Source organism: Tachyglossus aculeatus, chromosome X2, assembly GCF_015852505.1.
Source record: "Tachyglossus aculeatus isolate mTacAcu1 chromosome X2, mTacAcu1.pri, whole genome shotgun sequence".
NCBI classification, from domain to species: domain Eukaryota; kingdom Metazoa; phylum Chordata; class Mammalia; order Monotremata; family Tachyglossidae; genus Tachyglossus; species Tachyglossus aculeatus.
This window is the reverse complement of record NC_052100.1, coordinates 21,353,531-21,497,709: the sequence shown is the minus strand read 5'-3', so window position 1 is coordinate 21,497,709 and position 144,179 is coordinate 21,353,531. Positions and strand designations below refer to the sequence as shown.

Here is a 144,179-nt window from a genome sequence, read left to right as displayed (position 1 = left end):
TTCGCCTGTGCTTCAGGCAGATGAAGAGCAAAACAAAACCCTTCTAGTTTTTGAGTCCAAGACAAACATTTATGTCCCTCCAAACACTCTCCAACCACCAAAGTGACAATTGTGTGTGTGTGTGTGATTCCCCTGGTGAGGTTTTTAAGAGGACAGAAACATGAAATTCTGAGCTGTGGAAAAATATATCTCTTTTCTCTTATGAAGTATGGAATTATGTAAGTATTTCCATGACTGAAGAATGTAGTAAACACCTGGAATTGCAGTTTGAGAATTATGTAACTGTGGCTTTGTGTTTGTCTTTCCCTGAGGTACTGGAGCATTACACATACTCTATTTCCGCTTCCTGAAAATGTGCGCCTTTTTCCAAAATAAAAAGCAAAGAGTGCAACTCGGCCCCATTTGGAGGCAAAGAATGGACTTGATAATTTCTTGACAGCTCATGCAGTCCCAGGCTATTACATGTCAAGAAGCTCCAGAATTCAATTAAGGTCACATGGGGGCCAAAGTGACTCTTGCACAAACATTGCTAGAAGAAACCATGAAGAATCCCAAAGGAAGAGGACCTCAATTGGAAAAATGCCCCAGAATAATCTTCAATTCGACCATCTAGTCACAAAAAGAAACACATGCAAGGAAAGAAAATTCTTAACTCCCTCAGGGTGGTTCTGGCTCTCTCTCTTTAAGCCCAGTGACAGTGGGGCTGTCAGTAGGCCAAACTACCCCCAAACTACCCCATGCCACTAGGACTAAATACAACTCTCTCTCTGCACACAGTAAGGGCACAATAAAAACCACTGATTGATTGATTGGGACTCCCATCAGCCCCTGCTCCAGCCTAGGAAGGACTCAAGGACTTGCCGCAGCTGTGACTTTAAGGTTTGTTGGTCTGAGTCATGAGAAGGCTGAAATCCTGCTGTTTATCATCATCCTTGTCCTTTTTTATTCTTGTTCTTTTCTTAAGTGTCTAAACACTCCCTACCCCCAGATTCTTAGGGGCCTGTGACCTTGTCTATATCTTTTTTTAATGGTATTTATTAAGAGCTTACTATGTGCCAGGCACTGTACTAAGCACTGAGGTTGATACAAGCTAATCGGATTGGACACAGTCCATGACCCACATGGGGTTCACAGTCTTAATCTCCATTTTACAGATAAGGTAAATGAGGCACAGAGAAGTTAAGTGACTTGCCCAAAGTCACACAGCAGACAAGTGGTGGAGCCGGGATTAGAACCAAGGTATTTCTGACTCCCAGGCCCGTGCTGTATCCACTAGGCCACACTGCTTTTCTTCCATGTGCATTCCTACAAATGCTTTGCACTTGGAATGTGCCTAATAAATACTATCAGTAGTATTTATTGAACATTTATTCTGTGCAGAGCACTGCACAAAGGGCTTGGGAGAGGACAGAGTTGGCAGACAAGATCCCTGCCCACAAGAAGCTTACACTCCTAGAAGGAGAGTCAGACATTAGAATAAATTACAGAAAGGGGAAATGGCAGAGTGTAAGAATTTGTACATAGCTGCTGTAGGACTGATGGAATTACTGCTACAACTGCTACTTTTACTTCCCTGGAAATCAAATCGTCATAATAAACCAAACCCTGACAACCCTGACTGGTAACCACATAAGACCACCTTGCCCACTCTAGGCCCTATCTTCTCTTGTCCCACCCCTACCCTCTCCAGCCCTTTTTACCTTTTCCTTCTCCCCCAACTATGGCTTGTTTCTCCACGGCTCCCGTGTCACCCCTCCCACTCAATTTCCACTCTCCTAAATCAGCCCCCCAAATCCATCCCCATCCTCTAAGCCTCCCCATCCAGTACCACCATTTCCCCCCTTGTTTCATTGCTGCCACAACAAGTACCATACCCAGATAAAGGCGCTGGGACTGGTATAGCCTCCTCCCAGGCCTCCTGTAGTGCTCCAACCCTGTTCCATCCCCCTAGCCTTGCCCAGAGGGCCAGCGTTCAGTTAGCTCTCCTCCTCATTCATTCATTCATTCATTCAATCATATTTATTGAGAGCTTACTATGTGCAGAGCACTGTACTAAGCACTTGGGAAGTAGAAGTTGGCAACATATAGAGATGGTCCCTACCCAACAGTGGGCTCACAGTCTAGAAGGGGGAGAAAGAGAACAAAACAAAACATATTAACAGAATAAAATAAATAGAATAAATATGTACAAGTAAAATAAATAAATAGAGTAATAAATACGTACAAACGTATATACATACATACAGGTGCTGTGGGGAAGGGAAGGAGGTAAGGCGGGGGGATGGAGAGGGGGAGGGGGGGATAGGATCAATCAATCAATCAATCAATCAATCGTATTTATTGAGCACTTACTGTGTGCAGAGCACTGTACTAAGCGCTTGGGAAGTACAAGTTGGCAACATATAGAGACAGTCCCTACCCAACAGTGGGCTCACAGTCTAAAAGGGGTAGACAGAGAACAAAACCAAACATACTAACAAAATAAAATAAATAGAATAGATATGTACAAGTAAAATAAATAAATAAATAGAGTAATAAATATGTACAAACATATATGCATATATACAGGTGCTGTGGGGAAGGGAAGGAGGTAAGATGAGGGGGATGGAGAGGGGGACGAGGGGGAGAGGAAGGAAGGGGCTCAGTCTGAGAAGGTCTCCTGGAGGAGGTGAGCTCTCAGTAGGGCCTTGAAGGGAGGAAGAGAGCTAGCTTGGCGGATGGGCAGATGGAGGGCATTCCAGGCCCAGGGGATGACGTGGGCTGGGGGTCGATGACGGGACAGGCGAGAATGAGGCACGGTGAGATTAGTGGCAGAGGAGCAGAGGGTATGGGGTGGGCTGCAGAAGGAGAGAAGGGAGGTGAGGTAGGAGGGGGCGAGGTGATGGACAGCCTTGAAGCCGAGGGTGAGGAGTTTCTGCCTGATGCACAGATTGATTGGTAGCCACTGGAGAGTTTTGAGGAGGGGAGTAACATGCCCAGAGCGTTTCTGGACAAAGACAATCCGGGCAGCCGCATGAAGTATGGATTGAAGTGGGGAGAGACACGAGGATGGGAGATCAGAGAGAAGGCTGATGCAGTAGTCCAGACGGGATAGGATGAGAGCTTGAACGAGCAGGGTAGCGGTTTGGATGGAGAGGAAAGGGCGGATCTTGACAATGTTGTGGAGCTGAGACCGGCACGTTTTGGTGACGGCTTGGATGTGAAGGGTGAATGAGACAGCGGAGTCGAGGATGACACCAAGGTTGCGGGCTTGTGAGACGGGAAGGATGGTAGTGCCGTCAACAGAGATGGGAAAGTCAGGGAGAGGGCAGGGTTTGGGAGGGAAGACATGGAGTTCAGTCTTGGACATGTTGAGTTTGAGGTGGCGGGCAGACAACCAGATGGAGATGTCCTGAAGGCAGGAGGAGATGCGAGCCTGGAGAGAGGGGGAGAGAGCAGAGGCAGAGATGTAGATCTGGGTGTCATCAGCGTAGAGATGATAGTTGAAGCCGTGGGAGCGAATGAGGTCACCAAGGGAGTGAGTGTAGATCGAGAACAGAAGGGGACCAAGCACTGAACCTTGGGGAACCCCCACAGTAAGGGGATGGGAGGGGGAGGAGGAGCCTGCAAAAGAGACTGAGAATGAACGACTGGAGAGATAAGAGGAGAACCAGGAGAGGACGGAGTCCGTGAAGCCAAGGTCGGATAGCGTGTTGAGGAGAAGGGGGTGGTCCACAGTGTCGAAAGCAGCTGAGAGGTCGAGGAGGATTAGGATAGAGTATGAGCCATTGGATTTGGCAAGCAGGAGGTCATTGGTGACCTTTGAGAGGGCAGTTTCTGTGGAATGTAGGGGACGGAAGCCAGACTGGAGGGGGTCGAGGAGAGAGTAGGTGTTGAGGAATTCGAGGCAGGAGGGGGCTCAGTCTGGGAAGGCCTCCTGGAGGAGGTGAGCTCTCAGTAGAGCTTTGAAGGGAGGAAGAGAGCTAGCTTGGTGGATGTGGGGAGGGAGGGCATTCCAGGCCAGGGGGATGACGTGGGTCGGGGAGGTCGATGGCGGGACAGGCGAGAACAAGGCACGGTGAGGAGATTAGCAGCAGAGGAGCGGAGGGTGCAGGCTGGGCTGGACAGCGTCTACTCCAGGAAGTCCGGGCTGCAGCTGACCGCATCCAGGAGCCGGTTGAAGTCAGCCTGCACGGCGTAGGCCTGTTCCAGCAGGGCCTTCGGCGCCGCCAACGGGAACAACGTGAACGGAGCATAACTCACCACGTGGGACGAGCAGGGCGAGTCCTTGGTCTGCATCAGCACCCCCTCTACCAGGGCACGGTCGGTGGCATGGGCCATCAGCTCCTCCAGACGTGGCCCTTCAGTCAAGGTGCTCACCCAGCTGGCCGCCATCGCAGGTCCCCTGCCCCTGGCCCGGACGGGGCCACCTGCTGAGGGAGGCCGAAGGCCGGGCTCGCTGATCTACTATAACCCAACCCATACACTCCTTCCCTCTAACACCAACCAACTCTCTGCACCTCAATCTGGTCTATTCCACCACCGACCATTTTTTAAATGATATTTGTGAAGCATTTACTATCTGTCAAGCAGTTTTAAGTGCTGGCATAGACACAAGTTAATTATGACAGATACTGTCCCTGTCCACATGGGGCTCACAGTCTCAATCCCCATTTTACAGATGAGGTAACTGAGCATAGAGAAGTTAAGTGAATTGCCCAAAGTTACACAGCAGACAAGTGGTGGAGCGGGATTAGAACCCAGTTCCTTCTGACTCCCAGGCCAGTGTGTTCTATCCACTAGACCACACTGCTTCTTGGGGAGGGGTGGGCTGGGTGTCAGGGAGTGAGTGGATGACCTGATTGTCAACTAGAAATGTCTTGTGGAATTGACCCCATTATTTTATTTCCATTGACATAGAAATTCTCATTTCTCGTATGTAGCTGATCTTTTCCTTACTCTGCCTGCCTTCAATGTGAAACTGCATTGATACAGCTGGGAAAATGCAGAGTTTCTTGTCACCTGGGAAACCGTAAGTTTATCCCTCTTCTGGATTTCTAAATGCAGACATTTGCAACACAAAATTCATTCATTCATTCAATCGCATTTATTGAGTGCTTACTGTGTGCAGAGCACTGTACTAAGCACTTGGGAAGTACAAGTTGGCAACATATAGAGACGGTCCCTACCCAACAAAGGGCTCACAGTCTAGAACAAAATGGATGCTAAGGGAATGGGTTTCATGACTTTCTAGTGAATCTGACTTCCTGTTGAACTGACTTTCTCATGGCATTCCATTTTATTGGATTCACCTGCTATTGGGTAAGTAAGGTTCACCTACCCTCTCCAATCCATCTTGTCCTGACCTCAGTGTTTATGTAGTTGCCACGAAGTGTGGCTTTCCTGACCTCTCTCTCCATACCCCCATCTCCACAACCCCTACTCCAACCACAACTTTTTGTTTCTTTAAGCTATTTGACTAAACCTTAGAAAAGAAAGAGTGTCCTGGCCCCTACCCCAGCTTGGGGAAGTCTGGTCAGGAGTGAGATGGGGAGGAGGATGGTGAGGTAACCCCCGCCAACTGTTTTCTCCCATTTGGCCCCAAAGAGAAAAGTATGTTGCATTTGAAGTGAGGAAGAAAATGAGTGCTATGTTATTTCATGGAGCAAAGCAGTGTGGCCTAGTGGAAGGAACATGGGCCTGGGAGTCAGAGAACCTAGATTCTAATCCCAGCTCCACCACATGTCTGCTGGATGACCTTGGGCAAATTACTTAATTTCTCTGTGCCTCAGTTACTTCAACTATAAATTGGGGATTAAGATTGTGAGCCCCATGTGGGACATGGACTGTGACCAACCTGATTAGCTTGTTATCTACCACAGCTCTTAGTACAGTGCCTGCCACATAGTAAGTGCTAAACAGATACTATTAAATAAAACAACCAGAGTCCTCGCCCTTTCTCTTGGGCTTCTTCAAAACAGAAGAAGTCCCATCCATCAGGTCTTCTCTGATTAAGCCCTCTTTTACCTGGCTCCCTCGCCCTTCTGTGTCATCTGTGCACTTGGCTCTGTGAACTTTGCACTCTATTCACTCTACCCTCAACCATATAGCACTTTAATATACATTTTAAAATTATATTATAAATTATTTACTATTTATTAATGTTTGTCTCCCCCTCCAGACTGTTAGCTCGTTGTGGGATAGGGAACATCTTTGCTAATTCTGTTGTATTGTACTCTCCCCAGTGCTTAGTACAATGGTCTGCATATAGCATTCAATAAGCACCACTGATTGATTGTGCAGCAACTGAGCAGCAGCAACTGTGGCAGCCTTGGAGAAGAATGGCATCAGCATTAGTGTGAAGGCAGCAGCTGGAGAGGGGTGGTCTTGGTTTCTCCCCCATTCTCTCCCCATTTTCCTGTTGCTGCTGTGATGACCTCATGGTCAGCTGCCCCAGGGAAATGGCTGTCTGAATTATTACTCTATTTCTGTGTGTGGGTATTTGAGTGTGTGCAAGTGTATTTGTGTCTGTTTCTCCGCTTGAGTATTTGTCTCTCTCCTGGGGTCTGTCTCTTAATCCATCTCCTTTTTCTCCTGGAATAATTTTGGACCACTGGCTCCACCCCCATGGAAGCCCCACCCCTTGTCCCACTTTGAACCCCCCAAAAATCTGGCCCCTTTTTGCTGAACCAACCAGGCCAGGCAGAAGCTGGATGGGGAGCTCCCCCTAGAGATCATAAGCTCCTTGTGGGCAGGGATCCAATCTACCTACTCTATTTATTCTCCCAGGTGCTTAATACAGTGCTCAGCATGCAGTAAGTGCTCAATAAATTCCATTGATTGATATTCCGAAGATGCAGTAGCAACCGTGCCCCAGCTTCTCTCATGTGTCTCTCTGGAAGACAGTGGGTGGGAGTGTGGGGGATGGCTCAAGTTCTTTGGGAACCACTAACCCACAGCCCTGGATCACCTCCACAACCCACTTCCTTCGCTCCTGTGCAAGAGCTTGCAGAGAGCTGCTGGCAGAAATCTAGATATCAGGCCAACCTTGTCCACTTCAAGTTTATCCTTCAGTGCTTTCACTCTGTCTACTCCTCTGCCTGGCAAAATTATTTCTCCATCCTTATTGACACAAGTGCTCATTGCCCCCACCTATTGTTGCAGATGTTTAACTCCCTCCTCAAACCCCTTTTCCCCCTGCCTCCCCCATATTTTGCCCCTAATGACCTGGCTACCTATTTTATTGAAACAACTGAAACCATCATGCATGCTCTCCCTAAAATCTCCCCTGCCCCTCCTCAGTGCCTCCCCCTCTGCCCCCTCTTCAACTTTCCCATCTTTCCCAGGAGTCTCAAAAGATCTCCTACCAATTCTCAAAATCCAACCCTTCCACCTGTGCTTCCAACCCCATCCCTTCCACCTTATCAAAGCACTTGCCCATTCTCTTCTTCCCTCCCTGACCATCATCTTCTACTGTTCGCTCTACAATGGCTTCTTCCCCACTGCTTTCAAACATGCCCATGTCTCCCCATCTTAAAAAATCCCTCCCTTGACCCCCACAACTCCCTCCAGTTACCACCCCATCTCCCTCCTCCCATTCCTCTCCAAACTCCTCGAGCAAGTTATCTACACCCGCCGTCTCCACTTCCTCTCCTCAAATTCTCTCCTTGACCCCCTCCAATCTGGCTTCTGTCCCCTTCACTCCACAGAAACTGCCCTCTCAAAGGTCACAAATGATCTCCTAGCCAAATCTCAGTCCAGTCCTTACTTCACTCTGCTGCCCGGATCATTTTTCTACAAAAAACAATCAGGCCATTTTTCCCCACTACTCAAGAACCTCCAGTGGTTACCCATTCACGTCCACATTAAAAAGAAAGTCCTTATTATTGGCTTTAAAGCACTCGATTACTTTGCCCCCTTCTACCTCACCTTGCTGCTCTCCTATTACAATCTAGCCTGCATGCTTCGCTCCTCTAGTGCCAACCTTCTCACTGTACCTCGATCTCCTCTATCTCACTGCCGACCTATCGCCCACATCCTGCCTCTGGCCTGCCCCTTTTTGTATCCAATAGACAATTACTTTCTCCACCTTCAATGCATTATTGAAGGCACATCTCCTCCAAGAGGCCTTCCCTGACTAAGCTCTCATTTCCTCTTTTCCCACTCCCTTCTGCATAACCCCGATTTGCTGCCTGCATTCACCCCTCCCTCAGCCCCACAGCACTTATGTACTTATCAGTAATTTATTTATTTATATTCATGTCTGTCTCCCCGTCTAGACTGTGAGCTCACTGTGGGCAGAGAATGTGTCTACCAACTCTGTTATATTGTACACTTCCAAGTGCTTAGCGCAGTGCTCTGCACATAAAAGTGCTAAATAAATAGAACTGATCTATGGATTGATTGAGTGAATCATCTGGCCCTGGGTAACCCTGGATTTCCAACCAAACCCTTCCTGGGCCCTGAGAGAAGCCCCAGAATTCTCTGCAGGCACTCTACCCCTACAGGGCTTCAGCTCCCCATTACAAAGGGCAGGCTGTGAGAAGGGAAGCAGTGTGGGCTAAGAGAAACATCATGGCTTAATGGAAAGAGCACAGGCCTGGGAATCAGAGGATCTGGGTTCTCATTCCAGCTTGGCCACTTGTTTGTTGTGTGACCTTGGACAGGTCACTTAACGTCTCTGTGCCTCAGTTTCCCCTTCTGTAAAGTGGGAATTCAATACCTGTTCTCCCTCCTACTTAGACTGTGAGCCCCATGTGGGACCTGATTGTCTTGTATCTACTCCAGTACTTAGCAAATAGGAGGTGCTTGACAGCATTATTATCATTTTTATCATTATTAATAAGGACGTGGGTTCTACTTCAAGCTCTACCACTTGTCTGCTGTGTGACCTTGGGCAAGTCACTTACCTTCTCTGTGTCTCAGTTACTTCATCTATAAAATGGGGATTAAGACTGTGAGACCTACACAACCTGATTATCTTGTATCTACCCCAGTGCTTAGTATAGTGCCTAGTACATAATAAGAATTTAGCAAATATCATAAAAAATTGAAAAACTGTGGGTCAGATTCAACTGTACCTGTGGTCCCAGAAAACCAGGTGTGCTTCCTAATAATAATAATTGTGGCATTTTTAAGCACTTACTAGGTGTCACGTACTTTACTAAATTCTGGGGTAGATACAAGCCCACATGGGGCTCACAGTCTAAGTAGGAGGGAGAACAGATATTGAATCCCAATTTTGCAAATGAGAGATTTGAGGCACAGAGAAGTCAAGTGACTGGCCCAAGGTCACACAGCAGATATGTGGTGGAGTCTGGATTAGAACCCAGGTCCACCATTTATTTGCCGTGTGGCCTTAGGCAAGTCACTTGACTTCTCTGTGCCTGTTACCTCATCTGTAAATTGAGGATTAAGGATTAGAACCCAGGTCCACCACTTATTTGCTGTGTGACCTTAGGCAAGTCACTTGACTTCTCTGTGCCTGTTACCTCATCTGTAAAATGAGGATTAAGACTGTGAGCCCTATGTGTCCAGCCCAATTATCTTGTATCTACCCCAGCATTTACTACAGTCTCTGGAAAATAGTAAGTGCTTAAGTATTTTCCAAGCGCTTAGTACAGTGCTCTATACACAGTAAGTGCTCAATAAATATGATTGAATTAATGAAGAAATACCTTATTTTTAAAAAAAGGGGTCTTCTAACTCCCAGTGCTGTCCTCTTTCCAGTAGGCCATTCTGCTTCCCTAGTCAGTCAGTCAGTGAATTGTATTTATTGAGCACTTTCTATGTGCAGAGTATTGTATTTAGCACTTGGGAGAGTACAATATGACAATATAATAGACACATTCCCTGCCCACTATGAGTTTACAGCCTAAGAGGGAGACAGACATTAATATAAATAAATAAATTGCAGATATGTACATAAATGCTGCGGGACTGGGAGGAAGGATGAATAAAGGGAGCAAGTCAGGATGACTTGCAGAAGGGAGTGGGAGAAGAGGAAATGAGGGCTTAGTCAGGGAAGCCCTCTTGGAGGAGATGTGCCTTCAATAAGGCACAACAGTGATTAGTCAAACTACCCTCTTCAGGCCTCCCTCAGGTCCCCTTCAGGCTAAGTCATGTTTCCCTCTTTAGAATGAAGTGAAATTAAGTGTAATCTAACTGAAACACCCCAGGCACAAAAGATAAGACCACTCCCACCATATGGGGAGGGAGTTTCTAGTCATAGAACTTTTCTTCAGAGTCTCCTTTCAGCTTCGGCCTGTTCTGCCTCACCATCTCCGTACCTGAGCTGATAGGCAAAGGAGCAGCTGCTGGCAGAGATAAGTGAAGCCAGTTCCTGGTAAAGGGGGAGTGGAGGGAGGGAGAGACACTCAATATCTAATTTTATGATTCAGACTAAAACTGCAATAACTGGAGCCTGAGGTGGCTGGGAAAAACAAAGAGCGGTCTCAGAGGACTAAGTTGCTTACTGTTTTACAGTAAGCTGGCCAGCGGGGCATTGGCTTTTGTTAGAGAGCCCTGGCTCCACCAGCCTCCACAAGTCTCCCCACCCCCTACCTCCCTGCACTGACCTAGTAATGGACAGAAGCAGCCCTACTGCCCAGAGTAGGAGGTGGAGGCTGGAGGGGGCACAGGAAACCTGAACCCCACGTCAGTTCTCTGGTCCCACCCCTATGGTGAAACTCACTCCAGAGCCAGCTAGCTCTGGCCCACCATCTCCCCACCCAGGTCCTCCTTCTGCCCCAGTCCTGCTACCTTAACCCAGTCCAGGGCTGGGACCCAAGTCCTGTACATGGCCATGACCAGTGCTACTATCTTGCCCTGGGCTCTCCCCCTCACCATGCCCTCTCCTCCCCTTCACTGCCCTTGCCTGGAGCCCTGGCCCAGCCCCACCCCACCACTCAACCACCCCAACCCCAAAAGCCACAGTGGATTCACCTCTGACTGGCATTTCTTCACCCCCTCCGCCCCCCTGCTTTCTTGCCACTGTTGTCTGGACGGCAGGACTTAAAAGTACAGAAAGGGAAAATGGAGCCAATACTGGCCTCCTGGATGTCTGCCCTTCCTTTCTCTAGTACTACTGGGGGCATGGGTGGGGAGAGGGATTAGGTTGTGCTTCTCAGGATGCGTAGGCCCTGGGATGACACATCCATCTGAGCACCTTCCCCTGGAGGGACCAGAGAATCTGGAGTGGGAGAAAGAAGTCCACTATCACCTTTGTTCTGTGTGCTTGAAATCCTTCCATGTTGGATCCGTATCTCCAGGGCAGAGGCAGTTCGAAAGGCAGGAGGAAGGCCTGGAGCACCGGTGAGATTCAGGGAGGTCTGATAAGTAGTTGCTAAATCACGAGGTACACCGTGTCCCTAGCTGCAGCCAAGGGGCGACATGACGCTATGGGAAAAATGCCCTTGGACATAGCTGCCTCTGAGCCCTTTAGAAGTGCTGAGCTGGTGACTTTGGCAGGTGGCAGCCTGCAGGGAACTGCTGAGCACTGCTGAGAAGTGGTGATGATGAGTGAGCTGGCTGGCAGTCAGGGACAATGTGACTCTTCCCTCCTCTCCCCTTCGCAGGGCAGGGAGTAGGTGTGAGGGAGAAAATCAAGCATTTCTTAGGACTTGCTCTTTCCCATCAGTCACCTCCTCCATTTGGCATTTTGAAAATCCACCTACCCCTCCCAAAGTCCTTTCTTTATGAAGTTATACTCTTCCAGAATCTTAGGGCTGGAGGGCGGGGCAGGAGCTATTAACAGGGCAAAGAGGAAACTAAGTTTTGTACTTGAGAGCCTGCAGCCTCGGGCCTGTTTACCTCGGAGCCTGTTTACCTTGGAGCCTGTTTACCTTGGGTTTCCATGCAGTATGACCATGTTGCTTCTAACGTGGAACTGGGGAGGGAAGCAAAAAAGTAGACAGATATGCAGATGACCTGTGATGGGAGAGAGGCAGAGACCGTGACAGAGAGGGGGTCAGAGCCTGAGAGATTGGTACGAGCACCTTTCTGAAATTGGATTTGGAAGGGTGTGTACAAAGAAGAGGGCATGTCAAGGCAAATACAAAACAAATCTGTTGCCCAAGTGGCATGAGTAAAGCATGTTGCTAAGTCCCTTGGGCTCTGGTGTTGCTGCGGTCTGTACAGTCGTATTGAGAGGTTCATTTGGGGACTCTTCCTTTCAAGGAGCCCTGAAGGTGCTCTGTCCTTTGCTGCATGGGGTGGATTCTCCTTGAAAGCAAAAAGTTATTCGGGGAGGTGTATAGAAGAAGGGAGCAAGTTTGACCCTCCCCACCTCCCCCCCACCCCCCCAACCCAACACACACACCCCAGCAACCCCCCAGACCACCTCTCTGATACAGAAGCGAACACAGCAAATTAGGGCTGTGCTATGCAGGAGAAACAGAGGGGGGATATACTGGAATAGAGATGACAACTGTGGGGATTCACCAGGGACAAGGGAGGGGTTATGGAAGCAGGGTGCTCCCCATGAGGCCAGCTAGTCTCCAGGCCACTGTTGCTTGCTATAGCCCTCGCCTAGTTCCCAGTGGATGCCTCAGGCTGACTGAGTAAACTCAGTGGGCACGAGAGGATGCCTGGCATGCCCTCATGGAGCCCCAGGATTGGTGGGCAAGTGGGCCCAGATCTGGTGGCTAGGGAATATGAAAGAAGTGGTGACAGTGGAGATGGAGGAGGAGAAGAGGAACAGAAAACATGGGGGGGAAAGGTGAATACCTTTACCATCCTCTCCTTCCCCACTTCTTTTCCTTTCCTCCAGTTTTCCTCACCTCCTTCTTTTCCTTCCCCTCCTTTCTCCACCTATTTTCCCATCATTCTCTCCCTTTCTCCTTCTCTCCTTCTCTTTCTCTTTTATCCTCCTCTACCCCATCAAAGCTCCATTCCTTTCCTTGATGCTTTGCACAACCAAACCCAACCCACAACCAAAGCCTCACCTTAAATTCACCCCTGTACTCAAAATGAAAAGTTGGCAATTCTGATTTACTAGTAGTAGTAGCAGTAGTAGTAGCATGGCCTAGTGGATAGAGCATGGGCCTGGGAGTAAGAAGGTCATGGGTTCTAATTCCGTTAATCCTCTGTGTGACCTTGGGCAAATCACTTAATTTATCTGCGCCTCAGTTCCCTCATCTGTAAAATGGGGAAAAATCTGTAAAAAGACTGCAAGCCCTGGGTGGAACAGGGGCTGTGTCCAAAGCAATTATCTTGTATCTACCCCAGCTCTTAGAACAGTGCCCGGCACATAGTAAGCACTTAATACCAAAATTTTTATTATTATTATTAATAGTAGTATTTATGATATGCGCACTGTGTGCTGAATACTGTATTAAGCACTGGCGAAGAATATATAGGTGGGAATTAGTGAGGGGCTCATAAGGATTTAGACCTGGAAATAGTCATGGCTTAGTGGAAAGAGCCTGGGCTTGGGAGTCAGAGGTCATGGGTTCTAATCATGCTTCTGCCACTCGTCAGCTGTGTGACTTTGGGCAAGTCACTTAACTTCTCTGGGCCTCAGTCCCCTCATCTGTAAAATGGGGATGAAGTCTGTGAGCCCTATGTGGGACACCCTGATTACCTTGTATCTACCCCAATGCTTAGAACAGTGCTTTGCACATAGTAAGTGCTTAACAAATGGTATCATTATTCATTATTATTAAACTGACAGTGAATGTTATTCTTGACTGGAAAAGTTTTACTCTAGAGTTTGATTTGTTCCTGAGTGCAAAGGACTAAAGCTAAAGGAGGATCCTCAAAAGACTGCAATATTCCTAAATCAAGGGAAGAAACTCTTAGAATTAAATGCCTTTAATCTGTCAGCTATTCTGAAGACAATAACCAGCACCTGGTAATCCAGGATTACTCTTTACCAGAGAATAACAAAGCAATAGAAAGATTTAAGCCCCATGTATGCTATCAGGCAAAAGATGAAACTTGGGCACTGTAAAATCACTAAAGAATTTAAACTGAAGCTACATTCAACATTCTAGCAGATTCTTACATGAGAAATAAAACAGTGCTTGAAATTTTTTTCAAAAGTGGACATTTGGAAAAAGAACTGCATGTAAATAAAACCATTCAAATATCAAGCAACTCAAATTAATACATTATGGCTACAATTCAATCAGTGGTATTTACTGAACACTTGATAGTCACCTCACCCTCAGCCCTACAGCACCTATGAACATTTCCATAATTTATTTATATTACTGTCTCCCCCTTTAGACTGCAAGCTCCTTGTGGGCAGGGAACATGTCTACCAACTCTGTTAAATTGTACTCTTCCAAGTGCTTTCTTAGTACAGGGTTCTGCACACAATAACAACTCAATAAATACCACTGACATTGATTGAGCACTTACTTTGTGCTGATAACTGTACAAGGCACCTGGGAGGGAACATAGACATGTTCCTTGCCCACGAGGAACTTCCAGTATAAGCAACAATAAGCAATAATATATGGCAGTGGAGAACCAAAACTTGGTCAAGATGGATCAAATAAGAATGGACATGACATTAATTTGTGTAAAAATGTGAAAGGAGTTATTAGCCACAAGGAGGCCTTCATTTGGAAAAATCTCTTAATGCAAAGTCTATAATCACCTTGAAGCAGATTATAATAGCAAAAGAGCTTCCAGAAAAAGAAAAAGCAGTGTGGCCTAATGGAGAGAGCAATTGCTTGCTGTGTGACTTTGGTCAAGTCCCTTACCTTCTCTGTGCCTCAGTTTACTCAACTGTAAAATATGGATACCTGTTCTCCCTCTAATTAGACTATGAGCCCCATGTGGGGCAGGGACTGTGTCTGACCTAAAACTTGTACCTACCCCAGTGCTTAGAACAGTGTTTGACACATAGTAAGTGCTTAACAAATACCATTAAAAAAAGAGACGGTACAGATCATCAATGAAAAACAACAGTGGAAGAATAAACAAGACAGAAGACAACTTCACATTTATAGAACTAGGCATGACAACAGAAAGTATAAAACTGAATGGAAATAGTCAAATTAGACTGAAGTGAATACTAAATGGGACAATCAATCAATCAATCAATTGCATTTATTGAGTGCTTACTGTGTGCAGAGCACTGTACTAAGTGCTTGGGAGAGTATAATATAAGTATATAACAGGCATATTCCCTGCCCACATTGAGTTAACAGTCTAGAGGGGGGAGACACACATTAATATAAATAAATTACAGATATGTATGTAAGTGCTGTGGGGCTGGGAGGGGGGGATGAATAAAGGGACCAAGTCAGGCTGAAACAGAAAGCAGTGGAAGAAAAGGAATAGAGACCTCTTCAGGGAAGGCCTCTTGGAGGAGATGTGCCTTCATTAAGGCTTTGAAGTGGGGGAGAGTAATTGTCTGTTGGATGTGAAGAGGGAGGTCGTTCCAGGCCAGAGGCATGGGTGAGAGGTCGGTGGCAAGATAGGCAAAGGCAGCTGAGAGGTCATGGAGGATTAGGATGGAGTAGAGACCACTTGATTTGGCAAGAAGGAGGTCATTTGTGACCTTTGAGAGGAATAACAGTAGTTTTGTTTGGGTGTCCAAGGAAATTTGGATTTGCCCAGATTAAAAATTACCCCTAAATCATATGGCTGTTCAGGGGCTTGCTGCACCACCTGATATTTTCTATTGCCTTTTGGGCATCTGCAACTGGATGACCCACTGGCACCTCATTCTGAATGTAGTAAAACTGCATTCTTCATAGTTTTTTTATGCTGTTAAATTCCTACTATGTGCCAGGCACTATACTAAGCATTGGGGTACATATAAGCTTATCAGGTTGGACACAGTTCCTGTCCCACATGGGGCTCACACTCTTATTTCCCATTTTTGCAAATGAGGTAACTGAGGCACAGAAAAGTTAAGTGACTTGCCCAAGGTCATGGGCAGACTAGTTGTGGAGCCGGAATTAGAACCTTGGTCCTTCTGACTCCCAGGCCCATTTTTTATCCACTAGGCCACACTGCTTCTCTAGAGCACACTGTTTCTTTAAAGTTTTTCAGTCTCCCCGAAACCTTCTCTTCTTTCTATCTTTCCTATCCCCATTGACCACACCTACCCATCCTTCCTTACCAGCAAGTTTGCAACCTTGAAGTCATCTTAAACTCCTCTCTCATTTGCCTCTGACATTCAATTTGTCTCAATAATATTTCATGGATCGGTTCCTTCATTTCCACTCTTGTACAAGTCCCAATGTTCTCCTGCTCCAGTTTCTCTCCTCTTCAGTCCCTTTCACATTCAGCTGATGAAATAATTTCTGTAAAACTCTCATTAGAGAGAGACCTTAACTCCCTTCCTTGAAAATCTCCTATGGCTCTCCAGTGCCTCGACTAAAACAGAAGCTCCTTGGCTGTTGATTACTGATTCCAAAGGAAACCACCAGCTGGCAAGCTGCCTCTCCATACTTGAAAAAAAAGGGTATTTGTTAAGCACTGACTATGTATCTAGCACTGTTCTAAGTGCTGGAGTAGATAGAACTTATGCAGGACATAGACTCTGCCCAACCTGGGGCTCACAGCTTAAGTAGAAGGGAGAGCAGGTATTGAATTTTGCTGTTGAGGATAATTAGATAATTAGATATTATTTTTTATCTAACTGGATGTTCTCAACTATTGTATGTTTCTTATCTTAATAATAATAATAATAATAATGATTATAATGATGGTATTTGTTAAGCGCTTACTATGTGACAAGCACTGTTCTAAGTGCTGGGGTAAATACAAGGTCATCAGGTTGTCCCGCATGGGGCTCACAGCCTTAATCCCCATTTTACAGATGAGGTAACTGAGGCACAGAGATGTGTGCTTCTATTTCAATTTAGATTTGGAGCTCTTTAAAGACAAGGACTTTATCTTAAACTGTTCTATATAGAGCTTATTCAGCTATATAATGAGTTTAAGAAAAGTTAAATTCTGGCCATACATGCCTTAAGGAATGCAAATTAACTTTAGGGAACAAATAAAAAGAGAAACCTCTTAGAAACGTGGGGAATAAGAGAAAAATGAGATAGACCTATGGAATGAGTGCATTCATTGTTGATAGTAAAAGAACAGAGTAAAATATTTAGAGTATGTTTGGACACTAAAAAAAACCCCAAAACTAAATAAGAATACTAAAAGAATATTTTCCCATTCCTAGAAGAGATGAAATTTTTAGATAAATGGAAAGAGTCAAATACCTTTCCTCCCGAGATGCACCTTCAGCTTCTGGAAGAATCCAGTGAAAGGATCTATTAAAATAAGGGGTACATTTTGTACATTGATGACATATTTATGCATCTCTAGAAGAACACAGAAAGATACTTTAAGAAGCATGGAGCAAAATACTTGAGGCAGGCATGAAACTGAATAAAAGTAATTGAAATTTAGCTTGAGGGAAATTTCATGTTTAAGGGAGAAACTGCCACCAGATAGTATAGCTATAGATCAAGTAACAAGCATTACTGTTCCAAAAATGGATTAAATACAGAAGGCACTGGGCATGTTTACATTGATTCTAAAGTATATTCCAAGTCTAACCCGAAAAAGTGTTTACTGAAATGCAGCAATGTTTGGAAAAATATAATCAGAAAGAGCTTGAGAAGTTGAAATGATTACTTGAAAGAGCATGGCTAGTTGAGGGTGAGGGTTGGTTAGGAGGTATGCATAAATGGGGTGAAGCAGGTAAAGAAAGAAGATATGAAAGGAGGCAGCTGACAAAGAGAAGCAATGAAATAGCCATTGGACATTTTTTGAGAGGTAGTGTTGTGCTTCAATAGGTACGTAGAAGAAGAGGACTGTTATTTATGTTGCCACATTGAGGCCTGATTGTCTCACAGTTGGCTCCAAGGTTCCACCCCTCTGCCTGCTTTAGTGTGTCTCTCAGGGGAATGAGTTCTAGTCACCCACTAGACTGCAGTTAGTCATTCAGTCAGGCAGTCAGTCAGTCAATTGTATTTTTGAGTGCTTACTGTGTGCAGAGCACTGAACTAAGCACTTGGGAGAGTACAATACGACAATAAACAGACGCATTCCTTCCCCACAATAAGCTTACAGTGTAGAGAAGGTTGAGGCCTCATGTTTATCTAGCCACCACCACTGAATGTCAACTGGTGGTTTTCAGTGTGGCACAACCAGGGCTGGATCAACCAACTCTGGAGCCTGGAGTTGGATCAGCTTGTGAGGCCTTTCACATGATGCACAACACAGATAATGTCATATGTAGGGACATAATGATATCATCACATCAGATTTACAGATACAGATAATACTCTCTTTGCTCCCTCTCCCTTTGGCTCCACTGGACTTCCAAACTTCATCTCTTGACTGTGGAGACTGTGCAGCCTCACAAGAGCTGGGGAAGAGAAGGAGGAGGTGTGTCAATGGGTACTAATGATTGTCTATTTGCATTCAGTGCCTGGCCTCCTGCTTCCAGGCCCCTCCCTCTCTAGCCCACACCTCACTCTGCTGTCTGGATCATTTTTCTAAAATGTCATTCTGCGCACATCTCCTCACACCTAAAAAACCTCCAGGAGTTGCCCATTCCTCTCCACATCGAGCAGAAATTCTTGACCATTGGCTTTAAAGCACTCAATCAGCTCTCTTGCCTCTACTTATCCATTCTCTCCTCCCACTATGCACATTTCATTCTTCTCCAATCAACTCACTCACTGTGTCTCATTCTTGTCTCCCCTGCTGCCAACGTCTACTCACACCCTCCCCACTTCCTTGAGCTCCCTCCTCCTTCTCAACCAGCAAACTACAGCTATCCTCATCTTCAAAGCCCTTCTGAAATCATACCCCCTTTAGGAAACCTTCCCTGATTAATCTGTCATCTGCCAACCCTATATCCCCCCAACTGCCACTTCAGCACTTCTACACTACCTAATCACTTGGGTAAAAACACTCTCCCCCACTCCACCATCCCCCACAGCACTTATGTACATATCTTTATATTCTATTATTTCCTTTTACCTGTAATTTAGTTTAGTGCCTTTCATCCTCCATTACTACGTAAGCTCCGGGAGAGCAGAGATCAAGTACTCTAATTTTATGGTATTCTCCCGAGTGTACACAGTGGGCACTTGACAAATATTAGTAGTAATTGTATTTATTGAGCACTTTCTGTGTGCAGAGCACTATATTAAGCACTGGGAGAGAATACACAGGTAGGAATTAGACATGGTCCCTGTTCCTTTGGGTGCTCACAAACTAAGAGTAAACATAAGGAGAAAAGACTGGCGATAGCCACATCAGGAATGATGAAGAATTGAAACACAATACAAATATAAAAGGAAAAACAAAATCAGTGGGGTGTTGGGGCTAGAGGAGTAGAATTTCAGACCCTTTGGGGCTCAGAGTTCAGGGTACAACCACAGCCACCGGCCTTCCTAGGGTTTTGAGGAGGCCTCTTGCGGTGGGTGCTTACAGAGCCACATTTTTTTATTCCTGGCCTGGTGGACACTGAATATGCTGGAAGTAGGGACCCTTAGTGGCAAGAGGGAAGGTGGCGGTTACCATGGTGCTTTTCTCTGAGGCAATAGAGAGGTCCAAGAGTTCACGGTCCAGGGCGCACAAAGCATGTTGAGAGCAGGGATCCTCAGTGGCAGAAGAGAAGGCTGCAGTTACCATGGACACTTTTCTCTGTGGTGATGAGGGGTTGATGGATTGATAGTCCATAATCAGATACAAGGGTAGGCTAACAAGAGCTGGGGAGGAGGAGGAGGAGGATGAAGATGAGGGAGACAAGGAGATGGACAGGGAGGAGGAGGAGGAGGAGGAGGACCGGAACGGGTGTCACTGTTAAAGACTGATAACAGGAGAAGGTAGCAGTGACAAGGAGATGGGGATTTTCAATCAGCAGCCCAGGGATTCAGCCATCCATGACTCCAGGCAGAACAGTCAGGGGCCCAGCTAGCAGCACCCCACATGGTACTGATTCTCAAAGCTCATCCAACTGCTCCAGCAGCCTTGGTCCCCCGTTGCCCAAGAGGATGCAGTGACTAGCCAGGCCAGCTAGGGACCAGGCGGAGGGCAGCCTGGCAGAGGGGATGCCACAGTCAGGCCTCATTTGCTGACTCAGAGGTATGCAGCTTCCCTCTTGGGCCTCCAATCCCCTTGTCTGCCCTGAGCCAGAATTGAGCCACTTAGAGAGGTATCCATTCTGACCAGACAACCAGGGCTTGTACAGACACTAAATGGCACATGGCCACTGCATATGCTTGGCATCAGAAGTGGGTGGGGAGTGGGCAGTGGAGACTTCAGGCCAAAGCTAGAGCTGTCCCATACCCTCTGATGATTTGAACTCTATTCTTCCACTTCTCTACTTCCCTCTTGCTACATTTGTACAGGCGAGACTACTAGATAAATCGATATACAGGTGTCTCCTCAGACTCTAGAATACTAGGGGCTTTGAGGGATGAAGTGATATTCGTTCATTAGTTCACCTCTGCAAACACTTCAATCCTCTTTTTCCCACTCTCTCTCTTTCTCTCTCTCTGACCTATTACAAACTGGGTCCACCTTTTGCTTCAAGATGTATTACAGTACAAGACATTCCCTTTCTGAGGAGAGCCATACAGCCAATTAGCCCTCTTTCATGGACACCTGTGCAGTATTACTAACCAGTATTGGCTTGTGCCAATTGACTCCTTAAACAACAGTTCTACATGCCAAGACAGTCCAAGGGATGGTAGCCCACATGCTGACTTCTGGGGGCACCAGTACTCCTGGTTTCTGCCTTACTGGGACTGAAATTATTGTAAAAGTTGGTGTCTTGTAGGATTAACAGGAAAACTGGGTGGGTTCCTATGGGCTGGGTTCTTTGTTGTGGTTTTTAAGGGTGTTGTTCAAAAAAGACAAAGAAAACAAGAAAAAAAAAAGACCAAAAAGCTATTTCACACTGCATCTACAGGGGTTGAGGCTGTGGTTTCTTGGGGACTGTCTTCTCGCACTGCCCAGACCTCAGATTTGGGAGAACAGATAGACTGGCTATATGACATGCAAACCTCAGGACAGGCAAAGAAGGGTGGGGGGAGATGAAGGCGGGGAGGTAGGAAGAATCTACAGTAAACTTGGTCTGCAGTGAGTCTGATGAACTTTCAACACGACAATGGAGATAATCTCTCTTTTTACCAGTAACTCCTCCCTACTCCACTACACACACACACACACACACACACACACACACACACAGAGCAAACAACCTGTTATAAGAAGAAGTTTGATCAACAGGGTGTAAAGATGCAGGTCTTTGGGTAGCTGACTCTGCTTTGTGCCCAATTACTTCTCTGATAAGTGCAGTTCTCTGTACACAGTAAGTACTCAATAAATACCGCTGAAGATGATGATGATCATGAGTGATGGCAAGGAGCCTTTTGTTGTGTATATAGGAGCACTCCAGGAATTCTCTGGATCATGTGACTAAGCAAAGAGACTAGAAACCTGGGTATTGTGAGTTCTATTGTCAGCTAAGTCATTACATTGCTGTGTGCTTTGAGGCTAGTCACTGTCCTTCTCTTGGGCTCATTACCTTCTTTGAAAAATGAGAATAGTGGAGTGATATTCTAATCAAATAGAGTGATAGGTGTTAGATAAATAGCAAGCTGGTTAAAAATAGAAGAGGTTGGTATGGGTGCAAAATAGGTTGGCCTTGTAGGGTGGAAGCGGCAAGGATTAAGGTGATGGGATTTCTAATGAGGCTAAGAAGGGAGTAGAGTCTAAAAGAGACAGAGCGAAGAGGTGATGGGGCAGGTAAGAGATGGGGATAAAAAGAGAAAGGGAAAGATGGAGAAAGGAGAATTAGAAAGGGGAGCATAAGTGGGGAAGGGGAGAGGGAGATAAGGAAAGGGAGAGGAGTAAATACGAATGATTGATTGATTGATTGAATAAGGGCAGATGAGCGGTGAGAAGGGGAAGGAGGGAAAAGAGGAAGAGATAGAATTAGGAGTGAGGAATTTACTGCTGCTGTTGGAATTCATACTGCCCCTCACCATCAGCCAGTTTCCCTGGCCACCAGACCAGGTTTCAGGGCTTCTGCTAGCATGGCAGAGTTGGCCAGGGTCTTCTGGAATGTGGCTATGAGGCTCCTGCAGGCTAGCAGCTACTGTTACCAGAAGTTTCCTGGAGGCTTCTGGATTGACTCTGCCAAGTCATAGTGGCTGCAGCAGAAATCACTGGGAAATGGACACAAAGCTACACCCACCTTCTTCCCTATTGCTGTGACGGTCTCTTCCTACCACGCAGATGAGAAATAGGTCTCTAAAGGGTTTTTCTGGAGGTGGGATGGGACCCCAATATTTTTGAGCATTCAACCTAATACAGGATGTCTGGTCACATTAGCAAGGATGTCTGGCTCTAGAGAAGTTGAGCAAGGAAAATGAATTTGAAGACCTATTCTTTCTGGAAAGAAGGGAGAAAACCAGCCACCACCCCCTCCATCTCCACATTCTTTATTCTTCAGCCAGAAAGCTGCTCTGTCTTGCATTAGAAGGGAAATACTGTGGGTCTTGATGTGAAAGACTTCTTTGTCCCAGACCTGGCCTTTGCAATCCCCAGGTTTGTTAAAATAATTAGGAGATGGCCAGGCAGCAACTCTATTAGCTACTAGATAACATTTCAGAGCACAGATGTAAGAGAAAAAAAATAACACATTTTCCCTCCCCTCAGGGTCAAGATCTCCAAGGACAAACTTCCCTCCCTGCATATCTCCGTCTTCCTACAACTCTCTTCTTCCTACATTGTCTTCTTCTGCAGGAAGGTAGAATCGGGGATGGTGGAGCTGAGCCTCAGCCACGTGGCAGACACGCTGATCGGGAGCCGTGCGACCAGAGGCATTTCTAATGGCGAAAGGCGTCCTGTGTCCATCGCGGCCCAACTCCTCCGGGATCCAAGTGAGTGGCTGGCCTGCGAAGCCATCTCTGGGAACTTCAGGGGGCCTCAGAAAGCAAGCCCTTCTGCTCTGATGTGGGTACTTGGTGGACACACTTCTCAGCTGTGTGACTTTGGGCAAGTCACTTCACTTCTCTGGGCCTCAGTTACCTCCTCTGTAAAAAGGGGATGAAGACTGTGAGCCCCGCGGGGGGCAACCTGATCACCTTGTAACCCCCCAGCGCTTAGAACAGTGCTTCATTCATTCATTCATTCCGTCGTATTTATCAAGCGCTTAATGTGTGCAGAGCATTGTACTAAGCGCTTGGGAAGTAGGGAAGCAGCGTGGCTCAGTGGAAAGAGCCCGGGCTTTGAAGTCAGAGGTCATCAGTTCAAATCCCGGCTCTGCCACTTGTCAGCTGTGTGACTTTGGGCAAGTCACTTCACTTCTCTGGGCCTCAGTTACCTCCTCTGTAAAATGGGGATTAAGACTGTGAGCCCCACGTGGGCCAACCTGATCACCTTGTAAATTCCCCAGTGCTTAGAACAGTGCTTTGCACATAGTAAGCACTTAATAAATGCTATTATTATTATTGTTATTACTATAATTATTATTATTATTATTCTTACATCACTGTCTGTCGGTCTGTCTGTCTGGCCCTAAATAGATATTCCTCTCAATCCACTCCTCCTGTTTGACTTCATTGAAATGAAACTTATCTCCAACCCCACCCCATGCTCCACCCTGGACCTTTCCCAACCTCCCCCCCCCCACCGTCCTCCCCCCCCCTCCCCCCCCCCCCCACACACACAATGGGGTGGAGAGGGAAGAGCTCTATTTAGCATTCCTACTCCTAGCTAGAAGGCAAAGGTATGAGAGATTTTCTTCTGCACAAACGCCCTTTCCCCTCCACATAATGGAACCCTAAGCATCCCCCTGCCCACATCCCCAAAACATCCCAAGAATCCTTTCATTGCCTTCCTAAGATCCAAGAGCTTGAGGGCCCTTCCCTGTTACCATTCTCCCCCTCTACACTGTAAGCTTGTTGTGGGCAGGGAGTGTGGCTGTTATATTCTTATATTGTACTCTCCCAGGGACTTAGTACAGTGCTCTGCACATAGTAAGTGCTCAATAAGTATGATTGACTGACTGATTGTCTGAAAATTGGACCAAACACTTCCCTTTCAGATGGGACTTGACTAGGTTTGCTTTTGGCCATATTTCTGCATTGGCAGAGTTGGCCTCACCTTGCTGTCTAAACATGCAGGAATCATCAGGATGTTGGGCAACAATTAGGGTACCTGTCAAGCGGGGCTGAGTTGGTGGGCTTGTTGCAGACCACCTGTCTAAGTAAGGGAAATAGCCATGCCTAGCAGATAGGATCACCGACTCTGGGTTTACAGACCTAGAGCTATTGACAAGACCTTGTTCAGAGACATGGAGAAACTTGTTTTATTGCAGCAAGGCAGCACTTAGTACAGTGCCTGGCACACAATAAGTGTGTAACAAATACCACAATTCTTCTTATTATTATTATTAGGAAAGAATCTCAGTGGCTGCCTAATGGTGAGTTAGCTTTACAGTAGTTAGTGATTGCCCCATCAAAAGAAGATAAATCATCACTCCATCCAAGATGTGTTTCAGTGGCTCTGGCAGAGGGACAGATTGCTTGTTGCAGCACCATATAAAATAGCCTTCACATGTCAGCATCTATGCTCACTAGTGTGGCCAGTCAGGCTCAGGGTACTGTGCCCAAATGGTAAAGATTCATGGGCTTTTTTGGTGATAATATCACTTCTTGGCTTTTCTAATGTGATGGAGAAATCTCGTGGTTAGCGTAAGTCTGTGAATCAGGACACTGGGGTCTAGTCATGCCTGGACCACTAACAATGTGTAATCTGGGTCAGGGTACTTAATTTATTCCTCTGGGCCTCCAGGAGAGTACAAGAGGTAATCGGTTGAAATTGCACAAAGAGGGATTTTGTTAAGAAATCAGGAGTGACTTCTGGGTACTGAGACAGGGTTTTTATCTTAGAAAATAAGATGCTTATCTACTCCCTCTGGATTGGGTGTGGTCTTTTTGGAGACAGGAAGCTGGACTAGATGATCACTACAGCTTTCTTACAGGCTGAAAATTCTATAGCTCCATCCCTTCACTCCCTTGCCAAGCAATGGGGATAGTTCCTATCCTCCTCCCTTTCTTCACCTGGTGAATGCAGAATCCTTTGTCCTGCTCCTCCCACAGTGCAATGTTGTATGAATGGCAGTCCTAGTCAGGCAGGTCATTCTAGCCTCCATCTAGGTTTTCAGTGCACTCATCATCTTCAGGAGAGAGAGAGAAAGAGAGAGGGAAGAAAGAAAGAGATTCCAAGGGAATGAAGTCACTCATTTGCAAGCCAAGCACCAGATAATAAGGTTATTTGTTAAGCACTTACTTTGGGCCAGTGGGGATCACAGCCTCAATCCCCATTTTACAGATGAGATAACTGAAGCACAGAGAAGTGAAAAGACTTGCTCAAGGTCACATAGCAGACAAGTGGCAGAGCTCAGATTAGAACCCATGACCTTCTGACTCCCAGGCACATGCTTTATCCACTACACCATAAAGCTTCTCTGATCCAGACTCACAACTAGGACATACCTAGAATGTAGCATCTTCTCAAGAGCTGGAACATCTGAGTACAATCTTAATTCCCCCAGTGCACCCTTCTGAAGGTGGAAAGAAGAGTGAGATTCATTTGAGTTTGGGTTTCTTTTGCAGCTTCCTCACTGGGATAAATCTCCAAAACAGATCACTACAACATAGCCCAGCCCACATGGAATCAGACTTGGCCAGTCTCTTGTCTACTGATTGGGTACTCCCTGCATCAGAGCCCTTAGATCAAACCTCATCCCTCCAGCTCTTAAATTCATGAGTGGGATGGATACATTTCTTTGGTTTGCCCCAAGTGCTCAATATAGAACAGTGTGTGTGTGTGTGTGTGTGTGTGTGTGTGTGTGTGTGTGTGTGCATGCTGTGTGTGAGCATCTATAGTTCTACAGACTTGAAGGTTAAACTAATAGTGAGATTTTTCAAAAGTGCATGCAGTGTATCAGTGTGGCTGGTACAACCAACGTATGTCTGCATTAAAGATTTCCTCTTGCTGCACTGTTGTATTTGTGATCAACAGTGCCTGGCTCTGCTTTTGTTTTTGTTTCCTGACCAGTCTTTGGTCTGAATCTTGCTGTTATATTGATATTTTAGCTCAGGGCTGACCAACTGTAGCTCACGAGTCTCATGTGGCACTTCTTCACAGACTGTGCAGCTCACGTTTTAATGTTTACGTTAGTTGTGTTGGCAACAGGCTACAGTGTGTCACTGCTCCAGCCTTTTTGGTGGTCACTGTGGTGGCGGTGGTGGCAGCAGTGACCCTTACCACGTGGGCGCCCCTCCCCCCCAGCCATGCTGTCTCACTGCCACTATTACTGAATGCCACTGCTTCCCTCAAACCCCTGTGCTCCACAACTTTCTGTCCCAACCTGCACACCATCCCCACCACCAGTTCGCTATTTTGATCTATGAGTCACATCCATATTTTGGCTTTTGTTAGCAGTTCTTCAGTTGATTAGTCTTGGCCACCACTGTTACATATTAATTATATATTGATGCTATATACTCTATCTGTTTCACACACACCCCTTCTCGATTACATTTTCTACTTTACTGTCTAGAATTGCCTCACTGGAGGTTATACTGCTTATGTGGCAGAATTCAGTGAGATCCTTCAGATCCACAAAGCAGTCCCTGAATATAGGAATATAGTATATGGAATTAGCCAAGCTGGACAATGATCTCAGTTTTCTTTAGTCAAATTGCCAGCCCAAAGCACTGTGCTGATGGCTGAGACTGGAGCTGGCCTGAGAGGATCTAGAAGGGCTTTTCACTGTATGGGAGGTGGTAGTGTTTTAAAATATGGGCAAGGATTAATTATTCTTTTCCCCCAAATGTTCAACTAAAAGCATTTTAGGATGTCACCAAGGAACAAGTAGTGATGTGCAGGGGAAAGGGTTGGGGATGGAAGGAGCAGTTAGTGCCAGGGAGGGCTAAGGAATGTAGCAGTAATAGTATTTCTGAAGTGTTTACTTCACCAAGGAACCATCATCTCCACCTGCCTCACACAACCACAGTGGGATGTAGAAATGCAGCTGCAGCCTTGGGCTGCCTCCACGAAACCTCAGGCAGACTGTGGTGGCTACTGCTGTAACCTTTATTCACCCCTCCCTCAGCCCCACAGCACTTACGTACATATCCGGAATTTATTTATTTATATTAATGCCCGTCTCCTCCTGTGGACTGTAAGCTTGTTGTGGGCAGAGAACGCGTCTGCCAACTCTATTTTATAGTACTCTCCCAAGGACTTAGGACAGTGCTCTGTACACAGTTAGCATTCAATATATTTGATTGGTTGATCGATTGATGGTAGTGGTCACTGTGGTTGCAGCTGTGACTGTGGACTCTGAGCCATGAGGGACCTGAGATTCTGCTCCTCTAGCCACTGTGACCTACTGATATTTCTTTATTTTGTCTATTTGACTAGATCTTTTTGTTGTTAGTGTTTTGTTCTATCTCTCCCTTTGTCTGTCTCCAGTCCCTTCCTCTCCACCATATACTTAGATTGTGAGCCCCCTGAGGAAAAGGGAAAATGTGTAATTCCCACCTGAGTATTATTTCCCAGAACTTAGTACAGTGTTCTGCACACAGTAAGCACTTAATAAATACCATTGCTACTTACTGTGTGCTGAGCACTGTACTGAGCACTAGGGAAAAAAATACACAAGTTAAAGTTAGGCATGGTTCCTGGCCCTCCAGGGACTCCCGCTCTAAAAATGAGGTTGGGAAAGGTTTGGCGACAGACATGGTCAAAAAGATGAAATAATCTAAATACAAAAACAACATAAAAGATGAAGTTCATTGTCTGACAAGTCTGATGGGAAATGGGATTTGTAGGGGCCTTCAGGGTTCTGCCACCCAGGTCATTCTGAGTCCAGTTACATGTTGGGAGTGGGGATCTGGGTTTCAGGGAATCTTGGGGGTTTCTCTCAGCAGTGTGGTGGGAATAGAGGCTGAGAGGTGTGCTGCCACAGCTTCAAACCCCCATGGCCCAGGATGCACTGGGCCCAGAGTGCACCTAGGCTTGGTCCAAAAAGCTGTTTCCTATTAGATATCTGCAAGGTCAGGGATTCACCTGGCCTGCTAAGTGATTATCTCTCCGTGTCGAACCCCCCTCTAGACTGCGAGCTCATTGTGGGCAGGGAATGTCACTGTTTATTGTTGTGTTGTACTTTCTCAAGTGCTTAGTACAGTGCTATGCACACAGTAAGCGCTTAATAAATATAATTGAATGAGTGAATGAATGATTAACTTGCATCTACCCCAGTGCTTAGAACAGTGCTTGACAAACAGTAAGCACTTAACAAATACCTCCATCATCATCGTTATTATTATTATTACCTTGCCTTTCTAAGTTTTCAGAATGTTAAGATGGAAGAGATAAGGGGATCTATGGCAAGGGCATGGAAAATGAAATCCTAAGCACTCTGAGTGTGTCTTGAAGGCTTTGCTTGGGTTGAACCCCTTCTAATTTGCTCAGCATGCTACCTTCTCCAGTCTGTCACTCTGCGAGGTTGAAGTTGGGAGAAATAGATGTCAATTCATCCGCCCTCCAGATGGGGAATCAGGGATCCTGAGTGGCAACAATAAACAGAGCATCCCATGAAATTACAGCCAGAAAAACTGGATTTGACCAAAGGAAACCTGTCCTGATCAGTGAGGAGACAATGGGAGCACAATACTGAGGGAAATGTTTTTTTTTCAAACAGATGGCAAGGAATGGTTTAGTCGCAGACTTGTCTGCAGGTAGGAGCCTGGATGAGGTGGCCCTGTGAGATGCCTGTCAAACCCAATACCCTAAATCCTTGATATGACAAGGCATCTTTCCAAGTTTTCAAAGGCAGGTCCATCTCCTTGTCTCTTTCCCACTCTCTCCCCATCTGTGGGGTTGTTCTGTTGCACAGCCGGGAGGCAGCAGCATATGTGAAAGAAGGAAACGGAGAGAGCAACCTGTATTTTGACAAGGGAAGTGTGACTCAGGGCTGTGTGTGTGTGTGTATGTGGGAGGGCGCGGGGGGGAAGAGGGGACAGTGGGGAGCCTTGTTCTCCAAGGTCTTGTGGGAGGTGATAAGATTGTGCAAGCCCCCTTTGAGCTTACTAAATGTCCTAATTGGGCTGATCCTTCCACCCTAGGGAGGGGCACTTTTACCAAGTACGGTATGGTAAGCGATTTCTTAGAATAAACCACCGCAACCCTCGATGAGCTCTCGGGGAAGCGGGGAGCAGGTGGAGAGAAGAATGGAGGAGGGACGCTCCTTGTCCACCCACACAACTGAAAGTGGAGCCTGAGAAATACTGAATTTATCAAGAACTTGGTAGAGACGGGCAGGAAGTGGATGTCTGTTAGTCTGTCTGCAAGCCTCCAGCAAAGAAATGAAGGCTATAGGGAGCCAAAGTCCATAAAGAAAAGGGGGGGAAACGGAAAAGAAGGAAATGGGGAAAGTAGGAGAATGTCAGACAGGGGAGAGACATGGGGGAGGCCAAGGAGCAAGCAGGCCTAGGAAAAGAGCCGCAAGAAGGAGGAGGAGGAGGGGAAGAGGCAGGAGATTGGGGAAATACACCTCTGCCTGAAATTTAGGACTTACGTGTTGAGGGGTTTTTGTTGGCAACTGAAGGAAATTTTCCCCTCCAGGCCCTTTGCTCCTCAGTATGGGGGAGTAGGTTTCCTGGGGCTCCATGACCTTGGGTTTAGGGAATCCCTAATCTAAAGGAAGTTAAATTCAAAAAGGACTCCATCTGCACAAAATCTGAAAGCAAAGACCATGTGGTTACAGCCCATCTCTGTCTAAAAATCATGCATAGTTGTATACATATCGTGAGAAAACAACTGTCGAAAGCTTGGAGAACGAGGGACTATTCATTCATTCAATCATATTTATTGAGTGCTTACTGTGTGCAGAGCACTGTACTAAGCGCTTGGGAAGTACAAGTTGGCAAGATATAGAGATGGTCTCTACCCAACAACGGGCTCACAGTCTAGAAGGGGGAGACAGACAACAAAACAAAACACGTGGTCAGGTGTGAAGTCATCAGAATAAATAGAAGTAAAGCTAGATGGACATCATTGACAAAATAAATAGAATAGTAAATATGTGCAAGTAAAATAAGTAGAGTAATAAATCTGTACAAACATATATACAGGTGCTGTGTGGGGAAGGAGGTAGGGTTGGGGGGATGGGGAGGGGGAGAGGAAAAAGGGGACTCAGTCTGGGAAGGCCTCCTGGAGGAGGTGAGCTCTCAGTAGGGCCTTGAAGGGAGGAAGAGAGCTAGCTTGGCAGATGTGCAGAGGGAGGGCATTCCAGGCCAGGGGGAGGACGTGGGCCAGGGGTCGATGGCGGGACAGACAGTGAGGAGGTTAGCGGCAGAGGAGTGGAGGGTGCAGACTGGGCTGTAGAAGGAGAGAAGGGAGGTGAGGTAGGAGGGAGCGAGGTGAGGGGGAGCCTTGAAGCCGAGAGTGAGGAGTTTTTGCTTGATGTGTAGGTTGACTGGTAGCCACTGGAGATTTTTGAGGAGGGGAGAAACATGCCCAGAGCGTTTCTGCACAAAGATGATCCGGGCAGCAGCGTGAAGTATAGACTGAAGTGGGGAGTATACTTTACCCCACTTCTTCTCCACAGGAGGTACCTGAGTTTGAAAGCAGCCTGGGTATTACATCAGATGTAGTCGATCAAAGATAGAGGCCTGAATGGAGTGTCTGTAGAGCCGGTGTTCTGACCTGGTTTGGCTGATAATATAAGCCCTTAACCTCCCTGGGGTTTGGATTCCCCATCTGTAATATATGATTCTTGATCCTTGCCCCTCCCTGTCAAAAGCGGGAAGAGAGATCAGGGCAAGGCGCTAGAAAAATTCAACACTTCAAGATCCCTGGGCCACTTAAACAGCCAAGAGAGGCTCTCAAGGGCAAGCTGTTGTTTCCCAAATGATAAGGTACCATAGGGTCCACGAAGCAGCATGGCATGGTGGATAGACCACGGGCCTGGGAGTCAGAAGGTCATGGGTTCCAATCCTGGCTCTGCCACTTGTCTGCTGTCTGACTTGCCCAAGGTCACTTCACTTCTCTGTGCCTCAGTAACCTCATCTGTAAAATGGGGATTGAGACTGTGAGCCCCATGTGGACAGGGACTGTATCTGTCATAATTAACTTGGATCTATGCCAGCACTTAAAACTGCTTGACAGATAGTAAATGCTTCACATATTTAAAAAACGGCCGGTGGCAGAATAGACCAGATTGAGGTACAGAGAGTTGGTTGGTGTTAGAGGGGAGGTGTGTGTGGGTTGGGTTGTAGGAGATCAGCGAGGTAAGATAGGAGGAGGAGAGCTAATTGAATACCTTAAAGCTGTTGGTTAGGTGCCCCTTGTGGGACCTGAAGATAGATTTGAGTCATCCGCTAAAGCAATGGGGCAAATAACTCCCTAAGGAGACCCAGAACAGAGCCCTGTGGAACACCTACATTCAGAGGGTGAAAGATAAGAGGAGCCAGTGAAAGAAATTGAGAACGAGCATCCAGACAAGTTAAGAGGAAAGCCAAGAGAGAAGTGTGTTGCCAAAGCCAACATTGGGTAGTGTTTTCAGGAGGAGGGCGTGGTCCACAGTATCAAAGGTGGCTGAGTGGTCAAGAGGGATCAGGATAGACTAAAGCCATTAGATTTGGAGAGGAGGCAGTCACTAGTGACCTTGGAGAATGCAGTCTCAGTGGAGTGAAGGGGGTGGAAATCAGATGAAAAGGAAATGAGGAAATGGAGACAGAGAATGTATAAATGGATTTGAAGAATTTGGACAGGAGTGAGGCTGGCAAACATTGTGAGAGCTGGAGGGTGCAGTGGGATCCAGGGAAGTCATTTTTCAGTATGGGGGAGAATTGAGCATATTTGAAGGCAGATGGGACAGAGCCACTAGAAAGTGGGACATTGAAAATGGTGAATAGGGAGATGAGGGTTGAGAATCAATCACTCAATCAATTGTATTTATTGAGCACATACTGTGCACAGAGCACTGTACTAAGGGCTTGGGAGAGTACAATGTAACAATATAACAGACACATTCCCTGCCCACAATGAGCTTACAGTCTACAGGGAGAGACAGACATTAATATAAATAAATTACAGATATGTATATAAGTTTCTACAGAAACACTCTGTGCATGTCACACCCCTTCTCAAAAATCTCCAGTGGTTACCTATCAATCTTCGTATGAAGCAAAAATTCCTCACTGTTGGCTTCAAAGATCTCTATCACCTTTCCCCCTCCTACCTCACCTCCCTTCTCTCCTTCTACAACCCAGTCCACACACTCCGCTCTTCTGCCGCTAATCTCCTCGCTGTGCCTCGTTCTCACCTGTCCCACCGACGACCCCGGTCCACGTCCTACCTCTGGCCTGGAATGCCCTCCCTCCTCACATCCACCAAACTAGCTCACTTCCCCCCTTCAAAGCCCTACTGAAAGCTCACCTCCTCCAGGAGGCCTTCCCAGACTGAGCCCCACTTTTCCCCTGGTCCTTCTCCCCTCCCCATCATCCCTGCTCCCTCCCTCTGCTGTACCTCCCTCCCCACCACACAGCACTTGTGTATATATGTACATATGTATTATTCTATTTATTTTATTAATGATGTATATATATAATTCTATTTATTTATTTTAATGCTATTGATGCCTGTCTACTTGTTTTGTTTTGTTGTCTGTCTCCACCCTTCTAGACTGTGAGCCCGTTTTTGGGTAGGGATTGTCTTTATCTGATGCCGAATTGTACTTTCATTCATTCATTCATTCATTCATTCAATCGTATTTATTGAGTGCTTACTGTGTGCAGAGCACTGTACTAACCGCTAGGGAAGTTACAAGTTTCTAAGCTCTTAGTACAGTGCTCTACACACAGTAAGCACTCAATAAATACGACTGAATGAATAAATAAGTGCTGTGGGGCTGAAGAGGGGGTGAAAAAAGGGAACAAATCTTACCTTCTAATTGTATTTAGAAGGTAAGAGGGGATGAGAACAAAGGTTCAGGTAGAAGGAGTAGATATTGAGAAAAGTTGGGAAATCTGGCCTGGAAAAATGGCTAGGAAGTATGAGAATGGATTAAGGGGCAGGAGGAAGTTGGGGAAGTGAGGGGGAGATTTGGATTTGCACCCCTTATTCACCCCTCCCTCAGCCCCACAGCACTTATATACATATCTTCTAGACTGTGAGCCTGCTGTTGGGTAGGGACCATCTCTATATGTTGCCAACTTGTACTTCCCAAGCGCTTAGTACAGTACTCTGCACACAGTAAGCACTCAATAAATACGATTGAATGAATGAATGACTACATACGATTGAATGAATGAATGAATATCTGCAATTCATTTATTTATATAATTGCTTGTCTCCCCTTCTAGACTGTGAGCTCTTTGTGGGCAGGGAACATGTCTACCACCTCTGTTATATTGTACTCTCCCAAGGGTTTAGTACAGTGCTCTTCACACAGTGTTTAACAAATATGATGGATTGATTGATTGATTGGAGAGAGCTTGTGCCAGATGGTTTTGATTTTGTCAACCAAGTAGTTGTCACAGTCATTGGGGCCAGAGAGGAGTAGGGTTGGGACGCTGAGGCTTTAGAAGGGAGTTGAAGATCTAGAATAATTGGTGGGGGCTGTATAAGTCAAGGGATAAGGGAGGAGAAGCAACACTGCTGCTTGGAAAGAAAGGATGGAGTTATGAAGCAAACAAGGGGCTATTTGCAGTGCCCAAAGTCGGCCTGGAATTTTCTGCCAACAATAGTCTGCAACTTGAGCTCAGGAGTAGTAAAAGTGTATTGTGGGGGCAATCCAGGGCTAGGTGATGACTGTTCATAAAACAGACTTTCGCCTGTTCCCTAGCCCTAAACCTAGTTAATCCTAACCCTAGCCCATTTGTCCATGATCTCACCGATGACTGAACTTTGGTTTTTGGCATTGCCAATTTTCTGTCTATTGAATACCTGTGTGATGGGAATGACATTTTTGGCAACCTGTTGTAAAGTACTTCAAAGGCAGCAGAGCAAAGTTTCCCTAGTGAATGCAATGGTGGCTGCACCTCTGCCCTCAACCATCCCCCATTTTTGATTCCGCATCACCCCACCTCCCCCTGCCCAGCTCCCACTGCTCCACCTCACTGGTCCTGTCCCCTTTTGGTGGTATATGGCTGTGGCTGTACACAAAAATTAGAGCCACAGTCAGAGTAACATAAAGCTGCAGGAGGATGACAATCTCCCCTACACAGTGGGGAGAGTCAGGAGTAATAAAGGAAATGATAGCATCAGTAGTGCTAAGGTACAGGCAAATCAGAGCCTCAGTTTTGTTTAATATTTTCCTTACTCCCTTTTTCTGTTTGTTTTTCACTGGTATTTGTTAAGCGCTTACTATGTGCTAGGTAGTGTACTAAACGCTGGGATAGATACAAACAAATCGGGTTGACCGCAGTCCCTGTCCCACATGGGGCTCACAGTCTTAATCCCCATTTTACAGATGAGGTAACTGATGCACAGAGACGTGAAATGACTAGCCCAGGGTAACACAGTAGACAAGTGGCAGAGCTGGGATTAGAACCCAGGTCCTCTGACTTCCAGGCCCTTGCTCTATCCATTAGGCCATGCTGCTTCCCTGTCTAGGATGGGTATGGCACTGGAAGTCTTTACGTCTGGTATTATTATTTTCAGCAATCAGCCTCCCTCCACCATAGTTGCAGCAGTCAAGTTCTGTGATTCAGAAATGGTATCCATGTTCTTATGCCCTGGGAAGAAGAATGCTAAGGCTCTGGAACCAGTGGGAGAGGGTCACTTGGGGAAGAACTCTAGGTTCTGGTGAACTTGGAATATTTCCACAAAATGTTACTTATGCCCAGCGTAACACACATGACATCACATGCATTTCAGTGTCTGACACTCTTGAGTGACACAAGGGATCACCCGGCTCTCACCCCTTCTCTCAGTCAAAGACTCTGAGCTGATACCCAGGAGTATGGATCCTGGTTAGATGACCAGAAGCCAGGTCATTTTAGGCATGATGGGGGCAGGGGCCATAAAACGAGGGTGGGACTAGAGAGAGGGGAGGGAATAAAAGGAGGTGGGAGAGGAGGAAAAAAGGATAACAGGGAACAAGGGAAACTGCGCCTGAAAAGGGGGAAAGGGAGAATAAGGAAGCAAAAGGGAGACAGTTGTGGGCAGACAAAAAGGGGAGAGAGAGGCAGAGTGAGGAGTTGCAGCCAAGGCAAGAGGTGGCTCTCACTTAAACCTGTTTCCTCCACTACTGTCTCTTCCATCACGTCTGCCTCTGCCACTTCCACCCAGCAGCCCAGAGACACAGTTCAGGATGAACTAGTTCAACTGGGGTCCATGGGCCCCACTTCAATAAATCAGTCAGTGGTATTTGTTGAGCACTTACTGTATGCAGAGCACTGTACTAAGTGCTTGGGAGAGTACAATACAACAGAGTTTGTAGACATAATCTCTTTCTTCAAGTGTTAACCATCTAATGGAGGAGTTCACTCTGGTTGATAGCCAGGTGAACAATTCATCCTCAACTATGACTTCAGTGAGAGATCTGTGTGGCTCTGGTAGCTAACCCTCCCCCAAACCAACGAAGCCCCAAGTCCCTGGGCTGGGGCCCTTAATAATATTCATTCATTCATTCAATCGTATTTATTGAGCGCTTACTGTGTGCAGAGCACTGTACTAAGCACTTGGGAAGTACAGGTTGGCAACATATAGAGACGGTCCCTACCCAACGGTGGGCTCACAGTCTAGAAGAGTGGGTTTACAGTCTAGAAGGTAGAGCAGAGGGAGGGAGTCGGGAGATTGGGAGGGGAAGAGGAGCAGAGGAAAAGGGGGGCTCGGTCTGGGAAGGCCTCCTGGAGGAGGTGAGCTCTCAGTTGGGCTTTGAAGGCGGGGGGGAGAAAGGGAGAGACACAGGATCTGCACCTGCTGCTTGCTGTTCCCCGGAGATACACGTGACAAGAAAGATGGATGGATAATCCCAATCTCTAAGAGCAAGGATGACTGCATCCTCTGTGCTGGCTACCGTGGGAAACCACGGCTGGCCGGATCTGGAAAGATCCTGGCACCCATTGTGCCCAAGCCACTCTTTCATTCATTCATTCATTCAATCGCATTTATTGAGTGCTTACTGTGTGCAAAGCACTGTACTAAGCACTTGGGAAGTACAAGTTGGCAACATCTAGAGACGGTCCCTACCTGACAGTGGGCTCACAGTCTAGAAGGGGGAGACAGACAACGAAACAAAACATATTAACAAAATAAAATAAATAGAATAAATATGTACAAATAAAATAGAGTAATAAATATGTACAAACATATATACACTATATATATACTGTGTGTATATATGTACACATACACATATATATGTGTATATATGTATATATACACACAATATGTATGTACACATATGTGTATGTATGTATACATATGTATGTGTATATATACATATATACACACAATATATATATATATATATATATACACATATATAGTATATATGTGTGTGTATATGTAGGTGCAGATGCATAGATAGATGAGCCCCCGTCATTCATTCATTCATTTAATCATATTGATTGAGTGTTTAGTGTGTGCAGAGCACTGGACTAAGCGCTCGGAGATATAAACGTATAGATACATATAGATAGATAGATATGCCCCCGTCATTCATTCATTCACTCATTCATTCATTCATTCATTCGTACTGACTGGGCGTTGCCAGTGTGCGGAGTCCCGGACTAAGCGGTCGGGCGAGGGCGGCCCCTGCCCACCATCCGGCCCCTGCCCACCCGCCGTCCTGCCCGTGGGTCCCTGTCCTACCTGGCAGGGGGCGGTGCGGGGAAACTGAGGCTGGGCTGAGGGTGCAGGCGCCGCCACCACCACCGGCCTGCTCCTCTCAGGGCCGCGGGACACTCTTACCCTCCTGACAGACCAGAATCTCAAGCCAGCCTCCCAGCGGAGACGCTATCAGCCCGTAAGAGGGACATCGCAACAGAACACCAGACCGTAGCCATTATAGTGGACACCTCTTTGCTGACCTGTCATTCATTCAATCAATCATATTTATTGAGCACTTACTGTGTGCACAGCACTGTATTAAGCACTTGAGAGAGCACAATACAACAGTCACATTATCTGCCCACAGTGAGCTTACAGTCTAATATTATTATTATTAATATTAATATTTACTAGGTGCCCATCTAAGTAGGAGGGAGACTGTTTAGGCTGTGAGTCCCGTGTGGGACAGGGGCTGTGTTTGACTTGATTATCTTGTATCTACCCCAGTGCTTAGTTTAGTGCTTGGCCCATAGTAAAAGCCTAATAAATACTGAACAAGAAAAAGACAGAACAGGGATTGAATCCCTGTTTTACAGGGATTCTGAGACAGAGGAAACTGAGACACCAAGAAGTCCAGTGACTTACCCAAGGTCACACAGCAGGCAAGTGAGAAGAAAGGATAGCAAGAGGATATCCAAGTGGCTGTTGCATCCTTTACCTCCCACCCAAGTCCCAGAGAAGAAAAAGACTAGCTGAAAACCAAACTCTTGGGTATAAAACTGGGCATATGGTCACACTACCCCGGACCCAGAGCTTACCCAACCCCAGACCCAAACCTTCAATTCAGTAGCCAGTCATCCGGCCTTTATTCATTCATTCAGTCATATTTATTGAGCACTTACTGTGTGCAGAGCACTGTACTAAGCACTTGGGAGAGCACAATATAACAGTAAGCAGACACATTCCCTGCCCACAACAAGCTTACAGTGTAGAGTTTATTGTTACAAAGAAGAGTCTGGTTTTCACTGGTCTGTCACCTGTTCGGTACAGAGTAAGCACTAGACACTTTCGTATATCCTGAACTTAAATTTTCAGCATCTAGTCTCCACTCCATCTGGTAGCACGATGGCTCTGAAAAAAGCATGTGTGGGGTGGAGGGGTCAGGGTCACTCCTGGAGAAATGCTTTAGGATGCCCCAAACACACCTTTCTTCCACCAAATTGCACATGTGACTCTATAATGCATGTGATATCTTATGTGTATCCCCAAGGGTCATCAGTGACCATCCAACCTTCAGAGTTGGCAGTCTTGGAATCGCAACCGAGGAGGCAAGGCAGACCCTTCTGAATTGAGCCACTGACTCACCACAATTGGAATACGAGGTACTCCTCTAGCATGTAAATTCCTTGTTGGCAGGGAGCATGTCTCCTAACTTTGTGGTGTTGTACTCTACCAAGAGCTTAGTAAGAGAAGCAGCGTGGCTCAGTGGGAAGAGCACGGGTTTGGGAGTCAGAGGTCAAGGATTCTAATCCTGGCTACGCCACTTGTCAGCTGTGTGACTTTGAGCAAGTCACTTAACTTCTCTGTGCCTCAGTTCCCTCACCTCTAAAATGGGGACTGTGAGCCCCACATGGAACAACCTTGATTACCTTGTATCCCCCCCCCAGCACTTTGAACAGTGCTTGACACATAGTAAGCACTTAACAAATATCAACATTATTATTATTGTTATTATTACAGTACTCTGCATACAATAAGTGGTCAGTCAAAACCATTGATTGGTTGATAGGAGGTTGAAGGGATTGAAAAGCAACATGACCTAGTGGAAAGAGCCCAGGCCTGGGAGGTGGTGATTTCTCACCCCGACTCTGCCACTTGTATGCTGTGTGACCTGGGGCAAGTCACTTAACTTCTCAATGTCTCAGTTGCCTCATCTGTAAAATGGGGATTAAGACTGTGAGTCCCAGGTGGGTCAGGGACTGTGTCCAACCTGATTTGCTTGTATCTAACCCAGCGTCTAGTGCAGTGCCTGGCACATAATAAATGCTTAACAAAAAGCATTAAAAAACAACATAAAAAACCCAAAACCAACAAAAAAACAGGAGGTACTGTACCTTGACTGAAAAAGGAGCCTAAGGTAAAGTTCCTCGTTTGGGGGCACTGCTGTGTGTCATCACTCAGGCTTGGATTTCCCCTCCCTTAGGAAAGTAGGTTTGCCCCACCCTCTGCTGAAGACTTCTCTGGGAGGGAGAGCTAGAGGGCCTAGAGGGGAGAAGCCTAGGAGAGGATGGGGGGAGGTGGATGGGGGGATGGGAGAACTAGCCAGGTTTCTAGGCTATGGTCTGACTCAGCCTGACACCTACCTTTCTCCACTGGAGAGGCCTGAGGGACTCTCCCTTTTCAGTCCTGAGGAGGAGAGAGTGACAAGTGGGTGGGGGATTGTTTGGGTCACTGATGGCTTTCTTTTTTTTCTTTCTTTCTTTCCGAAATGCAGCTGGTTCCCAGAAACAAAATTACTAAGAAGAGTAACCTCAAAGTTTCGGGTTCCATATAGATGGCGCCACTGTTCCCCCAGGCCCCTCCCCCACCTTCCCGTGAGCACCCAGCCCAGTTACTTATGAAACTCCGGAGGCAGTGGTGACTGCCTGTCCCCGACTGGGTCCTCATTTCCCTGTTCCTTCTACCTTCTGTGTCCCCCTTGCACTTGGATTTGTACACTTTATTCGTCCCACCTGAACCCCACAACACTTGTGTACATTTCTGTGATTTATTTTAATATCTGTCTCCCCCTCTAGACTGTAGATTCCTTGTGGGCAAGGAACGTTTCTACCCATTCTGTTGTATTGTACCACGTGCTTAGTGCAGTGCTCTGCACACAATAAGCACTCGCTCTGCACACAGTAAGCACTCAATAAATACTATTGGTTGTTTGATCGATTGCTCTGAAATGCTCCCAGAAAGCTTCACAGAAGCCCATGTGTAGTTGGAGGGTCGATAGTAGAGATCCTGTCATACCTATTTTCATTCATTCATTCATTCATTCATTCATTCATTCATTCATTCGTATTTATTGAGCGCTTACTGAGTGCAGAGCACTGAACTAAGCATTTGGAAGAATACAATATAACAATAGACACATTCCCTGCCCACAACGAGTTTATACTAACTGTTGTGGGACATAGGTTGAGGGGCTGTTCAAAGTTTCAGAGCCCTGAAGTGTCCAGTATGTTTCTAATGGCCTCCTGGATTCTTCTTTTGAACACCTCATTAACAGTTATTAATGAGGCTGGGCACAGTATCTTTGGCTTCTACTGTACTCCCCACAAATGCTTAGTGTACTCTGTTCTGCCAGAACACAGATTTTCAGTTTGTCCATTTATCAATGAATCACTCAATTGACCAATCGATCTTTATTGAGTGCTTACTGGGTGCAGAGCTGTGTACTGTACTGAGCGCATGGGAGAGTACAATAGCATTAAAAGACATAATCCCTGTCCTAGTGGAGCTTTCACTACCTGTTTTGGCTAGAATGGTTGGTTGATTGACAATAAGTACACCCTATAATGAAGGGGTTACATCCTTGACAAACCTTACTTGCATTGTAAAACTGGGTGAATGGTGTTCTACACACAGGAGCCAGGAGTTGCTCAATAAATACCACTGATGATGATTCCTTCCTCAAATCTCTGGTACCTTCCTGACATATCTGTAAATCCATTAAGCACTCAATATTCACCCCACCCTCAGCCCCTCAGCATTTATGTAATTATCCATAATTTATTTACATTAATGTTTGACTCCCCCTCTGGTCTGTGAGCTCCTGGTGGGCAAGGAATGTGTCTACCAACTCTATTGTATTGTACTCTCCCAAGTGGTTAGTAGAGTGCTCTGCACACAGTGACCACTTAAGAAATACCATTGAGTGACTGACTGATTCCTGACCTTCCCCTGATTAACTTTTCTGTCAGAGTGGGATTGTGGCCACCCATGGGCCATGGCTCTCCAGCTTTTTCATCTTGCTATTCCTTCTGAGGGCTTCCATGATCTTCATCACCCCATAGTCCCTGCGACCCAAAACCACAAAAACTTAACTCTTATAGTTTGGGCAAAACAGTCCATGATTTCTGTGCATGATCTCAAAGCACATTTTAAAGACTGAAAGAGAGGAAAGGGCAAGCAGGGAGGTCTCTGAGGTGGGTTGTCCTTTTCAAATAGACCACATTTTGCCACTGCTACCACTAAGCAGCTGTACAGACCCCAAATTCACCTATGACTTTCAGTATGAGAAATTCTATTTTAAATACACAGCTCTGTGAGAGTATCAGAAAGAGCAATGACTGATTAAGGCTGAGGGATTACTTTGAGGAAGTCCTTTGTCTCTAAAATTACTGGGCTCCCGCCTGAACCCTCACAAAGAGTGGTCACAGGGATAGCAGAAATTTCTATGCCTTATAGCTCTCCCAGTCCTGTTCTCTGAGACCTTTTCCTGAGACGCAGGGTAGGTGGAGGAGGGCTCAGTAGGTGGAGAGTCAGATCAAGAGCTAAGGGACTATGCAGGTGTTTCATCTTGGATGTGAGTGGGCTGCTAGGTGACACTGAATAAGTCTGGCCTCCTCTCTGTAACTTAGTTTCTTCATCTGGGAAATGGGCAGAATACAACTCACAGAGGCACTGTGAGGAAGAGAGGACAACAAGTATCTAAGTAGATGAGCTTTGGTCATCTCCTCCAGATTATGCATTCCATTCTCTTCCATATTACGCATTTAATAAATAATTATGATGATGGTGGTGATTATGTTGCAAACTTGTACTTCCCAAGCACTTAGTACAGTGCTTGGCACACAGTAAGTGCTCAATAAATACGACTGATAGATGATCGATTGATTTATGATGCAGTGGTTTACCCCCAAGCAACTCTGTCAGGTAGTTAGATTCAGTCCACATGAGTTCATTTTAGGTTCTGCTATCTCTTGCTGGCCCCGCAATGTAGATGACACATTTTCAACCCATGAAAAGCCCAAAAGCTTTGTCCTTTGGCCTCAGACTAATTTCTTTGAGGTCCACTGGAGCTGTATTGTTTAGGATATTTGATTTCTCTCCAAAGTTCGAGCTTTCCTTTTCTCCAGATCTAGGCCAGTCTTCATCACTCTCTTGAAAGAGTTATTGGTTGCTGTGGCAGCTTTCACTGCTGCAACTATATGATGTGAAAGTCAAAGGGTCTGAGCAGGGTTTGCCTGGGAGGAAACCAACTTTGGCTTCTGATTCTTTCTAGTTTACTCATAACTTTCCCCATTGGCAGCTGGCTGCCTCAGTTTGCTACTGAGGTTCTGTGGAGGTCTACCTACTAAACTTCAAACTGTGTTGGATTCCCTGCTTCTCTCTGAGCCTGGGACACAGTGTATTACTTGGGTTGGCTCTTACAGTGGTTTACTAATCCTAGGTGGGGAGCAAATCAATCAGTCAATCAATCCTCACACCAGATTGAATAAACTCCCTCATAGACATAGTGCACTACACAAGGCAGCATGGCCTAAGGGAAAGAGTCCAGGCCTGGGAATTAAAGGACCTGGGTTTTAAGCCCTGCTGTTGTGTGTGACCTTGGGCAAATCATTTAACTTATTTTGTGCCTCAGTTTCCACATCTGTAAAATGGGGATTAAATGGCTGTTCTCTGTTCAGCTTAGACAGCAGCTCCTTGTGGGTCAGGGATTGTGCCCAATCTGATTATCTTGAATCTACCCCAGTGCTTAGCACAGTGTTTGGCATATAGTAAGCACATCATAATTGCCAACATTATTAAACTGAGTCCCTGTCCTTAGGAGTTTATAGAAAAACATACATCCCAAGTTCTTAAATGCAATTCTGTAGAAATATTTCCTGCTCCTAGGACTGTTCAACTGGAGACCCTGAACTGGTCCCCATCTACTCATCCTTCTGCTCAAATTCCCTGGTCTTGCCTCAACATTTCAATCTCCACTTTTCAGTTCCCAGTCTCCACCTGTCCTAAAGTCCTGATAACAGGCCTAACCCGCCCAACTCATTTTTTGGGAATATGTTCCTTCACCATTTCAGGTCATTAAGTAATAGTGGTTGTGCCTAACCTCTCAGATTATTGGATGATTTAGAACAAAGACCACTTGCTCAGTGGTAGGTAGGGCATGAAAGAGAATGTCAAAGAGGCTCTTGCCAGGAGGCTTAGACTGGATACTATTTACTCACCCTTAGTGCAATTCTCTACACTCGGGATGTGCTCAGTAAATATCACTGATTGAATTGATTAGAGTCAGAAAAGCCCCACAATAAGGTAACAAATTTTTATGTCACGGAAAGTAAAATGGTTGTCGTGTCCATTTTCTATGAACAGGAAATAACGCTGAGATGAAAGAAAAAAACATCTGAAGGCCTTTATAGAGAAGAAAGGCACAATGTGTGCTGTCATTTGGGAAAGTCTTCTGTGTCTAGGCCTTTGATAGATAGGCTCCCTGTTCCTGTACATAGGATTAGTAGTAATTAGGAATCTTCTCCACCTCCTCCTTTTCATCCCTTTCCTCCTTCAACACCTTCCTGAATATGAAAACTCAATATGTCCAAGACTGAACTCCTTATCTTCCCTCCCAAACCCTGCCCTCTCCCTGACTTTCCCATCACTGTAGATGGCACTACCATCCTTCCTGTCTCACAAGCCGCAACCTTGGTGTCATCCTCGACTCTGCTCTTTTGTTCACCCCTCACATCCAGTCTGTCACCAAAACCTGCCAGTCTCACCTCTGCAACATCGCCAAGATCTGCCCTTTCCTCTCCATCCAAAACCGCTACCTTGCTGGTTCAATCTCTCATCTTATCCTGACTGGATTACTGCATCAGCCTCCTCTCCGATCTCCCATCCTTTCTCTCCCCACTTCAGTCTATACTTCACGCTGCTGCCTGGATCATCTTTGTGCAGAAACGCTCTGGGCATGCTACTCCCCTCCTCAAAAATTTCCAGTGGCTGCCTGTCAACCTACGAATCAAGCAAAAACTCCTCACTTCAAGGCTCTTCATCACCTTGCCCCCTCCTACCTAACCTCCCTTCTCTCCTTCTACAGCCCAGCCCACACCCTCCGCTTGCTCCCCGTACCTTGTTCCCCTCTCCTCTCCTCTCCCCCCGTTCCCCACCCAATTTGTTCTGGGAATTAGACCAAGGAGTTTGGGGCAAAAAACCTCTCAAGACATGAGCTCTGCTATAGCTGTGCAACTCCCAGGCTTTTCTCTTAGGCCCAATCCCACTACCCTGGCAGTGACAAGCAATGCAAGCCCTGCCCCTGATCCTATACCCCCATAATGTTAGAAACTATGGGCCACCCAGAGGCCAGAGGGAGACGAGATGGTGAGTTGAATGGGATATATTTCATTACTTCAGGGTCTGAAGGGGATCCATCTGACTCTGTCAATAGATCAATAGGGAAATGCTCCCAGGGAGCAAATGGGAATGCCTTGGTGGCAGAAGAGTATGTCCAGGAGTTGTGTAGGGCAGGCGTTGAGCCTCTAGCTTGGGTATCTGAACTGGAGACACCGAGTCCAGCAAGTCAAATAGCAGAATTCCCCCTCCAGCCCCCAAGAGGGCAGGGCAGTATTATGCCCAGTACAGTTAGGCTCCCCTTCCTCCTGTCTCCCCACTCTTCCTCTCACACTCTCCACTGCCCTGTGAGAGTGAAGTAGGAGAGTTAGGGAGTGGACAAAGGAGGGATAACTGAAAAAAAAAAATAGAAAAAGGTGGAATCCAGACCCTTAAGGCCTCAGGGAACCATTTAGGTCCATGTAGTAAACCCTCAGGGTAAACCTCTCAGACCTCACACAGCAGATTCTGAACGATCATTAGGTGCCTGGCAAGCCCATAGGCCTTCTGCCAAAACAGGCAGATTCAATATGGGCCTGAGTGCCTGACACTCTCCCAGGGCCCTCAAAATACAGACTGCAAGGACAAGGAACGTTCCTTTTTCCCCACTGCATTAGTGATAACATAAATTGCTGTGAGCAGGAGGGTATAGCAACCCGTTTGATGTTGTCACTTGGGGTAGTGACTGATGTGGTGCTTTCAGCTGGGGTAGAGACAGGGAGAGGGCAGTAACATCTTTGGGGTTATGTGTGTGTTCTATGAGTCTGGCCTGAACAACCAAGAAGGACAACGGTGATGTCTGCATTCAGAGGAGCTGGATATCTGGGTAAGTTTATCCAGTCTCTTACAAATCAAAATGGGGGCCTTTAACAGGTCCCTGAGGGATATCATTTGGAACTTCGCCACTGAGAGAATGGAGTCTGCGGATAGGAAGAAAAGGTAGGTGAAGTCTAGTTCGAAGAAAGGAGTAGTGATCTAGGCCCTAGGTTGGGGGAGGGGAAGGGGGCAGGAATCCAGGCTCTGCGGAAAGACACCACAAAGCAATGAGAGCACATTGCTGCCCTAGAAGAAATCAAGGAAGAACAAAAGTTTTTTTGTTCAAGCAGTATCTGAAAAACTCCCACTGGGACCCCTACCTCAAAACTGCAGCTGCACCAGGCGCTTGCTTCTATGCAGGCCATGGTACAAAGGCTTGCAGAAATCCAGAATTAAACAGGGGGGTGTTCAAGAGAACAAATTGGCTTGAGAGAGGTCCTCAATATGGAATATGAGTTTAGGAAGGTGTCACAGGATGGGGATAAGACCCCCTCACTTCCTCCCCCCCAATCCTTCTCCCTCCCCTCTCCTACACCCACCCTCCTATACCCACTAGTTGTTCTGGGAATTGGATTTGACCCCAAGGAGTTTGAATAACTCCAGCTGGGACCCATAGCTCAAAACCACAGCTACCCAAGACTCTTGCTTCTATGCAGACCATGATACAAAAGCTTGCAGAAATCCAGAATGAAAGAAGGGGGCATTGAAAGGAACAAATTGGCATGTGCGAGGTCCTGAGCTGGGAATATGAGTTTAGAGGGATGTCAATTGGAGGCTGGGGATAGGGTTCTCCCTCTCCTCTCTCCCCCTCCTCTCCCACCTACTCCCCCTTCTTCTCTTCACCCCCCTCCCTCACTGCTCTCCCCTCTCCCCTCCTTCCCTCAATTTGTTCTGGGGATTGGATTTGCCCCCCAGGAATTTGGGGTATAAAACTTCTCAGGACATGCACAAATGTTCAGTTATAGCTGTGAAAATACCAAGCTTTTCTCCCATGCCCAATACCACTACCCAGGCAGTGACTAGCATTTCAAGCCCTGCCAATCCTTTATTCATGCTAGAGGGGGTCCCTGATCCTATACCCCTGCCATGTTAAAAACTACACATCACCCAGGACCCAGAGGGAGATGGGATGATGAGTAGAATGGGAAACCTTGCATTACTTCAGGATCTGCAGGAGATCCCTCAGACTCTGTCAGTAGGGAATTGCTTCTTGGGAGAAAATGGGAATGCCACAGTGACAGAGGAGTCTGGCCAGGAGCTGTGTAGGGCAAGCGCCAGACCTCTAGCTAGGGTAGCTGAACTGGGGACACGGGACACCGTGCCCTGCGAGTCAAGCAGCAGGATTCCCCATCCAGCCCCCAACTGTTCCTCAGTGCAGTCAGGCTCCCCTTCCTCCTGTCTCCCCACGCTGCTCTCACACTCTCCTCTGCTCTGTGAGAGTAAAGGAGGAGAGCGAGGGAGTGGATAAAGAAGGGACATCTGAAAAAAAAAGAAAAAGGTGCAACCCAGACCCTTAAGATATCAGGGAACTGGCTCCTGACCCTTTTAGGTCCATATAGAAAACTGTCAGGGAAACCCTCTAACGCCTCACACAGCAGATTTCGATTGGTCATAGGTACCTGGCAAGCCCAGGAAAATTCAGTAAGGGCCTGAGTGCCTGACACTCTCCCAGGGCCCTCAAAATACAGACTGCAAGGACAAGGAACGTTCCTTTTTCCCCACTGCACTAGTGATAACATAAATTGCTGTGAGCAGGAGGGTATAGCAACCCGTTTGATGTTGTCACTTGGGGTAGTGACTGATGTGGTGCTTTCAGCTGGGGTAGAAACAGGGAGAGGGCAGTAACATCTTTGGGGTTATTGTGTGTTCTATGAGTCTGGTCTGAAGAACCAAGAAGAACAACGGTGATGTCTGCATTCAGAGGAGCTGGATATCTGGATAAGTTTATCCAGTCTCTTACAAATCAAAATGGGGGCCTTTAACAGGTCCCTGAGGGACATCATTTGGAACTTCGCCACTGAGAGAATGGAGTCTGCAGATAGGAAGAAAAGGTAGGTGAAGTCTAGTACGAAGAAAGGAGTAGTGATCTAGACCCTAGGTTGTGGGGGGGGAAGGGGGCAGGAATCCAGGCTCTGTGGTAAGACACCACAAAGCAATGAGAGCACATTGCTGCCCTAGAAGAAATCAAGGAAGAACAAAAGTTTTTTTGTTCAAGCAGTATCTGAAAAACTCCCACTGGGACCCCTACCTCAAAACTGCAGCTGCACCAGGCGCTTGCTTCTATGCAGGCCATGGTACAAAGGCTTGCAGAAATCCAGAATTAAACAGGGGGGTGTTCAAGAGAACAAATTGGCTTGAGAGAGGTCCTCAATATGGAATATGAGTTTAGGAAGGTGTCACAGGATGGGGATAAGACCCCCTCACTTCCTCCCCCCCCAATCCTTCTCCCTCCCCTCTCCTACACCCACCCTCCTATACCCACTAGTTGTTCTGGGAATTGGATTTGACCCCAAGGAGTTTGAATAACTCCAGCTGGGACCCATAGCTCAAAACCACAGCTACCCAAGACTCTTGCTTCTATGCAGACCATGATACAAAAGCTTGCAGAAATCCAGAATGAAAGAAGGGGGCATTGAAAGGAACAAATTGGCATGTGCGAGGTCCTGAGCTGGGAATATGAGTTTAGAGGGATGTCAGTTGGAGGCTGGGGATTGGGTTCTCCCTCTCATCTCTCCCCCTCCTCTCCCACCTACTCCCCCTTCCTCTCTTCACCCCCCTCCCTCACTGCTCTCCCCTCTCCCCTCCTTCCCTCAATTTGTTCTGGGGATTGGATTTGCCCCCCAGGAATTTGGGGTATAAAACTTCTCAGGACATGCACAAGTGTTCAGTTGTAGCTGTGAAAATACCAAGCTTTTCTCCCATGCCCAATACCACTACCCAGGCAGTGACCAGCATTTCAAGCCCTGCCAATCCTTTATTCATGCTAGAGGGGGTCCCTGATCCTATACCCCTGCCATGTTAAAAACTACACATCACCCAGGACCCAGAGGGAGATGGGATGATGAGTAGAATGGGAAACCTTGCATTACTTCAGGATCTGCAGGAGATCCCTCAGACTCTGTCAGTAGGGAATTGCTTCTTGGGAGAAAATGGGAATGCCACAGTGACAGAGGAGTCTGGCCAGGAGCTGTGTAGGGCAAGCGCCAGACCTCTAGCTAGGGTAGCTGAACTGGGGACACGGGACACCGTGCCCTGCGAGTCAAGCAGCAGGATTCCCCATCCAGCCCCCAACTGTTCCTCAGTGCAGTCAGGCTCCCCTTCCTCCTGTCTCCCCACTCTGCTCTCACACTCTCCTCTGCTCTGTGAGAGTAAAGGAGGAGAGCGAGGGAGTGGATAAAGAAGGGACATCTGAAAAAAAAAGAAAAAGGTGCAACCCAGACCCTTAAGATATCAGGGAACTGGCTCCTGACCCTTTTAGGTCCATATAGAAAACTGTCAGGGAAACCCTCTAACGCCTCACACAGCAGATTTCGAAAGGTCATAGGTACCTGGCAAGCCCAGGCAGATTCAGTAAGGGCCTGAGTGCCTGACACTCTCCCAGGGCCCTCAAAATACAGACTGCAAGGACCAGGAACATTCCTTTTGCCCCACTGCATCAGTGGTAACATAAATTGCTGTGAGCAGGAGGGTATAGCAACCCGTGTGATGTTGTCACTTGGGGTAGTGACTGGTGTGGTGTTCTCAGCTGGGGTAGAGACAGGGAGAGGGTGGTAACATCTTTGGGGCTGTGTGTGTGTTCTGTCAGTCCGGCCTGAACAACCAAGAATGCCAAAGCTGATTTCTGTATTCAAAGGAGCTGGATATTTGGATAGGTTTATCCAGTCTCATATAAAGCAAAATGAGGGCCCTTACCAGGTCCCTGAGGGACATTGTTTGGAATTTCACTCCTGGGAGAAAGGAATCTGTGGTCAGGAAGGAAGAAAAGGTAAGTTAAGTCCAGTAAGAAGAAAGGAGTAGTAATCTAGGCCCTGGTAGGCGGAATCTAGGCTCTCTGGAAAAACACCATAAAATAATGAGAGTACATTGCTGCCCTAGAATAATAATAATGATAATTTTGGTATTTGTTAAGCACTTACTATGTGCCAAGCATTGTTCTAAGTGCTGGAGTAGATACAAGGTAATCAGGTATGTCCTTCATAGGGCTCACAATCTCGATCTCCATTTTACAGATGAGGTAACTGAGGCACAGACAAGTTAAGTGACTTGCCAATAGTCACATAGCAGACATGTGGCAGAGCTGGGATTAGAAACCACAACCTCTGACTCCCAGGCCTGTGCTCTTTCCACTAGGCCATGCTGCTAATCTAGGAACAACAGAAGTTTTTTGGCATCAATGGTAGCTGAATAACTCCCGCTGAGACCCCTAGCTCAAAACCACAGCTAAACAAGAGTCTTGCTTCTATGCAGGACACAATACAAAAGCTTGCAGAAGTCCAGAATAAAAAGGGAGGGGGGCATTAAAGAGAACAAACTGGCTTGAGAGAAGTCCTGACCTGGGAATAAGAGTTTAGGGAGGGGCAAGGTTGAGGCAATGGAGAGCCTCCCCTACCTACTCTGCTTCCCCTCCTCCCCCTTCTCTCATTCCCCCCCCCTTTCTAGCCCCCCTTCTCCCCCCGCCCCCCACCAATTTGTTCAGGGGATTGGATTTACCCCAAGGTGTTTGCAGTACAAAACTTCACATGACATGTGCTCTTTTATAGCTGTGAAAATCCCAAGGTTTTCTCTAAGGTCCAATCCCACTACTCTGGCCGTGACCAGTATTTCAAGACCTGCCAACCCTTTATTCATGCTAGAGGGGGGCCCTGATCCTATACCCCTATAATGTTATAAACTACAGGTCACCCAGGGACCAGAGAGAGATGGGATGGTGAGTTGAATGGGAAATATTTCATTACTTCAGTAACTGAAGGGGATCCGTATGACTCTGTCAATAGGGAATTGCCTCTTGGAAGAAACTGGGAATGCCATAGTGGCAGAGGAGACTGGCCAGGAGCTGTGTAGGTCAAGTGCCGAACCTCTAGCTCCTGTATTGAACTGGGGACCCCAAACCCTCCAAGTCAAGCAGCAGGATTCTCCATCTTGCTCCCAACAGGACAGTGCAGTACTGTGCCTCAGTGTAGTAAGGCTACCCTTCCTCCTGTCTCCCGACTCTGCTCTCACACCCTCCTCTGCCCCGTGACAGTGAAGCAGAAGAGCAAGGTAGTGAACAAAGAAGGGAAAATTGGAAAAAAAGAAAAAGGTGCAATCCAGACTCTTGAGGCCTCAGGGAACTGACTCCTGACCCATTTAAAAGTCCACATAGTAAACGGTCAGCGAAAATGTCTCAGGCCTCACACGGAAGATTCTGGATGATCACAGGTTCTCGGTATGCTCTTAGACCTCTTGAGAAAACGGGCAGATTCGGTATGGTTCTGAGGGCCTGACACTCTCCCAGGGCCCTCAGAATACAGACTGCAAGGACCAGGAACATTCCTGTTATCCCAATGTGTTAGTGGTAACAAAAATTGCTGTGAGCAGGAGTGGGTAGCTACCCATTTGATTTGTCACTTGGGGTAGTGACTGGTGTGGTGCTCTCACCTGGGGTAGAGACAGGGAGATGGCGGTAACATCTTTGGGGTCGTGTGTGTGTGTGTTCTATGAGTCTGGCCTGAACAACCAAGAACGACAAAGGTGATGTCTGCATTCAAAGGAGCTGGATATTTGGGTAGGTTTATCCAGTCTCATATAAAGCAAAATGGGGGTCTTTACCAGGCCCTTGAAGGACACTGTTTGGCACTTCACCTCTGGGCGAATGGAATCTGTGGTCAGAAAGAAAAGGTGGGTGAACTCCAGTAAGAAGAAAGGAGTAGTGATCTAGTCCCTAGTTGGGGGAATCCAGGCTCTGTGGAAAGACACCATAAAACAGTGAGAACACATTGCTGCCCTAGAAGAAGTCGAAGAACAACAGAGTGTTTTGGTGCAAGCAGGAGCTGAATAATTCCAGCTGGGACCCCTAGCTCAAAACTTCAGCTACACCAGACACTTGCTTCTATGCAGTCCACAATACATAGGCTTGAAGAAATCCAGAATTAAAGGGAGGTGGAGGGGGGAGGCATTTAATAGAACAAATTGGCTTGAGAGGTGTCTGGAGCTGGGAATATGAGTTTAACAAGGTGTCACTCACCTCACTCCCACCCCCTGCCCCCTCCTCACTCTCCCACCCACTTCTACCACCCCTGATCCCTCTCAACTCCCTCTTCTCCTCCTCCACAACCCCCCACCCCAACCCCAATTTGTTCTGGGAATTGGATTTGTCCCCAAGGAGTTTGGTGTGTTAAACTTTGCATGACATGTGCTCAGTTATAGCTGTGCAACTCCCAAGCTGTTTTCCTAGGCCCAATCCCACTACCCTGGCTGTGACCAGCAATTCAAGCCCTGCCAGTCCCGTATTCATGCTAGAGGGGGGCCCAATACCCTATATCCATATAATGTTATAAACTACAGGTCACCCAGGGGCCAGAGGAAGATGGGATGGTGAGTTGAATGGGAAATATTTAATTACTTCAGGGTCTGAAGGGGATCTGTCTGAATCTGTCAATAGGGAATTGCTTCTTGGGAGAAAATGGGAATGCCATAGTGGCAGAGGAGTCTGGCTGGGAGCCATGTAGGACAAGCGCTGAACCTTTAGCTCCGGTATCTGAACTGGGGACCCCAAGCACTGCAAGTCAAGCAGCAGGATTCCCCATCTAGCCCCCAACAGGGCAATAAGGCTACCCTTCCTCCTTTCTCCCCACTCTGCTCTCACACTCTCCTCTGCCCTGTGAGAGTGAAACAGGAGAGTATGGAAGAGTGGACAAAAGAGGCATGGCTGAGAAACATCAGAAAAGGAGGTATAGTCTTAAGGCCTTGGGGAGGAACTGGCTCCTAACCCATTTAGGTCCACCTGGTAAATGGTAAAATGTCAGGGGAAATCTCTTGGGCCTCTCACAGCAGATTCTGGATGGTGACAGGTGTCTGACATGCTCCTAGACCTCCTGAAGAAATGGGAAAATTCAGTATGGGCCTGAGCACCAAACACTGTACCGGGGCCCCCAAAATATGAACTGCAGGGACCAGAATCATTCGTGTTACCTGAGTGGGTCAGTGGTAACATAATGTTTGATGTTGTCACTTGGGGTAGTGACTGGTATGGTGCTCTCACCTAGGATAGGGACAGGGAGAGGGCAGTAACATCTTTGGGGATGCAAGTGTTTTCTGTCAGTCCAGCCTGAACAACCAAGAACGACAAAGCTGATGTCAGCAGTCAAAGGAGCTGGATATTTAGGTAAGTTTATCCAGTCTCATATAAAACAAAACATGGGACTTCACCAGGTCCCTGAGGAAGACTGAGTGGTTCTTCGCCACTGGGAAAATGCAATCTGCAGACAGGAAGAAAGGGAAGGTGAAGTCTAGTATGGAGAAAGGAGTAGTGATCTGGGCCCTAGGGGAGGGAATCCATACTGTGTGGAAAGAGGCCATCAAACTGTGGTTATGCATTACTGCCCTAGAAGAATTAAAGGAACAACAGAAGGCTTTATGTCAGGCTCAGTGACCCAGATTGAGGAATTACAGGCAATTGAGGAGGTAGAGGGTATAAAGTGGAGATTTGCCTGCTTAGGGAAGAATTGAGAAAGATTCAGGGATGGGAATCCAAAGGAAAGGGAGTTCTCTAAGAGTGACCTGACAAAATTGAGGACAACTTTGTTGAGTCCCCGTGGGGTAATCAATCAATCATACGTATTGAATGCTTACTGAGTGCAAAGCACTGTACTGAGAGCAGAGTACAATGTGACAGAGTTGGTAGATAGTTTCACTACCCACAAAGAACTTACAGGGAAGAGGTGTGGGAGTCTTTTTAAAAGGAAGGTTTGCCCCCATGGACCAAGGGGTAGTGAAAACATGGTTCAGGGTATATTTCCTTGGAATTAGGGTAGGGAAAATGCCTGCTCTTCCCCATGAGCAGCCCCATGGACTGATTGACCACCTCTGGACATGGGTCTGAGTGTGGCCGGGAATACCCCTGCTAAGGCTAGTGAACCAGGGTAGATCCCTGAGGAAAAGAATATTGGAAGACCAAGATCTGACTTTCAGATGGGATCAGGTCCAAGCTGATTTTTTCCAAATTTAGGCGGGATCTGGAAATGCAAGAGGAGGACCTGGTTCCAGGATGATTAACCTCTTTCTTAGCCAAGACATAAACCTGTAGGCAGAAGCAAGTGGTAGCAACTCCAGCTGGGACTCCTAGCTCAAAACCACGGCTACACAAGACTCATGCCTCTATGAAGGCCACGATACAAAAGCTTGAAGATATCCAGAATGAAAGAGGATGGCATTTAAGAGAACAAATTGGCTTGAGAGAGGTCCTGAGCTAGGAATAAGAGTTTAGGGTGGTGTCAGGTCTAGGCTGGGGATAGCGCCCCCCCCCATCCCCCCACACACCTTCCTTCCCTCTCCCCTCCTCTGCTCCCTCTCCCTCTCTCCTACCCCACTTCCACTCTATCATTCTCTCCTCTCCCTCCCCACCTCCCATTTGTTCTTCGGATTGGATTTGCCCTCAAGGAGTTTGAGGTATAAAACTTCACAGGTCATGTACTTTGTTATAGCTGTGCAACTCCCAAGCTTTTTTTTTCTGCCCTATCTCATTACACTGGCTATTACCAGAATTCAAGCCCTGCCAATCCTGGGTAATGGGATCTGCAAACAGGAAGAAAAGGTACGTGAAGTCTAGTAAGAAGAAAGGAGTAGTGACCTAATAATAAAAATGTAATAATAATGATAGCATTTGTTAAGTGCTTACTATATGCCAAGCACTGTTCTAAGCACTGGGGGAGATACAAGGTAATCCTCAATCAATCAATCAATCAATCATATTTATTGAGCTCTTCCTGTGTGCAGAGCACTGTACTAAGCGCTTGGGAAGTACAAGTTGGCAACATATAGAGATGGTCCCTACCCAACAGTAGGCTCACAGTCTAATCATGCTGTCCCAGGTGGGGCTCACAGGCTTAATCCCCATTTTACAGATGAGGTAACTGAGGCACAGAGAAGTTAAGTGACTTGCCAAAAGTCACACAGCTGACAAGGGGCAGAGCCAACATTAGAACCCATGACCTCTGACTCCCAAGCCAGGGCTTTTTCCATTAAGCTACACTGCTGCTGCTGATCTAGGCTCCAGAAGGGGGAATTTAGGCTCTGTGGTAAGAGACCATAAAATAGTAGAGCACATTACTGCCCTGGAAGTGATCTTGGTGTTGGTCCAGGCCTCAGTTTGTCAGTCTGTCTCACATTGTGAGGCACAAGATGTTCCAGCAGCAAAATAATCACAGCAAGATACTCGCACTGAGCTTGCATCAGCCCAGGATAGGCAATCTGGTCATCTGTGGACCTGATCAAGGAGAAGGTTCAAGTATACTAGCATCAAGCAAAAAGCTCTCAACTAAGGTGTGTTCACATACTAGAAAGGGAAGGAAGCAGTACTGTTTACATCACTAGGAGAGGACTTTCCTTTGAGAAGAGATTACCTGAGAAGAGATGTTCCCTACTACTATCAGCAAAAGAAAGGAGGAATTTGCTCATCCTGAAGGACTCTTTGTTAGACTGGGAACTAAGGGGAGGAGTCTGGGATGCATTCATTTGGGAATTTGGATTTCTTTGGCTACAAAAGGCAGAAGGCTTTGCTGTAAAGGCATGAGTCTACCAGATTATGCTGGGATGGTGCCCCCTGGTATGTGGGGACAGTGGGTTGCTTTGATAGAGAGGATCTGTGGACAGGCATGATTCTGGTGTGCGGTCCCTTGAGACAGGACAGTCTTGCTACCCAAACAGGTCAGTGGTTACAGCCGCTTCCTGCAGGAGGCAGTCGCCAATTAAGTCCCTCACTTTCCCCTCCTAGCAATTCGGGATTCACGGATTCACGTATTTATTATTACTTTATTTATTCAAATATACTAGCATTGGTATTTGTTTTCTCCCCCCTCGACCTGTTGTATATTAGGCGATTTGCGTCTGTTTGCCTTCTCCCTAAGACTGAGCTCCTTGAGGGCATGGATCTGAGTTTTTTCCCTCTATTGTACTCTCCGGAGGGTTACTACACAGAACAAGGCTCTGTACCCACTACGGGCTCAATAAATACTACTGATTAATTGCCTTTGGGCTTGACTTCTATCGTCGGCTTTCCAAGTGCTCCGCGCTCAAAAGGTACTCAATTTTGTTGATGCTGATAATGAGGGGCCCTGAGGCGGGTGATACAAGTATATTCCTCTCTCTCCTCTCCTCCGCCTTAGGCTTATTTTCTTTCTCTTTCTTTGAAGGGGCGTTTGGGTCCCGTTGCTGGGAGCTGCACCTGTCCGGCCCTAGAAGAAATTCACCCCTACTTTGATGAAAGTGCTAATGAACAATGAATCACTGGCTGAATTGTAAACCCTCTTTGGTTTTCAAAAGGAGGGACGTTTTAACTCTTTCCTTCTTCCCCCATTCCGTCTGGCGTCCCCTTTGCTCCCTTCCCAAGAGCGACTGCAAATGTGAGAACTTTGACTCTCCCTTTTGTGTAAGGGAAGCAGCTTTATTCTCCTTTGAGTTTTGTGGAGCCAGGTCTCTAGGGTCGTGGAAAAACGCCCAAAAGGCAGAGAAAGTGAAACCAAGCCCCCTGGCTCTGGTAAGGTGAGGGTTAACCCGTCCCCGAGGAAGGCGGGAATTAAGGCTGATCTGCTTTTTCCGTTTGCTCGAAGTGGTTCTGGCTTAAGAGAAAGCGGCTTTCTCCCAGCGTCATGCTGACTTCCAAGAACAGTGAGATAAACTGAGTTGCTTTTCCCAGCAGAGGTTGAGGGGGCGGCAGGGAATGGAAGCATGCGCGCTTGGTTCTTGGAAAGCGCGAGGGAAAAACGACTTGGGATGTTTAACGGTTTAGAAGCTACCTGTCATTTTTTACCTGAAAGAACAGGGGTCTCTGGGAAATAACGACTCCCACCTGTCAGTTTAAATTTGGACGTTCACGAGGCGGGCAGGGGGTTTCTCGGAGCAGGGGGCAGAGAACGTGTCAGCCAACTTTGTTACAGGTGCTTACTGCAGTACTCTGCACACAGTAAGCACTCAATAAACATAAGTGATTGACTGATTGATCGATTGATTGGAGCGATGGGGACTGGGAGGTGATGGGCATCAAAGAGGAAACAAGCCAGAAAGGCTCCGGTTTGAGTCTTTTGGGTACTCGCTGAAAACTCCTTGACTTGTCAAAAATCTGAGATGAGCGAGGTTGGCGAACAATCTCAAAAGACTGTGGGCACCGTGGAGTTGGCGCCTAGGTCTTGAACAGAGCCTTTTCTTGGCCACTGCATTGAAACATGAAAAGAGGGCATTGCCTAGAAAGAGTAGGAAGAACGGGATAGGGGTGGAGGAAGGAAGGAGCAAATTTTGCAGATAGTCTAATGATCTCTCTTTACTACCCAAATGTGAAACTGTTCTCCAGAGGGCATGAGGGGAGGAATGCAATGACCTTTCCGATCTGAAGTAGGGTTACCACTGAACTCTGCTTTGCCTCTGATTCACCCTCCTTTAAGTATTTACTTTCTGCCAGCCTGTTCTTTTCCAGGGTACAGAGCACTTGTAGACATTGTCTTCTTTAGTCTCCCTCCGAGGCTCCTGGGGGATGAGAGGGTATCCCCGTTTTAAAGGTGGAGATCCCAGGCTAAGTTTCTCTTAGGTATACTAACTTCTCTCCCTCCCTCGGGGCTGCTTCACCTACTAGGTAATTCTCAGACATCTGGAGCTGAGCCTCACCTCTGAAATGCTAAGTTCTGATTATGTCAGAGTTGTTCAACTCCATTGTTAGTGGGGGCAATGCATCAGAAGAGCCATAGCAAGGAGTGAACAAGCAGGAGACCTCCCATTTCTTCGACCAAATTATTCAAGCTACCCCAAAGGGCTCTTTTCCTCACCTCTCTCTCCATTTGGCTGGTCCCCAGCTTTTAGGGTGTCCATTTGGCTGATTTTATAGCAGACAGTCCAGTTTTTAGATGGCTGGTGGCCTGAATGGTACTTAGTAAGCACCGAATACCTTTATATCGAGTAATTTTATTTTAAATTCCTAGCCTCCTTCCCTCTCGGCTCGGATGGCTGAATCCAATGGCCTGGCAGCTGCATCCTGTTTACGGTGACCTGGGAGGGGAATTCTTGGGTCCTGGAGCAATGGAAGAAGTTAGGTGCCTACAAAGAACTTTTTTGCACCTCCTTTTGATACTATTTAGTTACACATTTTGTGAGAAGGCAAAGGGCTGCATGGCATTTTTTTGAGTGCTGCATTGATCACCCAAACAATTTTTCCCTCCAAACTAATGCATACTTTTGAGTATGTTAGTATCTTTAGCCCTTCCGGACAGAGGGAAGTGAGTGGAGCTGCCGCTTTTAGGAGATTTTGTCTTTCTGCTCCGGGTGGGACTGGAGAATGGAGGCAGGGAGGTCAGCAAGTAGGCTGATTTGAAAGTCAAGATAGGATAGGATAAATGCTTGGATCAACGTGGTAGCAGTTTGGATGGAGGGAAAAGCAGAGATTTTAGCAATGCTGTGAAGGTAGAACCAACAGGATTTGGCAACCAACTGAATATGGGAGCTAAATGAGAGAGATGAGTTGAGGATAATGCCAAAGTTATGGGCTTGTGAAACGGGGAAGTTGGAGGTGCTGTCTACAGTGATGGGAAAGTGTTGGGGGGGGTACAGGATTTGGGTTGTAGGGACAGGGTTTGGGTGGGAAGGTGAGGAATTCTCTAGACTGTAATCTCATTGTGGGCAGGGAATATGTCCGTTTATAATAATATTGTACACTCCCAAGCACTTAGTACAGTGATCTGCACACAGTAAGCGCTCAATAAATATAATTGAATGAATTTTGTTTTGGACATGTTACATTTGAAGTGTTGGGACATCTAAGTTGACATGGTCTGAAGGCAGGAGGAAATGTGAGACTTCAGAGAAAGAAAGAGATCAGGGCTGGAGATGTAGACTTGGGAATCATCGGCATAGAGATGGTAGTTGAAGGCATGGGAGTGAATGAGTTCTCCAAGGGAGTTGGTGTAGATGGGGAATAGAAGGGGAGCCTTGAGGGACTCCCACAATTAGGGGGTGGGAGGCAGAGGAACCTGCAAAAGACACTGAGAATGAGCAGCCAGAGAGATAGAAGAATGAGGAGAGGGCAGAATCAGTAAGCCAAGGTTAGACAGTGTTTTCAGAAGTACACAATCACCTTGTCCCCTCCCATCTTAGCTTACTAATTTACAGCCTACCCACACACTTTGCTCCTCTCCACAACGATTGCGAGAATGGGATATCCTTGAGTTACTTTCCCTCACCAATGTGTAGCAAAGCCTTATTAAAATCACATCTCCTCTAAGAGGCCTTCCCCAGCTTAGCCCTCATTTCCCCTACTTCCTCTCCCTTGGATCTCACCCCACCCTGAGCTCCACAGCGCTTCTGTACAACTCTGTAATTTACTTTAATGCCTGCCCACTCTAGACTGCAAGTCCTTCGTGGAGAGGGAACATGTCTATTGTACTCTCTCAAGCACTTAGTACAGAGCTCTGTACATAGTAAGTGCTCAAAATTACTGCTGCTTGCTTGCTCTATTGATTAAAGTCAAGTTTGTAATGGGGAATCCACAGATATTAAATTAGCATTACACTTGAAGGTTCTCAGACATATGAGACCATAAACAACACCTGGATGTCTTTGATTTAAGATGTTTGTGTTGATAAGTGGCACATATTTCTAAATTTAGACCCTGTTTCACCTGGACACATATGAGCTTTGACTTTATGGCACTATCTTCTGGAGGTGGGGGGCTGTCAGGGGCCGGAGAGAGAGGGTTTACCTGATCACTAGGCAGAGAGTCAACAGGAAGGGTAAATAGAGGTTCAGTAAATCAATTTTTACTACTGATGAAGTAAAAATTGGCTGCTGTATTGAAGAAACTCTCTAATTCAGTAAAAAAAATACAGCAGTGTACCTAATATTGCTGCTCTGGCTCTTCCATCTGCCTCTGTGACTTTGGGCAAGTCACTTAACTTCTAGATGCCTAGGTTTCCTCTTCTGTAAAATGGGAATGAAATACTTATTCTCCCCTCCTACTTAGACTGTGAGCTCAATGAGGGACAGGGACTATGTTCAACCTGATTACCTCGTATCTTCCCAAGTGCTTAGAACAGGGCCTGCCACATAGTAAGCACATAAGAAATAGCATTAAAAAATCTATGATTGAGTACATAATTCTTAGTAATTGGGCAAAATAGGCTATATGACTTATTCAGGACTCCATTGTGCTTTAAGCCCAAGGACTTGTACTAATTCAGACCAGTGGGGCATCCAGCTAAGTATTTGTTTTCCAAGAGGGCAAGGGTATCTAGTGGCAGCTCCTTTTCCCTCTCCACTTCTCTGAAAAGGATGGGTTACCCTACCAGCCACCGAGAAAATTCCCTCTGAAATTGTCAGACCCTGGCCATGGCCTCTTTTACCTCCTTCCAAGGGAGAATTGACTTTGAGATAGTGTGACCAAGAGACCTTGTACAGGGCGAGGTCAGGTACCGACTCCAAGGGTGACATTCTGTACCATTGTGACATTGTGACACTGTTGTGACATTGTAAATGCCTCAACAGATTGTAAGCTCCTTGAGGACAGAGAACATGACTACCAACACTCTGCCAAATGGTGGGTATGGTGCTTTGCACATAATAAGCACTCAATCAATACCATTGCTTGACTGTTGATTGACTGAAGCCTGGGGAGACTGTTAGCTGCTTGTGGGCAGGGATCATGTCAAGCAACTCTCCTGTATTATACTTACATTGTGTGTGGTTTCAGAGAGGCAACCTCTCTTGGGGGAGGGAACTCACCTGGCAGAATTAGAGCTGAATGACTATTTGGCACGGAATCAAATCACCGCCGGCTACGAAACTTGCAGCCAAAGAGGCACCCCCTTAGAAAGCGGCTTGTCTATGTCGGGTAGACAAGGGAAGAGAGTCTCTGGGTTTCTGCACCAAGCTGAGGCAGAATGGGTGGGAAGCAGTCTGAAGTCTTCAAGAAGGCGTGCTCGAAAGTTCTCCAGAAATGGCTTAGGCATTCTGAAGGAAATACAAGCAATCTGCTGCCATTAATTTGCTCAGCCCCTCTTCTCTGCATGTCAACAATAATGAGGAAATGTAGAAAATGGATCTCTCTTGCAAAACACTCTACTTCTAAGAAAATGGGAAATGGCCACATTAACCCCGGTTACGGACTCTGATAAAGAGATATTGGAAATTGCAGCTGAAGAGTTCCTGGCATGGCACTCCAGAGCACAGATAATTTCAGTAGGCGGGATGTGAATGAATCAGCTCAAGCCCCCAAATGATCAAACAATGAGGAGCATCTCGCAATCTAATGAACACTCTGGGGTCACATCAGAAAATAGAATAGAGTTGAATTCTGTCTACTGCTGTCCTTGTCTCAGTTGGCTCACTATTTGTCTTTTGCCATCTCTTTATGGCCTAACTGAATTTCAGAAAGTCTCTAATGGCTCTTTCCACAGAAAGCAGAAGCAGCAGTCAGCCTAGGACTGTGGTACCCCAATTCAATAACTGTGGTATTTGTTAGGGGCCTACTGTGTATTAAACACTGGGATAGATACAGTGCTCTGCACACAGTAAGCGCTCAATAAATACGATTGAATAAATGAATACAGGTTAATCAGATTAGACACAGTCCCTGACTCACATGGGGCTAACAGTCCAAGTAGGAGGTGAAAACAGTAAGGCTCCACTTTACAGATGGGGAAACTGAGACACAGAGCAGACAAGTGATTTGCATCTTGTCTGCACTGTGTGATCCCTGAAGTGTTGGGTTGGTGCTGAAGGTTGGGACACCCTGTGCAATTTAGAATCAAAAATGTATTTTTCCAGGGGAAAATAATTCCAAAAATACACCTACTCCATGCAGGCTTGGCCAGTAAATTGGGGCAAGTTGGGGCAATGCTGTTTGCATTTTGACCCTATAGCTCCCTTCCAGATTTAGGGAGAACATTACATTCGCTGACTGCAAATGGTCAGATACAGCCTGTCCTTCCCTTATATCACAAATACATAGGATGAGCAGACACTTTTATCTCATCTTCTTGAAAGCAGCTTACTACTTTCCTACCTCCATCCACAGCAGTTGTGAGAATGAGGTATCCTTGAGTTACTTGCCCTCACCAATGTGAAGCATTGCTGAACGTGCCCTTTCAGAAAGCTGTATTTCAGCAGTATGTAGGGTCCAACGGGCTTTGAGGTTCTTCCGGACACCAGAATGCTGCTCATGGCCCCACTTCCTGAGTCCCAGGAGCAAGGGAGGCAAAGTGTCCTGTTTTTGCAAAGTTGAACTCTGTTTTTCTTAGGGCACAAGACTTGGCTGGATGGCATGGGTGGTCCACCTTCTCTCTTATATCCTTGCCTTTGACAACTTTCAGAACCTTTTGCAGTAAATCTCATTCAATACCCTCCACGGTCCCCAAGCAGGATCATTGTTTCACATAGAACCTGGTATTAATCAGAGTTGCTATTTCTGTAGGGTATATATTATCTGAGGAAAGGAAGAGGGTTTATAGCTACGTCCCTTATTTTGTCAGTTAGATAGGTTTTTGGGAGAGAACCGGGTTTCTCCCCCAGTGTTGTGGCAAGAAACAAAGTATTGGCAAGCTGCATTCAAGGAGCACTGGAGTTCCAAAGTTTTCAAGTCATAGGAAGAACTTGTAAATTCCTTTCTCCTTGGGTTGTTTTTGGGCTTCCAGTGATAAGGCACCAACTTGGATGCTTCATGTAGAAGCTCCAAGTTGAAAGACCGTGACCTGGAATGGCCCTCAGAAACACGTCAGAGCACTTTTGCTTTAATCTGAGACCTGAACCTGAACCCCTGACAGCTTTTGCTCTGTCCTGTTGGCTGCATCTTAAAGGGCTCTTGTGTCTTAAAAGTGTCCCGAATCTAGGGAGGGTCCAGTAAGTAGGCAGTGGGGAAATTCAATCCTGGAAACTGTGCTGCTGTGAGGATTTTCCTCTATGTGTAAACCTACAAATTCTGAGCCAACTCCTTGAAACTCAGAGCTATTCTCCCCTGACCCACAGCTTCCCTGCCTTCTAAGAAGTATGGGGCTGGATGGGGTACTCATGTTCTGTTTTAGCAGAGACCCCTTAGAAGTCATGGCCCTTTAATAGTCTTTATATGGCTTGGCAGAATTCCCACTCCAAGTTTCACTGGGGGAGAGTGGGCCCCTCTCCAGTCACAAGTCTGGTCCTAAGCCCAAAAAGGGTATTTTGGGAGAAAAGCAGAAGAAAAAAAAACCCAGACCCATCGCCCCCCCCCCCTCCCCAGATACCCCTTCCACTGCCAAATCACCATGCCCAATTTGAGGGCTGCTACACAGTGCTGAGGAGGCTTTTTGTCTCAAGTGAGGTTGTTCTACCTCCCATGGTAATTTAGGAGTTCACCTCAGGTGAGTCAATGCAACAGAGGCTCTTCTGCCTGGGGCAGTAGAGGTCATATCAGGTGAATATAAGAAATCAGTTCAAGTTCCTCTTCCAGACAGTGGCTCAGAAGGAGGAGACTGAGAACCCAACCTGTTGGAGGATCTGATGATCCATGGCTAGAAGGCTTCAGGGTTGGGAAAAGTAAGAGTGCGCAAGCACATGTGCTAACCACTGAGTTCAGCGGCCTAAGGCTGTCTTCTTTAATTCTGCAAGAATGGAGAGGGAGCAGCTTCTTAACTGGGTTGAGTCACCAGAAGTTTTATTTATGAATAACTTCTGCATCATTTATTAGGCTATTAGCACCTTTCCTCCTTCTTCCAATGCCATGATAATCATAATCGTGGGTGTCGGTAGCAGGGATTAGTTCAGATCCAGGGGCCAGAGTCGTATTTAGCATAATCCTTATTTGCCTGTTCAGTCAGGTTTCAATCCAGGCTGAGTCACAGTTTAGCATAGAACACTGAACAGCACTAGGGAACGCCCTGGATCCCTGTTCCTCAGCCAGTACTAATTTGCATGGTCTAAAACTCCAAGCCCTATACCTCTGAGGGAACCAAGCTCTTTCCAGGTTCTCAGTGCTTATGACTTCAAGCAAAACCTCTCACCCTTTGGCTTTATTTTAAACACCTTTGAAGTTGGGGAATACTTTCAACATGACTTCCTTTAGGAGCTCTGAGCACAGAAAGAGAGACTCCCTGCAATGGGAGTTGTGATTGTCAGCGTTGGCACCTCTGGATTTGTATGGGGCTTCACTACTATTTCCCTTATCCTCAATTTATTTTAATATTTGTCTCCCCCTGAAGGCTGTAAGCTCCCTGAAGGCAGGGATTGCATCTACCAACTCTGTTGCATTGTGCTTTTCCAAGTACTTAGTACAGTGCTCTGCAGACAGTAAGTACTCAATAAATGCCACTAATTGATCCATTCACTATAAGAGCATCACCAATGCTCTACCAATGAGACGTCTAGCCCGGGTTTCGATTTTGGACAGTGGTTCCAGAGGATGTTTGGAGGGTTAGGGAGATAGTTGCTCTCCTTACCTGCATCCATCCTTATGGTTGGGAATGCATCTTTTAGGATCTCCCACTTTTCCCAACTGCTAGTTCATTGGCACAGGAAGTAATGCCATAGAATCTGGAGTTTCATTTGGTCTGGACTCTTGGAACATCTTTCCCAAGTCTTGGTACTGGGAAAGCTTGGAAAACATGATACACTGACCAGGGAGCAGGAAAGGGGCTCAATACTGAGATTCCCATTTCCAATGCAGCAGAACGTCTGCTGAGGAATTCCAGCCCTGCCCCTCCCTGGTTCTTTGGGCTACAGAGAAGATTAATGAGATGATCTGTAAAGTGTTGAAAGGGTCTTGTAGAGAAGCATTCTGCAAACATATGATGTTACTCTTGCACATTAAAGATTAGAAAGACAAAAGTAGCAGGGGACAGGGAAGAAAAAGGGTGGCAAACACATTTGGCTACAGCTGTTTTTGGACAACTGCTTTCTTGCAGGTTGTGCTTTATTTCTTCCCCCAGCCATATGTCATGGAAAAAGTCACCCAACAGCCACAATTCCATTTCAGTGTGGGAACAGGCTCCCTTTCTGACATAAATGGAGAATGAGTGGAAATCATGGATGAAAACAGATTCGGGCCATAGCTCACTCAGCAGTTAAAGTCTCCCAATTTTTTCACAAGTCAAGTTATCTAATCACGGGCTTTGAGGTCCTCCCCCAACTGTCTTCACCTCCTATCCTACGTCCCTGCTTGTAATTTTTGTTCCTGCTAAGTTTATCATCCTTTACCCATGACCCAGTTGCTTCTGCCTCCAAGCCGTTTCACATTCCAATCCTCCTACCTGGAAGGTCCCTCCCTCTCTTCTCTGCCAAACCAGGTTCCAAAACAATGATCAAGAATCTCCTCTTCCTTGAAGCCCTCTCTGAAAACCTCAACCTGGTTTGCCACAACAGTACACCTTTAAACACTTGTGTATATTGCAGTGTCTCATGTTCATAATATTCAGAGAGAGCTAAGGCTCATCAGTAATTCTCCTTCCTGAGCAGCCATCAACATTGTAACTATGACAAGGCTGGTTTGATGAAAACCACTGGGCAATTTAAAACTCTTTGCAGCAAAGCAAGAGATGAATCAACCACACCTTGCAGTTCCTTGTTGTTAAACCCAAATGCAGGCCTGAAAAAACCTGCAATAAGACATGCAGATCAAGTTAAGAATCAAACAATCACTAGGATTTATGGAGCAACTACTGTATGCAGAGAGCATCATATTAAGAGCTTGGGAGTGTACAACAGAATTTGTAAACTCAATCCACACGCTCAGGAGTTTGCAATCTAATGGGGTAGATAGGCACTAAAATAATTTACAGATAGAAAGAAGGGAAAGTGGGTATGTAGATGAATGAGTGCCTAGGGAATTAAATATGTAAGTTGATGGGCACTGAGATGCTACAGGTAGTTGTGAATACACAAATGTGTAATTGGTGTCATGGTACTGTGGTTGTAGTTAGGGGGATGAAATCTAAGGAGAAGAGAAATTAATCAGGAAAAGCCTCTTTGGGGAACAGTGAGTTCAGAAAATGATTTGGGTTACACTGCATGGTAGTGTGACCTTGCTGGTTTAGGTGTTAAGAAGTTCAAGTTCTGGGAACAGGATTATTTTACCAATAGTGTTTGGTAAAAGCATGAAGGATTTAGGTTAGGCAGCAAGAAAAATTTATAGCAGGGGTTATGAAGTAAGGGAAGGAAGCTCTGGGATTTTCTCTCCTAAAGGTCTTTAAAATAGTAGCTCTGACTAGAGGAAGTCAGAGGGACAAGATGACCTCCCCAGGTCCCTGCCAGGCCAAGATTCTAGGTTTCTATGAAAAGACAGTACCTAAGGTCAGCTTACCCTGTTTCCCATTGTATTCAAGATCCGGCCAGCCTTTAGGGGGATTGGAGAAGATGTCTTTTATATGATGGAGGGTGAGTCAGGCCTCAAGTTCTCTTCTGGCTTCACCACAATGGGACCCTTTCACCCAGTGGTTAGTGACAGTGGAGAGGACTAGGTGTGAGTTCTCCAAGAGTGTCCTACAAGGACTCAACAAAGCTGGCCACAATTTTGTGTGGTCAGGCAGTCTACAGATCAATCAATCAATCGTATCTATTGTATTGGTCTCTGCTAAGTGCTTGAGAGTACAGTGTAAAAGATAGGTTCCCTGCCCACAAGGAGCTTACTGTGAAAAGGGGCAGGAGTCCTTTTAGAAGGAGGGTTCATCCCTATGGCCCAGGAGGTAGTGAAGACATGGTTCAGAGTGCATTCCCTTGGGAGTGGGGAAGGGAAAATGTCTGTTCTTCCCCACGGGTCCAGTTGTGGTGAGGGATACTCCCGTTTGGGCCAAGTGAACCAGGGAGATCCCTGATGAAGATAAGATCGAGAGGGCCGTATTTGACCGTGGGATGACAGTCAGGTCCCAGCTCACTCCTTCCAATCTTTGGTGTGTTCTGGCAATGCAAGAGGCAGACCTGGTTCCAGGAAGATTAACCTCTTACCTGGCCAAGGCACAAACCTGGTGGCAAAAGCAAGCGATTGGAGTCCCCACTTTAGACGGTGAAACCCATGTGGGACAGGGATTGGGTCTGACCTGATTATCTTGTATCTACCCAAGTGGTTAACAGAGTGTTGCTTGGAGTAAGTACTTAACAAACACCACAACTATTATATGATAATTAACGTTATTCCCAACAGTCAATTTACTTGTGAGTGAAGCTACTGCCCTAGAGGAAAACTGTCTCTCCATCAATCCATGGTATTTATCGAACACTAATTGGGTGCAGAGCAAAATGCTGATCAAAAACATTGTCCAGTCCCCGACTTTCTCTCCCTAGACCCTTCTAAACAAGTTACTGGGTCTAAGACCTAGCCTAATTTAAGTGTCAGTGAGACAGTTTTGTGTTGGGTTCCCCTAACCCTTGGGATTATTCATTCTCTTAATAGGAGATGGTTAGAAGAACGTTGCAAGCTAAATAAATGTCATGAGAGAGCTCTGTGACGGTTACCTAGATATGTTGAGAGCCAAAGCATTGACCAAGTTCTCCCAACAAGCTGGATCTGGTGGTGGTGGTGGATGGTGCCTCCCAGGCCTCTGGGTACAGCCAGACTGGCACTGCCTTTCCTGGAATCACTTTGTCTGCCATGCTTGAGCCACACTAGTCTGTAGGAGGGGCCCTAAGCTGTGGTGGATTGGTTTTCCCCACTCCTCACCTATGTGAGGCTAAAAATAGACTTTGATGTTAAACATTGGTTTCTCACAAATCTAAGGGAAAAAAGACAATGGCAGTTACAGGAGTTGGAGTCTCTTACTGCAGAATAGAAACTTCCCTCTCAAAGACAAGGGAAATGTCCTCTAGAGACTAACTACAGTGACGTGGGAGCTGGGGTCAAATGGGTATTCAGGCCTGTGAGGCCTTTTCATGGGCTTCTATCAGAGAGTCCTTGATGCTTTCTTCCCTAGGTCCCAGAGAGCAGCTGAAAAGCCTGTCCCATACAGACCTAGGCTGCCCCCCTCCTTTCCCCCGGCTATTTGAGTCTCCACGCTCCCCTCTTTGAACCGTATTGACCTTCAGGGCTTTGGGCTAGTTCCTGGCCCAGCTCTGGCCATACCCTAACTTCATTTCAAATTCCTTTGCAAGCTCCACCCCCTGAACCTGTTCCAATCAGGTTTGACTTTCATTCCCCTCTTCCTATCCTGCACTCTGCTTCCCTCTGAAAGAGACAGGACAGCCTGGCTCAAGCCACTGAGGCTATAACTATCTACCAGAATTCACTTTAGGGGCTCCCTGGGTGGGAGCTGTGGACAGACAAGAGAAAACCCCCACAACCCACTTTACTTGCTGGGGTCCCCTGAGGTGACTCCTTGGGTCTTGGGACTATCATGGGTTAACCCTAGGTACTTATTGTCTCAAAACAGGAATTTCCTAGGAGTCATGGTGTGTCCTTAGCAACTAGATCTAGTTACACTGGGGACTTCTGACAATCTCCCATTTTCCAGGGGTTATTGTGGGGCCATTCATTAGATTCTAAACTCCTTGCATTCAGGGAACATGTTTCTTCTGCTGTACTCTTCTATGCACTTACTATAGTCCTTGCACTCCTATGCACTCAATAAATATCATTGATTGATTGACATCCCAAGCCAAAGAGGAACCCTGGCTCAGAGTGTGATACTACTAATGATTGTGGTATTGTTAAGCACTTACTATGTGCAAAGCACTGTTTTAAGCAATGGGGTGGATACAAATTAATTGGGTCAGACACAGTCCCTGACCCACATTCAGCTCCTTGGGTGAATTACTTTCTCCCTTCATGTCTCAGAACCCCATTCTGTACCCTAGGGAGATGCTAAAAGAAGCACTGGCTGATGTTTGAAATTCTTGGTAGAATGTAACCATGTCTATCTCATGGTTATATTGACTTCACCAAGCTCACAAGCACATTCCAAGTTCTCAGATCATGTGACAATTGAGAAAATAAAGACTTTTTCAGTATTGGACTGAAAACTTTCTCGGAAATCCCTGGTTCCGACTGAAAACCAATATGGCTCTGGGTGGCAGAAGAGCGCCGAGCTAGTTGGCTCCAGTGCTGGAACTGCAGCACCCTCTACTGGTGGTGAAGGCCTTCCGCCTCACTGGCAAATGGAGTTGCCGTTCTCAGTCCGAGAACACTGTTCTGTGCCATTAAAGGGTTCCCCAAGAGAAGGGGGCCCAGGGGCACCTGCCTGTAATCCGATCAAGCAAAACTTAGCCAATGCATACCTGTATTGTTCTCCACCCCCTTTAGTACCCGCTAATTGCTATGGAAGGGCAGCCTCCTAGAGAAGGCTCCCTGAAACTTGTAGAGTGAGCTTCAGTATAGAACCCTAACAACTAGCAGGTTGGGCCATTCTCTAGCCTTTGGCAGAGGCCTTGTCTTGTGAGCTAGAGGGAGGGGAGGTTATCAAAAGACAGAGCAAATGTGGAAGCATTCAAGGCAATGAAAGCATAAATAATAAAAATCCACATTTGCCAAACCTTATGTAAGTTTATCCTCTTCCCCTACCAAACCTTTAACTTGAGCCACTTCTTTGGGCCAGCCTGACTTCTTCTTCAGCCTTTACTCACCCTCTGGTGGAACAGAGGAAGTAGGAAGTCAAGAGAGAAGACAAGCCTGGAGAATCAGCCCCTGAATGACTGTACTTGCCTTTAGGAGCATTAGTTGGTCATTTGTAGGAACTCAGCTAACCATTTGTTATGGATGGTCAGTGGACAAGAATGAGCCTCCGGGGAAATAGAGGGGTGAAGCTGAATCACATAATAAGATCAGAAGAGCCAAGGTTAGAGCCTGACTTTGGAGGCCATGGGAGCAGGACCCCAATTGGCCCAGCAGGAGCTGCCTTAAAGAATAGTATAGGGAGGGTCAGTTTGGTTTGTGGAGACAGGTTGGGTGCCCTTGCTGTAGGAACTGTGGGGCCTCTGGCCAAACGTCTGCTCATTTGTTTCCTCCCTGATTCTGGAGGAGCCAGATATGGGCAGATGATGCAAGGCCCAAAGGAAGCAGATTCTGTAGCCTGTTTCCTTCCCCCTCCCCTCCAAGCCCAAGGACTCCCAGATAATCCTGACAAAACAGCCCTGTCTCTCTTCCTCAGTCCCACATGAGCTTCCTTACCCCTGCTGTGATGGGGCAATGAGGTAGAAAATCCTGGAATCCCAGGACATAGCAGCCACCTCACTCACCATCCTGACTGCTCAGCCACCACTCTTTTTCTATAAGTCTCCAGAAAAGGAGACCCCACAACCCTCTTTATGTTTTACATCAATCCCTCATGCACCAGTTCTACTCCACTTTCTATTTGGGCTAGTTGGTTTTCCTCCATTGGTGGACTGGGATAATCTTATTGATTGGGATAAAAACAGTCTCTGTCCCACACAGGACTCACCACCTAAAGGGCAGGAAGCACAGATTATTTTATCCCATTTTACAGATGAGGAAACTAAGGCCCAGTGAGGTTAAATGTCTTGCCCCTGGTCACACAGTAAGTTAGTAGTAGAGTGAAGATTAGAACTGGAGTCTCCTGACTTCTAAATCCATTTACTTTCTGCTAGGAAACTCTGCCTTCCAAGTGGGTTCAAGTTGTTGTGACTGCCTCTATTTTTTATTAGGGCATCAACTGGCCTCACTGGCCTTCTTCAGCAGGTCTAATTTCCTGCTGTTCTGCAGTCCCTGAGCCCGTGGCCACCTAAGATTCCCCCACAACCATAACATAGGAGCTATTAGGCCTGCCCTGCATTAGGTTCCCAGTTAACTTGGGACAATTTGGATTTTTTTTCCCCCAAAGAGCTTTAAGACCCAGATACTCACCCAACATCTTGGACAGGTTATGTATAGGCTTTCCAGGAGATGGGGGGGAAACTGTAGATGATCTCTGGAGAGCAAATTACCTGAATCTGTGCTACCTCCTCAATACACTGCATTTTTAGGTAGGGAAGGTAAATTTGGTCCTGTTGAAAATAGAAGGGGGAGAGAAAAGAGGGGAAGAGAGAGGGAGATATGTTTACTTCTCTGAATTTAGTTTGGCCCCTTCCCCTAACGGTCTCAGAGTTTTCCTTATATGCCAGAGGGAGGTGAGGCCTAGTGGAAAGAGCATAGAATTGGGAGTCAGGAGACCTGGGTCCTAATCCCAATCCTGCCACTGGCCTAATGTGTCACTTTGGACAAGCCACTTGAGAAGCAGTGGCCTAGTGGATAGAGCACAGGCCTGGGAGTCAGAAGGACCTGGGTTCTAATCCCGGTTCCACCACTTGTCTACTGAGTGACCTTGGGCAAGTCACTTAACTTCTCTGTGCCTCAGTTACCTCATCTGTAAAATGGGGATTAAGACTGTGAACCCTATGAGAGATCCGATTACCTTGTATTTGCCCTAGTGCTCAGAGCAGTGCCATCCCCCCCAGTGCTTAGCACAGTGCCTGGCACATAGTAAGTGCTTTACAAATGCCATTATTACTATTATCATTACATGGTAAGCACTTAACAAATACCATTAAAAAACCCAAACCAAACAAACAAAAATTTAATATGCAGACCAAATATGGTACCTATTCTTAAGGAACCTTCAGGTTAAAGAAGAGGTGAAACAGACATACAGGGATACATTTTTGGCATATATATTCCTCTATTCGATTGGACAAGTTGAGTAGGAATCCTCTACCCATTTCTACTTAATCAGAGAAGGGGAATATTGCCAGAGGGTTTTGTCAGTGAGAGTGTAAGAGCTGGAATTGATTTCAGGTACTGGAGTACCACCTTTGGACCGGAAGAAGATAAGCTAAAAGCTCTCTTACCCAACTAAATTCTGCCCTTCGTTACTTATATTCCCCCTACTTACTGCCTGTTCAGTACTTCTGAACCATCTAAGTACTTAAGTCCCAGACAATCTCCCATATCACTTTTGTTCATGTCTTACATGTACCCTATTACTTAAACAGTAACTCGTGCATATAATACCAATAAGGATGATGGCATTTATTAAGTGCTTACTATGTGCAAAGCACTGTTCTAAGCACTGGGAAGGTTACAAGGTGATCAGGTTGGCCCACGTGGGGCTCACAGTCTTAATCCTCATTTTACAAATGAGGTAACTGAGGCACAGAGAAGTTAAGTGACCTGCCCAAAGTCACACAGCTGACAATTGGTGGAGTGGGGATTTGAACTCATGACCCCTGACTCCAAAGCTAGTGCTCTTTCCACTGAGCCATGCTGCTTCTCTATCCTCCTTCTTCCCTTCTTCCTTCTATCTGTCATTTATTTTAGTGTCTGTCTCTCCCATTAGATTATAAACTCCTTGAGGACAGGGATTATGTCTACTAACTCTACTGTACCCTCCCAAGTGCTTAGTACAGTGTTCCACACATGATGAATGCTCAATAAATGCTATTGACTGACTTCAGGCCACGTGTTGACTTCTGGCCCCTCTTCCCCATCACTTCCTCCCTCACTTCCTCAGGTGGCTCTTTAGCATGGCTCACAAGGTGCACTACCTTGAAAGAGAAACAGTGCACCCTGAGGTCCTTCCCGATATCACAAAACCCACTTCAATTTTTGACTAATACTAAAACCCACATTGACTACCACCTGCTTCTACTTCCCCTGAGGTGACTCCCCCTTGTGAGTATGAGAATATTACCTCTTCATTGTTGCCTCATTCACACATCGAGTCTAATTCACGCCCTACCTCTAAGGCCCAGTGACAATAACCAGTAACAGGGAATGTTGTGGTTGTAGCCCTGGACTCTGGTTTAGCAGTGGCTGGTCTGGAGGGAAGGGTCTATCCAAACTTTGTTTGGAGCTTGGGTCTGGTTCCTGAGAAATGGGAAAAGGGACACTACTATATGGGCTCTTGGGCAGGGAATGGGGAGAAGGGCACAAAAAAAAAGAAAGAACCAAAAGAAGACAGTCTTGCAGGATTCCCAGATGATCAATACTTGCTGGGCGGAGGTCCACTTAGCTTTCTAGATTGGAAAGCATCAAGCATTTTTGAGCTCTTTTGCCTTGGTCTTGTCAGGGCAGAGAGGCTGGAGGTTTTAACTAGCCCGGCTGACTACTGCCGCAGCCTCTAGCTTCTGAAAGTCTGACAGGAGTCTGTATATGAGGAGGGCATTGGCTGTAGACCTTTGCCCCTAGTTTCAGAAGACGGAACTAAATACCTAACCCCAAATTTTGGACTAAGCTTTTTATGAAGCCAGCCCCACACGCTGGGAATTGCCATTGAGTTATTGGAGTTTCTGGTTAAGGGTTGGCAAGGAATGACAGAGACTAGCCCCTGTGGGGTCGGCCACTGGACTTTGTACCCTCCAAGACCACCCCACGCTGCCTGTCTGGCAGTAGGGGACCTGCCCCATACCCCATCAGGGTCACTTGGGGCCACCCAAGAAGCAGCATCGCTTAGTGAATACAGCACAGGCCTGGGAGTCAGAAGGACCTGGATTCTAATTCCCACTCCACTACTTGTCTGCTGTGTGACTTTGGGCTGTGTGACTTCACTTCTCTGTGCCTCAGTTCCCTCATCTGTAAAATGGGGATTAAAGACTGTGAGCCCTATGTGGGACATGGAGTGTGTCCAATCTGATTAGCCTTGTATCTACCCCAGCGCTTAATATAGTTCCTGACACATAGTAAGCACTTAACAAATACCATTAAAAAAAAAATAAAACTCATTTAGGGAAGGTTAGCCTGGCTGATGTTGTTTAGGGCCAGGAATCTGGATCCTGAGGAATGGGAACCTAGATGTTGCTCCCTGGTCTCTGGTGCTGTGAACAAGGAGAGATGCAGAAATGAAAAACAAAAAAAAGGGAACAGGTCCAACAGGGCCATGGCTGATGGAAAGATTCCAAAGAGGTCTCCTGTTGAGATGTTTGCTTGGTGGAAACCTCTTTCTTAACCACCCAAAAACCAGACAGCACTGCACTCTTTCAGGATAGAATAGGAGACTGCCTGGCCCAGTCCTGCCTGCTTTTGTTTAAGTGACCTGTGAGAAAGACTAATTTATGGTGTTAACCCTCACTCAATTTTTTTAAATCAAACTATTACCACTTTAACAAGGGCTTTTTCTAATCCTGTTTAAAGTAATCACCTGATGGACAAGACGGTAGAAACTCTGAGGAACTAATAGTGGTCTGAGGCTGGTTTAAAGTTGCGATTACAAAATGGTTCTTAGATTTCATTAAACTATTAAACTGTTAAAACTAATTAAACTTAAAAATTAAACCGTTAAAACTATTAAACTATTAATGAGTAAGCCCTCTTTTCCCCAACTCCCTCTCCCTTCTGCTTCGTCCATGTACTTGGACCTGTACCCTCTGGGCATTTGGCATTCACCCCATTCTCAGCTCCACAACACTTAATTTATTTATTTATATTAATGTCTATCTCCCCTTCTAGACTGTAAGCTTGTAGTGGGCAGGGAATGTGTCAACCAACTCTGTTGCATTATGCTCTCATAAGCACTTAGTATAGTGCTCTGTGCACAATAAGTGCTTAATAAATACCATTGATTGATTAATTTGACTGTAAAGGTTTGGGCTTCTTATCCAGACTGGGACATTAACACACCCTATCCAAAATATCAATATAAGAGGATTAATTATGGTAATGAGTGGCAATTCCAAAATAAAAAGCTGAAAAACAAAACAAAATCTAACACTCAAGGATCTAGTTCACTTAATACTTAAGGCTTGAAGCCTTATAAATCTTACACAAATATCAATGCAAGAAAAGTAATCACTGTGAGGGAAAAAGAATGAATAATAAAAGTGAAATTTTAAAAAGTTGCTTATTTTCTTTGAGAAAAAACTGGTAAAGGAAAAGTTAATCTGATTAATAATTTTAAGTGAAAAATACAGGCTTCTGTGTCATTAAGAAGCAGTGCGGTGTAGTGGATAGAGCTTGGGCCTGGCAGTCAGAAGGTCATGGGTTCTAATCTCAGCTCCACCACTTCTCTGCTGTGTGACTTTGGGCAAGTCGTTTCACTTCTCTGGGCCTCAGTTACATCATCTGTAAAATGGCGATTGAGACTGTGAGCCCCACGTGGGACAGGGACTGTGTCCAACCCAATTTGCTTGTATCCACCCCAGAACTTACTACAGTGCCTGACACACAATAAGTGCTTAACAAATGCAATAATAATAGTAATAATAAATTTCTCAGGTGTTCTAGATAAAGTCTGTTTTCAATACCTTGTAAAATTTCAAGAGGTGGTTATTGATTTATTTTCCATACCTATTCAAATAAAGGGTGAAAGGAGCATAACAAAAACAGAATGGTTATATTTATTGCTGCAAATTCTGCTACCAGGATAAAATTTAAATGTTACAATATTAAAGGAGGACTCCGTTATATTGTACTCTTCCAAGAACATAGTACAGTGCTCTGTACACAGTAAGTACTCAACAAATACGTTGATTGATCGATTGGTTCAACACATTTATTCTTACATTGAAATGAATATGAAGTTTACAATTTAAATAGGGCTGTTTTGGCTTATAACAGCTCATTCAAACCCTATTTCCTCTTTATGAAGGCTAGCAAACTAATTTTGGTACCTAAATCTGGCCTCGATCTGGACCTGCCTCACTCCATCTTGATGGGAAGGATAGAAATAGCAGTGCTGTATACCTCTGCCTTCTGATCCCCTGGATCTCCAAGCCCCTCAGATGGCAACCACACCTCCTGCCCCTTCTCGTGCCCCGCTCTTTCCACCCCCCACCCCACTATGTCATCCTGGGGCCTCTTTTCCCATCTGCCTTGCTCCATCCCAGCAGAAAGAACAGAAGGAGTGACTGTGTGCCACCTCCACACACTATAGAACTCTTGTGAGGGCACGGCTGTGGCCACGACTGTTGGACTCTGAGGCAAGATAGGCTGAAACCCTACTGTTCTAGCTAACAATACCATTAGGAAGCAGCGTGGCTTAGTGGAAAGAGCACGGGCCTGGGAGTCAGAAGGTCCTGGGTTCTAACCTTGGCTCCACCACATGTCTGCTGGGTGACCCTGGGCAAGTCACTTAAATTCTCTGGGCCTCAGTTACCTCATCTGTAAAATGAGGACTAAGAGTGTGAGCCCCATATGGGACAGGGACTGTGTCCAAACTGATTAAATTGTACCTACCCCAGTGCTTAGAAAGTGCTTCACACATAGTAAGCATTTAAGAAGTACCATGATTATTATTATTATTATTATCAGGACAGTGTGCACTGGGATGGCCTTTTCTGTTACTTCAGCTGCTGAACTTTCTTACTGACTCGGGGATCTCTTTATCTCTCTCTCTCTCTGCTTGGGGGTCCACAATGCCCAAGGCCAGCAGCAGCTGGTCTTTCAATTTACAGTCTTGTTTATGCTGTTTTTCTGGTTTAGAATCTTACTCCTGGGGTCTCACAGGAAGCCTCTAGTAAGAGCCTCAGCTCCCCCAAAGTCATAGCATGCCAAAGCACAAGTCTCCCCATGATCTCTCTGCCCTCCCCTGCTCCAAGAGCCACCCTGGAGCAAAGCAATCAATCAATCAATGGTATTTATTAAGCATTTACTGTGTGCAGAGTACTGTACTAAGTGCTTGTGAGAGTACAATATAACAGATTTGGTAGACATGCCTACCCAAGCAAGCACACCTAACCAAGAAGCAGCGTGACCTAGTGGAAAGAGCATGGGCCTGGAAGTCAAAGGATGTGGGTTCTAAACCTGGCTCCACCACATATTTGCTGTGTGATTGTGGGCAAGTCACTTAAGTTCTTCATGCCTCAGCTACCTCTTCCGTAAAATGGGGATTAAGACTGTGAGCCCTATGTGGCTGTGTCCGACCTTATTGCCGTGTAACTACCCCAGCACTTAGAACAGTAAGTGCTTTAACAAATACCACATAGTAAGTGCTTTAACAAATACAATTATTATTATTATTATTATTATTATTATTATTAAATTCTTGATATCAGGCCCCATAGTCTGCAACAACATCCAGCTGCATTTTGTTGCTAATACTCAACTCTCCCACAACAAAGTTTTTCCTACTCTGAGTGGACTCCCTCCTAGGAGCAGGATCCTGGGTGCAAAAGAGCCCCACAACACTGACTGTAGCAAGGATCCAATTACTGGGTTCATTTTGCTCCTCCAGCTACAGAGCACAGGCTTGGGAGTCAGAGGTCGTAGGCTCTAATCCCGGCTCCGCCACTTATCATTTGTGTGACTTTGGGCAAGTCACTTAACTTCTCTGTGCCTCAGTTACCTCATCTGTAAAATGGGGATTAAGACTATGAAACCCACGTGGGACAACCTCATTACCTTATAGCTAATCCAGCGCTTAGAATAGTGCTTAGCATATAGAAAGCGCTTAACAAGTACCACCATCATTATTATTATTATATTCTCTTCTCCACAGCTTTCTTTCTCCTTAGCTTCATTTAGGGTTGCCTTGGGAGAGGTTTTCATACTCTTCAATGTCCTCGGGAGCCTAGTCAATGAGCCTCTGAGGCAAGGCCTCAGCTCCTCCAGTTAAAAGCACTTCTGTCTGTTGCTATTACATCTCATAACTAAGTGGAGGTACAGAATGTAATTCTGGCATAGTGCCTGGACTATTAAAATAATGACCAAGATTGGAGGAAGGCCAGAGGGGAGAGGGAAAGGCTCAGAAGCTGAACATTTTGGTTCTAAGTCCCATCCAGGTGACAGTTCGATCTCCTTAAAGTAGTTGCAACCTTAGTGGGTCTATAGCTATGATGTGCTTGTTCATTCTGGTCAACAGAACACATATCTGAGCTATTTGCTGTGACCTTGGGCAAGTCACTTCCCTTCTCTATGCCTCAGTTACCTCATCTGTAAAATGGGGATTGAGACTGCGAACCCCACATGGGAAAGAGACTGTGTCCAACCCGATTTGCTTGTATTCACCCCAGTGATTAGAACAGTGCCTGGCACATAGTAAGCACTTCAAATACCATTATTATTATACCTGGTCTCTTAGGGTCATGGGCTCCTTGCATGGGACACACAAAGGAAACCTGTCATGGTGGTAGGTATATGTTCATGTCATATCTGAAAGAATATACTTGTGCTGCTGGCCTTCTAATTCCTTTTCTAGTTATCCTTCTAGACTATTTGAGTTTGAGCTGACCTTGGTTGAGATGTTTCAGATGGTGCTGTTGCTCCAAGTGCTTAGAACAGTGCCTTGCACATAGTAAGAGCTTAACAAATGCCATCATTATTATTCAAACATTTGACTCTCCTGTGGGTTGAGTTCACTTGTGCTACCCTTGATTTATCCAGATCAACACGTCCAGGAGGGCTGAGTGGCTGCTGACTATCCTTCCCCGTTCCTTGTCCTTGGCACCGTGAACTAGGACGGATGAGTACCACAATCAGGAAACCACCTCCAAAGGGCCTCAATGGGGTGAGTTTCCTTCGATGAGTCCCAAGTGACAAAAAACACTGTTTGAGTTTGAGTTGAAGGCCTCCCACTGAATTGTGGTTTGAAGCTTCCACCCACAGCATTGAAATAACAATGATGAACTGTTATGGGAAACATGAAACGTCGCTGTGGCATTCTCTCTCCAGTCGCCCACTCTTCCCTCAAAGAAGCTCGGCTTTTGAAAACAGCTCTTCGGTGCTGCATATCCCTGTGTGACTACTTGATAGTGTACTATCACAGTAAAACTGGATGAGAAAAGCTTATGCAGTTTGTTGGGACCTTGCATCCAGATTTTCTATCTTCCATATTTTCCTTTCTCTAAAAGCCACTTGGAAAAGCTGTGTCAATGCCAGTGTTTGGTTATTGATGGGTTACTGAGGATGTATAGACTTATCCTTGATCTTAGGGTGAACATATTTTGCTGAATCAATCAATCAATCATATTTATTGAGCACTTACTTTGTGCAGGGCCCCCTACAAAGTGCTATAGCTCATGAAGGCTGGGCTGCTGTCAAGGGGGATTTGAAGAAAAGCAAACCGAAGCTTTCATTTCAGATCTCTCTCCTCGTGCTTATGGATTGAGCAGAGAACCCAGCTTTCAGTTTGTGTACAGGGAAGAGCAGAAGTGGGACAGGGAAGAAATTGAATTCCCTGCAGTGATTGGATGTACAATCAGGTGGGTTTATGTTAGAAATTAGTGCACGACATATGCTGGATTTGATGTATGGTGGTCGTTCAGAACCAGGGGTACACCAGTACATAAAACAATGATGCACTTTTTGAGAAGCAGCGTGGCTCAGTGGAAAGAGCCCGGGGTTGGGAGTCAGAGGTCATGGGTTCTAATCCCAGCTCTGCCACTTGTCAGCTGTGTGACTTTGGGCAAGTCACTTTACTTCTCTGTGCCTCAGTTCCCTCATCTGTAAAATGGGGATGAAGACTGTGAGCCCAAAGTGGGACAACCTGATTACTTTGTATTCCCCCCACCCCCCCCAGTGCTTAGAACAGTGCTTGGCACATAGTAAGCACTTAACAAATGCCGTTATTATTATTATTATTATTATTATTATTATTATTATTATCATTATTATTACTACTTCCTCTGTCCTGTCAATTTGTTTGCTTATTGAGAATGTTCTTGGGCGCAGTTGGCTGGTCTTCAGACAATTGTGGTGCCCTGCTTTTCAGCAACCTCAGTCCTTTCATCTATCAGCAGAGATATCAAAACAACTCAATGTAGGTACATTTTTGTAAGTTAGCCATCTGACTGATTGAACAAACCAAGCATGCCTGTTTGGCATGAGTCCAAGAGACCACTTGACCAAGCACAGAGTCAATTTATTCACCATGCACCACCTACCCATCCTCCCCAGAGCATTGAGACTTGTGGGAGCATGGACTGGCTCACAGATTTGGGGGCCATTTGCTAACAGCTACCAAAGGATGACCAAGGGGGGGCTGATTTTCTGGGTGCAGCAGTACAAGCCTGCCTGTGGCAGAGGATACAGGAGGGAGGTGGAGGGAGGAAGCCTCCCAAGTTTGGAGGGGAGAATAAAGCTGAATGGTTTTCAGCAGGTGGTTAGCACAGAATTAAGTACCTTCAGGGTTACCAAGTGATGAAGATACTGAAGTTAAAAAAAAAACCCTATACATTCTAACTTTAGAAATTGGGGGCAGGCAGGGGGGGAGGAAGGAGTGGGAGCAGGCAACAGTATGGGAGGGAGAAGGATTTGGAGCTTCAGAGCAAATTATTATTATCACAGATTTGTTGCTCTGGGCATCCAAAAACAGCGTCAGTGAGGTCTTCTGAATGGTCTTTTCCCATTTTGAAAATTCCCCTGGCTGAGAGAAGTTCCCTGACCAGGCACAAGTCAGACAGTAGCAAAAGCTCAAGTCCGAGCTTATTTAGTCCTTCTTCTAACTTTAAACCTGCCAGTGAAATAGAGAGCTGGGAAAAAGCTACCCCAGATTCATCTGGGAAAGTCCTCGAAAGAATCTTCCCACAGAAAGTTCAACTGAGAACTCCAAAGAGTTGGAAACTTGGAGTGACAGAGAAGTCTTGTGTGCTACTGCTGCTGTTTGACACCATCTTCTGAATATGCAGGAACCTGGGCCTATGGCAAAAAGGACACACAAACAATATTTATTATCATCATAATAATTATTATTACATTTGTTAAGTGTTTACTATGTGCCAGGCATTGTACTAAGAGCTGGGGTTGATCCAAGTTAATCAGGCCAGACACAGTACCTGTACCACATGGGGCTCAGAGTCTGAGTAAGAGGAAGAACAGGTATTTCATCCCCATTTTAGAGTTGAGGAAACTGAGGTACAGAACTGAGGCAAGATCACAAGATAGGTAAGTGACAGAGCTGGGATTAGAACCCAGCTCCTCTGACTCCCAGGCCTGGGCTCTTTCCCTCAGGCTGCACTGCTTCACAAGCTAGTGAACCTGGCTTGGGACCCTACAGAAATGGGATGGGGCTCAGTATTTCACAGCCTGGAGGAAGGTTGTGGTGAAACAGACCTGGTTTTCTACCCAAGGCCAACGCATGTGCCTGGGGTAGGAGTAGAGAGAAGCTGATGAACACACATTCCTTGCCTGGTGAATCCAATAAAATGGAATGCCATGAGAAAGTCACTTCAACAGGAAGTCAGATTCACTAGGAAGTCATGAAACTCATTCCCTTAGCATCCATTTTGTTCTAGACTGTGAGCCCGTTGTTGGGTAGGGACCGTCTCTATATGTTGCCAACTTGTACTTCCCAAGCGCTTAGTACAGTGCTCCGCACACAGTAAGCACTCAATAAATACGATTGAATGAATGAATGAATGGAAGTTCTTCCTCCTTCATATCCGGCAGACCACTGCTCTCCTTTATTTAAAAACCTCCTGAAATCACACCTCCTCCAGGAAAGCCTTCCATGACTAATCTCTCATCTCCCATCCCATATTCCCCCCTTTTCGGTGTCATCTTTGTACTTGTCCTCACCACCTGACAGCACTTAGACCTAGCCTAGATCGTTAAACTCTGTTGCTTCCTCCTACGTGTAATGTATTTTAGTGTCTTGCCCACTAGATTTTAAGGTCCTTGAGGGCAGGGATTGAGTCTACCAAATCTCCTGAACTCTTCCTAATGCTTAGAACAGTGTTCTGTACAGAGTGAGGGTTCGATAAATACCATTCACTGATTGATTTCCTTGGGTTAGGCAGCCAGAAGCTGAGCTCCTGAAACACTGTCTGCTGCCAGACAGCATAAGTTACAATGACCCACAGATCTGCAGCCTCTTCCCTGCCTGGGGAAACTGAAGATGATTCAGAGAGTGCTGAAAACAGCCATTAAAATACGCAGGGACCCATATGCCTTGAGCCTAAAGGAAATCAAGCAGCAGGCCAAAAGTTCAACATGACCCCTGAGCAAACCTTATTAAAAACACATCTCCTCCAAAAGAGCTTTGACAAGAGTGAGACACAGTAAGTAGGTTGGGGTCAGAGGAGCAAGGCCGACAGGCTGGGTGTAGTGGGAAAAGAGCAAGGATTGGCTCAGTGGAAAGAGCACGGGCTTTGGAGTCAGAGATCATGGGTTCAAACCCCAGCTCTGCCAACTGTCAGCTGGGTGACTTTGGGCAAGTCACTTAACTTCTCTGTGCCTCAGTTACCTCATCTGTAAAATGGGGCTTAAGACTGTGAGACCCCTGTGGGAGAACCTGATCACCTTGTAACCTTCCCAGTGCTTAGAACAGTGCTTTGCACATAGTAAGTGCTTAATAAATGCCATTATAATTATTATAGGGGAGGAGAGTTGATTGAATGCCTTAATGCTGCATGTCCCATATTGGCATTCGGAGAGATTCAAGTGAAGACAAAGGGGGTAGGGAGGAAGAAACCCAATGGGACACTTACTTGCCACAGAAATCAGTGTGGGTGGCAGACAGAGAGAGGAATAGGTCAGGCTGGCTTGGCAACCAGTTCCCCACCAGCTCTGGGTGCCGGGGATCAACTTCGAGGAAGACACTTCTGCAGAGAAAAATGGAAACAAACCACTCAGTGAGCTGTCTGACCAACTCACAAGCAGCCGATTCAGCCCTCCAGAAACTTCCTGTGCTTCCTCGCCCTAGCTAGTAAAAGCCCTGGAAAAAGCCAGCTCCGATGAGGCGGCTCCAAGAATGTGGTGAAAATAAGCAAGAGTCAATGTTGCCTGCCACTGCTCAAACCAGCCAGCTGAGGCATGCAACTTCCTGGAGGCAGAATCGGCTCTGAACGGAGCCATCAGTCACAGATCAGTGACTGCTAGAGAAACTGGTGGGTTCACACCAGCCCAAGGCTATGGGTCCTGGGGCACTGGGAGGAAAGGTGTTATACCTTGGGTCCTGGCATCACCTCCCTGGTAACAAACAGAAATCACAAATATCTCCTCACATTTCCTGGGAGGTCAGCTCATTCCTGTCCATGAACATGACCACAAAAGAAAGAGATGGGAAAGAAGAAATATCAAAGGAAAATCCAATCTCTTCTTCTTCCATTGGCACTCATATTCTCACCCAAAATTTTTCAAGAGCCAAGGGGTCAGGGATAAGATGTCTCTGATCACTTTCATTCCATCCTCTCCACCATCCAGGGCACCTGGGTCTTCATAGCTGAAGGGAAGAACACTGGTGAAGCAGTCTCCCTGTGGGACATGCAGCATTATGGTATTCAATCAGCTCTCGCCCCCTACTTATCCTCGCTCATCTCCCACTATACCCACCCTGCAAGCTTTGCTCCTCTAACCCCCACACACTCACCGTGTCTTGCTCTCATCGATCTTGCTATTGCCTGGAAGTCCCTCCCCTTTCATATCCGGCAGACCACTGCTCTTCCCTTCTTCAAAAACCTCCTGAAATCACACCTCCTCTGGGAAGCCTTCCATGACTAATCTCTCATCTCCCACCCCATGTTCCCCCCTTTCTATGTCATCTTTGCACTTGTCCCCATGCCGTAACTGACAGCACTTATGCCTTAGACTACATCTTTAAACTCTGCTGCTTCCTCCTACACGTAATTTATTTTAGTGTCGGTTTCGCCGGCTAGATTGTAAGGTCCTTGAGGGCAGGGATTGAGTCTACTAAATTTCCTGAACTCCCCTAAACACTTAGAACAGTGTCCCATACAGAGTAAGGGCTCAATAAATACCACTGATTGATTGATTTCCTTGGGTTGGACAGTCAGAAGCTGAGTTACTGGAACATCGTTTGCTGGCCAGACAGCAATGGTTACAGTGACCCACAGACCTGCAGCATCTTCCCTGCCTGGGGAAACTGAAGATGATTCAGAGCAGCAGGAATTTAGAAATAATCTTCTGGAGAGTGCTGAAAACAACGATTAAAATACACAGGGGCCCATATGCCTTGAGCCTAAAGGAAATCAAGCAGCGGTCTAAAGTTCAACATGACCCCTGAGCAAGCCTTATTAAAAACACATCTCCTCCAAGAGAGCTTGCCCAACTAAACCCTCATTTCCGCGTCTCCCACTCCCTTCTGTCATCCTTGCACTAGGATTTGTACCCTTTATTCATCCCTCTCTCAGCCCCAGAGCACTTATGTACAAATCTGTATTTTAATTTATTTATTTACATTATTTTCTGTCTCCCCTTTTAGACTGTAAGCTTGTTCATTCATTCATTCATTCAATCGTATTTATTGAGCGCTTACTGTGTGAAGAGCACCATACTAAGTGCTTGGGAAGTACAAGTTGGCAACTTATAGAGATGGTCCCTACCCAACAATGGGCTCACAGTCTAGAAGGGGGAGACAGACAACAAAACAAAACATGTGAACAGGTGTCATCAGAATAAATAGAAATAAAGCTAGATGCACATCATTAACAAAATAGAATAGTACGCATGTACAAGTAAAATAGAGTAATAAATCTGTACAAACATATATACAGGTGCTGTGGGGAGGGGAAGGAGGTAGGGCGGGGGGGGATGGGGAGGGGGAGAGGAAAAAGGGGACTCAGTCTGGGAAGGCCTCCTGGAGGAGGTGAGCTCTCAGTAGGGCTTTGAAGGGAGGAAGAGAGCTAGCTTGGCGGATGTGCAGAGGGAGGGCATTCCAGGCCAGGGGGAGGACGTGGGCTGGGGGTCGATAGCAGGACAGGCGAGAACGAGGCACAGTGAGGAGGTTAGCGGCATAGGAGCGGATGGTGCGGGCTGGGCTGTAGAAGGAAAGAAGGGAGGTGAGGTAGGAGGGGGAGAGGTGATAGAGAGCCTTGAAGCCGAGAGTGAGGAGTTGTGAGCAGAGAATGTGTCTACTAATACTGTTACACTGTACTCTCCCAAGAGCTTAGTACAGTGCTCTGTACTCAGTAAGCGCTCAATAAATATGATTGATAGAGAAAATTGAACCATGGACCAAAATAAATCAAATATTCTTTTTCCCTTCTTCCTATTCCGTTTTGCTTTGGTTTGTGTAGGAATCAGAGTAGGGAAGCAGGATAATGAATTATGAGTGCTTGCTGCAAGAAGATACTCGGTTATGGTTTCACTAGCAGAATATCAGGAGCAGGAGGAAGAAATGCAGCTGGTTAGAGTGGGAGGACAATGGAAAATGATAGCAAATAAACTGATTTTTAAAAACTTTGCAAGGTCACCAGGAACATTCTTTGGGGAGATGAATAGGGATGCCCAAGCCTAGTCCCATCCCCAGTCAGCCTGTCCCCTAACTTTTCGCTTCATCATCATCATCATCATCATTACTGATATTTAGAAACGGTGCAGCCCGGTGGATACAGCACAGGCCTGGGGGTCAGAAGGACCTGGGTTCTAATCCCAGCTCGGCTGCTTGTCTGCTGTGTGACCTTCAGTAAATCAATTAACTTCTCTGTGCCTCAGTTACCTTATTTGTAAAATGGGGATTAAGACTGTGAGCTCCAGGGGGGACAGGGACTGTGCCCAACCCAATTTGCTTATATCTACCCCAGGACTTAGTACAGAGCCTGCCACATAGTAATAGCTTAACAAATACCACAAACATTATATTTAATGAGCGCTTACTGTGTGCACAGCACTATACTAAGCACTTGGTAGAGTACAACAGAGAGGCAGCATGGTCTAGTGGATAGAGCATGGGCCTGGGACTTATAAGGAGCTGGGTTCTAATACTGGTTCCGCTACTTGTCTGCTGAGTGACCTTGGGCAAGTCACTTCACTTCTCTGGGTCTCAGTTACCTCATCTGTAAAAGACTGTGAGCCCCATGTGGGACAGGGACTGTGTCCAACCTGATTAGCTTGTATCTACGTCAGTGCTTAGAATAGTGCCTGGCATATAGTAAACGCTTAACAAATATCACTATTATTATTACTATTATCAGAGTTGGTAGACACATTCCCTGCCCAGAGAGAGCTTAGGATCCCCCTTCTAGACTGTGAGCCCGTTGTTGGGTAGGGACCAACTCTATATGTTGCCAACTTGTACTTCCCAAGCACTTAGTACAGTGCTCTGCACACAGTAAGTGCTCAATAAATATGATTGAATGAATGAATGGAGGGGGAGACAGACATTAATATAAATAAAACTTCACAGGATTCTCAGATCTCAGCAACTCCCGGCAAGAGCCAAACCCCTTCCGACCCTACTTCCCTCTGCCACCCTCCTCCCCGTCAACCCTAAGCCTCTCCCCCTCAGGCACAGAAAAGGAGGTGAGATTGGGTCACGTACCTGAGGATTTCTGCTGCCAAGTGAGCCATATCCGACTGGAAGACGTACGGGGGGTTGCTGACCACCAGGTCCACAGGGCCCCAAGGAATTAGTTGTTGCCAGTTCATTCCTACATCCAAGGAAAGAGCCACATCCAATCCTTTCTAGACAGCCTACAAGTATTTATTAAACTTCAATATGGTACCTGGCACCTTCAAGGTCCACTAATTTGGGAGAGTCTTAAATGAATGTGGAGCTAGAAGGGTTTCCAACAGCTTGTGAATTGGGTCTCCCTTACAGATGCAGTTTAAGTTGGTACTTGTCTTTCTGTTTTTTGGCTTGTCCTAAGTAAGTGTAGGCGGTGGGCTGAGGATATACACATATGTGTGTGTGTGTGTGTGTGTGTGTGTGTGTGTGTGTGTGTGTGTGTGTGTGTGTATTTATAGAGCAGACTGGCCTTTGTCTGGGGTTGGCGGGGCACTTAGTACAATGTAAGCACTTAGTACAGTAAGCACTTAGTACAATGTTGGCGGGGCACTTAGTACAGTAAGCATTCAATAAATACGATTGAACAATAGAAAGACGAATACTGGTGGGTTTCAACCTTGCCAAAGCCCCTGAAACCCAGCACAATATTCCCAGCAAAAGCCCTGTTAACACCTGGGGAAGCCCTGAGGTGGCCAGTCAAGATCCAGGGGGGCAGAGTCTCTATAATCATGAGAAGCATGATCAAAGAGGAACAGGGGGTCATCAGCAAGCTGATGACTTAACCATCTCCTGGAGATGCTGCAGTAAGGCTAAGAGGCCATCCTGTGTCAGAGAAAGGAATGGGACTGTCCTGGGTGAAGATGTACAATAGAACATCAAGGTGCTTGGGCCCATCAAGAACCCAGGCCTAAGGACACAAAGACCCCGACTGGGATTTTGAGCACAATGAAGGGCAGGCTGAGTAAATATGGCTGTTGCGCAGTTTGAGTTTACTGTCCTCTAGGGCTCTCACTGTCCATAAGGCCCATGGCTCCCCCTGAAACACAGGTCCCTTCTTGAGGACAAATAAACTTTACTGTACCCCATCAATGTCAACTTCCTGCTGAATGGGAGGATTTGGAATTGCTGCTAAACAGGGAATCATTTTAGTAAGTGATAGCGCAATAGCCTATAGCAGGCTGTAGGCACCATATACAAAAATCCTGTAATAAGTATCCAAAATGTGTTTCCTAGTCCACCTTCCTCCAACATGCAAACCAGCAATAAAATATGTGCTAATGTCTTTGTCATCTGCTTGAAAGATATCCTTATTTGCTCAAGATGAGCAAGCAAATGACAATTTTCCATGTTGCTTTGCAAATTGAATAATAATTCCAAAATTAAACATGTTGCGAGAGGTCTAGAGGCCAAAACAGGGATTTCCTTTGGACTAGTTGCCTCTCCATTAAAAAAAAACTTATGATAATAATGATAACAATAATAATAGTGGTATTTAAGTGCTTACTATATGCCAGCACTGCATTAAGCACTAGGGTAGATACAACATAATCAGGCCAGACATAGTCCCTGTCCCATATGGAGCTCACATTCTAAGCAGGAGGGAGAATAGATATTGACTCCTTCCTTTACAAATGAGGAAACGGAGGCCCAGAGAAGTAAAGTGATTTGTCCAATGTCACACAGCAGGCAAGTGGTGGAGCTGGGATTAGAACCCAGGTTCTCTGAATCCCAGGCCTGGGCTCTTTCCAGTAAGCCACACTGCCTCTCACTTATTTTGTTCCCCTCGCTTATTTGATTCCACCAAAGCAAAAGAGATTACAGTTGAGAGAAACTTACTAGAAGAGATGTCGAGGTGAATGATTCTTATTCTGTCCTGTAAATGCAGCCTGTGGAAAAGAAAAGAGCAAGGTGAAACCAACATGCTCAACTGTGAACACAAAGCACCATCCCAAAATGAACACATAGGGCCCCCAAACATATGCACACAAGCACCCATCCAATCAATCAATCAATCAATCTCTATATGTATGCAGTAATAATGCCCTTATTTATACTGAAATCTGAGTCCAATGCCCTCAAATCCAATACTTCCATAGGACCCATGTCCACATGAACACAGTCACCCAGGCCCCTGAGGCCTGAAATATGTTCAAGTGAACCATAAAGACATGGGCCTGAATTACCTTCATTCAGGAAAACCTGGAAGATGGGCAAGGACAGGTCTGCCTAGTGCCAACTAACAAGATTGAGTGAAGAGACCCCATATCAAAGAGAGAACTTGAACCAAAGCTAGCTTAAGTGATTGGACACAGGTGCAGTGGGGTGAGGCTTTGGAGGCTGGCGGTGATGAGGAAAACTCTGTAAATGAAGGGGAAGTGTCTGCTCTTGGGGGAGAACTGGGGAGGTTTGCTATGCCCAGCTAGGGGAGGAGACAGGAAGGCTGGATTCATAGTAGGCTCCTTGTGGGCAGGGATCGTACCTACCAACTCTACTGTACTGTACTTTCCCAAGTGCTTGGCACACAGTAAGAGCTCAAAAAGTACCACTGATTGATAAAAGTCTGAAGTCATGAAAAGGAAATTGCTATTTTTACTCTGCCTATTGCACTGAGAAGCAGCCCTCTCAGGATGAGAATGGGTATTAAAGGCAACCTGAAGTTTGAACTGTTGACCTCTTGCTGTTTGGCGACCGAGACTGATCATGCTATCCCCTCAGCGGGACAGGTAGAGCCCAGCACCCATGCCCACTTGCACACTCAGCACTGAAGAGGACTCAGAATAATAATAATAATTAATAATTATGGTATTTATTAAGTGTTTACTATGCACCAGGCACTGTACTAAGTGCTGGGGTGGGTACAAGCAAATTGGGTTGGACACAGTCCCCGTCCCACGTGAGGCTTCCCAGTTTGATAACCAAACAATTCCATCCAGCTTTGGACAATTCAATCAGTCCATCAATCAAATTATTGTGCCCTTTCAGTGTGCAGGACACTGTACTAAGCACTTGGGAAATTACAATACAACAGGGTTGGTAGATACGATCACTGCCTACCCACAAGGAGCTTACAGTCTACAGCTTCCAGTCTGTCACTCCACTAAGCAGCATTAAAGCCACCCTGCAACTCCATCACCATCTCCCTTGTTTTCTCAGCCTTGACCTGAACTGTTGGGAAATCTTAAAGTAAGGACTGTAGCCCCAGAGCATCTGCTACAACCTAGATTTGCTCTGGGTGGAATAAGGAACTTGGAAATGCAGATCAGCAATTCCTAGCTCAATACCAAAGAAACAGCATGGCCTCGTGGAAAGAGCTTGGGTCTGGGAGTCAGATGACCTGGTTTCTAATCCCGGCTCTGCTAACTACGTGCTGTGTGACCTTGGGCAAGTCACTTAACTTCTCCGTGCCTTAGTTCCCACAATTGTAAAATGGAGATTAAATACCTGTTCTCCCTCCTCCTTAGAGTGTGAGCAACATAAGGGACAGGGACTGTGTCTGACCTAATTAACTTGTACCTGCCCTAGCATTTAGAACAGTGTTAGACATAATAGACACTTAACAAATACCATTAAAAAAATACCAGGTGCAAAGGAATGGCTCAGTAGATGTTTGCAGTGATTCTCTAAACTGTGAGTTCGTCTTTAAACCTTAAGCTTGTTGTGCACAGGGAACGCTTCTACCAACTCCGTTGTACTGTCCTCTCCCGAGCGCTTAGTACAGTGCACCACAAACAGCAAGTGCTCAATAAATACCATTGATGATGATGATGGTGATACACCTTCATTCCAGGACAAAGATTCCATACGAACATCTTCACCAATATGCTACCAGCAAGACCAGCATTTTGAAAGGACCCCACTTAAGCATGCAGGCACAAAAGGGGGAATTTCTGTGGGTGTTGGGAATAGGGATATGTTCCTTTACAGGAAGCTTGGTGGGTTTTTTTTTAAGTTCATATTCTGAAGATAACCTTCCCTTCTGACACCGTGTCAATCAATCATGAAGTGATAGCCCACCAAGGGCCACACTGTGCTAATGGCTTCAACCCAGGCCGCTGCTCTGGTGGGAACATCGCAGTAGCCAATCTAGCAGGTACTCCACGGTTTGAGGGACTCCACCTAGAGTCTGGGGGTAGGTGAGCCTCAGACATGAGCTCAAGCTTTCATTGGGAAGTTACTGGCCTGTCAGAACAGGGGGGTGGGTGCTGCTTCAGTGGTATGATGATTTGTGGCTCTAAACCCATTCAGGGCATCGTTTCCTTGCCTTACCTCTGAGCATTCTCCCTGGTGAGCCTCACGGCAGCTTCGCTTTTATCCACAGCAATCACTCGGCTCTAATGACAAGACAGAGAAAGGTTGTATACAAAGGGAAGAGTCTCAGGGTCCAGCGATGTCCTATGAGATGGTCCTTCATATGGTTACCGGCTCAGTCATCCTCCCTCTTCTCCAGGAAGGTGAGGCAAGTGGTCAGGATTCTGCCCTCCCATTTTACAAATGGGAAAACTGAGCTACAGGGCATTGGAAGAGGGCCAGTGAGTTTCTCTAGAGCCTATCAAGCATCTTGCAGGCCAGAAACGGTCCATCTGGGAGTGCTACAGCTGGACTCTACCACATGTAGAGTCCAGCACAGGTGGATGGAAAATCACTGCAAATCAGGACTGTCCCACCATATGTATTTGACTCTATGTTTCTTCTTCATCTCTGAGGCTTGCTCCTACCAACTCAGACCCCTGGTTACCTGTATACCTATACTACAGTCCAGTATAAGCGAGATAAGGAAGACAGATGACTGACTCAGTGTAAAAATAGGATGAATTCAGGACAGCCACTGGGAAAGGGAAAACTCTGTGGCTTCCTGGATTAAAGGGCAACTCCCACCAGGGCCCTAGAGATGCCAAGGTGAGGGGTGGAGGTTGTGAAGAAGGTTCTTTTCCAAGTCTGGGCTCACCTGGGGTAGCTTGCTCAGCAGACTCAGGGAGATGGCTCCTGAGCCACAGCCCACTTCCAGAATCAAGGGGCCTGTGGGGAAGTCAGGTAGCTGGTGAAATGAGGGCGCTGCTTCCATGGACTCCATGTTCTTCAGGGATTTCTCTTTCAGCACCAAGTTGACAAGCTCCTTGTTCATGAGGGAGAAAAGGGAGGGTTAGTCATCTGGCTGGGAAGCGGGGTGGGGAGTAGAGGGGGAGGAGGCTGAACTATTGCTAAACTGAAGGGTGGGGAAGGGGGTAACAGGATGAGGCTCGGGAAACATCATTAAGGCCTGAAAACCAGAAAAATCAAAACTCCCTACCTTAGCTGCTCCCCAATCAATCAATTGTAATAATTGAGCACTTACTGTGTGCAGAGCACTGTACTAAGCGCTTGGGAGAGTAACCCTGGCTGACCCATCAGTTCAACAGGAAAGTGAACGTTACACAAGAGCATCATCACCATCACTTCTAGACTGTAAGCTCCTTGTGAGCAGGGATCATGTCTACCAACTCTGTTGTATTGTCCTTTCCTAAGTGCTCAGTACAGTGCTCTGCCCACAGTAAGCACTCAATAAATACCACTGGCTGATGGATCAATAGCAGAAGCAGTGTGGCTCAGTGGAACGAGCCTGGGCTTGGGAGTCAGAGGATGTGGGTTTTAATCCCGGCTCTGCCACTTGCCTGCTGGGTGACCTTGGGCAAGTCATTTAACTTCTCTATGTCTCAGTTACCTCATCTGTAAAAAGGGGATTAAAAGTGTGAGCCCCACATGGGACAACCTAATTATCTTGTATCTCCCCTAGTGCTTAGAACAGTGCTTGGCACATAGTGCTTAAGAAATACCATAATTATTATTAATTATTATTATTATTTATTGTGCAACTATTTATTGCCAAAAGACACCAAAAAGTAGTCTGTCATCAGTCACCTGCCAAGCTCATGCCCAAGTTCCTATGAGCCGGAATTTCTGACAATATCCATGTACCTTTCTCCAGCGCATAGTAGAGTGCCTAGCACAAGATAAGTGCTTAACAAAGACCATACATAGTAATAATAACAGGCAAATGAATAAAGGAGGCAGATGGAAGGACACAGCCAGAAAGGTGGGGGTTTCTCAGGAATTGCCTCTTGGAGAAACTGCCTTTATAAGTTGTGTTTGTGTGGAAGGGTGTGTGTGTTGAAGTGGGGGAGATTTGTAGGCAGGAAGGGTGTTCCATGAAGGGCGAAAGGTATGAGCAATGACTTAGGAACAGGAGAGGGAAGAATGGGTTGAAGACTGTAGAGTCACGAGTGTAAGGGATGGCATGGGTCCTGAACTTGAGGTAGGTAGGTGTTGGAAACATGGCAGAAGCAGCAGTTCAACCCTGAAGGAAAGGAAAGGAGAGAAAGCCTCCAGGAGATCAACAGAGGCATGATTCCTCTTTGCTCCAACTATGTACCCTCTGCTTTTTGGAATCAAGTGCTGGGAGTGGGAGGCTCCCCATCATGTCTCAGAAATGATCTGCAATTTCAAATGAGGTCAAGATCAGGCGAAACAGCATAGCCTAATGGAAAGAGCATATGCCTGGGAGTCAGAGGACCTGGGTTCTAATCCTGGCCCCTGCCAACTGTCTGTTGTGTGACCTTGGGTAAGGTACTTAATTTCTCTGGGCCTTAGTTACTTCATCTGTAAAATGGGGATTAAGTCCTACGGCCTAATAATTGTGGTTATTTGCTAAGCGCTGACAATATGCGAAGCACTGAACAAAGCGCTGGGGTGGATACAAGATAATCATGCCCACACGGGGCTCATAGTCTAAGTAGGAGGAAGAACAGGGACTGAATCCCCATTTTGCAGATGACAGAACTGAAGCACAGAGAAGCGAAGTGACCTGCCCAAGGTCTCACAGCAGGTAAGTGGTGGAACTGGAATCAGAACTCAGGTTCCCCCAACTCTCAGACTCATACTTTTTCCACTAGGCCACCCTGCTTCCCTATTCATTTCATTCATTCAATTGTATTTATTGAGCGCTTACTGTGTGCAGAGCACCGTACTAAGCACTTGGGAAGTACAAGTTGGCAACATATAGAGACAGTCCCTACCCAACAACAGGCTCACAGTCTAGAAGGGGGAGACAGACAACAAAACAAAACATGTGGACAGGTGTCAAGTCACCAGAATAAATAGAAGTAAAGCTAGGTGCACATCATTAACAAAATAAATAGAATTCATTCATTCATTCAATCGTATTTATTGAGCGCTTACTGTGTGCAGAGCACTGTACTAAGCACTTGGGAAGTACAAGTTGGCAATACATAGAGACGGTCCCTACCCAACAGTGGGCTCACAGTCTAGAAGGGGAAGACAGAGAACAAAACAAAACATATTAACAAAATAAAATAAATAGAATATGTACAAGTAAAATAGAGTAATAAATACATGCAAACATATATACATATATACAGGTGCTGTGGGGAAGGGAAGGAGGTAAGGCAGGGGGGATGGAGGGGGGGGAAGAGGGGGAGAGGAAGGAGGGGGCTCAGTCTGGGAAGGCCTCCTGGAGGAGGTGAGCTCTCAGTAGGGCCTTGAAGGGAGGAAGAGAGCTAGCTTGGCGGATGTGGGGAGGGAGGGCATTCCAGGCCAGGGGGATAATGTGGGCTGGGGGTCGACAGCAGGACAGGCAAGAAGTAAAATAGAGTAATAAATCTGTACAAACATATATACAGGTGCTGTGGGGAGGGGAAGGAGGTAGGGCAGGGGGGATGGGGAGGGGGAGAGGAAAGAGGGGGCTCACTCTGGGAAGGCCACCTGGAGGAGGTGAGCTCTCAGTAGGGCTTTGAAGGGAGGAAGAGAGCTAGCTTGGCGGATGTGCGGAGGGAGGGCATTCCAGGCCAGGGGAATGATGTGGGCCGGGGGTCGACGGCGGGACAGGTGAGATCGAGGCATAGTGAGGAGGTTAGCGTCAGAGGAGCGGAGGGTGCGGGCTGGGCTGTAGAAGGAAAGAAGGGAGGTGAGGTAGGAGGGGGCGAGGTGATGGAGAGCCTTGAAGCTGAGAGTGAGGAGTTTTTGCCTGATGCGTAGGTTGACTGGCAGCCACTAGACTGTGAGCCCCATGTAGGACAAGGGCTGTGTCCAACTTGATGATCTTATTTCTACCCCAGTGCTTAGTACAGTGCCTGGCTCATAGTAAAACCTTTACCAATACCATTAAAAAAATAATAATAATAAGCCCCTTTCCCTCCTCCTCATTTCCCAAACATCTCCTTCCAAGGACTGTCCAGGAGGGTCCACTGCTTTCTCAGGAGCACCAACTGTGGACCAGGCTGGCTCATGAGCAGATCGCTCAGATTCTCTCCTGCCAGTATCCAACCTCAAGGTAGCACAGCTGTCATTCAATCGGAACTCATCTCCCCAGTGTCGAGTCAGATGGATTGCTGCCTTGGTTCCTGGGTGAAGTAGGGTAACAATATCCCATTCCCCATTCTTCTTACCATTCCATGGGCTCTCCTAAGCCATAAAGATACAAGTCATTTGGACTCATGTTCCCACGGGCAGTGTTTGGAACCAAGGTGAGGTGGCTAAGTGGTTAAGGCAGTTCGCAACCCACCCTGGTCGTTTTTGTTCTCCCTCTGCTAGACTATGAGCTCTCTTAGGGCAAGGATCAAGTCTATCAACTCTGTTGTACTGTATTCTCCCAAATGCTTAGTACAGTGTTCTGTACACAGTAAGCACTCAATGAGATAATAATAATAATAATAATAATAATAATAATTGTGGTATTTATTAAGTGCTTACTTTTTGCCAAGCACTGTTCTAAGCGCTGGGGTAGGTATAAGTTAATCAAGTCAGACACAGTCCCTGTCCCACATGGGGCTCACAGTCATAATCCCCATTGTACAGATGAGGGAATTGAGGCCCAGAGAAATTAAGTGATTTGCCCAAGGTCACACAGCAGACATGTGGCAGAGCTGAGATTAGAATCCACGTCCTCTGATTCTCAGGCCTGGGAAAGTATGGACCAGTAAGGGAATATACCTAGATGAAAGCCAAGGGTCTCTGTGAAATTACTGGGGCAATACTGAATCAAACACCTTCGGAAGGCTCTGACGAGCTTTTTTTCTTTGTAGGGAACTTACATGTGGCCCAACTGCTTCTCTGACAGAGGGGCTGGGGGAAGTGGCAGAGGAGCCCTGCTCGAGTTTACTCTTCAGATGCAGGAGAGCTGTATTACAGTGCAAACTGGGAGTTACCTCACTAGTGGCAGCATTCAGCAATGGTTTTGCTGACCCTGCTTTCTGTGTACAAGCTGGTTCACTTTTGAGAATTCAAGGAGAGCCCAGGGGTGTCCACTGTGGTTCTGAGTGCACACCCACACAAATACAAACACGTATGCAAAAAACCATCCCTCCCCACCCCCCTCCCTCTCTGTCCTAGTTTAGGTTTCAATCTTAGGAACATATTGCAGGAAAAAAAGTGTGTGTGTGTGTGTGTGTGTGTGTGTGTGTACACACCCTGCTACATCTGTATCTGCTTGCCAGGGAGAGGTGTACCAGAATGCAGTAAACAGCTGTCCTGATTGGAAACCTTCCTAACTGCAATCAGGGGCAGGTCAGAGACACTATACCTGAAAACCAGCCAGACATCTGGGTAGATGCAGCCCCAAGCAATGTGTATTTACATAGGTTCCAGGGGTTCAGCAGGAGTGTGAGCTGCAGGTGGCTAGAGAGAGGGCTGGTTATTTGAATGTCTCTAGCGGGTGAGGTTGTCTAGTGTGTGACTTTTCCCCTAGGTGTGAAGTAGGACTGCACGGTGTATATTCATTCATTCATTCATTCAATCGTATTTATTGAGCACTTACTGTGTGCAGAGCACTGTACTAAGCGCTTAGGAAGTACAAGTTGGCAACATATAGAGACGGTCCCTACCCAACAATGGGCTCCCGGTATATTCACATGGCACACAGAGAGTTTTCAAATGCCTGTAAAGTGAGAAGGTCAGAGTGATCGTAGAGGGGTGGATGAGACTAAAAGGTACATATTGGTCTGGGTGTGGTCAGTGGCTAAGTGTCTTGGGAAGAGGAATGTGGGTAGAGGCGTGGAGGTGTCTAGGCTAACTACAGGTATTTATGGTGAATGAGTGAAAGAGAACCTGCAGGTGACTCTACCTGGGTGGAGGGGGTTAAATGCAAGGGCTCAGTTAGGTGTATGTTTGTGCTTTCTTCTCTATAAGGGTATGAAAAGCAACCGGTGCCTTGGGGGAAACTTTCAAAAACTTTCGCTTTTGGAAATAACCAGACTGAATTTTCTATGTCTCTGCCCCAGGGCTGCAATGCAAAGGAGCTGTGCACAAAAACAGGATATTTGGTTCTCTTGGGCTCATTTGCTCCAGCTACCTCCTCCCATCTGTCTGCCACATCAAAACTATTTCCACAGTAACCGGCTATTCTTTCATAAACAATAGATAGTAACTTCTGGTGAAGCAATTACCAGCAGGTGTTTGAGAAGAACTCTGAAGATTTGGACTGTTCGGGTAGGTCCCAAGAGGTTGGTTACACCAACATCAGTCCTGAATGGGCTAGATTTTTCTTGACCTGATTGGGCCCCAGTTTGGCTCTTGGTCCCTTCAGGCCAAGCAGAAGCCCAGGGATCCAATATCCAAATCCACCTTGGGTCTGCTAGGACCCAGAGCCGGGGGGACAAGACTAGGTATGAGTATGGCAAGGTGTCAGAGTGTCTAAGAGGGAGGGGCTAGCCATCTTAACTCTGTTGTATTGTACATTCCCAAGTGCTTAGTACAGTGATCTGCACAGTAAGTGCTCAATAAATATCCACTGATTGATTGATTAAATGGTAGACAGGCTTCAAACAAAGGGTTAAAAAAGACACAATTTGGGGTCTTTTTGGTCCAACGTAAACACCATTAGCTCTTTTCAGTACCGTTTCCATGTTCTCGGGCCTTGTCGATGATCTGGGATGAGTATGGCCGTTAGCCCAATTCCCAAAGCTGTGAGGACAAAAATTAATGTTTTTGCCGAAAACCCTCCATGAGCTCCATAGAACTGACACTTACAGTGACAGCCATGCACGTGTGATGGTTTGCACATTCGCAGCAGTTCCCTCTCAGCCAACACCACTGTCCACATAATAATAATTATGGTATTTGTTAAGCGCCTACTATGTGCCAAGCACTGTTCTAAGCACTGGGGTACATGCAAGGTAATCAGGTTGTTACCCGTGGGGCTCACAGTCTTAATCCCCATTTTACAGATGAGGTAACTGAGGCACAGAGCAGTTAAGTGGCTTGCTCAAGGTCACACATCAGACAAGTGGCAGAGCCGAGATTAGAACTCACATCCTCTGACTCCCAAGCCCTTGCTCTTTCCACTAAGCCATGCTGCTCCACAGCCGAGCTCTGGCCACTGCCCAGGAGACAAGTCGGCCTGAGATGGAACATGGTGCAGAAGCCCTCCTGGGTCTGGCACATTATATTTGGGGGAGCCAGAACCGGACCCAGGAACAATTTGCCACTTAGGGAACAGCAGGGGAGAGGAATGGTAGACTTAGAGGGTAGGGGTTGGGGCATGGCATGGTTTTCCCCAGTGTTTTTGTAAATGGAAAGTTGCTTCTCAGGGATTGCTCAGATTTTCCTCAGGGTGGCAGGTCTGAGGGAAAGTCCTGAACCAGACAAGTGTGGCTCACATATGGACTGTGGAGTTCAGGTTGCTGGTCCCCAGTCACATATCCCATGAAGCTGACTAGCCCTTCTGTAGTTATTTGTTTGCCCAATACATAGATGGACCAGATGGACTCCTCCTTTGGACTCTTTCGATGGCCTCAGTCAAGTCAGTGGGTCTGGAAAGGGGCTTGCTCCCCTACCTGCAAGATGGAGAGAACAACTCTTCCCATCAAAGGGTATTGGCAACATCATCTGAAATCTCAGGCAAGAGGCAAGGGAGATCTCTGGCATCAATATGGTCTTATTGTGGCTGTGCTTTGGAAAGCCTGAAAATTTTGCTTTCAATTTCACAAACAAAAGCCAAGTCCAAGAGACTCTAACATACTCATTTTCCCAAATAACCACTTCAGTGTTGCTTTTCAAAACAAGACGTTCCTTCTTTCGGCAGCCTCAGACATACCAACCAATGGTAAGTATGCAACTCGCTGAAATATCACTATAATTGACCCTACTTCTCGTCATGCCTAATGTTATGCCCCGCAATTACACGATGGCACTAAATAGTCCAAGTGGACTTTAAGAGCTAGTACTCTGCCTAAAGGGCGTAATTTACTACCTCGGAGTAACTTCAAAGCGCCAGGACAATTACACTTGTTATATAACTTGAGGCATAAATTTCCACCCTCCACCCCTTCTAATTTTAATTTCAGAATTGTTGAAAGAGGCTTGAGAGATAATTTCATCTATTTCTCTGCCTTACATCAGTCAACCAATCAGTGGTATTTATTGAGTCTTACTGTGTGCAGACCACTGTACTGTGCACTTGGGAGAGGACAATACAACAGAGTTGATAGACACATTCCCTGCCCCAAATGAGTCTGCAGTCTATTAGGAGAAACAGACATTAATATAAATAAATTATGGGTATATATATAAGTACTGTGGGGCGGAGGGTGGGGTGAACAACATCCCAGATGGATGCTCTTTCCTGTGGTATTTGTTAAGCACTTACTAGGTGTCAAGCACTGTTCTATGCCAGGGGGTACATACAAGAAAATCAGGTCAGACATAGTGCCTGTCCCACACAGGCCTCACAATCTAAGTAGGAGGGAGGACAGATAATTGAATCCCCATTTTACGGATGAGGGAACTGAGGCACAGAGAAGTGAAGTGACTTACCCAAGGTCACACAGCAGGTTAGTGGCAGAGCCAACATTAGAATCCTGGTCCTCTGACTCCCAGGCACCGCGGTGTGTTTTCCACTAGGTTATGCTGCTCTTCCTGTGTTTCAAAACTTTCAAGGCAGGGAAGCCCATAATGTCCTTCAGTAGCCCATTGCAATTTTTAACAATTCTCACTGCCACTGTCACTTTCAGGGTATTCTCTCTTATACTTACCCTAAATCCTACCCACTGCAGTTTATGCCCATTCTCTCACACTCTGATTCAGTACAGCCAGCCGCTGAAGAAAAAAAATCTTTCATACTCATAATCTCTACGCAACCCCACTTCTTTTAGTCCTGTTCATAAGTCTCATTTTTCTAATGATTGCTTTCCACAGAGCTAATCACTTGGGAGGCTTTCCATTGAACTCTCTCCAAGTTCTCCCTGTCACTCAGTAGTGGTGGAGCCCTATAATAATAACAATAATAGTAAACATCACCATCATTATTATGGTACTCGTGAACCAAGCACTGTACTAAGCACTAGGGAAGATACAAGATAATTGGGTGGGACACAGTTCCTGTCCCACATGAGGCTCACCATCTAAGGGGAAGGAGGGATAGGTATTTCATTCCCATTTTACAGATGAGGACAACTGAGGGACAGAAAAGAGAAGTGAGTTGCCCAAGGTGACACAGCAGACAAGTGACAGAGCCGGTATTAGAATCCAGGTCCCATGACTCCCAGGCCATGCTCTCTCTTTCCACAAGGCCACACAACGCAAATCTTTAGTATGGGATAACCAGAGTCGAAAACAATGAATGACTGACTTCACCATCCCTCCATGCCACACTCCTGCTTTTATACTTCAACAACATGTTGCTTCATTAGCATTTGCAATATTTGCCCCGGGGAAGTCTACCAAAGCAGGTTACATTGATCCAGATCAGAGGGTTTGGGGGAAAGTGGTGGTAGCTACCTCATTTCCAAAGGAGGTGTGACTTCCCTAGTAAGGGAAGGAGGGAAAATGCACCAGCTTTTGTCCAGTGTTTCCTTTAATAGGTGAGAGCCTCTAAAGGTCTGGAGCTGATTGGTTAAACACGCTGAGGTACACCATTCATTCATTCATTCAATTGTATTTATTGAGTGCTTACTGTGTGCAGAGCACTGAACTAAGCGCTTGGGAAGTACAAATCGGTAACATATAGAGACGGTCCCTACCCAACAACGAGAGCACAGTTCTGAGTGGCTGACCCCAAGAAACCAGCCAGGCATACACTGGGATACTTTCCCACAGCTGGCCCAAGTGCTACCAAGAAAAAAGAAATGTGAAAAGTACTTTGGGGTACAGCAAAGTGAGTGAGCTAGATAGGTGGGAGAACAGGGAGAGAATATAGTGGTTGGTATTATCCATTGGCTTAGGATCCTTGGAAATCTTCCACTCAGGAAGGCTCAAAGCTGCAATGGGCAGAGAAAGGATAATCCTGTGAGAAGAACAAAAGGCTAGGGCTCTCTAGCTAATAATCATTGTGATATCTGCTAAGTGCTTACTATGAGCCAAGCACTGTACTAGGTCCCGGGGTAGAGACAAGATAATCAGGTCAGACACAGTCCCTGTCTCACACAGGGTTCACAGTCTAAGAGGGAGGGAGAGCAGGTATTGAATCTCCAGTTTACAGATAAGGAAACTGGGGCACAGAGAAGTTAAGTGACTTGAACAAGGTCATACATGAGGCAAGTGGCAATGCTGGAATTAGAAACCTGGGCTCCCAACTCTCAATACTGTGCTCTTTCCATGCTGCTTCTAAAGAAATCCCAATCACATCCCTCCCTGTCTCACTTCACTGCCTAGTCAACTCCGTCACTGTTCCAGCTCAAACTATCCATGCCTTCTGTGGCTTTTTTTTTCATCTCTTCTCAGTTAATCACTTAGAAAACCCAAAAGGTAAAACATATACAGCAGCAAATAATCCCTCCCACAGCCCACCACAGCCCACGTCCTTGCTGCTTCTTAGTATCGGTTCCCTCCCCCTCCTCCTCCGCTTGCTCCTACTACCTCTCCCACCTCCCCGTTCCCCAAATCTCGTCACTTCTTATGGCTGGGTATCTTGTGAGTTCTGAGAATTGTAGCAGCACAGAGAGAAAGCAAATGTACTGCCTACCAGCATCCAAACCACAAGCTCCTCAGCTGCAAAGCTCTGACCAGAAAGCACTATTCACTCAGGAAACATACACTACCAAACTGGGGGAGGTAGTGAAGTGTTAAGTGGTGATGGGGCGGGGCCATGGATTAGCGTCTCTCTCATCATGGTAATTCTGAAGTATTCTTTCTTCATCACCTAGAATTCTGACTCAGTGGAGAAACCCTAATGTCATTTCATGTCCTGGCCATGGCTACCATGGAAAGAGAAGGAAGCTGAGTATCCTCCCTTGGCTACTTTGTCCCCTGCACCCCGACAAAATAACCAAGGAGAGAAGTCTGCTCTTCCCTTCCAGAGAAGTGGGCTCACAAGTGAATGGAAACAGACGGTTTTAACTTACTTTTCTCAGAAAAGTCTGTCTCCCCCAATAGATGGTTAAGCTCCTTAACTATATGGAAAGTGTTGACTTTATGGAAAGTGCTGGGGTGCAGTGGGGTTGTGGTCCAGGATTGTGGGGCAAGGGCAGGACTATTGCCATGGCAATTTTGCTTTGCATCTTCACTTTCCCAAAGCACCTGCCTGAAAGTTTATTGCTTCTGCTCCTCGCATTGAACTTTGAGACAAAAAGCAAGGAGAAAAAGCATGAGAGTGTAGGCAGTGTTCCCTGGTTGAAGTCCTCAATCATAGACCCCTAGAGAGAAAGAACATGTAGGAGGGGTAGGATTGAGAGGCTGAAGCCGGACCCAGCCAGTTTAGGGGCAGCCGAGTAGAACTGCCCTTCTTACCTCCTTTTCCTGGGAATGTTTTCATTTGTGTATTCAAGTGTTTTTCCAGAAATGCATGTTCCTGGAAGCCCATGTTATCTGAACTGCCAATTAGGCATCGGCCCAGATCTGCCCACCTCTGATTACTGTGACCACCCACCTACAATCAGTAACAGGAGAAGAATCTCTAGGGCTAATGTCAGGGCAGCAGGGTGAAAGTGTGAGTGAGAGTGCTCATAAAGGTGGACTTTGATAGATTTCGAGGAAACTGAAGCAGAAGGGGTTAGTAAATGAATTGGCCTTAGGCAGACAGTAGCATTTTCTACTCTACCCTTCTCAAAAATCTCCAATAGCTGCCTATTTCTTTCTCCAAATAACTGGCTTCAAGGCACTCCACCATATATTTCCCTCTTTGTCTTTCCCTCTCCTCTCTCGTCACACCCCAGCTTGGACTCCCCGTTCCTCCCCAGTTAACTTTCTAACTGTGCCTCAGTCATGATGCTCCCATTTCTAACCTGTTACTCGTGCTATTCCCCTTACATAAAACTCTCTCAAATCCGCCTTCCCCATGTTTGCTGCCCTCCTGAATAGCCTCTTCCTCAAAGAGTATTCCTAGACCAATCCCCATGACCCTGGTTCTACCACCTAGAAGCCATCTTAACACTCACATCTACATGTCTGTATATTAAACTGCTTACACGCTTTTTCTATTATCTGTATCAATGCTTTTACTCTTTATCTAGTGCAGGGTTGGTGATTTGCGTCTTCTTGTCTCCCCCACTAGATTGTGAGAACCTCAAGGACAGGACTGCATCTTTTTCTTTTATTATATGTTCCTCAGGCACCCAACTCGATGACCTACCCGCAGTAGATGCTTAGTAAACGCTGTTATAATGCTCCATGTTTCTTCTTCCTTCTCTCTGTATATTATTTGAGCCTATTTGACTTCCCAGCTAGAATGTACCCTCCTCAAGGGCAGCAATCATGTCTAACTACTGAACTCTCCCAAGTGCTTAGTGCAATTCTCTGCACCTGGAAGGCTCTCAGAAAGACTATTGGTTGGTTGAATGAAGTAGTATCTCAAATATGCCACCACCACCCGCATCTTCAAGAAAGGAGCTGACTACTGAGACAGATATCGGGGAAGCAGTGTTGCTCAGTGGAAAGAGCACGGGCTTTGGAGTCAGAGGTCATGGGTTTAAAGCCTGGCTCTGCCAACTGTCAGCTGTGTGACTTTGGGCAAGTCATCTCTGTGCCTCAGTTACCTCATCTGTAAAATGGGGATTAAGACTGTGAGCCCCCCATGGGACAACCTGATCACCTTGTAACCTCCCCAGCACTTAGAACAGTGCTTTGCACATAGTAAGCGCTTAATAAATGTCATTATTATTATTATTATTATTATTATTTTATCAATGCATCGGCTCTCCTTTACCCATGAGATCCTAGTCACAGTTTTACATAAATGGCTCCAAAAGAATGTCACTAACTGGGTGTCCCTGGAACCCCAATATGGCTTCAGCCTTGGCACCGTGGACATGATCACTGCAGCCCATCACATCCGGGGGAAGTGCGGGGACTGGCATCAAGATTTGCACAGTTTTCAGACATCATACGAAACCATCTGATACCATCGGTAGCTGCAGATTCTGGAAATGACACAGTAAATTTGGCTGTCCCAAGAAATTCATTAAGATTCTGAGACTGCTTCACTATGGCCTGGCATGGCATGACTGAGCTGGGTGTACCCTATCTAATGCCTTGCCCATCGACAAGGGGGTAAAGCCAGGCTGCTCAGCAGGCCCAATTCTAGTCAACTTACTCTAGACAGCCTTGTTGACAGCTACAACAAGGGACTGCATATGGGCATTAGAAATCACTTCCGCTTCTTCCAGGAAACTTTTGCATTCAAAAGAGTCATTCAAAAATTATTCTATGCGGATGACTGTGCCCTAGAAGCACACACTCAAGAAGACATGCAAATGATGGTAAATCGCTTTGCCTAATCAGCCAGGCACAACAGATTGATGATAAGTGAAGCACACTGAAGTAATGTATCAGCCTGCACCAGGGAAACCCTTCCCACAAACCAAGTCAGTGCTAAACACTGTCATAGAACTCGAGTACCAATCAGCACACTGCTGTGCTGACCAACAGACAAGGTAGTAGAAAATGGATTCAAGAAGGCCAACACTTCTTTTGGAAGGCTCTCAAAGAGTGTGATGGTAACATGGTATCCGGCTTCAGACCAAACTGAAGGTCTACGGAGCTACGGTGCAGTCCAACTTTTTCTGCAGCTGGGAGACCTGAACTCCCCTCAGACATCACCCCCGGTTCCTTGAGCCATACCTTCAGCATCAATTATGGGCCATACTCAATGTCAAGTGGAAGGCAGGATCTCGAACAAGAATGAAGTAATTATTTAGCACTGAAGCTATGCTCACCTCACCCCTGCTTGGCGGGGTGGACTACGTGAAGAGAATGAATAACAGGCGAATACCCGAAAGGCTAAACACTGTATGGTGAGCTGACACTGGGCAACTGAAAACCACAATGGTACAGAAAACCTTTTGAGGATGGAGCAGATCAAAGCTTCAGCCAATACTGCCCCTCATGAGAAAACCGGGAAACAACTGCAGCAGAAAAACCAGCATGGCACATTGCAATCCAGAAAGAGGAGGCTCTGTGGGGGAGGAAGCTTTGAGAGGATCGTGAGACCAAAAGGCAAAAATGAAAGTGGCACACAATGCTAGAGATAACAAACACATGATCACAACACAGAAAATATTTGTGTGTACACCATGTGGTCAGCCCTATGACTGCCACATTGGCCTTTCCAGCCACACTTGTCTCTCTAGGTGAATCTTCACCATCAGTGTCCCTTCTTGGAAAGCAAAGAACAATTATACACATAGATCATATTATCATATGTATGTGTGTGAGTACACACACACTCATTTCTGCCACAGTGTGTGTTTTTACTACACATTCTGAATAAGGGATTGCTCTTCCAACAGTGTGTGCCTGCCTAGATACAGCAAAATGCTTTATCGGAAGAAATTGCTGTGCGCACCCTGCTGGACATGGTGACTACTCCAATACAAGTTTTCCTTACTGCAGGCTTCTGCACGAATGTAATGATAACCATAATTGTGGTATTTGTTAATTACTTACTATGTGCCAAGCACTGTGCTATGCACTGGGGTAGATTCAAGACAATCAGGCCAGACATAGTCCCTATCCTACATGGGGCTCACAGTCTCACAGAGGGAAGGAGAACAGGTATTGAATCCCCATTTTACAGATGAGAAAATTGGGGCACAGAGATTTTAAGTGACTTACACAAGGTCACACAGCAGGCAAGTAGTGGAGCTGGGATTAGGACGCAGGTCCTCTGTCTCCTGGGCCTGTGCTCTTTCCACTAGGGCGTGCTGCTTCCCATGACACCCGTGTTATGGGAAAACTAGATGTGATGTGCATTTATATATAAACATTAAGGTGGGAATACATGCCATAATACCTGGGTGGCCTTCGAAGGGTGCCTCACTGTCACATAGAGGATAGTTTAGGCCTTGTTAGAATCTAGTCAACATCCCCTCCTATCTTCCTGGCAAGGAAGAGGGAGCAAGGAATAGCAGACAGGGAAAGAAGGCCTAGAACAAGGCCCACAGCGATGGCAAGAGTGAAGCTTGAGAGACCTGGATTTATTAACTAAGCCAGGTGGCAAGATGATTGTTCCTCTAGAATTTATGTTGATTGTGGACAAGGAATGTGCCGACCAACTGTTATATTGTACCATTCCAAGAGCTTAGTACAGTGGTCTTCACACAGTGGAGCCTTAATAAATGCCACTGATGAATTGATTGATTGATTCCCAACTCCTTTCACTTGCAAAGCTATTTAATTTTTCCTTCCTTCACAACATTGCTAAAATCTTCCCTTTCCTCTCCATTCAAACTGCTGCCACATTAATAGAAGCACTTATCCTATCCCACCTTGACTACTGCATCAGGCTCCTTGCTGACCTCCATCCCTCCCTCCTGTCTCTCTCCACTCCAGTTTTCTACAAAAACGTTCAGTCCATGTTTCTCCACTCCTCAAGAACCTCCAATGGTTGCCCATCCACATCAAACAGAAACTCCTTACCATCGGCTTTAAAGCATGCAACCACATTGCCCCCACCTACCTTACCTCCCTGACTTCCTAGTATAACACAGCCTACACATTTCACTCCTATAACGCCAACCTGATCACTGTACCTTGATCTCATCTATTGCTTCTGACCTCTTTCCCCTGTCCTGCCTCTGTCCTGGAACACCCTCCCCTCTTCACATCCCACAGACGATCGCTCTCCCCACCTTGAAAGACTAATTGAAGGAGTTCTGGACATGTTAATTTTGAGGTGTCAGCAGGACATCTAAGTAGAGATGTCCTGAAGGCAGGAAGAAATGTGAGACTGCAGAGAGGGAAAGAGAGCAGGGCTGGAGATGTAGAATTGGGAGTCATCCGCACAGAGATGGTTGTTGAAGTCATGGGATCAAATGAGTTCTCCAAGGGAGGGGGTGTAGATGGAGAATAGAAAGGAACCCAGAACTGAGCTCTGAGGAACTCCCTTATTTATTGGATGGGAGGCAGAGGAAGAGCATGCAAAAGAGATGGAGAATGAGCAGCCAGAAAGACAGGAGGAGAACCAGGAGAGGACAGTGTCAGTGAAGCCAAGGTTAGATAATGTTTCCAGGGGAAGGGGGTGTCGAAGGCAGCTGAGAGGTTGAGAAGGATTAGGATGGAGTAGAGGCTGCTGGATTTGGCAAGAAGGAGATCATTGGTGACTTTTGAGAGGGTAGTTTCTGTGGAGTGAAGGGGGCAGAAGCCAGATTGGATGGGGTCAAGGAGACGGAGGAGAGGAACTGGAGACAGCAGGACAACTTACTTAAGGAGTTTGGAGAGGATTGGTAGGAGGGAGATGAGGAGATAACTGGAGGGAGCCTGGGATCAAGGGAAGGTTTTTTTTAGGATAGGGGAGATACAAGCATGTTTGAAAGTAGTGGGGAAAAAACCACTGGAGAGTGGACAGTTGAAGATGTCAATAAGGGAGGAAAAAAGAGAGGAGGTAAGTATTTTGATGAGGTGAAAAGGGATTGGGTCAGAGGCATAGAAGAGGTGGATTTTGAGAGAAGTCAGGAGGTCCGCCCTTGAGATACTGCTGGGAAAGATGAGATAATTAAAGAAGGGGCAGGAGTAGGGAGGGACTGGAGAGGGGCAGGGGAGATTTTAGGGAGATCACACTTAATGCTTTCAATTTTCTCAGTAAAGTATGTGGTCAGATCATTAGGGATAAAAGATGGGGAGGTGGTGGACAGATAGCAATGGCAATGGGCATGGGAGTCAATAAGGATGGAGAAATAATGTTGCCAGGCAGAGGAGAGGACAGAATTAAAGCAGGCAAGGATGAAATTTAGGTGGGCAAGATCAGCCTGATATCAGAATTTCTGCCAGCAATGCTCTGCGACTCGTGCACATGAGTGAAGGAAGCAGACTGTGGAGGCAATCCAGGGCAGTGGCTTAGTGGTATGAGATCGAAAAAGGGATATGGGAGCAAGTGAGTTGAGTTCAGTAGAGAGGGTGGTGCTGAGGGTGTCTATTTGACCATTAAGGGAAGGTAGTTTGGGTATGGAGGCTAAATGGGGCATGATGACTTGAGAAAATTGGATGGGGTCAAAAGATTGGAGGTCTCTGTCGGGGGATAAGACAGATTTGTGGGGAGGAGGTATGTGGGAAAGAAGGCAGGTGAGGAGGTTGGGGTCGGATAGAGGGATTTCAGTATAGGTAAGGGTAGAGCTTGTACAGTGACTAGAGATGATGAGATAGAGTATGTGTCCAAGTTGGTGAGTGGGTGAGGTGGGTGGAGCAGGAGGTCAGTGGAACTGAGGAGTGATAGAACAAAAACCTCAATTATTATTATTAAGGAAAGACGACAGACACTCTTACCTGCCCTGACAACTAGGGGCCCTTAGGAAGTACCAAGGAATCCAAACCTCATTTAGAAGCCAGCCTGGATTTCATGGGGACTGAAATTCGGATAGATTGAGAGTAGGATAAAGGCAACGGCTGTAAGCTCGTTGTGGGTAGGGAATAGGTCTCCCAATTCTGCTGCATTGTACTCTCCCAGGCACTTACAACAGAGCTTTGCACACGGTAAGCACTCAATAAATACCATTTATGAAAGGCAGGAAAGGGAACACTTTGGGTTTCCGGGTTGTTCTGGCACAGGCTGAACAATCACAAGGACTTGGCTGGTTACCTTACCTAACCAGACTAAACCTTCCCCTCCCCTTGAACATCTGTGCCACTGATTAAGTCGGACCTTGTTTGTTGTTCTCGGCCGACTCTGCCTGTGGGCATTTATTAAAAGCTTAATAACTAAACCAATGGAAAATAATTCCTAGAAGTCAAGTAACACTATTGAGAAATCAAGGTAGATGAAGTCAGAGTGCCCTCTAGTGGAATGCTACCAACACAGCTTTCTAATAGGATCCAGTCAGCTCTGTGTCCAATCTACGCTTAACACAGTAAAGGAGTCTCAACAAACACCGTGGAGGAGCAACGAGGAGACCATTGATTGACTAGGGTACTCACGGGTGGATTCTAAAACAGTGGCAGATGCTACTACATCAGCATGGCACAGTGTGAAAAATGCACAGTAAATACTCAATAAATATGACTGACTGAAGTAGCCCCTGCTCACACTTGGGTTCAATCACTGCAGACAATTCAATTCCCTTGTCCTTCTCATCCCTCATGGCTGAATACAATCTCATAGTTTTTCCATGGCCCCCTCTCTAGGCCATTTGGCAAAGGTTCAATTTGGTTGCACTAGAGAATCAAAATTTGGCTTCACCTTCGGCAAAAGACTGATTGTTAATAACAATAACAATTATTATTATAGCTGAACTGTGGGCTAGGAGTCGGGGCAGAGGAAGCAGTAGTGGCCAAACTCCAGTCATACTGAATGCCTTTCGTCTGATGGGTTCTTTTCCCTGGGAGTGGGAAAACCAACTTTTCATTAACATTGTGTCCACCACCATTAATTATAAGAGAAGAAAAAATCGATGTCTGAGTGAATCTTGCCCGCTGCCTAATGTTCACGTTCACTGCATGTTCAACTAACGCTATCAATATCGATCAGCAGTGGTGAAAATCTGCTAAGGGGAAATAATGAAAATGAGCTGGATTTTAATGTTTGTGATCAGGTGGCAGTGGCCTATTTGTTCTTTCTAGAAGCTGTCATCCTGGCTTTATTCTGCTTCTCTGCATAGGCTGCCCCGGCAGAGCTTGTATCGCTCAGAGATTTCAGCTGCTTATTACCACAGTCTGCATCATCTAACAGTGGGCATAAACTTGGCAGCTTTCATTTCAATCATGGAGCCAACATAATTGTACAGCAAGCATCGTAGTGCATAACCATCACTTTCAGGAGAGCGGCCAGAATTTTCCAGGTGCCATGAGTGCCATCTGCTTTAAAATTCTGCTATTTTGTTTGAAAGGAAATGCAGGCTGCACAAGTACTGGGCCTGCATAATCACTCTGAGTCTTGTTTTAAAGCCATATGGTGGAGCTTAAGATTGGCAGTGGGCATCAGGCCTGGAAGCGTGAACCAAATTCAACACTTGAGAAAAAACTGCCCACCACCATGATTGGCAGTTTACAGCAATTTCAAGCTTACATAAATCTGCCACCTACTTGAAAATGTGGCTTGGGTACATTAGCAGCTTTCTATAATTGGTGGTTTATATAACACCACAGCTGCGTATCTCAACACAATTAGGTCATCCCTCCAGCCACTGTGATCCCTTGTTGCAGTAGCCTTGGTCGGATGGGTCAATGAACCACAAATCTTGGCGAACAATGGTCCTTTCACTGGGATTTCCAAGGACAGGGTCATCCTTCACATACATCTGGACTGCCTTCTTAAAGTGGCTTCAGCATTTCTTATCAATTAGAAAATTATACTCGCTTCCTTCTTTCCCCGACTCCAGTCATCAGGAGTAGGTGATCTTTTCCAATAGCTTGTCTTGCATCTACATTGCACAAAAGAGAGAAGCAGCATGACCTAGTGGAAAGACCCCGGGCCTGGGAGTCAGAGATCTGTGTTCTAATTGCTTGCTGTGTGACCTTCGGGAAATCACTTAACTTCTCTTTGCCTCAGTTTCCTCCACTGTAAAATGGGGATTAAATCCTACTTCCTCCTACTTAAGACTGTGAGCCCCATGTGGGACAGGGACTGTGTTCAACTTGGTTAACTTGTATCTACCCTAGCTCTTAGAACAGAGCTTAACACATGGTAAGTGCTTTACAAATATAATCACAACAATAATAAAATAATAATAACAGTATTCAGGCTCGAGGCCTAGCTTATCTAGGAAGCAGGGTTTTGGAACAGGGGAAGGGAGTGAAGAAGGGGGAGGGCACAGGGATGAGGTGGGCAGGCAGCAAAGACCAAACGGATCAGAAACAGCCAATTTGGTGTCTTCCTGTTGTCCACCTTCAGGACAGTTGGCCATGAGGACACAATGGTGGAGTTGTCAGGGCATGGTATAGCTTTCCTGTGCATTTCTCCTGACTGGCTCAGACTTACCCAATGTTTACACACCCCACTCCCACCCACCCTTATCCTTAACCACTTTTATACCCACCCCAGTCCCAGCCCCACAGCATTGATATACATAACCAGAGCTTAGAACAGTGCCCAGCACTTAGAACAGTGCTTTGCACGTAGTAAGTGCTTAATAAATGCCATTATTATTATTATTATTATTATTATTATTATATCCCTATAGTCAGCCATTTCCCCAATCTCTAATTTATTTTCCCATCTGTCTCCCCCTGCAGACTATAAGTTCCTTGTGGGCAGGGATCGTGTCTACCAACTCTATTTTACTGTAGTCTCCCAAGTGCTTAGTACAGTGCTCTGCTTACAGAAAGCACTCAACAAATATCATTGCTTGATTAACAGCCTGCCCAGACTCAAGAGACTGACCTGAGGCCATCTGAGCCAGTAATGGGATGGAGAGTGGCAAAATCAGAAATTCTCTCTATCTATCAGGAGGATTGAGATGGGGCAAATTGGAGGTAGATTTGTTGTTTCTATGTCACCCAACTACAGTTAATTTTTGCCAAGAAACAGCATGGCCTAGTGGAAAGAACAAAGGCTTGGGAGTCAGAGGCCCTGGGTTCTAGTCCTGGCTCCAGCACTTATCAGCTGTGAGACCTTGGGCAAGTCACTTAACTTCTCCATCATTCAGTTCCCTCATCTGCAAAATGGGGATTCAATACCTGTTCTCCCTCCTACTTAGATTGTGAGCCCCATTTGAGAACCGATTGTCTTGTATCTACCTCAGCATTTAGTACAGTGCTAGGTACGTAGTATGCCTAGCATACAAATATCACAATTATTATCAGGCTTATGGAGAATTGGGCTCATCCTATATGGTGTCAGGGCTAAACTGAAGCTTTCTGCTGAAAAATGGAATCTGGAGCGTTGATTTGAGAGAAGAACTGTTGGGGCTGGGGGTGGGGGGTGGGGGGAAGAAGAAATGAGATTGCCTGCAAGAACTACTTCTTGTCTACCCGGCTGAGAAGTTCGATACCGCCCTGAGGTCCCATTGCTTTACCTCAGTCTCGGGCCGAGGAATAAACACCGGTGGGACCATCTTGAGGGTGAGGTCCTGGAAATCCCACTCTCCGAAGATATACTGGACTGGCATCCTGAAACACAAAGATCCTGCAGTCTTAGCCCACCCCATGCCAACATTGTATTTTCCCAAGAACATATCTGTAATTTTATTTACTTATATTAATGTCTTTCTCCCCCTCTAGACTGTAAGTGTGTTGTGGGCAGGGAATGTGTCTGTTATATTGTACTCTCCCAAGCACTTAGTACAGTAAGTGTTCTGCACATAGTAAGTGCTCAATAAACACCACTGACTGACTGACTGTCCATGCCACTAAGCCTCTGGCTCTTCCAAACAAACTAATGACAGCAAGGAGAAAGCTGTAGGAATTATAACCCTCGAGCAGTAGTGCGCTATGGTAATCATTTTATTTTATCATGGCTGAGTGAATAGAGCGTGGGCCTAGGAGTCAGAAGGGCGCTAATCCCAGCTCCGCCACTTGTTTGCTGTGTGACCTTGGGCAAGTCACTTCACTTCTCTCGGCCTCAGTTACCTCATCTGTGAAATGGGGATTGAGGCTGGGAGCTCCATGTGGGACATGGACTGTGCCTAAATTGATTAGCTTGTAGCTTTTACAGTGCCTGGCACTTGTAAGCACTTTACAAATACCACAATTATTATTATTACTAGTGGGGAGAGGACTGTAATTGTGGTATTTGTTAAGTGCTTAGTATGTGTCAAGCACTGTACTAAGCGCTGGGGCAGACATAAAACAATTGGTTCTGTCAGAGGGACCCAGGAACACATAAGACCCAGGGATGGGATTAACTGGCTAAGGAGAAGAGAAGCAGTTTGAGAACTTAAGAGGAAATGAGATCACCTGATCCTTCCCACTGGGAAACCACAGTGTATTCACAGGTTCTGTTTGGCAGTCTTCTCTCCCCCTCACCACCATGGGAGTGAAAGGTGAAAAGACCATATGAGGGAGGGAGAAGGAGATGAGAGGAAGATTAGGCTCTGGGTGGAAGCTCTCACCTCTGTAGCCTAAGGGTGCTTAGCTCCTGGATCCGTGTCAGTTGTATGGCGGTGAGGGGCGTGGAACAGCAGTCTACCCTCTGGTTCAGGCTCTGAAACTAAACACATGGTGGCTTTGAGCAACTTGACCCACCTCACTGAATTCTGAGACACCCTCTCCCTCCCACCCATTGCCCATGCTCAACTAAACAAAATGACCACCATGGAGCCATTCAGAGACTCTCTCCAGATCCTATTAATTCTCCCAGCACTTTGGGGGCATGGGATGAACTAGTGGGTTTTCTCCAACAGGGTAAACAGAACTCAAGAAACCACTTCTGGAATCAGTCTTAGCCTCTCCCCAATCTCTTAAAATAAGCCCCGCTCTGATTCTCTGAAGAAAATAAAAAGTAGCAGAAAATCCCCTTTCTCATCAGCTCTAGAAATAAACTGGCCTTGAGGCAGGAGATTGGATGAGATGAGATAGTCTTTGAAGGTTCCTTCTAGTTTTGTGACAGTAGGCACCAAAAGAATGGTGTCTTAAATTCCTCTATATGTTGCCAATCTGTACTTCCCAAGCGCCCAGAACAGTGCTCTGCACACAGTAAGCAATCAATACGATTGAATGAATGAATAATAATAATAATAATGGCATTTATTAAGTACTATGTACTGTTCTAAGTGCTGGGGAGGTTACAAGGTGTTCAGGTTGTCCCACAGGGGGCTCACAGTCTTAATCCCCATCTCCATCACCTCGCTCCCTCCTACCTCACCTCCCTTCTCTCCTGCTGCAGCCCAGCCCGCACCCTCCGCTCTTCTGCCACTAACCTCCTCACTGTGCCTCATTCTTGCCTGTCCCGTAGTTGACCCCCGGCTCGCATCCTTAGCGCTTAGTACGGGGAAAGCAGCGTGGCTCGGTGGAAAGAGCCCGGGCTTTGGAGTCAGAAGTCATCGGTTCAAATCCCGACTCCGCCACTTGATGGCTGTGTGACTTTGGGCAAGTCACTTCACTTCTCTGTGCCTCAGTTCCCTCATCTATAGAATGGGGATTAAGACTGTGAGCCCCAAGTGGGACAACCTGATCACCTTGTAACCTCCCCAGCGCTTAGAACAGTGCTTTGCACATAGTAAGTGCTTAATAAATGCCATCATTATTATTATTATTACAGTGCTCTGCACATAGTAAGCACTCAATAAATATGATTGATGATGATGATCCTCCCCCTGGCCTGGAATGCCCTCCCTCCGCACATCTGCCAAGCTAGCTCTCTTCCTCCCTTCAGGGCCCTGCTGGGAGCTCACCTCCTCCAGGAGACCGTCCTGGACTGAGCCCCCTTTTTCCTCTCCCCCTCCGCCCCACCCTACCTCCTTCCCCGCACAGCACCTGTATATGTTTGTACAGATTTATTACTCTATTTATTTTACTTGTACATATTTACTATTCTATTTATTTTGTTAATGGTGTGCATCTAGCTTTACCTCTATTTATTCTGATGACTTGACACCTGTCCACATGTTTTGTTTTGTCTGTCTCCCCCTTCTAGACTGTGAGCCCATTGTTGGGTAGGGACTGTCTCTATGTGTTGCCAACTTGTACTTCCCAAGCGCTTAGTACAGTGCTCTGCACACAGTAAGCACTCAATAAATATGATTGATTGATTGAATGAATGAATGAATATAGGATGGAAAATAGAGAAAATGAGTTTCCTATTTCCCCACTACTCTTGGAGGAACTACCATTCCCATCTCTGCTTGAGTTACTAAGCCATTCCATTTTGGTGGAAATTCAGAAATAAGGCTTTGATTACAAAAATCTTGCATGTTGGACAGAACCTGCAAGATAGAATGACATGCTGTGAAGCAGCATGGCTTAGTGGATAGAGCATGAGCCTGGGTGTCAGAAGGACCTGGGTTCTAATCCCAGTTGTACCACTTGTCTTCTGTGTGATCTTGGGTAAGTCACTTCACTTCTCTGTGCCTCAGTTACCTCATCTGTAAAAAGGGATTAAGATTGTAAACCCCTTGTGAGACTTGGATTTTGCCCAATCTGATTAGCTTGTATCTTCCCCAGAGCTTAGTACAATGCCTGGCACATAATAAGCACATAAATACCATTAAAAATCCCAAATCACTAGGTTGTATGTCTTGGGAGTCAAGGGATACAGAAAGCCCATGGAAGGGGGCAGCTTGATCAACTTCAAAGCTACCTTCTCTAGCAGTAGTGACCATGGTGCTGAGCACCAGGTATGTGTTCCAGCTCACAGGCTCAGAGATCAAAGCCCATTAGAGTGTGATAAGGATCATTACCCTCTTTATGGGAAAGCAAACTGAGAAGCTCAGTGACCCACCCCAGGTCACCCACTTTGAGGCAGCAGAATAAGAACCCGCTCACCCTTTCACTCCTACTCTGGATTAATGCATCCAAGGAAGACAAGGCAAACCCAGAGCCAACAGCCTGGACTGTTGGAGTGTCCTACGTTCCCTCATGCTTGTCTCAATCTTCCTTTAGCTATGCCCTCTTCAGTTGTATCTCACTCTTCCACTCTCTCAATAATTTGTGTCTGAACCTCTGAATTCAGTGAAATTCGGTCCTCTTCCCTGCCTAATCAATTTTTCATAAGCCAACATGAGAATGACCTAAAAGATGCAACTGGAGAGGATTCACTGAATCTGGATTGCTGGTACGTGTTCCAATTCAGTCCACTCCGGCTTGGCACCTCATTCCAAGGTTAGATGTGGTTGAGGCATGAATGAAGATGCTTGGCTAAGGCACAGTGAGAGTTGCCTTGCCAGAGATGACACCTGCAGCTCACCCCTGCTGTATCAACTCTGCTAAGGACGGTTTAGACCCTCGCATCGAAAGATTTGTACAGCACATTGAGCATTGCTCATGCTATTGCTTCTCCATCCCCCATCCCCGCCTACTTGTGTCGACAAAACATAACTGTTTTAGCTCCAAGGACATGGGAGACTATGTATTCACTGGACTCTCGTGCTTCAGGGATCCTGTTCTTTTCAAACACTGACTCCCAATGGTTGACAAGGTCGACGGCTGTCACTGGTCCAGCCTGGAAACTGTGATTCTGCCAGCCGAGCAGCCCGGTGAAGGTGGAGCCTGACGCGTGGTTCTGTTTCTCTGAGCTGAAGAGGAGGCTCCCCAGCATCCTGAAATAACGCCTCATTTCTCTGGGGACTCCGGCTTTCAATCAGCAGGGCCTCCCCTCCGTCTTGGGTCACCTTGCTTAGGGAACATCAAGAGACTTTCAGTTCGATCAATCAAGCAATCATATTTATTGAATGCGTACTGCGTGCAGAGTGCTGCACTGAGAGCTTGGAACAGTACAACACAACAGACACATTCCCTGCCCACAACGAGCTTACATGCTAGTGGGGGAGACAGATGTTCATATAAATAAATAAATTACAGATATGTACATAACTGCTGCGGGGCTGGGCATGTGGGCAAGGGGTAAATAAAGGGTTTTATGGGGAGAGTGTCCTCCTTTTGATCAATTCCAGTCTGAGATTTCTCATTAAACCTTGGAAGAATCCTATAGTTTCAGGCCAGCAGCCCCAGTCCCACCTGGGCCTGTCATGTTTGTTGACCTAGGAGAAGTGACAGAATGGTAAGAGCATTCCCATGAGCCCACACTTTGAGACAGCTTCCTTCCTTCAGCACCATGAAATCCCAACCTGATGACTTCACCAATTACTTTTCAGGTAAAGTCAAAACCTTCAGATATGAACTTCCCACCCATCACCCTCTCAATGCTTTACTCCAGCTTCTCAGCTGATTCTCCAAAGGTCTCTCACCCAGCTTGCAAATCCACCCGCTCTACCTACGACATGGACCCGATACCCTCTCACTTCCTAAAAGCACTTACTGGCACTCTTCTCCCCCCTTTGCTGCTATCTGCCATCTTCAACCTCTTCCTTCACCCATCAAAAAATCCAGCTCTCCCACTAGCTTAAATCCTGTGGTTCTGATGAATGGACAAGAGGGTGAATACATACATGCAAGCCCTACCCCTCTAACTCCCCAACTCCCCTTTTACCCACAAATCATCCTTGTGAGCGTGGCAGGGTGTAGTGTGGCCCTCCCATTTCCCAGGCAAGTAAACCGAGCCCTAGAGTGGGGAGATGATCGGCCTTAGGTCAGTCAATCGGTCAGTCAGTCAGAGCATTTATTGTGTGCACTGAACTGAGCCCTGAGAGGAATCACAGAGGAATTTATAATATTATGGGAGTGATTCAGGACAAAGATGGACAAATAAAGGAACATAAAACAAAAGTACAGCCATCTTCTTTTAAGAGCTCTTTTAAAGCCAACATTTCTTATAGTCTTCACTTCAAGATAATGCTGCAGTTTACTTTCGCTTAAACACCTCCCTTCCTATCCTCCTCAATCTCTGAAGTGTTTTGATGGACTAGAATAGAGTGGTTAAAGCCCTTTCCAATTTAACATTAGAATATGGCAGCTAAACTTAGCATAGAGAATGAGAGATCCTAGATGTGAGATACTCTGAAAACTTGGTAATTTCGTATGCACCCATAAAAACCACTAACTTAAATCTTTCCTTATTAGTATGTATTTACATTACCATTTGAGCATGTACCTACTGTGATTTTCTATTTTTGGGGGGATGTTGGAAATGCATTCAAGAAAATTACATCATTTTCTATGGAACACTATAGTGCTTCATTTAGCTTTTGTACTTAATACTCTGTTCCACCCACCACCCAGCACACAGCACTTCCGTACATATCCATTATTTATATTAATGTCTGTCTCCCGCTCTAGACTAAGCTCGTTGTGGGCAGGGAACATGTCTACCAACTCTGTTATAGTGTACTCTCCCAAGTGCTTAGTTTAGTACAGTGCTCTGCACACAGTAAGCACTCAACAAATATGACCGATTGATTGACTGATTTTTACGAAATCCATTAAGAGTTCTAACTGGGTTATAGCAGAATTGCTCTGTACTGGGGAGTAACTATGCTGCTCCCAAGTGAATCTTCTCACCACCTTTCACTCTCACCTCTTTCACCTCAAGTGCCTAGCTCATACCCATCCCTTTGCCTGGAATCCCTTTCCCTTCAAATCAACCCTGTACATTGTAAGATTCTCCTGTAGATCGCAATCTCCTTGTGGGCAGGGATCGTGCTTACCAGCTCCATTGTTTTGTACATTTCCAAGTATTTAGTATGTGCTCTGCACACAGTAAGTGCTCAATAAATCCTGCTGATTGATTGATCAGTTGGATCACAGCTCTCGTCATCTTCAAAACTTTCCTGAAATCCCAATCCTCCAGAAGGCCTTCCCCAGTTAATTTTCTTCTCCCCAACTCATACTCTCCCAACTGCCAGAAACAGCATCGCCTAGTGGATAGAACGTGGGCCTGGGATTCAAAAGGAGCAGGGTTCTAATTTTGGCTCTGACACTTTTCTGCTGTATGACCTTGGGAGAAGCAGCATAACCTTAGAGAAGCAGCATGGCGTAATGGATAGAGAACAGGCCTGAAGTCAAAAGGTTCCAATCATGGCTCCACCAGTTGTCTGCTGTGTGACCTTGGGCAAGTCACTTCACTTCTCTGTGCCTCAGTTACAGAATGTGAGCCCCATGAGGGACAGGGACTGTGTCCAACCTGATTTGCTTGTATCCACCCCAGTGCTTAGTACAGAGCCTACAGGTAAGCGCTTAACAAATACCATAATTATTATTATAATTCTCTGGGGTAACTGAGGCCAGTTACCTCATCTGTAAAATGGGGATTAAGAATATAACCCCCATGTGGGATAGGGGTTGTGTTCAACATGATTAGTTTGTATCTACACCAGCACTTAGTACAGTGCCTGACACACAGTAAGTGCTTAACAAATACCATAAAAAATCTTTAAAAAGCCTGCCACTTCAGCACTTGGCTACCCACATTCACCATTAGCACTGGCATATGTGCCAATTTACATACTCACTATTTAAGTGCTTATTTATTCATTTAACCATCTTTCCATTCACTTTTCCCTTCTAACTGTGTATAAATTTATGTCTGTCTCCCCCATCATCATCATCATCAATCGTATTTATTGAGCGCTTATTGTGTGCAGAGCACTGTACTAAGCACTTGGGAAGTACAAGTTGGCAACATATAGAGACAGTCCCTACCCAACAGTGGGCTCACAGTCTAAAAGGGGGAGACAGAGAACAAAACCAAACATACTAACAAAATAAAATAAATAGAATAGATATGTACAAGTAAAATAAATAAATAAATAGAGTAATACATATGTACAAACATATATACATATATACAGGTGCTGTGGGGAAGGGAAGGAGGTAAGATGGGGGGATGGAGAGGGGGACGAGGGGGAGAGGAAGGAAGGGGCTCAGTCTGGGAAGGCCTCCTGGAGGAGGTGAGCTCTCAGTAGGGCCTTGAAGGGAGGAAGAGAGCTAGCTTGGTGGATGGGCAGAGGGAGGGCATTCCAGGCCCAGGGGATGACGTGGGCCGGGGGTTGATGGCGGGACAGGCAAGAACGAGGTACCGTGAGGAGATTAGCAGCAGAGGAGCGGAGGGTGCGGGCTGGGCTGTAGAAGGAGAGAAGGGAGGTGAGGTAGGAGGGGGCAAGGTGATGGAGAGCCTTGAAGTCGAGGGTGAGGAGTTTCTGCCTGATGCGCAGATTGATTGGTAGCCACTGGAGATTTTTGAGGAGGGGAGTAATATGCCCAGAGTGTTTCTGGACAAAGATAATCCGGGCAGCAGCATGAAGTATGGATTGAAGTGGGGAGAGACACGAGGATGGGAGATCAGAGAGAAGGCTGATGCGGTAGTCCAGACAGGATAGGATGAGAGCTTGAATGAGCAGGGTAACGGTATGGATGGAGAGGAAAGGGCGGATCTTGGCAATGCCCCCCATATGACTGTAAACTCCTTGAGGGCAGAGATTGTGTCCTTCACCTCCATTGTGCTTTCCCCAGTGCTTGACACCTCCAAATCAATTAATTGTATTTATTGAGAGTTTACTGTATACAGAACACTGTAGTAAGAGGTTGGGAGAATACAACAGAGTTGGTAGACATGTTCCCTACCCTCAAAGAGCTTAGAGTACAGAGGAGGGGACAAGCAAATCTGACAGACCACCTAAATTCCCATATTCACAGCCTCCTAAAATCCCACTTCCTCCAACAACTCTTACCTAATTAATTCCCAACTACTGAGTCAAATCAACCTGGCAGCCACCCCTAGCATTTATGCATTTTTTTTAACTTCCTCAGCACTTGGGTGTATATGTATAATCAATGTTTTACAGTCAATTATTTATTCTCACTATCCTATGTCTATATCATTTTACAAGGGAGCTTGCCATGGACTTCAGTTGTTCTTTCCCAAGTGCTTAGTACAGTGCACTATGCTTAGTGGATGCTTTATAAATATCATTACTACTACTATTGCTATCTATTGATTAAAGTACCAGAAACCTTTACATAAATACAGAAAAATGTTCACATCTTTGAACGTCATATATCCAATATTTTTTCAGATACACGAGTTCACTATATATGTGTAAGTTTCTCTTGTTTACTGCAGCCCCAGACTCCTGCAGGAAACAAGCTAAAAATAGCCCAATTCTGATCACAGTCCAGGTTACAAAGGTGCAAAGGGAAAGAAAGGAGGCAAATGAGGGAGAAGAGACAGAGAGGAGATGCTGAGGAAGACAGAGAGGCAAGGATAAAATGGGCTTAGTACAGTGCTCTCCATAATATTGAAATAGAAAGGCATAGACAATGGAAGGGGAATGAGGTAAGAAGAAGGGACAGAGTGGGGGGAGGCAGGGAAGAAAGCAAGGACTGTGAGCCCCATGTGGGCCAGGGACTGTGTCTGACCTGATTAATTTGTATCTACCCCAGCTCTTAGAACAGAGCTTGACACATAGTTAATACTTAACAAATTCCATTACTAAAATAGATAATAAGTGTTGAATAGAATCGCAAGGACAAGAAGAGGGAGGGCCTACGTAGCGTTAAAGAGGCAGGGAGGCAGAAGTCCCACACTCCTCATCTCGTGTGTCCACGGTACTAACCAACTGAATTTCCTGCTTTTTAAAATGGTGTTTGTTATTCATTCACTATGTGCCAGGCACTGTACTAAACGCTGGGGTACATACAAGCTAATCAGGTCAGACACAGTCATCATCAATCGTATTTATTGAGCGCTTACTATGTGCAGAGCACTGTCCATGTCCCACTTGGGACTCGCAGTCTTAATCCCCATTTTCAGGAAACGGAGGCCCAAAGAAGTGAAGCGACTTGCCCAAGGTCACACAGCAGGCAAAGTGGCGGAGCTACATTAGAACCCTCTGACCCGTGTTTTTCCCACTTGACCACTCTGCCTCTCCCTCAGCGTTCTGATCCCTCGGAGGGGAGGTCAGTCCCTTCCTGATTAACCCACAGACCTTTCCAAAAACCTGCCAGATGCGATCAGGCCCGGGGGTAGTTCTGAGCTCCAGCACCCCGAGCAACTAAGGACGTTTACCTGGAGGGCCTGCAGAAGGCTCAACCCAATTCCCGGGAGTTTAGACGAGGTGACTGGGTCCCAGCAGAGAGAGATCGAGAGAGAGAAAGAGCAGCAACAGCTGCCGCAACCGGCACGATCGAGCACAAGAAACTTCCTTGTGGAGCTGCAGGCAAAAGCAATCGGCCCAGGCAACGGATGCCCTAGCAGAGAGTTCCTACGATAACAGAGTTCCCGCTTCTCAATCCCCTGAAAAATGACGATTCAATACTTATTTGCACTCCTCCTTAGACCGCGAACCCCATGCGAGACAGAGCTTGTCTGCAGCCGGATCATCATCATCATCATCAATTGTATTTATTGAGCGCTTACTGTGTGCAGAGCACTGTACTAAGCGCTTGGGAAGTACAAGTTGGCAACATATAGAGACAGTCCCTACCCAACAGTGGGCTCACAGTCTAAAAGGGGGAGACAGAGAACAAAACCAAACATACTAACAAAATAAAATAAATAGAATAGATATCATCATCATCAATCGTATTTATTGAGCGCTTACTATGTGCAGAGCACTGTACTAAGCGCTTGGGAAATACAAATTGGCAACACATAGAGACAGTCCCTACCCAACAGTGGGCTCACAGTCTAAAAGGGGGAGACAGAGAACAAAACCAAACATACTAACAAAATAAAATAAATAGAATAGATATCATCATCATCAATCGTATTTATTGAGCGCTTACTATGTGCAGAGCACTGTACTAAGCGCTTGGGAAATACAAATTGGCAACACATAGAGACAGTCCCTACCCAACAGTGGGCTCACAGTATAAAAGGGATATGTACAAGTAAAACAAATAAATAAATAAATAAATAAATAAATAAATAAATAGAGTAACAAATATGTACAAACATATATACATATATACAGGTATACATATATACAGGTAGACATGGATGTGGGGAGGGAGGGCATTCCAGGCCAGGGGGAGGATGTTGGCCGGGGGTCGATGGCTGGACAGGCAAGAATGAGGCACAGTGAGGAGGTTAGCGGCAGAGTAGCGGAGGGTGCGGGCTGGGCTGCAGAAGGAAAGAAGGGAGGTGAGGTAGGAGGGGGCGAGGTGATGGAGAGCCTTGAAGCCGAGAGTGAGGGGTTTTTGCCTGATTAGTAAAACCTCGCATATATTCTGGTCCTCTTCCTCTCCAGGGTGAAACCTGGCATCTCTCCACTCTGTGTGAAATGAGGACAGTTGCATTCTACCTTAATCAGATCAAATTAGGGCAGGTGATAACCCCTGCAGGCAACATAATTATGAAAAATGTTTGTGTTCAATACAAATTGTTATTCCATCCTTACAACCTAATCGGACGTCATATTTAACCGGTGATTCACGGTGCATCAATATACATTCTCTCTTTATCCCCTGTGGATGAAAGCTAAATTTCAAGTCAGGATGTGAGGAAGCTATGTCGCTCAGCCCAGGAATAATTCCAATAACATTTTTATAAGACTTAGTAATCCACTATAACAACTAGTGATTGTGCTGTGTGCTAATAAAACCATGACATGCAATGAAAATACCGGGTCTATAATTCTGTCGGCGAGAAAACTTGGAAAATAATCTCCAAACCCCAAAACCCCAAAAGTAGAGGATTAAGCTTTTTCCTGAGTTTTCTGTCATAACCTGCCCTTCCTCTCTAATGGAACACATGCAGTGAATAGCCGGCTAACTGATTTGACATAAACTGAAAATTGGATGCAAAAGTTCGTTCTACATTACTGGGATAATGCACCCAGTTTCATTTAGAATATTACTCTTCAGAAGACACCCCAAGCGCCGCAATAACAAATGCTAAATACAAATGCTATATACAAATGCCGAGATGCACTCGGCAGCAAATGTGGTACGAGGCTCCGTGGGGTGATTTTTCAGTGTGTCAGAATTATAATATCACTCCATGGAAACAAATTAAGTGGCACAAGCTTGGCTGTTGGGATGACTTTGTTAGTGATGCAGTGGTATTTCATAAAGAATGCATTGCTTCAGATCTGTCAATGGAATGTCAAAGATGGTCCATCCATTTTTATGAAGTCCAATTTATTATTTGGAATGGGAAAAAAAGAATGCACTTAGCATCCGGCTCCATTTCTACAATATTTAAACTCTGACTGAAATATAGTTTTTTTTTAGTTCTTTTTGCTCTTTACCTTTGGTCCATTTTCCACTTCTAATTTTATGTTAAGGATGAAGTCCCTTAGGAAGCAGTTAAGGAAAACACTGCTTATGATACTTATAGGTCTTTTTGTTAAACCCACTGATACCTGAGGGGGAAAATGACATTTTATTGAATGAATTCAACATGATATTGATCATTGTGACGTGTCTGCTAACCCTGTTGTGCTGAACTCTCCCAAGTGATTAGTACAGTTCTCTATCTTGTTTCTACCCCAGCGCTTAGTACAGTGCTTGGTACGTAGTAAGCGCTTTACGACAGGGATGTGGCAAGGCTGCTTAAATCCATCTCAAACTGCTGGCCCGTCTTTGGGGTAACTACAAGAGCTCCGCCTGACCCGAGCTCTTGTCCCCATTTCAGGGAAGATGCAGTTCAACAAGATCGGGGCAAAGAGGGGCAGGGTTACAGAGGGACGTCTGAACAAATGCAGTCACGGTTGGTTAGAAGCAGTAAGCTCCTTGAAAGCAGTGCCAGTCCCTTTAACCTGTCTTAGGCACTGCCCGGTCCACTGTATATGCACAGATGATATTAAATTAGTAGGTAATGCCGTGGAACTCTAGTGAGGTCATCAATTCTGGGCTTCAATCCCAGCTCTGCCACTTGCCTGCTGTGTGACCTTAGGCAAGTCACAGAGACTACCTCAGTTTCCTCACCTATAAAATGGGGACTCAATACCTGTCACCCTCCTACTTAGACTGTGAGCCCCAAGTGGGATAGAACCTGTATCCAGTTGGATGATCTTGTTTCTACCGCAGTGCTTCATATAGTGCTTGGCACGTTGTAACTGCTCAACAAATTCCACAAGTATTTTTATTACCAGTGAGACCCGAACTGCCACCTAATTGCTCCCTGCTTCTAATCAATCAATTAATCAGTGGCATTTACTGAGTGTTTAATTTGTACAGAGCACAGTAATAAGTGCTTGGGAGAGTACCACACGGTAGAAAGCAGCATGGCACAGTGGAAAGATCATGGGCTTTGGAGTCAGAGGTCATGGGTTCAAATCCCGGCTCTGCCAATTGTCAGCTGTGTGACTTTGGGCAAGTCATGTAACTTCTGTGTGCCTCAGTTACCCCATCTGTAAAATGGGGATTAAGACTGTGAGCCCCACGTGGGACAACCTGATCACCTTGTAACCTCCCCAGTGCTTAGAACAGTGCTTTGCACATAGTAAGCACTTAATAAATGCCATCGTTCTTTATTTTATTTAGAAAAGATCCCTGCCCTCAAGGAGTGTATAATTTAATAGGGGAGACAGACATCAAAATAAATTAGTTATAAGGTCTTTTGGGTACATAGGGGAAGGGAGTTCCAGGCAGGAGGGAAGGGAGTTCCAGGCAGGAGGGAAGGCGGGAACAAGGGGTCAAAAGTGGGTGAGGTGAGAGCAAGGGACAGAGGACAGGTTGGTACTAGGGGAGCGAAGTGTGTGGGCTGGGTTGTAGTAGGAGAGGAAAATGGAGAACTAAGGGGAGGGAGCTGATTGAGTGCCTTGATTCTGATGGCGAGGAATTTCTAGGATCTTCTAGTTTCTAAGGCTCCCAAACTGCACAGGTATTCAGAGCAAGAGCATACATGGTTGTAAATTTGGAATTTGGGGATACCTGGATTTCTCCACTCCCAGGAAAGGTTTGAAACATTGGGAGACCCTGACTTTGCCATTTTCCTCTTGTGTAACCTTGGCCAAGTTTCCCTAAGCTTCAGTTTCTTCCTCTGTAAAATAGATTTAAAATACCCCCTCTCCCTTCTTCTTACATTGTGAATCCTGAGTGAGGCCATGACGGTCTGAGCTAATGACTTTGTTATCCCAGCCGCTAGTGCTGTGTTTGGCACATCGCAAGTGCTACGAAAACCATCATTATTGCTATTGCTAAAAATATGGAGCTGTCCATTCTCCTTTGTATGTGTTTGTGTATCTGAGTGTTTTGTGTCTTCTAATAATAATTATAATTATAATAATTATTCTATTTGTTAAGCACTTACTATGTGCCAGGCACTGTACTAAGCGCTGGGATGGAGACAAGAAAATTGGGTCAGACACAGTCCCTGTCCCACATGGGGCCCACAGTCTCAATTCCCATTTTACAGATGAGGTAACCAAGGCAAAGAGAAGTGAATTGCCCAAGGTCACACAGCAGACAAGTGGCAGAGTCAGGATTAGAACCCATGACCTTCTGACTTCCAAGCCCATGATCTAACCACCGTGCCATGCTCCTTCTCAAATAATTGTACTTGTTAGGCACATACTATGTGCCAAGTACTGTACTAAGTGCTGGGGCAGATTAAGATAGGTTAGACACGGTCCCTGTCCCACATGGAGCTCAAAGTCTAAGTAGGAGGGAGAACAGGCATTGTGTCCCCATTTTATAGACAGTGGAAACTGGGGCACAGAAAAGTTAAGTGACTTGCCTTAGGTCACACAGCAGGCAAGAGACAGAGCCAGGAATAGAACTCAGGTCCTGACTCCCAAGCCCATGCCTTTTTCCACTAGATCATGCTGCTTTTGTGATTGTGTGTGCCAAAAATAAAGTTGTACAATTTGGTGTCTCTACAACATGTGGAACTATGTGTTTTTATGTACTTCTGCATGTCTGGGTCTTTGTGGGTGTAGTGGTTGGGGGATTTTCATTCATCAGAGCAGAAAGGGAAATTGAGACAAGGGAAAGTTGCATGACTTGCTGACCTTGGGGCCTGGGGTATGGCTTTCCGGGTGGATTATCAAGCTCTACTTTCTCCCTGCTCTGACAGGAGCCCAGGTTGGTAAATGTGTGCAGATGTGCCATCCCCTCCTTGGGAATGAGAGAGCATTGTATTACCAGCAAAGTATTGCAGAAGCAGCATGGCGTAGTGGATAGAGCACAGGCTTGGGAGTCAGAAGGTCACGGGTTCTGATCCCAGCCCTGGCATTTGTCTGTTGTATGACCTTGGGCAAGTCACTTTACTTCTTTGTGCCTCCATTACCTCATCTGTAAAATGGAGATCGAGGCTGTAATCCCCACGTGGGACAGAGACTGTGTCCAACCCGATTTGCTCATATCCACCCCAGAGGATGGCACATGGTAAGCGCTTAACAAATACCACAATTATTATTATTACCGGAGTCCTGGAAGTGCCTTCCAATCCCTCCTTGGGTTGCTATCTAAGGAGGAGGGGGTAAGTGGCAGGTTTCAACACATCTCCTACCCACTCCTGCATTTACTGGGAAGCCTCCTTAAGGATGGCGAGCTTCTGTGGTCACGAACTCCCTGCTTCAAGCTGACTAGCCCCAGAGGCCAGAACAAGCAAAGGCAGCTCCAGAGTGGCACGCTAAGGGGCCAATCCTGAACGCCAGCCCGATCCTCAACCTACCAATGCTAAACCGGGAAGCGATCAAAGTCTGAATTCGGGGAGATAGGGAGGAGGGAAAAGCTGCTCCTGGCATCTTGGAAAATACAATGGAAACCAATACAATGACATCAGCGGCAGTCCCTCCGTTAGTCCCGTTCCCGATCTCACCAGCCTGCTCTCTGTAGCTTCAGTAAGTGGCGTTTTGCAGAAATCGTTTGCTGGTGCCCCGTTTCCAGCATTCGTTCTGAGCCCTGAGGCAGTTTCCTTTGCCCTTGCCTATCTTCTATGCTAGTCGGTGAATTGCCTTCCCAACCATCCCTCTGGCTGCTGGGATAGGGGTGACCCACTGGTGGGTGAAGATAAGATCAGGCAAGTTCTCCAGCACGGGGAGAACCAAGCGAGCAGCAGCCCCTGGAGCATCGGGGTTCCAACCCACCCGGCTGATCCTTTGATCTTGGCCTGGGCTTCTTTGGCTGTTCTGAAATAAGTGATGAAACCAGAAGAAAGATTCATGTGGTAAAGATTAAGTAAGTGCTGCTCTTAGCATTTTATTCAAACTATTAGTATGGTTGTTAACAGCCTGTTCAACTGGAAAGTGAGGTAGGAGAGCGGAGGCGGGGGGGGGGGGGGAGGTGGCGGCCCGGGGGAAGAACCGGAGAAACAGCAGCAGTAGCAATAATCCCTCCCAAGGGCTGAGCGATCCCATGAATTCATCTGTTTTGTTCTTTGTGCAATGGTTTAATTGTGCCTCCTCTTTCCCCTTGCCCCTGCTGGGTTGGATACTCATCTTGTCAGAAGGTCATTCTTTCCCCCAAAACCAGCTGGTCTCTCCCTGCCTGTGCTCTGTCTCCTAAGCAAGGCCCCTTCTCCAGGAGCCCAATGGGGCAGCCTCACCAGAGCTCGCCAGGCCAGGAAGAGGCATTTTCTTTTGAGCCCTCAGAGCTGTTACCCCACTCCATGGGGGTTCATTAGCTGAAAGGAGTTCTGATCTTTCTCCGGAGGACACTCAATATGGAAGCTGAACACTCCTAGTGGATGGAGCAGGCTGGGAGTCACCCAGGAATGCCTCTTTGGTTGGCCTCTGCTTGGCAATTACAGAATATGGTGTACCAGAGAGTGTGGCCTGTGTAGGAGAATTCCCCCAAAGAAACAGTATGTGGTTCAGGGAAGCAATGTGGTCGTGGAAAGAACATGGGATGGGAGTCAGGAGACCTGGGTTCTAGTCCTAGTTCTGCCCCTATCAATCAATGTGATTTATAGAGTGCTTATTGTGTGCAGAACACTATACTAAGCACTTGGGAGAGTACAACACAATCGAGCTGGCAGATACATTCCCTACGTACAAGGAGTTTATAGCCTAGAGGGGGAGACAGTCATTAATATAAATAAGTACGGTATGGATATGTACACAAGTGCTGTGGAGCTGAGGGTGAGGTGAATATCTACTGCTTAAAGGATACAGATCCAAGGCATAGGTGATGCAGTAAGGAGTAGGGGAAATGAGGGCTTAAGTGGAAAAGGCTTCTTGGAGGAGTTGTGATTTTTATAAGGCTTTGAAAGTATGGAGAGTAGTGCGCTGACATATATGAAGAGGGAGGGAGTTCCAGGCCAGAGGGAAGACGTGGGCAGAGGCTCAGAGGTGAAGTAGATGAGATCAAGGTGCAGTGAATAGGTTGGTGTTAGAGGAGCGAAGTGAGCCTGCTAGGTTGTAATAGGAAGTCAGGGAGGGGGCAAGGGGATTGAGTGCTTTAAAACTGATGTTAGGGAGTTTATGTTTAATAAGAATAATAATGATGGCATTTATTAAGCAGTTACTATGTGCAAAGCACTGTTCTAAGCACTGGGAAGGTTACAAGGTGATCAGGTTGTCCCATGGGGGGCTCAGAGTCTTAATCCCCATTTTACAGATGAGGTAACTGAGGCACAGAGAAGTTAAGTGACTTGCCCAAAGTCACACAGCTGACAATTGGGGAGCGGGGATTTGAACCCATGACCTCTGACTCCAAAGCCCCCCTTGCTCTTTCCACTGGAAGGGCACAATTTCCCTAGTCAGCTGTGGGACCTTGGGCAAATCACTGAACATCTCTGGGCCCTAGTTTCTGCATCTGTAATGTAGGGATAGTAATATCTACCTCTCCTTACCTCACAGGGTGTTGTGTGGACAAATGAAATCAATCATGTAAAAGTATTTTGAAAAAATAAAAGCCCTCCCCAAGGACAAGGTATTATTAAGGTGTGTTTCGAGAGGGCCATTTTCATGAAATGCAGCTGCCACTAGGGAGCACCCCTGATGCTGTTCTGCATTAGGAATGCCATTTAGCAACTTTGGGAAATGTGAAGTAAGGAGGACTGATTTTTGTTTCAGGCCAACTAGAGTTGGTTCTAGTAGGTATGCAGCCTATATGAAGAAGAGACATGAGATATGAAGGGAAAGAATCCTTGTCTGCTGTGTGACCTTGGGCAAGTCACTTCACTTCTCTGTGCCTCAGGTCCCTCATCTATAAAATGGAGATTAAGGCTGTGAGCCCCACATGGGATAGGAACTGTGTACCAACCTGATTAACTTGTACCCTCCCTAGTGCTTAGTACACTGCCTGGCACATAGTAAGCGTTTAACAAATACCATTAAAAAATAGGGAAATAGCCCCAATGGTATGTCAGCTATTAGTACTGGAATTGCTAAGTCTCCCCCTCTAAACTGTAAGCTTGTCATAGGCAGGGAATTTATCTACCAACTCTTGTATTGTACTCTCCCAAGCACTTAATAGTGTGCTCTGCACATGGTAGGTACTCAATAAATACTACTGATGATGATCATCTGGGTTGTAGTGATGGGGGTGGGGAGCCCCCTTGCCCCCTCCTACCTCACTTCACTGCTCTCCTATTACAACCCTGCCTGCACATTTCGCTCCTCTAATGCCAATCTACTCACTGTACCTTGATCTCGTCTCTCACCACTGACCTCCCTCCCACATCCTGCCTCTGGCCTCGAATGCCCTCCCTCTTAATAGTCAACAGATGATTACTCTCCCCACCTTGAAAGACTTATTGAAGACACATCAAATTCCTTTGATCTTTCATCCTTCTCCCTTACCAATTTGACAAGAGAGAAAAGGGTCTTAAGGATCTTTTCCCCAGAGACTCATGGACACATTCCCAAGGCCAATGGGTGGGGAAGAAACAAGGGGAGGGAGACACTGGGTAGGATGCCAGACCGGTCATACTACGGCCAGAGAGAAGAGAGTGAGAGTGGCAGCTGGTGGCAGATCTCTGAGGTGTGTATAGCCAGTGGACTGGGCCAGTGTCAGGGGAGTGGTAGTTAGAGAGGTAAACTTCAGGCATCTTGCTGCCAGCCTACATCTGATCGGGCAGGCAGGGACCCAAGGACTCACTCGTCTTGGTGAGAATACCTGGCATTTCTCAGAACAACATGACTTCAGCTTAGAAAGGTCAAGGCAGAGGGGGAGGTGACCAATCCTTCCTAAATAAAATGCCCTCTAATTTTAACTCATTGGTAATGATAGATTACAAGGGATTTCAATTTAAACCGCAGATGGCAGGCCCTGTGGCAAACCCCAAAGCCTTGCTGGGATGCTTGTCCAGGTTATAAAGAACAGTATTTTTCACATCTTTCTTTTATTTCTCTTAATCACACACACACACACACACACACACACACGCACATTAGACATGTACAAATATAGGCACACAAGTATACCTTCCCCCCAAATTCATGCCCAAATATACCTACCTCTGCCCACAAGTAAACAGACATATACAGGTACACACTTACACTGATTCCACATTGTCAAGTGGGTTAAAGCACATCAAAATAGTAATAATAATATTTGTTAAGTTCTGGGGTAGATAATCACATAAGGCCCAGCCCTTTTTTTCCTCAGTCCTCACAGTGTAAGGGGGAGGGAGAACAGGTATTTAATCCCTGCTTTAAAAATGAGGAAACTGAGGCAGACAGGGTCAATGTCTTGCCCAAATTCTCACAGCAGGCAAGTGATAGACACAAAATTTGAACTCAGGCCTCCTGATTCCCAGTTCCAGGATCTTTCCATTAGGCCACAGTGCTCTGGCACCCCTCATCCCCAAATCTGTTTGATTTAATGAGAAGGAAGTCATTGGTAACTCTGAAGAGAGCAGTTTCAGAGGAGTGACAGGGGTGGAAGCCAGATTGTAGAGGCTGAAGGAAGATGTTGGAAGAAAGGAAGTGGAATTTGTACAAAGACTTTGGACAGGAATGAAGGAGGAAGATGGGATGATGCATGATGATAGTGCAGTGGGGTCAAGATAGGGTTTTTTTTAAGGTAGTATATACGTGGGCATGTTTGAAAGCAGAGGGGAAGTAGCCATTGGAGAGTGAGTGGTTGAAGATGGCAGTCAGGGAAGGGAAGAAAAGTGGGCACAAGTGTTTTTAGGAACTGTGAGGGAATGAGTTTGTAGACCCAGTTGGAGGGGTTAGATTTTGAAAGCAGGCAGCTTCTTTTGCGAGATAAGGAAGGATGAGAGAGTCAGTGGGGCATAGGAGAGAACTGTGGGGTTGAGAGGAAGATTTAGGAGAGCTCATACCTGATGGTTTCAGTTTTGCAACAAAAGGTTGGCATAGTCATTGAGGTGAGAGAGAGGCAGGTGGTTCCACTGGGGGTTTAACTTGTAGAATGTAAGCTCCTTATTTCTTTTTGTTTTCATCATCATCATCATCAATCGTATTTATTGAGCGCTTACTATGTGCAGAGCACTGTACTAAGCGCTTGGGAAGTACAAATTGGCAACATATAGAGACAGTCCCTACCCAACAGTGGGCTCACAGTCTAAAAGGGGGAGACAGAGAACAAAACCAAACATACTAACAAAATAAAATAAATAGAATAGATATGTACAAATAAAATAAATAAATAAATAAATAGAGTAATAAATATGTACAAACATATATACATATATACAGGTGCTGTGGGGAAGGGAAGGAGGTAAGATGGGGGGGATGGAGAGGGGGACGAGGGGGAGAGGAAGGAAGGGGCTCAGTCTGGGAAGGCCTCCTGGAGGAGGTGAGCTCTCAGCAGGGCCTTGAAGGGAGGAAGAGAGCTAGCTTGGCGGATGGGCAGAGGGAGGGCATTCCAGGCCTGGGGGATGACGTGGGCTGGGGGTCGATGGCGGGACAGGCGAGAGCGAGGTACGGTGAGGAGATCAGCGGTGGAGGAGCGGAGGGTGCGGACTGGGCTGTAGAAGGAGAGAAGGGAGGTGAGGTAGGAGGGGGCGAGGTGATGGACAGCCTTGAAGCCCAGGGTGAGGAGTTTCTGCCTGATGCGCAGATTGATTGGTAGCCACTGGAGATTTTTGAGGAGGGGAGTGATATGCCCTGAGCGTTTCTGGACAAAGATAATCCGGGCAGCAGCATGAAGTATGGATTGAAGTGGAGAGAGACACGAGAATGGGAGATCAGAGAGAAGGCTGATGCAGTAGTCCAGACGGGATAGCATGAGAGCTTGAATGAGCAGGGTAGTGGTTGGGATGGAGAGGAAAGGGCGGATCTTGGCAATGTTGTGGAGCTGAGTCCGGCAGGTTTTGGTCACGGCTTGGATGTGAGGGGTGAATGAGAGAGCGGAGTCGAGGATGACACCAAGGTTGCGGGCTTGTGAGACGGGAAGGATGGTAGTGCCGTCAACAGTGCCGTTTTCTTTTTTATGGTTTTTGTTAAGCACTTACTATGCTCCAGACACTGTTCTAAACGCTGGGATAGATACAAAATACTTTGGTTGGACACTGTCCATGTTCCACATGGGGCTCACAGTCTTAATTCCCATTTTACAGATGAGGTAACTGAAGCACAAATAAGTGAAGTGACTTGTCCAAGGTCACACACCAGACAAGCAGCAGATCCAGGATTAGAACCTACGTCCGCCTGACTCCCAAGCCCATGCTCTATCCACTAGACCACACTGCTTCTTACTGTGCTCCCTCTGGGCAGGGATCATGCCCACCAACTCTATTATATTACGTTTTCCCAAGAGCCTAGTGCAGTGCTCTGAACACAGTAAGCACTCAAGAAATACCATTGATTGATTGAGGGAGAAGCCTGGAATAGTTGGTAAGGAGAGTGAGCATGGGCATCAGTAAGGGATAGTCTTCTTCAGGCTATCCATCATATTCCGACCTTCTAAAAATCCTTTTGGAACAAATTGTTCCCCTTTTCAAAAATCTCCAATGGCCTGGTATTTCTTCTTGCATTGAATAAAAACTCCTGGCCATTGGGTACAAGGCTCACCACCAGGTGTCTCTCTCTTACCTGCTTACATTTTTTACACCCCAGCTCATGTGGTTTTTTGCTCCTCCCTAGATAAGCTTCTCAACATCCTCTCTTTCCATTCTCCTGGTCCTAAGCCATTGCTCATGTTTTTTCCCTTGCCTCCTCTAGGAAATCGGCCAGACCAGTTCCTTTCCACCTTCAAAGTCCTTCTGAAAATAATAATTATAGTATTTGTTAAGAGCTTACTATATGCCAAGCACTGTTTTAAACTCTGGGGTAATTAGGTTGGACACAGTCCCTATCCCACTTGGGGCTCACAGTCTTAAAAGCAACATCCTTCCAAGAGGCTTTCTCTGAAGCATGGCTTGGTGGAAAGAAAGTATGGCCTGGGAATCAAAGGATGTATTTTCTAATCCCAGCTCTACTTCTTTCTTTTTTTAATGGTATTTGTTAAGCACTTACTATGTGCCAGGCACTGTCCTAAGCATTGGGGTAGATTAAAGATAATCAGGTTGGACACAGTCCCTGTCCCACATAGGGCTCACACTAATAACCCCCATTCTACAGATGAGGTAACTGAGGCACAGAGAAGTTAAGGGACTTGCCTAAGTTCCCAATCAATCAATCAATAGTATTTTTTTATTTTTTATGGCATTTATTAAGCGCTTACTATGTGCAATGCACTGTTCTAAGCGCTGGGGAGTTTACAAGGTGATCAGGTTGTCCCACGGGGGGCTCACAGTCTTAATCCCCATTTTACAGATGAGGGAACTGAGGCCCAGAGAAGTGAAGTGACTTGCTCAAAGTCACACAGCTGACAAGTGGCGGAGCCTGGATTTGAACCGATGACCTCTGACTCCAAAGTCCGGGCTCTTTCCACTGAGCCATGCTGCTTCCTCTCAACCCCACAGTTCTCTCCTATGCCCCACTGACTCTCTCATCCTTCCTTATCTCGCAAGAGAAGCTGCCTGCTTTCAAAATCTAACCCCTCCAACCGGGTCTACAAACTCATTCCCTCACAGTTCCTGAAACACTTGTGCCCACTTTTCTTCCCTTCCCTGACTGCCATCTTCAACCACTCACTCTCCAATGGCTACTTCCCCTCTGCTTTCAAACATGCCCACATATATACTACCTTAAAAAACCCCTATCTCAACCCCACTGCACCATCATCATGCATCATGCTTTATTGAGCATTTACTGTATGCAGAGCACTGTACTAAGTGCTTGGGAGAGTATAATTCAGCAATATAACAGAGTTGATAGACACATTCCCTGCACACAATGAGTTTACAGTCTAGAGAGGGAGACAGACATTAATATAAACAAATAAATTATGGATACGTACATAAGTGCTGGGGCTGAGGGAGAAGTGAATAAAAGGAGCAAATCAGAGTGATGCAAAACAATACATGAGGGCTTAGTCAGGGAAAGCCTCTTGGAGGTGATATGCCTTCAATAAGGCTTTGAAGATGGGGAGAGTGATAGTCTGTCCAATATGAAGAGGGAGGGCATTCCAGGCTAGAGGCAGGACATGGACGAGAGGTCGGTGGTGAGATAGACAAGACTGAGGTACAGTGAGTAGGTTGGCATTAGAGGAGAGAAGTGTGTGAGCAGGGTTGTAGTAGGAGAGTAGTGAGGTGAGGTAGGAGGGGGCAAGGTGATTGAGTACTTTAAAGCTGATGGTAAGGCAACTACTGGAGGTTCATGAAGAGTAGGAAAACATGGACAGAATCTTTTTGTAAAAAAATGATTCTGGCAGCAGAGTGAAGTATGGATTGAAGTGGGGAGAGACAGGAGGCAGGGAGGTCAGCAAGGTAGCTGATTAGAGTAATCAAGGCAAGATAGTATAAATGCTTGGATTAACATGGTAGCAGTTTGAATGGAGAGGAAAGGGTAGATTTTAGAGATGATGTGAAGGTTGAACCGACAGGATTTAGTGATAGATTGAATATGTGAGTTGAATGAGAGAGATGAGTCAAGGATAACACTGAGGTTACAGACTTGTGAGACAAGAAGGATGGTGGTACTGTCTACAGTGATGGGAAAATCAGGGGGAGGACAGGGTTTGGGTGGGAAGATCAGGAATTCTGTTTTGGACCTGTTAAGTTTGCGGTGTTGGCGAGTCATCCAGGTGGAGATGTCTTAAAGGCAGGAGGAAATGGGAGACTGCAGAGAAGAAAGAGAAATCACTAGTGGATGGAACACCATGGAATAGTGGATAGAGCACAGGTCTGGGAGTCAGGAGATCATGGGTTGTAATCCTGGCTCTGCCACTTGTCTGCTGTGTGACCTTGGATAAGTCACTTTACTTCAGGGGTTTTAGGAAGATAGGTGGGAAGATGAGAGGCCTTTAAATTTTTAAGAGGAAGAAAGTCACATTAGGAAGTGCTCCTGATTTGATTTGATTTGAATCTTCTGGTGCTCTGCAGCTACTTTGAATGCAGTAGTAAACAACATTCATTCAATATCTTTAGTATTGTGTGTGCTGCAGAGACTCTATAAAAGATACCGTCTTTGCTCTCACAAGTTTTGAGCTGCTGTAATGAGTAGTGGGAGAAGCAGACACAGGGAGTTCCGGAGCTGTATGGAGGAGCTAATCCCTTATTTTGCTCATTCCACATTTAAGATTGGGGGGAGAAGGACGTATTGTTACCAGGTCCCTTTTCCATGAAAAATTGAGCCACCCACACACTGGATTTCTGTGCTTAATTTAGAAAAAGTAGTAAACAGCAGTAAAGGGGTTGGAAAATGCAGAATGCTAGAGAAATGCTTATTGTTAGTGATAGCAAGAACAGCTGGATTGACCACTGCAGCTGAGGAAGATGCTAACATGGGAACACAAAAGATGATTCTCAAATCAGAAGAGGGGTAGCCTCTCTCCAATTATAGCCCAAGCACTTGGGAAGCTGATATTTCTAACTGAACATCTCTGCAAATTTCCACTAAGGAATACCCGTGGCTGTCTCTTAAAGCTAGGAGAACTAGAAAGGGAGTCATTCATTCAAACTTCAAGTTAACTTTCTTGATTTTTCCTCTTCGTTGTTGGGCCCCCTCTTCTTGGTCTTCTCGTCTCCTCTTTTGGAGATGTCACTCCATTAGAGAAGGATTTCTAAGCAGGTGTCCCTGCAGGCCTGAGGGTCTAAAAACTGGGCACCAGAAGCGATGAAAATGAAAACCTTAATGTAAGGAAAATGCATTTATGAACTAAGAACAATCAACATCATGATGTCTGGACTATTGGACCCATGGAATCTATATTTCAAATGCTAAGTTATGAGACTGTTAAGAATTAATTTATCTCTTTTCTTCTTCCTTCTTCTCCTCCTCCCTCTCCTTCTCGCTCCTTTTCTTTCTCTTTCTTTCTCTCTCATCCTGCCCGTCCCTTCCTCCCCTTCCCCCAGGGAGAAGCTACTAGGTTCTCTTGGAAGAAGGCAGTCTCCCTGGCGAGAATGACTTGTGGCTGGAGGAGAAACCCAGAGTCTTGGTAGCTCTAAAGGAAAACTCCTTAGCTCGGGGTGAAAACGCTTCCCCAAGGCAGGCCCCAGACTTTGGTGCAAAATGAGTTACAGCGTGTTTTCCACACAGGACTTGTATCATAGCAGCAGCACCACAGCCGAGTTGGACCTGAAGACCATTCCAGACAGGGGTGCCCCAGAGACTATTTCCGTCACCCCTGAAACTACCAGCTTTAACAGCACCAGAATTCCAGATGTGGCCGGGAGTGGGCCTGGGATGGGGACAATGCTGCTTTCATTTGGGATTATCACTGTGATTGGGTTGGCAGTAGCCATGGTAAGAGACAGGGAAGGTGGGGTGAGGATGTCTGGAACTAATGCTTCCTGAACCATTAAAACTGAGAAAGCAAAAGGGCTTTAGTATGAGACCCATGGTGTGCCCCTCCCTAACTCCCTACTTTCTCCCTATGAAAGCTGCATAATTTGGGGGAAGTGGAGGCTTGAGGAAAATATGTCTGCTGATTGACCTCCTGAAAAAGAAGAGATGGGGAGGAGAAATGATTTCCCCTTAGACCTCCAGCTGGGTTTAGGGCTATCCTGACACTACCAGAAAGCCACTTCATGGCAAAAAAATCCAGTCCAGTTGGGGAGGGATGGCCACAAGGAGTCGTGAAGTGTTCGGAGTGGAGACAAATGGTTTTTGGAAAAAGGTGACTGAACTTTAGGCTCTGTCTGCCTTTCAGTGTCACCTGGTGGAGCAGTACCTTCACCGTAAGATGATGGGCTTTTCCAGCAGGGATGGTACAAAGAGGAGGGAGGAGCCCGCATCCCCATTGTCTTCACCTCTCAGTCTCCTTGTCTGGAATCCCCACCACTTGTCTAGGTCAGCCCAAAGGCCAACATATGTGTAATTGGGTCTGAACTGATGCCTGGACTCGGCTGGAGCTCTGGAACACAGAGATGCATGAGTCTGCTGCTCAACCAGGAAAGGATGCCTTCCCTTCCTCCCTCCCTCCTTCCCACACACAACCTGCTCCCCAGAGACAGCCTTCTTTTGACAGTCAGCTAAGTGCAAGATATAGTTGGGGTCATTTTGCAGGAGTCGAGGTGGCCAGTGGGGATTCATTCCCCTATGAAGAGAGAAAGAGAAAGTCCAGATCCTTGAATTGGGCCCTGTATCCATCTGGCAGCCAGAGCGTAGAGAGGAGAATTCGGGTTAAGGGTAGGTTTCCCAAAATGCTGTATTCCATCTCAGCTGAGCCCAAGAGGACTCAGAAGACTCAGTTCCACTCCCAGTCCTTGCTAATATGGTGATCCCACCAAGTCCTGTATTCCCCAGGCACAGTTCCATAGGAGACTGCCAGACCCAACCCTTTGGGTACACAGAGGCGGCACCCCCATTCCCATAGCAGGTCGTCACAGTGGGTTTGGCCCCTCCAGAGTGAATGGTGGCCAAATCCACCAACATAGACTCCTCCACTGCACTTGACACTGACCTTTCTCATTGTTTTTTTTGGCTCCATCTTTGCCTAGCTCCACCTGATCTCTTGGCACTGCCCTGAGGTCACTGCTTTCAGATCAGATCTCTTCACTCTTCCTGGGTTATTTTGATTCAGCTTCTAAAGGGGAAGACACAGCAAATCTATGTTTGGGTCGGTGTCCTCCCCTAAAGATAATCTGATCCCCACAACCCCAGTCTGGTGAGGTAAAGAACCCAAACCTAGGTCAGGCCCTCACCCAATTCCCACTATTAACCTAGTCGGTGCCAGCTGAGAACCCTTTTTCAAGCCGCTCAAATTCCCAAGAAATTCACATTGAGCTCTTCTGAGCAGAATTCTTGCTATTTCAACCTGTCTTCTCTCAACAGCCTCAGGGGCTGGAAGCCCAGGCCAGAAGCACAGTGCCAAAGACAAGCAGAGGTGGCATCAGGCGTGGGCGCCTGAGGAAATTGCCTGAAGCCTTGCATTTTGTTGGACCCTATGACTAGGTCATGGGGGACCTACCTGCCTATCCTGTCTTTTTTTGTTTAGGCCACAATTGTCAGTCAGCCAGATATCTGCCGTGCGGATTCCTGGGTCCTACCCCAAGTTTGGGAACCAAACTTGGAGAGATGGGATAGTCAGTAGGGGTACAAGGGGATTGGAGGGGGATCCTGGAGACCCTATCCACCCCTACTCCCATTCATCCCTTTCTAGGGATCCTCAAAACAAGATAATCATGGACTTCATAATTCCATCAGCCACAAATTGCTTTCCCAAAGGGTGCATTACATAACATGCTTGCCTCCCAGAAAAAATACTTGCATTTGTGATGTCTCCTTCCATTCCTTGTCTACCTCAGAGGATCCCGACCTGCCACCTTCCAGGGGGTTTATTGTTAATCCTGTTTCTCTTTCTTTTGTAGGTCCTGTACATCAGGAAGCAGAAGAGGTAACTTACCTTCAAACCAGGGAGGGCTGGGTGGAGAGGCTGGAGGGAGTCCCTTTGGCTGAATGGATGATGTACTCAGGAAGACTCATTTAGGTGTTCTCTGATATCGACAGGCCCACAGGCTCTGGAGTTGTCAGACCCTTGCAGAGCTATAGTAGAGGATTCTAGAACCCAAGGCTAGATTTACCTTTTAGTTGCCTAAACCCCTTAGTTTAGGAACTTACAGTATGTAAGCTCCCTCTAGACCGTGAGTTTGTTGTAGGAAGGGAATGTGTCTACTGACTGTCTTATTGTACTCTCCCAAGCACTTTGTATAGTGCTCTGCAAACGGTAAGTGCTCAGTGAATCCCACTGATGGATTAGATGTCTTGCTTGGCTGCCTGAGCAAGTTTACTCTCACCTTAATTTCCGAAGGAAAGATACTCTCAAAATTATGGCATTCAGTTAAGTGCTTACTAACCCTTATCAAGGCCTAAGCATTTACTCCTAACCCAGGGGACCTCGCTGTCCAGTAGAGAACTCAAAACCGGTCCCATCCATGAAAGTCCTCCCAGTTTCCAAGTATGGAAGTCTCTTCTGAAAATAAGTTCCTGCAAGGACAACACTGTTCTCAAGCCCTTAAAATGCTACTTTGTGGTTAGACATTGGTTGCTGTATTCACCTCTGTGGTTGGCCTGGAGTGTACAATGACGCAACTGTGCTAATAGCTGAAATTTGGGGAGGGCTGGCAAATGTTAGAGTTCCTAAGGCCACAGCAGGAGGCAGCTGAAAATGCTGGGAAGGTAATGAGGATGACTGAACAGAAATGTCTGACCATGGGAATTGCCTGCTTGAAAGAGTAATACTCTATTTGGCAGGACTTCAGGCTGGGAGAAGGACTTGCTGGAAATCTGTAACCAGAGATGGATGCAGAGGATTTAGGAGGATGGGAAGAACCCTGCCTGCAGAAAACAAGGCTTGCCTCCCCAGTTACATATTTGCACACCCTTGTTTGCTCACACATTTGGGCAGGCCTGACCAATTTATTTCAGGGGTCCACACACATTTACAAATTTGCTTGGTGTACCTGTCGCCTGCCTGCATTCTCTCCCACAGCAGGGGCTGGGTGGGAGGATGTGCTTGACCTCACACGGCCCGGTTCTCACTCTCCCTCTTCTCCCCCAACCTGCACTGCAGGCTGGAGAAGCTACGTCATCAGCTCATGCCCATGTACAACTTTGACCCCACAGAGGAGCAGGATGAGCTGGAGCAAGAGCTGCTGGAACATGGGAGAGATTCTGCCTCAGGCCAGGTCTCCCAGAACAAGGTAGGCTGATGATTCTCATAGATACCCAGCTCTTTTCCCTCCTCTTTGTCCTCCCTCCCCACTGCTTGTACCCAACCTGTCCTCCAGCAGGGAGTCTTTGATTCCATAGACCGAGATTCCGTAGTTAAATATTAACCCCATTATGATCATCTGGCCGAGCCTGCCCAATTCGGTTCTTAAGTAATAGAGACTCTTGAGGAGCTGCTTTTATTTCAGATGCTCCTCCAGGCTTAAAAAGGCTGGGAAGCTTGTCTTAATACAGCCACATGTTGCTGCATTTTTCTGTGTGCCGGCTACCACAATGTTTTCTCTTGCCTCTTATCTTCCCCTCCCCACCACCCTTCATGCTGCTTTTCAGAGGGTCCCAGACCTGCAGCCTCTTCCTCTGGCCCAGGGATACTCCAGAAAGTAGTTGTCAGCTTGTGATGCAAGGGACCAGGCCGGTGGTGCCTGTCATATTTGAGTGGGCTGAAGGAAGGGTCTTTTTGCTGCAGATAGGTGAATAAACCTCAGGGTCTGTGTGGAACAGAAGTAGCATGACCTAGTGGATAGAGCATGGGTCCTAGGTCTGGATTCTAATCCCAGCTCTGCCACTTGTTTGTTGTATAACTTTGGGAAGTCACTTAACTTCTCTGTGCCTCAATTCCCTCATCTATAAAATGGAGATTAAGACTGTGAGCCCCATGTGGGACATGGACTGTGTCCAATCTCATTAGCCTGTATCTACTCCAGCACTTAGTACAGTGTCTGGCCCACAGTAAGTGCTTAACAAATACCATTAAAAATAAACAGATGGAGAAGAACCGCCTATATCATCTCCCTCCCCCTCAGGATAAGATCCCTGCTCCATTGATTTAAAAACTCCAATAAAGAAATTACAGTCTTTAGGAAATGAATCTCTACTCCTCTCTGGCTCTGCCAGTGGTGATTGGCCCCTTCCAAGTAGCATCTTACCCAGTTGCCGTAAGGTGCGTAGCAGCTTATTCAAGGAGGACAAAAAAATGAAGTCTTCCAAAATGAAGACAGGCCAGGAAAAGATTTGGGTGGGCTGAGAAATGCTTAGTATTTGTTGGCTAGGTTGTTACTCATGTACTGGTCTCCAAGGAGATTGAATCATCTTGCAAACCTCGCTTGCCATCCTCACCACATCACTGAAGGAAGTGTAGAAGCAGGAGTTATACTCAGTTATTTTCCGGAGATAGAAACTGAGGCACAGATTGGTTAAGCCAGTGAGGTCAGTAAAAGGATCAATCAGTCAATTAATTGTATTTGAGTGCCTACTGTATGCAGAGCATTGTACTAAGCACTTGGGAGAGTACAATGCCATTAATCAATCAATCAGTGGTATTTATTGAGCACTTACTATGTGCAGAACACTATACTAAGCTCTTGGGAGAGTACTATACAATATAACAGAGTCGGTAGACATGTTCCCTGCCCACAATGAACTTACAGTCTAGAGGGGTAGACAGACATTAGTATAAAAGAAAAGTTATGGATGTGTACATAAAGTGCTGTGGATGTGGAATGTGTCTACCAACTCTGTTGTATTGGACTGTCCCAAGCACTGAGTACAGTGGTCTGCAAACAGTAATCACTCAGTAAATACTATTGATTGATTGATTGATCATAGACTTGGACCATGGCAGTCAGTTCTGCCTTGGTTCCAAAGCCAGGGGAAGGTTGGCTAGTGAAGGTACAGGTGCATTATACCTGGGTCTTTTTTCACCTGGGGGTACAGTACCACCCTCTCTCCATACCCAGAGCTTTGATGCTGTCCTTGAAGCCCTTTCCTTTGCCTTTTCCCTGAGGCTGTCATCCCGAGTTTGATGCCAGGACTCAGAAAGGGAAATGATGTGAGGGACAAAGAAGGGGATCTTTTTGAGTATTTATGTAATTCCAAGGAGGTGTCTGGTTACCCCACTAAGAACCTTCTTCTTTGTTGGCTTTGTATTCACTCCCACTATGACCCACTGCCCATCATCAAGACTCCCCAGACTGCAGGAGTAAGTCTGGTATGGCATCCAGGATTCAAACAATCATATTTATTGAGCACTTACTGTTTGTAGAGCACTGTACTAAGCACTTGGGAGAGTACAATATAACAGAGTTAGTAGATATGATCCCTCCTCACAACAAGCTTACAGTCTAGAGGATGAGCTTACAGTGAAGCTGCAGTCTGTTCCCGCTAGGCCATAAGTTCATGGTGGGTAGGGAATGTGTCTACCAACTCTGTTGTATTTACTATTGCAAGTGCTAAGTACAGCGCTCTGCACACAATATGCACTCAGTAAATGCTTTTGATTAATTGATCGGGTTCTTCTAGAACACGTGTTTTCATCTGCATTTGGATCGAAAGTGATGGCAGATATAGAGCAAGTACTTCTGACAATGCTCATTTGCCTAGCTTTGTGACGTGGTGTTGGAAGAAACAGTTTTTCGCTTGTGTTCAGCTTCGGACACAAGCGTGAGTTTTACTTGAAGTGGGAATTTTTTATTCTCACTTTATCATCTAGTGTGGTCCTCACCCCATCCAGTCATTTGTCTCCCTTTTCTTCCTCTCTCTTCTTTCTTCTTTGTTTTTATTGTGATTTTGGAAAGGAACCAAGGAAATTACAAACAGAAATTCTTTTTAAATAGAGTGTAAGAATTGTACCCTGAAACACTAAAAGAGATGCAGATGTTACAGGTCTCAGAACAGCAGATACCCTACCACACCTCCTGGGCTGGAATGGGATGGCGAGTTTAGCTGTGGAAGTAATAAAGCGAATGGACACCTGCATTCCTTGATTCTGCCAAATTCCCGGTGAATGCTTTAATGTTGTATGAATGTGGGTTTTAGAGCCTCAGACTGGTGTTATCTTTCCAGGTTTCAGACTTTTTCAAGCCTGTTGGGGTATCAGGGCTGAAATGATTTGTCTAGCCAGGAAGAATGACATATTCAAGCTGGGTCCATTGGAGATGTGTCTGGTCTTATTCCTCACTTCTTGTTATCGCTTTGCAGATCCTCCTCACGAGTCAGGGCCCACTGCAGCGACCCAGCCGGTTGGTATTTACGGATGTGGCGAATGCCATCAACGCTTGAGGGGCACCCTCCCCAGCTCCAGGATCTGGGAGGATGGAGTCCCTCTGGGCTCTGACAGTGTTAGCCAGGCCTGCTGACTGCTCTGTCAGCCGCATGCTGACTCAGGGGAGGAATACCAGACTCTGGACTGCTCAACATCTCGCTGGGAACATCTCTGGGTCATGGTGGCGGGATTCATTTGAGGTGGGGCTGGGGGTGGGAGAGGGAGTGTCACCCAAAGGCAGCAAGTTGCCAAGAGTCTGGTTTCAGTATTGATTGGTGCCAACCAGGTACAAATGCTAATGGGTAAATGCCTGTCCAAAAGGATGATGCCTGGCAGTGTTGCAGGACAAAAGTAGGGTAGAGGAGAGTGAGGACTCGGTATTGGCTTGACTTGCTCCTGAGAATAGGACACAAGCTGTGTGTGACCTTCAGGCACTTCTCCAGTCTCTAAGAGGGGCTACAGTGTATATTTCCTTGGAGAAACAGACTGCTATCTTGGAGGAGATGGAAGGCAGAATTTGCCAGGAGGTGAGCTTGGGGAAGCTGGTAGCTACTCATTCCCTTCCTAGTTTAGTCTATTTGTTTGGAGTTTATTACTACTCCAGCACTTTGTCTCTGCCAAATAGGAGAAGACAACTCAGTAACTTTGAGAAGAAATCCTCAAATCTGAAGAATATTCATTGGTGTTTACACATTAGTACCTAGATTTAAAGGACAGCTGAGGACAGACAGTGGCAGAAGATACTTTTTTATGGTATTTATTAAGTGCTTACTATGTGCCAGGCATTGTACTAAGCACTGGAATAGATTCAAGCTTATCAGGTTGGACACAGTCCATGTCCCACATAGGGCTCACAGTCTTAATCCCCATTTTACAGACGAGGTAATTAAGGCATAGAGAAGTAAAGTGACTTGCCCAAGGTCACACAGCAGACAAGTGGTGGAGCTGGGATTAGAACCCCGGTCTTTCTGACTCCCCGGCCTGTGCTCTATCCACTAGGCCAGGCTGCTTCCTTTCGGGAATATCATGGACTAATAGTACAGGATGAGCTTCAGAGTCACTCAATCACCCAGATCTCTCTTCTCAGGAGTTAATAACTGGAATGGTGTTCTTTTTGTGAATTAATAAATCACACGCACCCCTCCCGTCCCCATCAGCATGCCCCCTCACTCCTGCCTTCCTCCACTCTTCACCTGGGATGTTCTAAACATGGAAATTCCAGGCTTGAAGGATGGGGAAAGAGCCTGGAAGCTGAGTGTCTGAGAAACATTCCTGGGGGAGGGGGGAGGGGAAGAGATGGGAAGGGACAGGAAGTTGGAAAAAGCTACTTGTTTTAATTTCATTGATCTTTAGTTCCATGGAAAAGGCAATTTAAGGGAATTGAATTTAAGTTTAACCCTGGCATCCCTAGGATTTTATAGGCGTGAGATACCTGTGGTTGTAATTTAAACAAACAAAAAATGTCACTGAAAAGGAATTCTAAGGCAAGCTATACATTTTTAGCCAAAAAGCACATTTACCCTACTGAGATTGTAGCTCTGCTATGAATGTAGATACAATATTGTGTTAAGGACAGCTCAGGTGAATGTAAACAGACGTTGGATAAACCAGCCAAGCCTCCTCCAACTTCCACTAGTTGGAGTTTTTCCTAGAAAGAGATAGATAATCAATCAATGGGATTTATTAAGTGCTTACTATGTGCTGAGCACTGTAGTAAGGGCTTGGGAGAGAGCAATATAGCAGACACATTCCCTACCCACAATGAGTTTATAGTGTAGCGTGGGAGACAGACATTAATATAAATAAATAAATTACGGATATGTACATATGTGCCGTAAATAAAAGTAGGAGAGAATTTTCACAGGTATTTCTGTTGTGTAAATTCCATGTGTCATGAGAGATAAAGTCTTTAAAAAAAGCCAGTACCGATAAAGGCTAATGTATTAATTCCTACTGAAGGATGTTATAAATGTTAGCACTTCAGTGTTCTTGGAGGTAGGCAGATAATTTAGTACTAATGTTAAGATGTAA

The 144,179-nt window shown here is 46.2% G+C and overlaps 2 protein-coding genes across 6 annotated transcripts; one reads left to right on the top strand and one right to left on the bottom strand.

Moving 5' to 3' along the window:
• Window positions 1–78,835: 78,835 nt before the first annotated feature.
• On the bottom strand, window positions 78,836–120,192 carry HEMK1 (HemK methyltransferase family member 1). 4 transcript variants are annotated; one of them, XM_038770972.1, is made up of 11 exons: window positions 120,097–120,192; window positions 114,514–114,809; window positions 111,590–111,687; window positions 110,555–110,648; window positions 90,139–90,306; window positions 89,460–89,524; window positions 87,030–87,079; window positions 85,227–85,335; window positions 82,074–82,169; window positions 81,436–81,549; window positions 78,836–79,645 (listed from the first exon to the last, which is right to left on the bottom strand). In XM_038770972.1, exons 2-11 carry the CDS (start codon window positions 114,748–114,750, stop codon window positions 79,543–79,545), a joined length of 1,134 nt encoding a protein of 377 aa, XP_038626900.1. In that variant the 5' UTR covers window positions 114,751–114,809; window positions 120,097–120,192; the 3' UTR covers window positions 78,836–79,542. The 4 variants fall into 4 exon arrangements, with proteins under 4 accessions (XP_038626900.1, XP_038626901.1, XP_038626902.1 ...); XM_038770973.1 differs by lacking the exon at window positions 82,074–82,169; XM_038770974.1 differs by lacking the exon at window positions 114,514–114,809.
• Window positions 120,193–125,707: 5,515 nt separating this feature from the next.
• CX2H3orf18 (chromosome X2 C3orf18 homolog) lies at window positions 125,708–142,963 on the top strand. 2 transcript variants are annotated; one of them, XM_038771059.1, is made up of 5 exons: window positions 125,708–125,821; window positions 135,292–135,682; window positions 137,749–137,774; window positions 138,951–139,080; window positions 142,085–142,963. In XM_038771059.1, exons 2-5 carry the CDS (start codon window positions 135,449–135,451, stop codon window positions 142,163–142,165), a joined length of 471 nt encoding a protein of 156 aa, XP_038626987.1. In that variant the 5' UTR covers window positions 125,708–125,821; window positions 135,292–135,448; the 3' UTR covers window positions 142,166–142,963. The 2 variants fall into 2 exon arrangements, with proteins under 2 accessions (XP_038626987.1, XP_038626985.1); XM_038771057.1 differs by having other exon boundaries at window positions 125,708–126,158.
• The last annotated feature ends 1,216 nt before the right edge of the window (window positions 142,964–144,179 follow it).

Excerpts from the sequence above, each read along its gene's own strand:
- HEMK1 (XM_038770972.1), bottom strand. The coding sequence starts at position 114,750 with ATGAGGCGTTATTTCAGGATGCTGGGGAGCCTCCTCTTCAGCTCAGAG. Across the intron at positions 85,336-87,029 it reads TCACCTCGACATCTCTTCTA|GAATGAACTGGCAACAACTA; the intron begins GTAAGTTTCTCT and ends CCTTGGATGTAG. Across the intron at positions 79,646-81,435 it reads CACACTGATTTCTGTGGCAA|GCCCAGGTTCCTGCATATTC; the intron begins GTAAGTGTCCCA and ends TTTTTGCCATAG.
- CX2H3orf18 (XM_038771059.1), top strand. The coding sequence starts at position 135,449 with ATGAGTTACAGCGTGTTTTCCACACAGGACTTGTATCATAGCAGCAGC. Across the intron at positions 135,683-137,748 it reads TTGGGTTGGCAGTAGCCATG|GTCCTGTACATCAGGAAGCA; the intron begins GTAAGAGACAGG and ends TTTCTTTTGTAG. Across the intron at positions 139,081-142,084 it reads GCCAGGTCTCCCAGAACAAG|ATCCTCCTCACGAGTCAGGG; the intron begins GTAGGCTGATGA and ends ATCGCTTTGCAG.